This window comes from Ascaphus truei, chromosome 3, assembly GCF_040206685.1.
Source record: "Ascaphus truei isolate aAscTru1 chromosome 3, aAscTru1.hap1, whole genome shotgun sequence".
In the NCBI taxonomy this organism is placed as follows: domain Eukaryota; kingdom Metazoa; phylum Chordata; class Amphibia; order Anura; family Ascaphidae; genus Ascaphus; species Ascaphus truei.
This window is the reverse complement of record NC_134485.1, coordinates 41,000-185,178: the sequence shown is the minus strand read 5'-3', so window position 1 is coordinate 185,178 and position 144,179 is coordinate 41,000. Positions and strand designations below refer to the sequence as shown.

Sequence of the window (144,179 nt, the reverse complement as noted above, 5' to 3'; positions counted from 1 at the left end):
TATATGTGAATACATTACAATAGGATACTGTGTTTGCATTATATTTGAATACATTACAATAGGATACTGTGATTGCATTATATGTGAATACATTACAATAGGATACAGTGATTGCATTATATGTGAATACATTACAATAGGATACTGTGTGTTTGCATTATACGTGAATACATTACAATAGGATACAGTGATTGCATTATATGTATATACATTACAATAGGATACTGTGATTGCATTATATTTGAATACATTACAATAGGATACTGTGATTGCATTATATGTGAATACATTACAATAGGATACAGTGATTGCATTATATTTGAATACATTACAATAGGATACTGTGTTTGCATTATATGTGAATACATTACAATAGGATACAGTGATTGCATTATATGTGAATACATTACAATAGGATACTGTGATTGCATTATATTTGAATACATTACAATAGGATACTGTGATTGCATTATATGTGAATACATTACAGTAGAATATTGTGATAGCATTATATATGAATACATTACAATAGGATACAGTGATTACATTATATGTGAATACATTACAATAGGATACAGTGTTTGCATTATATGTGAATACATTACAATAGGATAATGTGATTGCATTATATGTGAATACTTTACAATAGGATACTGTGATTGCATTATATGTGAATACATTACAATAGGATACAGTGATTGCATTATATGTGAATACATTACAATAGGATACAGTGTGTTTGCATTATATGTGAATACATTACAATAGGATACTGTGATTGCATTATATGTGAATGCATTACAATAGGATACTGTGATTGCATTATATGTGAATACATTACAATAGGATACTGTGTTTGCATTATATGTGAATACATTACAATAGGATACAGTGTTTGCATTATATGTGAATACATTACAATAGGATACAGTGATTGCATTATATGTGAATGCATTACAATAGGATAATGTGATTGCATTATATGTGAATACTTTACAATAGGATACTGTGATTGCATTATATGTGAATACATTACAATAGGATACAGTGTGTTTGCATTATATGTGAATACATTACAATAGGATACAGTGTTTGCATTATATGTGAATACATTACAATAGGATACAGTGTTTGCATTATATGTGAATACATTACAATAGGATACTGTGTGTTTGCATTATATGTGAATACATTACAATAGGATACAGTGTTTGCATTATATGTGAATACATTACAATAGGATACTGTGATTGCATTATATGTGAATACATTACAGTAGGATACTGTGTTTGCATTATATGTGAATACATTACAATAGGATACAGTGTTTGCATTATATGTGAATACATTACAATAGGATACAGTGATTGCATTATATGTGAATGCATTACAATAGGATAATGTGATTGCATTATATGTGAATACATTACAATAGGATAATGTGATTGCATTATATGTGAATACATTACAATAGGATACTGTGTTTGCATTATATGTGAATACATTACAATAGGATACAGTGTTTGCATTATATGTGAATACATTACAATAGGATACAGTGATTGCATTATATGTGAATACATTACAATAGGATACTGTGATTGCATTATATTTGAATACATTACAATAGGATACTGTGATTACATTATATGTGAATACATTACAATAGGATACAGTGTTTGCATTATATGTGAATACATTACAATAGGATACTGTGATTACATTATATATGAATACATTACAATAGGATACTGTTTGTTTGCATTATATGTGAATACATTACAATAGGATACAGTGATTGCATTATATGTGAATACATTACAATAGGATACTGTGTTTGCATTATATTTGAATACATTACAATAGGATACTGTGATTGCATTATATGTGAATACATTACAATAGGATACAGTGATTGCATTATATGTGAATACATTACAATAGGATACTGTGTGTTTGCATTATACGTGAATACATTACAATAGGATACAGTGATTGCATTATATGAATATACATTACAATAGGATACTGTGATTGCATTATATTTGAATACATTACAATAGGATACTGTGATTGCATTATATGTGAATACATTACAATAGGATACAATGATTGCATTATATTTGAATACATTACAATAGGATACTGTGTTTGCATTATATGTGAATACATTACAATAGGATACAGTGATTGCATTATATGTGAATACATTACAATAAGATACTGTGATTGCATTATATTTGAATACATTACAATAGGATACTGTGATTGCATTATATGTGAATACATTACAGTAGAATATTGTGATTGCATTATATATGAATACATTACAATAGGATACAGTGATTACATTATATGTGAATACATTACAATAGGATACAGTGTTTGCATTATATGTGAATACATTACAATAGGATAATGTGATTGCATTATATGTGAATACTTTACAATAGGATACTGTGATTGCATTATATGTGAATACATTACAATAGGATACAGTGATTGCATTATATGTGAATACATTACAATAGGATACAGTGTGTTTGCATTATATGTGAATACATTACAATAGGATACAGTGTTTGCATTATATGTGAATACATTACAATAGGATACTGTGTGCTTGCATTATATGTGAATACATTACAATAGGATACAGTGTTTGCATTATATGTGAATACATTACAATAGGATACTGTGATTGCATTATATGTGAATACATTACAGTAGGATACTGTGATTGCATTATATGTGAATACATTACAATAGGATACAGTGATTGCATTATATGTGAATACATTACAATAGGATAATGTGATTGCATTATATGTGAATACTTTACAATAGGATACTGTGATTGCATTATATGTGAATACATTACAATAGGATACTGTGTGTTTGCATTATATGTGAATACATTACAATAGGATACTGTGATTGCATTATATGTGAATGCATTACAATAGGATACTGTGATTGCATTATATGTGAATGCATTACAATAGGATACTGTGATTGCATTATATGTGAATACATTACAATAGGATACTGTGTTTGCATTATATGTGAATACATTACAATAGGATACAGTGTTTGCATTATATGTGAATACATTACAATAGGATACAGTGATTGCATTATATGTGAATGCATTACAATAGGATAATGTGATTGCATTATATGTGAATACTTTACAATAGGATACTGTGATTGCATTATATGTGAATACATTACAATAGGATACAGTGTGTTTGCATTATATGTGAATACATTACAATAGGATACAGTGTTTGCATTATATGTGAATACATTACAATAGGATACAGTGATTGCATTATATGTGAATGCATTACAATAGGATAATGTGATTGCATTATATGTGAATACATTACAATAGGATAATGTGATTGCATTATATGTGAATACATTACAATAGGATACTGTGATTGCATTATATGTGAATACATTACAATAGGATACTGTGATTGCATTATATTTGAATACATTACAATAGGATACTGTGATTACATTATATGTGAATACATTACAATAGGATACAGTGTTTGCATTATATGTGAATACATTACAATAGGATACTGTGATTACATTATATATGAATACATTACAATAGGATACTGTGTGTTTGCATTATATGTGAATACATTACAATAGGATACAGTGATTGCATTATATGTGAATACATTACAATAGGATACTGTGATTGCATTATATTTGAATACATTACAATAGGATACTGTGATTGCATTATATGTGAATACATTACAATAGGATACAGTGATTGCATTATATGTGAATACATTACAATAGGATACTGTGTGTTTGCATTATACGTGAATACATTACAATAGGATACAGTGATTGCATTATATGTGAATACATTACAATAGGATACTGTGATTGCATTATATTTGAATACATTACAATAGGATACTGTGATTGCATTATATGTGAATACATTACAATAGGATACAGTGATTGCATTATATGTGAATACATTACAATAGGATACTGTGATTGCATTATATTTGAATACATTACAATAGGATACTGTGATTGCATTATATGTGAATACATTACAGTAGAATATTGTGATTGCATTATATATGAATACATTACAATAGGATTCAGTGATTACATTATATGTGAATACATTACAATAGGATACAGTGTTTGCATTATATGTGAATACATTACAATAGGATACTGTGATTACATTATATATGAATACATTACAATAGGATACTGTGTGTTTGCATTATATGTGAATACATTACAATAGGATACAGTGATTGCATTATATGTGAATGCATTACAATAGGATAATGAGATTGCATTATATGTGAATACTTTACAATAGGATACAGTGATTGCATTATATGTGAATACATTACAATAGTATACAGTGTGTTTGCATTATATGTGAATACATTACAATAGGATACAGTGTTTGCATTATATGTGAATACATTACAATAGGATACTGTGTGTTTGCATTATATGTGAATACATTACAATAGGATACAGTGATTGCATTATATATGAATACATTACAATAGGATACTGTGATTGCATTATATGTGAATACATTACAATAGGATACAGTGATTGCATTATATGTGAATACATTACAATAGGATACAGTGATTGCATTATATGTGAATACATTACAATAGGATACAGTGTGTTTGCATTATATGTGAATACATTACAATAGGATACAGTATTTGCATTATATGTGAATACATTACAATAGGATACTTTGTGTTTGCATTATATGTGAATACATTACAATAGGATACAGTGTTTGCATTATATGTGAATACATTACAATAGGATACAGTGATTGCATTATATGTGAATACATTACAATAGGATACAGTGATTGCATTATATGTGAATACATTACAATAGGATACTGTGTTTGCATTATATGTGAATACATTACAATAGGATACAGTGATTGCATTATATGTGAATACATTACAGTAGGATACAGTGATTGCATTATATGTGAATACATTACTATAGGATACAGTGATTGCATTATATGTGAATACTTTACAATAGGATACAGTGATTGCATTATATGTGAATACATTACAGTAGGATACAGTGTTTGCATTATATGTGAATACATTACAATAGGATAATGTGATTGCATTATATGTGAATACTTTACAATAGGATACTGTGATTGCATTATATGTGAATACATTACAATAGGATACAGTGATTGCATTATATGTGAATACATTACAATAGGATACAGTGTGTTTGCATTATATGTGAATACATTACAATAGGATACAGTGTTTGCATTATATGTGAATACATTACAATAGGATACTGTGTGTTTGCATTATATGTGAATACATTACAATAGGATACAGTGTTTGCATTATATGTGAATACATTACAATAGGATACTGTGATTGCATTATATGTGAATACATTACAGTAGGATACTGTGATTGCATTATATGTGAATACATTACAATAGGATACAGTGATTGCATTATATGTGAATACATTACAATAGGATAATGTGATTGCATTATATGTGAATACTTTACAATAGGATACTGTGATTGCATTATATGTGAATACATTACAATAGGATACTGTGTGTTTGCATTATATGTGAATACATTACAATAGGATACTGTGATTGCATTATATGTGAATGCATTACAATAGGATACTGTGATTGCATTATATGTGAATGCATTACAATAGGATACTGTGATTGCATTATATGTGAATACATTACAATAGGATACTGTGTTTGCATTATATGTGAATACATTACAATAGGATACAGTGTTTGCATTATATGTGAATACATTACAATAGGATACAGTGATTGCATTATATGTGAATGCATTACAATAGGATAATGTGATTGCATTATATGTGAATACTTTACAATAGGATACTGTGATTGCATTATATGTGAATACATTACAATAGGATACAGTGTGTTTGCATTATATGTGAATACATTACAATAGGATACAGTGTTTGCATTATATGTGAATACATTACAATAGGATACAGTGTTTGCATTATATGTGAATACATTACAATAGGATACTGTGTGTTTGCATTATATGTGAATACATTACAATAGGATACTGTGTGTTTGCATTATATGTGAATACATTACAATAGGATACAGTGTTTGCATTATATGTGAATACATTACAATAGGATACTGTGATTGCATTATATGTGAATACATTACAGTAGGATACTGTGTTTGCATTATATGTGAATACATTACAATAGGATACAGTGTTTGCATTATATGTGAATACATTACAATAGGATACAGTGATTGCATTATATGTGAATGCATTACAATAGGATAATGTGATTGCATTATATGTGAATACATTACAATAGGATAATGTGATTGCATTATATGTGAATACATTACAATAGGATACTGTGTTTGCATTATATGTGAATACATTACAATAGGATACAGTGTTTGCATTATATGTGAATACATTACAATAGGATACAGTGATTGCATTATATGTGAATGCATTACAATAGGATAATGTGATTGCATTATATGTGAATACATTACAATAGGATAATGTGATTGCATTATATGTGAATACATTACAATAGGATACTGTGATTGCATTATATGTGAATACATTACAATAGGATACTGTGATTGCATTATATTTGAATACATTACAATAGGATACTGTGATTACATTATATGTGAATACATTACAATAGGATACAGTGTTTGCATTATATGTGAATACATTACAATAGGATACTGTGATTACATTATATATGAATACATTACAATAGGATACTGTGTGTTTGCATTATATGTGAATACATTACAATAGGATACAGTGATTGCATTATATGTGAATACATTACAATAGGATACTGTGATTGCATTATATTTGAATACATTACAATAGGATACTGTGATTGCATTATATGTGAATACATTACAATAGGATACAGTGATTGCATTATATGTGAATACATTACAATAGGATACTGTGTGTTTGCATTATACGTGAATACATTACAATAGGATACAGTGATTGCATTATATGTGAATACATTACAATAGGATACTGTGATTGCATTATATTTGAATACATTACAATAGGATACTGTGATTGCATTATATGTGAATACATTACAATAGGATACAGTGATTTCATTATATTTGAATACATTACAATAGGATACTGTGTTTGCATTATATGTGAATACATTACAATAGGATACAGTGATTGCATTATATGTGAATACATTACAATAGGATACTGTGATTGCATTATATTTGAATACATTACAATAGGATACTGTGATTGCATTATATGTGAATACATTACAGTAGAATATTGTGATTGCATTATATATGAATACATTACAATAGGATACAGTGATTACATTATATGTGAATACATTACAATAGGATACAGTGTTTGCATTATATGTGAATACATTACAATAGGATACTGTGATTACATTATATATGAATACATTACAATAGGATACTGTGTGTTTGCATTATATGTGAATACATTACAATAGGATACAGTGATTGCATTATATGTGAATGCATTACAATAGGATAATGTGATTGCATTATATGTGAATACTTTACAATAGGATACAGTGATTGCATTATATGTGAATACATTACAATAGTATACAGTGTGTTTGCATTATATGTGAATACATTACAATAGGATACAGTGTTTGCATTATATGTGAATACATTACAATAGGATACTGTGTGTTTGCATTATATGTGAATACATTACAATAGGATACAGTGATTGCATTATATATGAATACATTACAATAGGATACTGTGATTGCATTATATGTGAATACATTACAATAGGATACAGTGATTGCATTATATGTGAATACATTACAATAGGATACAGTGATTGCATTATATGTGAATACATTACAATAGGATACAGTGTGTTTGCATTATATGTGAATACATTACAATAGGATACAGTATTTGCATTATATGTGAATACATTACAATAGGATACTTTGTGTTTGCATTATATGTGAATACATTACAATAGGATACAGTGTTTGCATTATATGTGAATACATTACAATAGGATACAGTGATTGCATTATATGTGAATACATTACAATAGGATACAGTGATTGCATTATATGTGAATACATTACAATAGGATACTGTGTTTGCATTATATGTGAATACATTACAATAGGATACAGTGATTGCATTATATGTGAATACATTACAGTAGGATACAGTGATTGCATTATATGTGAATACATTACTATAGGATACAGTGATTGCATTATATGTGAATACTTTACAATAGGATACAGTGATTGCATTATATGTGAATACATTACAGTAGGATACAGTGATTGCATTATATGTGAATACATTACAATAGGATACAGTGTTTGCATTATATGTGAATACATTACAGTTGGATAATTTGATTGCATTATATGTGAATACATTACAGTTGGATAATTTGTTTGCATTATATGTGAATACATTAAAGTAGGAAACAGTGATTGCATTATATGTGAATACATTACAGTAGGATACAGTGATTGCATTATATGTGAATACATTACAATAGGATACTGTGTGTTTGCATTATATATGAATACATTACAATAGGATACAGTGGTTGCATTATATGTGAATACATTACAGTAGGATACAGTGATTGCATTATATTTGAATACATTACAATAGGATACAGTGTTTACATTATATGTGAATACATTACTATAGGATACTGTGATTGCATTATATGTGAATTCATTACAATAGGATACTGTGATTGCATTATATGTGAATACATTACAATAGGATACTGTGTGTTTGCATTATATGTGAATACATTACAATAGGATACAGAGTTTGCATTATATGTGAATACATTACAATAGGATACAGTGTTTGCATTATATGTGAATACATTACTATAGGATACTGTGATTGCATTATATATGAATACATTACAATAGGATAATGTGATTGCATTATATGTGAATACATTACAATAGGATACTGTGATTGCATTATATGTGAATACATTACAGTAGGATACAGTGATTGCATTATTTGTGAATACATTACAATAGGATACTGTGTGTTTGCATTATATGTGAATACATTACAGTAGGATACAGTGATTGCATTATTTGTGAATACATTACAATAGGATACTGTGATTGCATTATATGTGAATACATTACAATAGGATACTGTGTGTTTGCATTATATGTGAATACATTACAATAGGATACAGTGTTTGCATTATATGTGAATACATTACAATAGGATACTGTGTGTTTGCATTATATGTGAATACATTACAATAGGATACAGTGTTTGCATTATATGTGAATACATTACAATAGGATACAGTGATTGCATTATATGTGAATACATTACAATAGGATACTGTGTTTGCATTATATGTGAATACATTACAATAGGATACAGTGATTGCATTATATATGAATACATTACAATAGGATACTGTGATTGCATTATATGTGAATACATTACAGTAGGATACAGTGATTGCATTATATGTGAATACATTACTATAGGATACAGTGATTGCATTATATGTGAATACTTTACAATAGGATACAGTGATTGCATTATATGTGAATACATTACAATAGGATACTGTGTGTTTGCATTATATGTGAATACATTAAAGTAGGATAATGTGTTTGCATTATATGTGAATACATTACAGTAGGATACAGTGATTGCATTATATGTGAATACATTACTATAGGATACTGTGTTTGCATTATATGTGAATACATTACAATAGGATACTGTGTGTTTGCATTATATATGAATACATTACAATAGGATACAGTGGTTGCATTATATGTGAATACATTACTGTAGGATACAGTGATTGCATTATATGTGAATACATTACAATAGGATACAGTGATTGCATTATATGTGAATACATTACAATAGGATACAGTGATTGCATTATATGTGAATACATTACAATAGGATACAGTGATTGCATTATATGTGAATACATTACAATAGGATAATGTGATTGCATTATATGTGAATACATTACAATAGGATACAGTGATTGCATTATATGTGAATACATTACAATAGGATACAGTGATTGCATTATATGTGAATACATTACAATAGGATACAGTGTGTTTGCATTATATGTGAATAAATTACAATAGGATACAGTGTTTGCATTATATGTGAATACATTACAATAGGATACTGTGTGTTTGCATTATATATGAATACATTACAATAGGATACAGTGGTTGCATTATATGTGAATACATTACAGTAGGATACAGTGATTGCATTATATTTGAATACATTACAATAGGATACAGTGTTTACATTATATGTGAATACATTACTATAGGATACTGTGATTGCATTATATGTGAATACATTACAATAGGATACTGTGATTGCTTTATATGTGAATACATTACAATAGGATACTGTGTGTTTGCATTATATGTGAATACATTACAATAGGATACAGTGGTTGCATTATATGTGAATACATTACTGTAGGATACAGTGATTGCATTATATGTGAATACATTACAATAGGATACAGTGATTGCATTATATATGAATACATTACAATAGGATAATGTGATTGCATTATATGTGAATACATTACAATAGGATACAGTGATTGCATTATATGTGAATACATTACAATAGGATACAGTGTTTGCATTATATGTGAATACATTACAGTAGGATAATGTGATTGCATTATATGTGAATACATTACAATAGGATACAGTGATTGCATTATATGTGAATACATTACAATAGGATACAGTGATTGCATTATATGTGAATACATTACAATAGGATACAGTGTGTTTGCATTATATGTGAATACATTACAATAGGATACAGTGTTTGCATTATATGTGAATACATTACAATAGGATACTGTGTGTTTGCATTATATGTGAATACATTACAATAGGATACAGTGTTTGCATTATATGTGAATACATTACAATAGGATACAGTGATTGCATTATATGTGAATACATTACAATTGGATACTGTGTTTGCATTATATGTGAATACATTACAATAGGATACAGTGATTGCATTATATATGAATACATTACAATAGGATACTGTGATTGCATTATATGTGAATACATTACAGTAGGATACAGTGATTGCATTATATGTGAATACATTACTATAGGATACAGTGATTGCATTATATGTGAATACTTTACAATAGGATACAGTGATTGCATTATATGTGAATACATTACAATAGGATACTGTGTGTTTGCATTATATGTGAATACATTAAAGTAGGATAATGTGTTTGCATTATATGTGAATACATTACAGTAGGATACAGTGATTGCATTATATGTGAATACATTACTATAGGATACTGTGTTTGCATTATATGTGAATACATTACAATAGGATACTGTGTGTTTGCATTATATATGAATACATTACAATAGGATACAGTGGTTGCATTATATGTGAATACATTACTGTAGGATACAGTGATTGCATTATATGTGAATACATTACAATAGGATACAGTGATTGCATTATATGTGAATACATTACAATAGGATACAGTGATTGCATTATATGTGAATACATTACAATAGGATACAGTGATTGCATTATATGTGAATACATTACAATAGGATACAGTGTTTGCATTATATGTGAATACATTACAGTAGGATAATGTGATTGCATTATATGTGAATACATTACAATAGGATACAGTGATTGCATTATATGTGAATACATTACAATAGGATACAGTGATTGCATTATATGTGAATACATTACAATAGGATACAGTGTGTTTGCATTATATGTGAATACATTACAATAGGATACAGTGTTTGCATTATATGTGAATACATTACAATAGGATACTGTGTGTTTGCATTATATGTGAATACATTACAATAGGATACAGTGTTTGCATTATATGTGAATACATTACAATAGGATACAGTGATTGCATTATATGTGAATACATTACAATTGGATACTGTGTTTGCATTATATGTGAATACATTACAATAGGATACAGTGATTGCATTATATATGAATACATTACAATAGGATACTGTGATTGCATTATATGTGAATACATTACAGTAGGATACAGTGATTGCATTATATGTGAATACATTACTATAGGATACAGTGATTGCATTATATGTGAATACTTTACAATAGGATACAGTGATTGCATTATATGTGAATACATTACAATAGGATACTGTGTGTTTGCATTATATGTGAATACATTAAAGTAGGATAATGTGTTTGCATTATATGTGAATACATTACAGTAGGATACAGTGATTGCATTATATGTGAATACATTACTATAGGATACTGTGTTTGCATTATATGTGAATACATTACAATAGGATACTGTGTGTTTGCATTATATATGAATACATTACAATAGGATACAGTGGTTGCATTATATGTGAATACATTACTGTAGGATACAGTGATTGCATTATATGTGAATACATTACAATAGGATACAGTGATTGCATTATATGTGAATACATTACAATAGGATACAGTGATTGCATTATATGTGAATACATTACAATAGGATACAGTGATTGCATTATATGTGAATACATTACAATAGGATAATGTGATTGCATTATATGTGAATACATTACAATAGGATACAGTGATTGCATTATATGTGAATACATTACAATAGGATACAGTGATTGCATTATATGTGAATACATTACAATAGGATACAGTGTGTTTGCATTATATGTGAATAAATTACAATAGGATACAGTGTTTGCATTATATGTGAATACATTACAATAGGATACTGTGTGTTTGCATTATATATGAATACATTACAATAGGATACAGTGGTTGCATTATATGTGAATACATTACAGTAGGATACAGTGATTGCATTATATTTGAATACATTACAATAGGATACAGTGTTTACATTATATGTGAATACATTACTATAGGATACTGTGATTGCATTATATGTGAATACATTACAATAGGATACTGTGATTGCATTATATGTGAATACATTACAATAGGATACTGTGTGTTTGCATTATATGTGAATACATTACAATAGGATACAGTGTTTGCATTATCTGTGAATACATTACAATAGGATACAGTGTTTGCATTATATGTGAATACATTACTATAGGATACTGTGATTGCATTATATATGAATACATTACAATAGGATAATGTGATTGCATTATATGTGAATACATTACAATAGGATACTGTGATTGCATTATATGTGAATACATTACAGTAGGATACAGTGATTGCATTATTTGTGAATACATTACAATAGGATACTGTGTGTTTGCATTATATGTGAATACATTACAGTAGGATACAGTGATTGCATTATTTGTGAATACATTACAATAGGATACTGTGATTGCATTATATGTGAATACATTACAATAGGATACTGTGTGTTTGCATTATATGTGAATACATTACAATAGGATACAGTGTTTGCATTATATGTGAATACATTACAATAGGATACTGTGTGTTTGCATTATATGTGAATACATTACAATAGGATACAGTGTTTGCATTATATGTGAATACATTACAATAGGATACAGTGATTGCATTATATGTGAATACATTACAATAGGATACTGTGTTTGCATTATATGTGAATACATTACAATAGGATACAGTGATTGCATTATATATGAATACATTACAATAGGATACTGTGATTGCATTATATGTGAATACATTACAGTAGGATACAGTGATTGCATTATATGTGAATACATTACTATAGGATACAGTGATTGCATTATATGTGAATACTTTACAATAGGATACAGTGATTGCATTATATGTGAATACATTACAATAGGATACTGTGTGTTTGCATTATATGTGAATACATTAAAGTAGGATAATGTGTTTGCATTATATGTGAATACATTACAGTAGGATACAGTGATTGCATTATATGTGAATACATTACTATAGGATACTGTGTTTGCATTATATGTGAATACATTACAATAGGATACTGTGTGTTTGCATTATATATGAATACATTACAATAGGATACAGTGGTTGCATTATATGTGAATACATTACTGTAGGATACAGTGATTGCATTATATGTGAATACATTACAATAGGATACAGTGATTGCATTATATGTGAATACATTACAATAGGATACAGTGATTGCATTATATGTGAATACATTACAATAGGATACAGTGATTGCATTATATGTGAATACATTACAATAGGATACAGTGTTTGCATTATATGTGAATACATTACAATAGGATAATGTGATTGCATTATATGTGAATACATTACAATAGGATACAGTGATTGCATTATATGTGAATACATTACAATAGGATACAGTGATTGCATTATATGTGAATACATTACAATAGGATACAGTGTGTTTGCATTATATGTGAATACATTACAATAGGATACAGTGTTTGCATTATATGTGAATACATTACAATAGGATACTGTGTGTTTGCATTATATGTGAATACATTACAATAGGATACAGTGTTTGCATTATATGTGAATACATTACAATAGGATACAGTGATTGCATTATATGTGAATACATTACAATTGGATACTGTGTTTGCATTATATGTGAATACATTACAATAGGATACAGTGATTGCATTATATATGAATACATTACAATAGGATACTGTGATTGCATTATATGTGAATACATTACAGTAGGATACAGTGATTGCATTATATGTGAATACATTACTATAGGATACAGTGATTGCATTATATGTGAATACTTTACAATAGAATACAGTGATTGCATTATATGTGAATACATTACAATAGGATACTGTGTGTTTGCATTATATGTGAATACATTAAAGTAGGATAATGTGTTTGCATTATATGTGAATACATTACAGTAGGATACAGTGATTGCATTATATGTGAATACATTACAGTAGGATACAGTGATTGCATTATATGTGAATACATTACAATAGGATACTGTGTGTTTGCATTATATATGAATACATCACAATAGGATACAGTGATTGCATTATATGTGAATACATTACAGTAGGATACAGTGATTGCATTATATGTGAATACATTACAATAGGATACAGTGATTGCATTATATGTGAATACATTACAATAGGATAATGTGATTGCATTATATGTGAATACATTACAATAGGATACAGTGATTGCATTATATGTGAATACATTACAGTAGGATACAGTGATTGCATTATATGTGAATACATTACTATAGGATACTGTGATTGCATTATATGTGAATACATTACAATAGGATACTGTGATTGCATTATATGTGAATACATTAAAATAGGATACAGTGATTGCATTATATGTGAATACATTACAATAGGATACTGTGATTGCATTATATGTGAATACATTACAATAGGATACTGTGATTACATTATATGTGAATACATTACAATAGGATACTGTGATTGCATTATATGTGAATACATTACAATAGGATACAGTGATTGCATTATATGTGAATACATTACAATAGGATACAGTGATTGCATTATATTTGAATACATTACAATAGGATACAGTGTTTACATTATATGTGAATACATTACTATAGGATACTGTGATTGCATTATATGTGAATACATTACAATAGGATACTGTGTGTTTGCATTATATGTGAATACATTACAATAGTATACAGTGTTTGCATTATATGTGAATACATTACAATAGGATACTGTGATTGCATTATATGTGAATACATTACTATAGGATACTGTGATTGCATTATATGTGAATACATTACAATAGGATACTGTGTGTTTGCATTATATGTGAATACATTACAATAGGATACAGTGTTTGCATTATATGTGAATACATTACAATAGGATACAGTGATTGCATTATATGTGAATACTTTACAATAGGATATAGTGTTTGCATTATATGTGAATACATTACAATAGGATACTGTGTTTGCATTATATGTGAATACATTACAATAGGATACTGTGATTGCATTATATGTGAATACATTACAATAGGATACTGTGTGTTTGCATTATATGTGAATACATTACAATAGGATACAGTGTTTGCATTATATGTGAATACATTACAATAGGATACAGTGATTGCATTATATGTGAATACTTTACAATAGGATACAGTGTTTGCATTATATGTGAATACATTACAATAGGATACAGTGTTTGCATTATATGTGAATACATTACAATAGGATACTGTGATTGCATTATATGTGAATACATTACAATAGGATACTGTGTTTGCATTATATGTGAATACATTACAATAGGATACTGTGATTGCATTATATGTGAATACATTACAATAGGATACTGTGATTGCATTATATGTGAATACATTACAGAAGGATACAGTGATTGCATTATATGTGAATACATTACAGTAGGATACAGTGATTGCATTATATGTGAATACATTACAATATGATACAGTGTTTGCATTATATGTGAATACATTACAGTTGGATAATTTGATTGCATTATATGTGAATACATTAAAGTAGGATACAGTGATTGCATTATATGTGAATACATTACAGTAGGATACAGTGATTGCATTATATGTGAATACATTACAATAGGATACTGTGTGTTTGCATTATATATGAATACATTACAATAGGATACAGTGGTTGCATTATATGTGAATACATTACAGTAGGATACAGTGATTGCATTATATTTGAATACATTACAATAGGATACAGTGTTTACATTATATGTGAATACATTACTATAGGATACTGTGATTGCATTATATGTGAATACATTACAATAGGATACTGTGATTGCATTATATGTGAATACATTACAATAGGATACTGTGTGTTTGCATTATATGTGAATACATTACAATAGGATACAGTGTTTGCATTATATGTGAATACATTACAATAGGATACAGTGTTTGCATTATATGTGAATACATTACTATAGGATACTGTGATTGCATTATATATGAATACATTACAATAGGATAATGTGATTGCATTATATGTGAATACATTACAATAGGATACTGTGATTGCATTATATGTGAATACATTACAATAGGATACTGTGTGTTTGCATTATATGTGAATACATTACAGTAGGATACAGTGTTTGCATTATTTGTGAATACATTACAATAGGATACTGTGTGTTTGCATTATATGTGAATACATTACAATAGGATACAGTGTTTGCATTATATGTGAATACATTACAATAGGATACTGTGTGTTTGCATTATATGTGAATACATTACAATAGGATACAGTGTGTTTGCATTATATGTGAATACATTACAATAGGATACAGTGTTTGCATTATATGTGAATACATTATAATAGGATACTGTGATTGCATTATATGTGAATACATTACAATAGGATACAGTGTGTTTGCATTATATGTGAATACATTACAATAGGATACAGTGATTGCATTATATGTGAATACATTACAGTAGGATAATGTGATTGCATTATATGTGAATACATTACAATAGGATACAGTGTTTGCATTATATGTGAATACATTACTATAGGATACAGTGATTGCATTATATGTGAATACATTACAATAGGATACTGTGTGTTTGCATTATATATGAATACATTACAATAGGATACAGTGGTTGCATTATATGTGAATACATTACTGTAGGATACAGTGATTGCATTATATATGAATACATTACAATAGGATACAGTGATTGCATTATATGTGAATACATTACAATAGGATACTGTGTGTTTGCATTATATATGAATACATTACAATAGGATACAGTGGTTGCATTATATGTGAATACATTACAGTAGGATACAGTGATTGCATTATATGTGAATACATTACAATAGGATACTGTGTGTTTGCATTATATGTGAATACATTACAATAGGATACAGTGTGTTTGCATTATATGTGAATACATTACAATAGGATACAGTGTTTGCATTATATGTGAATACATTACAATAGGATACTGTGATTGCATTATATGTGAATACATTACAATAGGATACAGTGTGTTTGCATTATATGTGAATACATTACAATAGGATACAGTGATTGCATTATATGTGAATACATTACAGTAGGATAATGTGATTGCATTATATGTGAATACATTACAATAGGATACAGTGTTTGCATTATATGTGAATACATTACTATAGGATACAGTGATTGCATTATATGTGAATACATTACAATAGGATACTGTGTGTTTGCATTATATATGAATACATTACAATAGGATACAGTGGTTGCATTATATGTGAATACATTACTGTAGGATACAGTGATTGCATTATATATGAATACATTACAATAGGATACAGTGATTGCATTATATGTGAATACATTACAATAGGATACTGTGTGTTTGCATTATATATGAATACATTACAATGGGATACAGTGATTGCATTATATATGAATACATTACAATAGGATACTGTGTGTTTGCATTATATATGAATACATTACAATAGGATACTGTGATTGCATTATATGTGAATACATTACAATAGGATACAGTGATTGCATTATATGTGAATACATTACAATAGGATAATGTGATTGCATTATATGTGAATACATTACAATAGGATACAGTGATTGCATTATATGTGAATACATTACAGTAGGATACAGTGATTGCATTATATGTGAATACATTACTATAGGATACTGTGATTGCATTATATGTGAATACATTACAATAGGATACTGTGATTGCATTATATGTGAATACATTAAAATAGGATACAGTGATTGCATTATATGTGAATACATTACAATAGGATACTGTGATTGCATTATATGTGAATACATTACAATAGGATACTGTGATTACATTATATGTGAATACATTACAATAGGATACTGTGATTGCATTATATGTGAATACATTACAATAGGATACAGTGATTGCATTATATGTGAATACATTACAATAGGATACAGTGATTGCATTATATTTGAATACATTACAATAGGATACAGTGTTTACATTATATGTGAATACATTACTATAGGATACTGTGATTGCATTATATGTGAATACATTACAATAGGATACTGTGTGTTTGCATTATATGTGAATACATTACAATAGTATACAGTGTTTGCATTATATGTGAATACATTACAATAGGATACTGTGATTGCATTATATGTGAATACATTACTATAGGATACTGTGATTGCATTATATGTGAATACATTACAATAGGATACTGTGTGTTTGCATTATATGTGAATACATTACAATAGGATACAGTGTTTGCATTATATGTGAATACATTACAATAGGATACAGTGATTGCATTATATGTGAATACTTTACAATAGGATATAGTGTTTGCATTATATGTGAATACATTACAATAGGATACTGTGTTTGCATTATATGTGAATACATTACAATAGGATACTGTGATTGCATTATATGTGAATACATTACAATAGGATACTGTGTGTTTGCATTATATGTGAATACATTACAATAGGATACAGTGTTTGCATTATATGTGAATACATTACAATAGGATACAGTGATTGCATTATATGTGAATACTTTACAATAGGATACAGTGTTTGCATTATATGTGAATACATTACAATAGGATACAGTGTTTGCATTATATGTGAATACATTACAATAGGATACTGTGATTGCATTATATGTGAATACATTACAATAGGATACTGTGTTTGCATTATATGTGAATACATTACAATAGGATACTGTGATTGCATTATATGTGAATACATTACAATAGGATACTGTGATTGCATTATATGTGAATACATTACAGAAGGATACAGTGATTGCATTATATGTGAATACATTACAGTAGGATACAGTGATTGCATTATATGTGAATACATTACAATATGATACAGTGTTTGCATTATATGTGAATACATTACAGTTGGATAATTTGATTGCATTATATGTGAATACATTAAAGTAGGATACAGTGATTGCATTATATGTGAATACATTACAGTAGGATACAGTGATTGCATTATATGTGAATACATTACAATAGGATACTGTGTGTTTGCATTATATATGAATACATTACAATAGGATACAGTGGTTGCATTATATGTGAATACATTACAGTAGGATACAGTGATTGCATTATATTTGAATACATTACAATAGGATACAGTGTTTACATTATATGTGAATACATTACTATAGGATACTGTGATTGCATTATATGTGAATACATTACAATAGGATACTGTGATTGCATTATATGTGAATACATTACAATAGGATACTGTGTGTTTGCATTATATGTGAATACATTACAATAGGATACAGTGTTTGCATTATATGTGAATACATTACAATAGGATACAGTGTTTGCATTATATGTGAATACATTACTATAGGATACTGTGATTGCATTATATATGAATACATTACAATAGGATAATGTGATTGCATTATATGTGAATACATTACAATAGGATACTGTGATTGCATTATATGTGAATACATTACAATAGGATACTGTGTGTTTGCATTATATGTGAATACATTACAGTAGGATACAGTGTTTGCATTATTTGTGAATACATTACAATAGGATACTGTGTGTTTGCATTATATGTGAATACATTACAATAGGATACAGTGTTTGCATTATATGTGAATACATTACAATAGGATACTGTGTGTTTGCATTATATGTGAATACATTACAATAGGATACAGTGTGTTTGCATTATATGTGAATACATTACAATAGGATACAGTGTTTGCATTATATGTGAATACATTATAATAGGATACTGTGATTGCATTATATGTGAATACATTACAATAGGATACAGTGTGTTTGCATTATATGTGAATACATTACAATAGGATACAGTGATTGCATTATATGTGAATACATTACAGTAGGATAATGTGATTGCATTATATGTGAATACATTACAATAGGATACAGTGTTTGCATTATATGTGAATACATTACTATAGGATACAGTGATTGCATTATATGTGAATACATTACAATAGGATACTGTGTGTTTGCATTATATATGAATACATTACAATAGGATACAGTGGTTGCATTATATGTGAATACATTACTGTAGGATACAGTGATTGCATTATATATGAATACATTACAATAGGATACAGTGATTGCATTATATGTGAATACATTACAATAGGATACTGTGTGTTTGCATTATATATGAATACATTACAATAGGATACAGTGGTTGCATTATATGTGAATACATTACAGTAGGATACAGTGATTGCATTATATGTGAATACATTACAATAGGATACTGTGTGTTTGCATTATATGTGAATACATTACAATAGGATACAGTGTGTTTGCATTATATGTGAATACATTACAATAGGATACAGTGTTTGCATTATATGTGAATACATTACAATAGGATACTGTGATTGCATTATATGTGAATACATTACAATAGGATACAGTGTGTTTGCATTATATGTGAATACATTACAATAGGATACAGTGATTGCATTATATGTGAATACATTACAGTAGGATAATGTGATTGCATTATATGTGAATACATTACAATAGGATACAGTGTTTGCATTATATGTGAATACATTACTATAGGATACAGTGATTGCATTATATGTGAATTCATTACAATAGGATACTGTGTGTTTGCATTATATATGAATACATTACAATAGGATACAGTGGTTGCATTATATGTGAATACATTACTGTAGGATACAGTGATTGCATTATATATGAATACATTACAATAGGATACAGTGATTGCATTATATGTGAATACATTACAATAGGATACTGTGTGTTTGCATTATATATGAATACATTACAATAGGATACAGTGGTTGCATTATATGTGAATACATTACAGTAGGATACAGTGATTGCATTATATGTGAATACATTACAATAGGATACAGTGATTGCATTATATGTGAATACATTACAATAGGATACTGTGATTGCATTATATGTGAATACATTACAATAGGATACTGTGATTACATTATATGTGAATACATTACAATAGGATACTGTGATTGCATTATATGTGAATACATTACAGTTGGATAATTTGATTGCATTATATGTGAATACATTAAAGTAGGATACAGTGATTGCATTATATGTGAATACATTACAGTAGGATACAGTGATTGCATTATATGTGAATACATTACAATAGGATACTGTGTGTTTGCATTATATGTGAATACATTACAATAGGATACAGTGGTTGCATTATATGTGAATACATTACAGTAGGATACAGTGATTGCATTATATGTGAATACATTACAATAGGATACAGTGATTGCATTATATGTGAATACATTACAATAGGATACTGTGATTGCATTATATGTGAATACATTACAATAGGATACTGTGATTACATTATATGTGAATACATTACAATAGGATACTGTGATTGCATTATATGTGAATACATTACAATAGGATACAGTGATTGCATTATATGTGAATACATTACAATAGGATACAGTGTTTGCATTATATGTGAATACATTACAATAGGATACAGTGTGTTTGCATTATATGTGAATACATTACAATAGGATACTGTGATTGCATTATATGTGAATACATTACAATAGGATACAGTGTTTGCATTATATGTGAATACATTACAATAGGATACTGTGTGTTTGTATTGTGTGTGAATACATTACAATAGGATACAGTGATTGCATTATATATGAATACATTACAATAGGATACAGTGATTGCATTATATATGAATACATTACAATAGGATACTGTGATTGCATTATATGTGAATACATTACAATAGGATACTGTGATTGCATTATATATGAATACATTACAATAGGATACTGTGATGTTTATGATAGAGAATATTAATGGACATCCATGGTTTGAAGGGAGTGATGATTCAGGAACACCCCAAAAAAGAAATGGACAAATATGGTGCGGCAAAATCACACAAAAACATGAAGCAGTGGAATCTTGGCTCATATAAATTGCCTACTTAAAGCAGGTCAGGGAAGCGTCAGCATAAACAGGGGACACGGTAAGTAGAAACTCTGAAGGGTTCTCACTCAGGGCAGCATTCATGGAAAACAACGAAGAGAGACCATGGTGTGGACCAAAATTACGAATTTATAGCAGTTTAAAAAGCATAAAAAATGTACTCACAATGTGTACATCAAAATAGGGCACATAAGGTTTTCTTGAGGCAGTAGATCTCACGTCAGGAAAGGTGGTAGTCTGCCAGTATGTTTCAGAACTCCCTCAGTCAGACCGCGCTGAATGCCGTCTGACGTCACATCCGTCAGGAACTGCACTTCCGGTTGGACGGATGGGGAGGCAGGAAGCAGAACGTCACGGCAGATTCTTCACCTTCAGACCAGGAGCAACTTCTGGTAGTGTTGTAGCTCTACCTGTAGTTGCTCCTGGTCTGAAGGTGAAGAACCCTCCAGAGTTTCTGCTTACCGTGTCCCCCGTTCATGCTGACTCTTCACTGACCTGCTGTAAGTAGGCAATTTATATGAGCCAAGATTCCATTGCTTCATGTTTTTGTGTGATTTTGCTGCACCATATTTGTCCATTTCTTTTTTGGGGTGTTCCTGAATCATCGCTCCCTTCAAACCCTGGATGTCCATTACTGTTTATAAGGGAACTTGTACAAACTCCCTGTGAAGGTTGAGAATTTTTCTATTTCACCTTACAATTCACTTTTAACTTTGAATTATTTTTCCATTACACATGATTGTATTAGTTGATTAGCCCCGTTCTGTAATATGATAGAGAATATGGCATGTTATTTGAGTGCCGCATCCAAGCTGTGCCGCAGTTTATATGTAATTCATATTTGTCTTTATTTGGCTGGGAATAACACATACTTTCAGCACATTACCTTCTTATTTTTTAAACAGATCCATTTGGGTCTTCCTTTGTGACAGCTCATTATTCACTAAAGTTGCAACATTAAAACTAGAGATGCGCGTAATATTTCTCCAGAAAATGTACACTAGAATACACTGTGTATGTGGATATGTAAAATTATACTCAGTATAGATTTTTACTGCAGCATATATATTGTTTTTTTTCTATCAAATTACAGACTCCTACTTTATTCTATTTACTGATAGAGATGTGGAATATTTGTTTCCCACAGGTCAGCTATGGGTCAATGGATCCCATCTTCAACGACCGGTTACAGTTCCCATACCTCTTTCGGACGGTCCCCAATGAGCGCAATCAGCACCAAGCAATCGTCCAGCTGCTCCAACAATTTGGCTGGACCTGGGTGGGGATCCTGGCTTCAGACGATGACAATAGTCAAACAGGAAGCCAAGAACTGAAAGACCTGATTACCAGCAGTGGCGGCTGTGTGGCATTTCTTCACGTAATCTCTAAAAAAGTCGACTTCCTGTCAGACACTTTACAAGATATTACATATTCCGTAGCAAATTCCTCTGCCAGAGTGGTGATAAGCTATTGTGCATCAGATATCATAAGGGAATTTATGATGCTTTATTCAACTGGAAATATGCAAGGGAAGGTTTGGATTATTTCAGCCTCTGTGTCGTTTTTTACTAATTATATTACACCTGCACTTTGCAGGGTCTTAAATGGATCGTTATCCTTCTCAGTACATAAAGGAGAGATTCCCGGATTTAAGGATTTCTTGATTAATTGGAGCCCATATAAAGATCCAGATGATTTTGTGTTGAGCGATATCTGGATGGGTGCATTTAAGTGTGTTCCTATTTATTCTATAGATTTGAGCTTTCTTTTAATGTTCCCTAATTGCACAGGGAATGAAACACTGCAATCCCTTCCTCCTCACGTGTATGATGTAGAGAATTTCAGAATGACATACAGTATTTACACAGCAGTCCATGCGCTGGCTCAGGCTTTGCATGTCCTGTTCTCAGTTGACTCCTCTCTGAATTCCGTGGCTGACAAAGCCAGTCTGAAAAACACTTTACATCCATGGCAGGTACGTGTGCGTGTTTGTCTGTGTAACGTGCGGAAATCATGTAAATCCTAAATTGTGTTCCATACTAAATACTCTCCTAGACCAAGGGGTTAGTTCTATATATGCTGAAGCGGCCATTTGGGACCCTTTGGCTGAATAATCCTATTGAACCAAACTTGTGCTTTGGCGTATGTAGAATAAATGCCCTAATATTGCTCACAGCAATTCCATTATGCACCAGTCTGGTACAAAGTGTATGTGTGAGGGAGAGATAATGAGGAGGCAATTATAGTGTGCAAATATTACTTAACCACTTCAGTGCTCAGGCTGTTTGTACCTCTGAGTGCTAAAGAAAATGTTGAAGGTCCTAATAATGTTCAAACAGTAAAAATATTATTATTAATGTACAGATATACTGTGCCACACACTATTATTCCCACTGGCACTGTGCAGTGGGACATACGTTACATAATGCACCATTGTTATAAATCTTCCCCGCATGAAGTGGGGTCTCAGTAACGGGCTACTGCCCCCAGTGGCCAGCACCAGCAGGTGCAAAAACAGCTGCTACATTTGTTATCCTAGATAACTCATACAGATGCCATTATGTTAAGAAATCACGGTGCCGTTTTCGTGTGCACTGTTGTATTCCATGCGGTATTCTCACCACATTCCCGCGTTCACGCCGCCCTCACACCGCCAGGTTTATCCACGGTTTACTGCTGTTGATCTGTTTCAATTTAATGGTCTCCGATTTCTTTGGGTGCTATTCTTCGCGTATCCACCAGGTGGCAGAAATTAATGAATTGTGCTGTGTACAGTTCTGTCTGTGCTACTGTGTCAATTTGCAGGTGTTTAAAACCAGATAAAAACCAAGTCTACCACAGTGGTCCATTGTGATTCGACCTTGAAGACGTTATCAAATGTTGGTTCATCATAATAAAAACTTATAAAACTCAAAGCTGTGTGCTTTTTTCTACATTCCTACAGTATTTTTGCACAATTGCTGGCTGGACTGTACACCATGTGTACACCATAAATTTATAAAAAAACCTGACTGTAGTTATGCATTTTTAATATTTTCTGCAATTAATGCTGCAGCAGATTACATGGCGACTTTAGCTGAAATATATGAATATTTCATTTCAAACTACAATTTTTACAAATTTTCACCTGACGTTCATGGTTGGAAGCGTACAATAAGAAAAACCTTAAGTAGCAATCAGTCTTTTTTTTGCATTGCCCGTTCCTGCCGGAGATACAAGAGGGTATTGGGGTGTGGTCCCTGATTTTTACAGTATGTTTGATCATGGCAACTTCAAAAGGTGAAAGGTCGAGTTTAATCCATATAAAATTTGTTAATCCCAATCCAGCAATGTAATAGCGCCAGCAAATGCGCCGGCAAATGCGCCAGCACCGGTTTACAATAACAGTCTGATCATCAGTAAAAACCTGGTGAATGGCAATCCTTGCTACCTTTTCCCGCCGGAATACCTGCAAAATTTACAGACTGAGCCTGATTTCACTTACAGGTACCAGCAAGCTTGCGTGTACTACAGGTGTAGCAGGCCAGCTATCACCTGTCAACTATAATGCAGACTACGGGGCTGACAGTGGCTCATCTCCACCCGTTTGGCAAAGTTTATAATGAAGGTAAATACAATGTACAGTACAGTATTAAGTTTAAAGCTGCAGTTCAAGCAGCCGTTTAAAAAAAATAGTATTCTTTTTTTTAAAAAACAATACATTACAGTATGTGCATCAATACAATATGCACACAGACAAGTGATTAGTTACAGTAAGCTGCAGATCGGTCCGCTCTCCTGTAATCAATCGCTTTGCTCAGGGTTATTTAATTCAATTATTGCACAATTATTGAAAATGTAGTCCTGCAATATGATTGACTGAGCAGTTACTACAGTAAAAACAATTGGTGGACAGATAGGGAGAGGGCGGGGCTCAAGAGTCAGAGCCTATCACAAGTTTGTTCTCATCGTACAGATGCACATGTACTGTAGGATATTGCTTGAACTGCTGCTTTAATTCCCAATGACGCGACTTGACACATGCGCAATACCGGAAAAAATAGCGTCATTTCCCCCCCCCCCCAAAAAAAAAGAAACGTTGACATCAAGCTCAAAAAGGCAAAAGGAGGTATTTCAATGGACCTCTAATATCGCTTTTTTAAAACGTTGCTTGAGCATTCTGAATCTGATTTAAAAATCCAATTAGGCAAAACATTTAGTGTGACGGTGCAATTTGTATTATTAGGATAGAATATTTGTGAACTTTATAGAAAACCTTATACAGTATGCTTGCATGTGTAATTAACTCTGCTAAGAAACCCCCAAAATACAAGTGTATACAGTATATTTTATTCTATACAGTATGTATTATTTATTATTCAATACTTTCAAAACGCATATGCGTGTACTAACATTTAGGCGCATGCATGTGTGTCTCATTGGCACCTTGTTGAAATGCATATGCTTGTCATCCCATTTAGGCGCATGCGTGTGTGTTTCTCATTTGAACCTTGTTTAAAACGCATATGAGTGCCATCACATTTAGGCACTTGCGTGCATGGCTAATTGGAACCTTGCTAAAACGCATAAGCGTGTCATCACATTTAGGCGCTTTCATGTGTGTGTTTCGTTGGAAACTTGTTGAAACTCATATGGGGCTCTGGCGAGAATGAATTCTCATTCAATGTGAATTTCAAAAACGGAAAGTGAATCCCTGCGCTTCTGCCTAATGGGTTAACAATATATGTGAAATAAATATATATACATGATGTGCAAACTTTTGAGATAAAGGAGACTTTTAGTTACATCCTTTGATCAAATAATGTCTAAGCCTGCCACCAAATGCCAAGGCATGTCCCTACACCTACATCTTCACTGGAGGCCCTAATCACTTTGTGCATCTGGGTGGATCAAAGACTTCTGGAGAGGTGAGTTGAACGTCAACGTCCTCGTACTTCTGTTTCCATGTCTTCCAATTCCAGGTCTCCTGCTCTTGTTCTACCAGCATTGGACGCTCCGGAACCCATACAACTGGGTAGTCATCAACTCCCTTCTATGGAGCGACTACGTCGGAGAAACAAGGGCCTGTGCTTCTATTGTGGATCTCCTGGGCACATCCTGCCGCGTTGTCCCTTCAGGCCGGGAAACGCCAACGCCCAGTGAGGTATGAGAGGATCTCACTGGGTACCATCTCTTCTTTTCCCTCTCCCGCACAGGGTCTTCCCAAACGCATCTTACTGCCTTTCCTCCTTAAGTACGCCAGCATTGAAACTCCCGCTCTGGCCTTCCTCGATTCGGGATCCGGAGGGAATTTCATAAATCAGGTTTTGCTAACCAGCACAACATTCCACTCTGGGAAAAGGCCTTTCCGGTCGGATTGGAGGCTATTGATGGTCGACCCTTGCAGCCAGCTTTTATTTCCTTGGAGACACTTCCTATTGAACTTTCTATGAATGATGGACATTTAGAACTCATTTCTTTTGATGTCTTCTATTCCCCTTCGGTCCAAATCATCCTGGGCTTACCATGGCTGCAACTACACAATCCCATCATCGATTGGACGGCCATGTTTCCCGTTCAATGGAGATCCTCCCAGGTGGAATTGCCTTCTCTGTCCGCTGCGGTATTGGCTGTCTTGGAAACCGTTTCCCCGCAAGACGCCACCCTACCGGACGTCTATTCGGAGTTCTTGGATGTCTTCAGTAAGACCAAATCCAAGGAGCTTCCCCTCATCGCCCTTTCGACTGCCCGATTGACTTAATTCCGGGAGCCCTTTTTCCCAAAGCCAGGTCATATCCTTTATCTTTGCCTGAGACGGAGGCCATGTCCGAGTATATCACATAAATCCTTCAAAAAGGCTTCATCCGGAAGTCCACTTCTCCCACCGGAGTAGGATTCTTTTTTGTAAAAAGAAAGATGGAATGTTTCGCCAGTGCATCGATTTCTGTGGCCTAAACAAGATTACCATCAAGAATCGCTACCCGTTGCCTCTTATCCCGGAGCTCTTCGATAGGCTGCAATGTGCGATGATTTTCTCTAAACTTGAACTGCGGGGGGCATATAACCTGATTCGCATCCGCAGTGGAGACGAGTAGAAGACCGCGTTCAACACGCGCAGTGGTCACTATGAGTACCTGGTGATGCCGTTTGGGTTGTGCAATGCCCCTGCAGTCTTCCAAGACTTTATGAATGAGGTTTTTCATGATCAATTGAATTCTTTTGTGATTATCTACTTGGATGATATCCTCATTTTTTCCAAAACTCTCGAGGAACACATTCTTCATACCAAGATGGTGCTCTCTCATTTACGGGCCAACAAGCTCTGCGCCAAGATGGAGAAGTGTGTCTTTCACCAATCCTCAACTACCTTCCTGGGATACATCGTCTCGGATCAAGAGTTCACCATGGATCCGGAGAAGCTCAATTCTGTACTCAAATGGCCACAACCTAACTCTTTAAAGGCGATTCAGCGATTCCTCGGGTTTGCAAATTATTATAGGAAATTTATTTCTGGTTTTTCTACCTTGGTAGCACCCATTATGGCCCTTACCAAAAAGGGGCCGACCCTTCCTCTTGGCCATTGTAGGCCAGCCGGGTCTTTGAGTCTCTTCAAAGAGCCTTTGTCTCAGCTCCCATTCTGTGACATCCCGTCCCCACCCTCCCCTTTACCTTGGAAATTGACGCCTCCGACATGGGAGCCGGTGCGGTTCTCTATCAAAGAACCACCCCCGAAGATAAACTACACCCAGGTGGGTTTTTTTCTAAAAAAAATTCTTCAGCAGAAAGAAATTATGACGTGGGGAATAGGGAGTTGTTGGCCATCAAGATGGCACTACAAGAGTGGAGACATCTTCAGAAAGGATCCAAGGAACCCATTCTGATCCTGACGGACCACAAAAATCTTTCTTACATTGAAGGTGCTCGTCGTCTCGGGCCCCGTCAAGCTCGTTGGGCGTTGTTCTTCTCAAGGTTTAACTTCATCATCTCTTATATTCCTGGGACAAAGAACATCAAAGCGGATACATTGTCCCGTCAGTTTATCACTGATGAGAAGTCTCAAGAAGACCCGGAGAGTATTTTGCACCCCCAATTGTTTATCTCTGCCACCTCCTTTGACATTTTGGATAAGATTTTAGAGTCTCAAGCACAGGTCCCCGAAGGGCTAGAAGTCCCTGACGGTCTTCTTTACGCAGCCCCACATTTTCATCTCAAAACTCTTGAATGGGGTCATTCCTCCAGATCTGATGGCCATCCTGGGTTTAAGAAGACTACTGATCTGATTCGGCGAACCTTCTGGTGGCCCAATATGTTAAAGGACATTAGAGCTTTCACCTCCTCATGCCAGTCTGCGCACAAAATAAATCTGTCCATCAAAAGCCTTCCGGTCTACTACAACCCCTCTCGGTCCCGGACCGCCCATGGAATCACATTGCTATGGACTTCATCGTGGATCTTCCCCCGTCTAATGGTATGACTAATATTCTTGTAATTGTTGACAGATTCTCCAAGCAAGCTCATTTTGTTCCCCTCAAGGGTCTACCCAATTCCAGTATGTTGGCTGATAATTTTGTAAAATAAATTTTCCGTATTCGTGGTGTCCCGTGGTCCATTGTCTCGGATCGTGGTACTCAATTTGTTTCTAAATTCTGGCGTGCATTTTCCCAGAGGTTGGTCATTACCCTCTTTTTTTTCTCAGGCTACCACCCCCAAACGAATGGGCAGACTGAACGCATGAACCAGTCCCTCGAACAGTATTTGCGTTGTTTTTCTTCCGATTCTCAGGATAATTGGGCAGAGTTGCTTCCTTGGGCAGAATTTGCAATGAACTCTCTCAAGAATGTGTCCACTCAAGAATCACCGTTTTTTGTAAACTACGGATTTCATCCTACCCGTCTTCACATGCATTCTTCTAGGTCCCGAGTTCCTGCAGCTGATGATAGGGTATCCACCTTACAGGGGACAAGGAGGAGGATTCAAACAGTTTTACAGGAATCCGTGCTAAGACAGAAGAGACAAGCAGATAGGCTTTGTCGGGAGGCCCATAAGTTCGTACCTGGAGAGAAGGTGTGGCTTTCTTCTAAAAATATCAAACTGAAGGCTCCAACCCTTAAACTGTCTCCCAGGTTTCTGGGTCCTTTCTCTATTCTGAGACAAATTAATCCTGTGGCCTATCAGCTTTGCTTGCCTCCCTCTATGAAGATTTCACCCGTCTTCCATGTTTCCCTCTTGAAACCGTTTATCCAAGGCAAATGATTCGCTCATCCTTCTCTTCGGCCTCCTCCCCCCATTGTACCAGGACAACAGGAGTTCGAAATCCAGTCCAACATTGACTCTCGCATCTCCAGGGGCAAGCTCCAGTTTTTGGTCCACTGGAAGGGATACGGACCTCAGGATCATTCTTGGGTCTCGCATGTGGATCTTCACGCCCTGTCTCTACTCAAATGATTCCACAAAAAATTTCCCCTCAGACCTTGGATGGTTTTGTCCGGAGTCCGACCCTTGAGGGGGGGTACTGTAAGGATCCATGCTGTGGGTAAACCCGCTTCCAGCGCCTCCTTACCTTTTCCCTGTGCCGCCCAGGCTCCCCTTGCGGCGTGCCTCACCCCTCCACGGCCGCTCCCGCACTTCTGGGTCACGCGCGTCACCCTTACGGGCGCGCGCGGACCCAGGCTTACATTTACTGGCGCCGGGCACCTGACTCCGCCTCCTCTGACGCAGCGCACGCATCACACGCTTCCCTGCCCCTGCTCCATCAGGTCTGCCCCCCAGACCGTTCTCCCCTATCAGGTCCTTCCCCGGGCCGCTCTTCCGCTCCTCCCCTTGCTCCGATAGGTCCCAGCTTCCCAGGCACTTCTCCCCTATCTGGTCCTCCCTCGGGCCGCCCCTCCGCCTCTCCCCTTGCTCTGATAGGCCCAAGCCTCCCAGGCACTTCTCCCCTATATGGTCCTCCCTTGGGCCGCTCCTCCATTCCTCCCCTTCCTCTGATAGGTCCCTGCCCCCTATTTAGTCTCCCCTCACCATTACCTCCTTGCTCTTCATAGCTTCTGTACCTTGGTGCTGTCTGCTGTTTCCTGGCCCCTTTTGTCTTTCAGTTCCTGTCCCTGAATATTCTGCTGACCTCCCTGGATCTTGACCTTTGGCTTTGGACTTCGATTACGCTGCTCTCTGCAACCCCTTGGATTTGGCTTTTGACTTACTACCCTGCAGACTTCTGAATCCCCTGGACACGGCTTACGGACACTCTACTACGCTGCTCTCTCCACTCCACGACCCAGGCTTACGGACACTCTACTACGCTGCTATCTCCATCCCACGACCTTTGGCTTACGGACTTTACCTTTCTACGCTGGACTTGTCAAGTATGGTACCCTTTCTATTTTTGTTACCCGGACCACCTACGGTACTTCCACACTCACGCCGTGCCCCCGTGTACTGCTAGGTGTGTGGTATTACTCCTTTCCACCTCAGTCCCGGGGTCTCGTCTGGCTTGTGGGCAGGCTGAGCGTTACATATACAGTACGCAGGGCAGCGTGTGTACTGTATCTGTATTATACACAGAGCAGTGTGAAACGCATAGGCGTGTCACAGTATCACATTTCTGCGCATTAAACATTATGATGACCTTTTGAAAATATTTATTTGAACTGATAATCCATCATACAGCTCTCTCGCCGCCGCACACACACTATAATATAAAAAATATATAGAAAAACAAAAAATGTTTTATAAAAATTATTATATTTTTATTGTTTAATAAATAATTTCTGTTAGTAATGCAATAAAATTCTATAGAAAAATACTATTTTCCTGCATTAAGGATTATCCGACATGTCTTCTCCCCAGCTCATGATAATCATGCAACAGTACATTTACGTGAATGGCTCTGTTGGAGGGCTCTGCTGTTGTGTTGTTGATAAGCTTTGAACTTCAAGTTGACTTGTTTTGTTACAGTACAATAGCAGTTTTAGAAGGGCTTGCTTAGCTCAGCCTGTATCTCACACAACATGTTAATCTTATTACTAGTGGGGGGGGGGTGTTGTGTTGAAGAAAAGGCAAGTTAGAAGGGCTTAGCTTATCGCACATGTGCATGCGTGGCATGGTTGATGGTTTGTCAGAGGTGTTGATAAGAAGTTGAAAACCTTGAGCCGTGTGTGTGTGCGGGGGGAGGGGGTGCGAGCTGTGCAAGCTGTATGAAGTTCAAAGCTGTAGTTCAAAGACATATTCTCAACAGATCATCATATTGTTTTTATCCCCATACCCCCAAATAAAAATCACAGTTCTACAGTATGCCACCCACCTCAGAAAGAACGTACATGACTAGTGTGGAATTGAAAAGCAACAGTAGTGTTTGTATCCCATAATATCCATAATTGCTATAGTATGCAAGCCCATGGTGATAGCCCCCAAAAATATATATTTGTAACACTTGAATTAAAAAAAAAATGTATTTTTTGACCGACGCCCTATTGCAGACCTGAAATTCTTATTAACTGTTCCACAAAGCATTGCACTTCACATACTGTATTGTAATGCAAGGGCATTTCTCTTACCTGTTATTAAAAAAAATGTCAAAATGAGACATACAGCACAGTACACAGTACACGCATGCGCATGCCAGTAAAAGAAAAACAGTAGTACTGTTGCAAAAGTTGAAAGCATTGAATAATAAATAATACATACTGTATAGAATAAAAGATATACATTTTTAATTGTGGTGTTTATAAGAAAAGTTGTGAAGACGACAGTACTGTACAATGTAAAAAAAAAATTGAAGATTAAAAAAGCAGTATACTGTACAGTATAAGGTTTTCTATAAAGCTCACAATTGTTCTATCAATAAAAATGGCACTGTCACTAAATGTTTGCCTACTTGGCAAACAATGCGCAAATCCCTTCTTTTGTCTTTTTCCGCTTGATGTCAAAGTTTCTTTTCTGGGGAAAAACAACAAATATGCTATTATTACCGGTATTGAGCAAGCGTCAAGTTGTGTCATTGGGAATTAAAGCAGCCGTTGAAGCAATATCCTACATCTGTGTCTGTAGGATGTGAACAAACTTCTGATTGGCTTTTACCCTTCAGCCCCACCCTCTCCCTACATTTTTAAGCTGCAGCATCACGTACTTCGACGGCCAATCAAATCATTCTTCAAAGTGCACTCAACAGAGAAACATCCCCTCAACTCGCATACAGTATTGTATTGATGCACTGTAAAGTACGTAAAGTATTGGTTAAAAAATAATTTTGTTTTGACACACGCAAGCTTGAACTGCAGCTCTAAACTTACAGTAATACTGTCATGTACAGTACAGTATAGTGTAATACAGTGTAGTACATTACTGTACTGTATATTTACCTTCATTATAAACTTTTCCAAATGGGAGGTGATGACTCACTGTGACTCCTCAAGTCTGCATTATAGTTGACAGGTGACAGCTGACCTGGTACACTTGTAGTTGACAGCTGATGAAGCGGGAAATCATTTTGGTATTGGTAAATGCAAGCTTGCTGGTACCTGTACGCGAAATCATGCTCAGACTGGACATTTTCCAGGTATTCAGGCGGGGACAGGTACAAAGGATTGCCATTCACCAAGTTATCACTGACGGTCAGACCGGCCGGTGCTGGTGCTGTTGCCGGCACATTGCTGGATTGGGATTAACGATTCTTATATGGGTTAAAACCGACCTTTTTTCTTTTGAAATTGCCATGATCAAACATAATGTGAAATTCTGGCATGACACCCCAATACCCACAAATATCTCCGGCAGGAGGGACAATGCGAAAAAAACACTGATCGTTACTTAAGGTTTTTCTTTTCGCACGCTTCCACCCATGAACGTCTGGTGAAAACTTGTAAAAATCATAGTTCGAAATTAAATATTCATTTATTTCAGATACAGTCGCCATTTTATCTGCTGCAGCATTTATTGCCGAATATATTAAAAATGCATAACTACAGTCAGGTTTTTTATACGCCTGTGGTGTAGCCATAATGTCCACTCAGCTCAGCAATTGAGCGGGGAAAGAAAAAGGCACACATTGAGTATTTAAAGCTTTTTATTAAGAATGCCTAATTTATAACGTCTTCGAAAAATCAAGGTCAATTCACAATGGGCCACTGTAAGTATGTACCAGTATAGACGTGGGTGCTATCTGTTTTAAACACCTGCACCCTTACATTGTAGCAAAATACTGTATACTGTAGCACTGTACCATGCACATTACAATTCAATATATTTCATTAAATGCATTCATTTCTGCCACCAGGCGGATATGCAAAGAATAGCAACCAAATTCTAATTCATTACTTCTGCCACATGGCGGATATGTGAAGAATTGCATCCAAAGAAACAATAAACCATTAAATTAAATTAAACAGATCAACCGCGTGTGGCTGCCCGGTGCCAAATTCGCGAACGCGGCATAAATAGTGGTCAAAAATGTGGAAATACAGAATGGAATACAGCGGTCAACACGAAAACTGATTCGAGATCCGTTCGAATAACGGCCGACCCATCAGTACACTGGGATCAGGTCGGGATGGAAAGGGTTAACTGTGTTTCTATGTTTATGGCCCTTTGTTCCCCTTCCCGCCTTTTCACCCACCATTTGCTAGCAATGTCCCATAGGTCGCCATTGGAGCTCCATAGAATCAATGGAGATTGCGAGGTTTTTGACCCTATACCTAGGAATACCAGCAGATGGCGCCCGAGAGGATGAGTAGAGCTTCCCCATTGCAATGAATGGCGTAATGCATTTCAATGGGAAATACCTCGAATCCGCTTTCCAAGAAATAGGTGATACATTATAACCGTGTTGCCTGACTGCCAAACCGCAGTATCCAATTACTGCGGCTGTTTCAATGAAAAGAGCTTTGATCGCTAAATTGCCGTGGGAACTTGGTTACGGCCAAGTTCACCATCAATTAAAGTTTGTAACTCCGGTTCTGGGGCAGCTAGCAATAAAATTATTTTTGCCCCTAGCTCGGGGGGACTCCCTCACTCGACCCCAACAGGGTCCGATGGGCAATGACCACGAGAAAGGGTCGCGCCCCACACGGGGGTCGTCGCCATTGACCGCTAGGTTTTAAAACGGCTAAGTGTCAAATTGTATAAACTTGAAATCCGTATCTCCGGTTCTATGAGGGCTAGAGGACTGGTATTCGGCCACCAGGTAGTCACCCCTCCAGCATGGTTACATGGTCTTTTCCAGCCCTCTCAGGCTAACCGAACTGAGTATGTTTCACTGTGTAAAATGTGGTTCTGCCATTGACTCCAATGGTGGAGAAATGCAGTCTGATTAACATGAGGGAAAATATGTTGGCAGAGTGAAATGCACTGATTTCCCATTGAGTCCAATGGCGGAGAAAACCCCATTGTTCCCTATGGGGAATTAAAGGTGAAAGTCGTAACTCCGGTTCGGTGGGTCGTACGAAGCTAAGATTTGGCCACAATGTAAAGTCACCTCCGGCATGAGGACATGGCAAATTTCAGCCATCTCGGATACACCGAACGGATTATATTTAGTTATATTGATTGTGAAATATATCATGTATATCGCTGCCTACTGAAAAGCCCACCAGGCTAGGGGTTGCCCGCAAGGTGTGAACTAGCCCAGGATCTCTCATTCAGCAACTATCCAGGCTATTTCACACTTTGCGGCTCTGGGGGCTTTCAATGGCAACCCTTCCCTAGACCCATAGGCGCCGCCACAACGGGTGGTCTATGAAGTTTGAGAAGGAAGTGCCCCCAGCTCATGCATGTAAAAGCATTTAGTCACTAGTTGCATATCAAAGGTAAACAGAAAAAATGTACCCTGCCTATCCTTTTGAAACTGCAATCAAAAATACACTTTATTAAAAATACATGTTTTACTGTTTCCAAAGTTATAATTTTAATATGTGTGTGCTTGGGGTGTTACTTTGGGGCTGCACGCCAAATTTCAGGGTGCTAACCCTTTCCGTTCCCGAGTTAGGTATTCTCCTTGGACTTGCAATGCTGGGCTATGGGCTTCTCACGTCAATTGACTTGCGGTTACCTGAGTTCCCACACCAATTGCCGGCTGCCTTGCAAGTTACGCTACTAACCGGGACGGGGATACACTTGAGACTGAAAACCGCAACCCTTTGATTCAATTAACTCTGCGGTTACGGCTTCCAGCCTCAGTAATGGATACCTAAACCTCTCAATGGAACAAAGAGACCGTGTCACGCGTATCCAATGAACTTGCAGGTTTGGCGCTCGTAGCGGCATCTTGTGTCCAAAACCAGTAATGCTGGCATACCATGTAATACAATACTGCAGGCATATACAATCCTGCAAAATGGGGACAATAAGGGACAGAGGGAAAAATAGTACGTGTATGGTCCATATAAAATTAACCCCTTCATCCCCAATGCGAAATAGGGGTAACCAGCCGAGCATACTGCCTTTATTAATGCACTGATTACCCCATTTTCATTACAACCTGCCCCAGGTCGTTACCGAGCAAAACTTCGGCATACAACCCGGGTAATACCCCCACCACCCTCATGCTACGACCAGCACCCCAATCCAAAAGACCCGGGCAACCTGGAGTGACTGCGGTCCTCCATCTGGCATGGTTACATGCATTCCGGTGCCCGGGAGCAGATCCTCTGGTCGGACCATACCGCTTGCCAATTCCCAATGATCACCCTTCGCAGATGCTTCTGCCGGACATCATTAGGCTGCAACCCGACTGGCGCAACGTGATATCCCTCTGCCTCTAATACTGGTTCCTGGGGGTCAAGCACAGATCTCTCCATGGACATTCATCTGTGGGTTGAATCCATGGCTGGACTTGACTCCTCTGTGTGTGTCAGTCGCACATGGGCGACCAGCCTCGCAGCTGAAGAGCATTGCTCCTTATGGGTTCACTGAACGTGGCACGGTCTGGACAGTCAGGTCTAATGTGACCGACTTTATTGCAGAGGTAGCATCTCCTCTCATGCTTTAACTCTGCTGGTGTAGAACTGCTGCTGGCTGCTGCAGGTTTGTGTACCCACTTAGTGGTTTGCTTGGCTCCCCTGGTTGGCAAAGCCAGCTTTTTGGGAGCCCCTTTTTCATCCATCCGGGAACTACTGCATATAAACTCATCAGCCATCCTGGCAGCTTCCACATGGTACCTACTGTCGCGGCCGAGCTTATTCTAACATTTGCCCGGTCTCGGCCACGGCAGATACTGGGCGCACGCCGAATGTTCCCGCGCTCGCACCGGAGCCTCGGTGGATCGGTCCTCCGATCGGGGCATCCCCCTCCCCTCTCTGGCTCCACCGGGTCCCCCGGAGCCCCCCACCACCATCCCCTCATCTCGGGACACCAGGGCTCACTTCGGGGAGCCCTGGGCACGCACGCCGTGCACGCACGCTCCCGATGAAGCGTGACCGTGCATCGGTGACGCGCGGCACGCCGAGGGAATTCAATAAAAAAGCCAGGAAACCTCACGGCTTGCGGCTCTAGCCGTATTAGAATAAACTGTGTCGCCACTGTAGGTTTAAGGTCAAAGACACATGCCCTCACGTCCGAGGGACACTGCTACAGTTGCTGCTCTTGAAATATTAAGTCCAGTAATGTGTGGTACTTTGTAGCACCACAACCCTCCACACACTGAGTACCCTGGTGTGCCATGCGGACACCATAGTTCACACACAGACACACAAAGACACACCCAGAGTCAGGAATATCTGTTAAACACTTAGGGACCTAAACCCTTAACTTCACAGTCACAATTTAACAAAGACATTCCCAGTAGGGGGTTAGATATCTAATATCAAATATACTCACCACCCAGTGGGAATGCTGCTTCTGACACCAATTGAAAGGTTCTTGTCAGTTAAAATGGGCCGGGGACCTAAGGTTGTCCCTCCCAGGCACCTGTAAGGTTCTTAAACTCAATACAGGCCGGGGACCCCAGGTCAGCCGTTCATGACTGGAAACAGTGTTGCTCTACCCAGAGAGACTTAACCACACCCTGGACTGTTGGACCTGGATCTGATGACATACGAGCGCTCTGGAAATGAAGAAAGAGACAGAGAGTGATTCTGATTCTTCATCTCAACTTTATTACGGAAAAGCAATACTATTTATAAAAGAAAATAAAGTGTTAATTAGAGGCGTAGATTTGAGGCAATTCAATATTAGCATATTACTAAAATGACAGCGTAGCTGGGGATTTTCCATTTAACCTTGGCTCCTGTAAACAAAGCTTGCGGTTAGGCCGAGAATGAGAAGTGCTGCAATTCCTGGCAAAGAGAAACCGCTAGCCTCTGGGGCTACTGCGGCTGCACTCTCTATCGCTGGCTCCCCAACATGGTCAATGTTGATGCCCGCCCCCTCCCCTTGTCCTTCCACTACCACCAGTGCTGGAATGACCTCTTGCACCCTGGCTAGACTAGTGGGCTCTGCAACTGCAGGTGAGCTTTTGTCTGGACAAAACAAAACACAAAACAGCGCACAATGCTCATGGTGAAGTAAGACAGAACAATTTATATTAAAAAGTAATTCAAGGTTCTGCGTACATCAGATAAAGGTAAAACAGGCATGTAACTGTAACTATGACAGTTGTTACCACTCAGGTATCAGGACACAGGAGAAGGCTGCAGCGGATCACCCAATGTCAGGAATCTGCAGTCATATCAGGCTGTGCTTTCATCTGCTGGGCTCTTTAGAAGCGGAGGGTTCCCTTTAGGCTTCCACGTAATCCAGGTAGATAAGTCCCAAGCTCCGTTTAGGAGTAGCTGGTAGAGGGACAGTCTCACCGGTCAGGGTCAGCTCTGCCTCCCACGCCAGCTTCACTTAGCAGCAAAGTGATAGAATACTAAGGGTACTAGTAGATCAATAAAAGTATAATTCCAACTAGTTTCGTAGCAACTATAAAGGCCACTTCATCAGGGTTCAAAACCACAAATTAAAACCTAAACAAATCTGTGTTCATGGCACAAAGTGATAAAACAGTTAATATGTGCATATGAACCCAGTGTTAGTTAGGACTGAAAAACACATAATACTGTAACTCCAAGTAAAAGATTCTCCATGTCAGCAGACTCTTTGTAGACCCTCATATGAAGAAAACAACACAAATGCAAGGATAAATTGCATTAACATTTACTTTAAGATGAGAGACAACACAAAGGGGATCATAACACACTCACACTCTCCCCGCTGGTAAGTAAACAAGAAGTGACTTCAGGCGCACTTCAACCCTTCTCCTTAGATAACAGCACCCGATGCGATCGTTCCACTTCTCAGTCAGGAACAGACCGCGATTGCCTCTGCCAGCATCTCTCACCCACAGTGGGGGCACTCCATCGCGTCACGGCTGTCTCAGCAGTCTCCTTCCAATCAGGGCTTCTCAGGAGATTGGGAACAGTGGCCTCAAAGCATCAAAAAAGGCCCAACAGGTATCGTCCAACCGGACTTCATGTTTTTTTCTTCATATGAGGGTCTACAAAGAGTCTGCTGACCTGGAGAATCTTCTACTTGGAGTTACAGTATTATGTGTTTTTCAGTGCTAACTAACACTGGCTTCATTTGCACACATTAACTGTTTTATCACTTTGCCCCATGAACACTGTTTTGTTTACTGTTCTGGGGATACCTGCCCCCTTATCCTTATGGTTGCACATTTTACATACATTGCATACCATTACATGTACAACAGGCAGGTCCCAGAGCTGACACTCTAAGTCCCCCAAACACAGCTCAGGGGCAACCAAGTGGGCTTAACCTTTATTAGTAAGCCTGGTTACCCCTTCACCATAACAGTGATGAAGGGGTTAGTAACCATTAGATTGTATTTTGTTTGTTTTCTTTCTGGCACAGAGTACATGGCCCTGCAGTATGATGACGAGGATGCCCTTGATGATGGCTGGTGTAAGTAAAAAGGTTTATGTACTTTATTGATGCTGGCTGGCTAATGTTTGATTTAATAAATTGGCAAATGAGCTATTATCCATATCTGGATAATAGTTATTTTGCCCATTACTGTACTGTATGTGTTGGGGGGAGCAGGGGGAGAGAGGTTTATTAATTTAAATGTTAGGCCAAAAATGTTTTCCAACACCATTGGTACCGCAGGCCATTGTGGACCCGGACATCACTTTAGGTCCCCCAGACACCCGCAAGGACCACCTGAGGACCCCGAGATACCCGTGGGGACTCCCAAGGGCTCCCAGACACCCGTGAGGACCACCTGAGGACCCTCAGACCTCCTGGGGACAACCTGTGGACCCACAGACACCCACAGGGACCACATGAGGAACCCTGGAACCCCCAGGGACTACCCAACTGCCCCCAGAACCCAGCAGGGACCACATGAGGACCCCCAGACACCCGTGGCCTCTGGTATCAATCATGTGGTGGTAGAGGAGGTGGGTATTAGTGTTTATTGTGAGTTACAGGGGTGGGTGAAGTATTTGGCCCTTGTTGGGTAGCTGGAGGGGTTAACCCCTTCATTGCCTTAGCGGTTAGCCGCTAAGTTAATGAAGTTGACTGTAAATACATTTTTATTGTATTGGATTCATGCAGGGGGTCTCTGGTGCTGATATTAATGGGTATCAGCTCCGGAGACCCGACATCAATCCGATGCAGAAAAAAATCATTTTTTTCCAAATCTTGTCTCGTAAGAGAATACCCCACAATAAAAGGAAAGATTTATGAAGGGCGTGTAACGGATCGGGGGACACGCGCCTCTCAGCGTGTCCCCGTCACCTCTGGTCCCATGGCGGATCTCTGCCCCGCTGCACCGCTCCCTCAAAGCCTTACCTCCTTCTCGGCAGACAGTTCCTCCGCGGCGCACGCCGCATCTGCACGCACGCGATCAGGGCGCGCGCACGGCAGCCTTACAGAAGGCGTGCGCACACGATCCTCTTACCGGTCCTCCCGTGCTACTGGCTCCTCCCCTCATCAGCTGCAGGCTATTACCAGGTATCTTCCCCCTGTCTCCCTTCCTACCTACCTGGACCTATCACTGCAGCCACTCAGCCAAGCCTCCGCTCCACCCCTTGCTATCATTGGCTCTCAGTCCATTATAACCCCTGTCTGCCCTCTCCGATGTCTCTCAGCATAGCTTCTCTGTGGCTCCTGTGTGCAGTAACTTGTGCTTAGCTCTCTGTTCCAGCTCCTTGTTCCTGACCCTGTCTCTGTTTGAATTTCCCTGGTTTGATCTCGGCTTGACTTTACTACGTGTACCTCTCAACCCCTGGACTCTGCTTTGGATCACACTACGCTGCCTTCTCCTGCCCCTGACCCTTGGCTCTTGGACATCTACTCGTCTACTTCTGGCACCCCGGACTTTGCAAGTATTAACGTTAACCATTTACTCACCAGGCCCGGCAATGCAATTTACCACACTCCGGGCACGTCCTCACTGCTATGGGTGCGTGTTATAACTTACCCACCTCAGTACTGGGGACTGTCCAGGTCTGCGGGCATACAGGAGTTACATTATGCTGAGCCCAACAAACGCAGACCCCCCTGAGGTGGGTTCAGGTGTCACTATGGATCACTGGCAATTTTTGAGCGACCAAGTTGATGATGTGGCGCAAAAACGTTCTTCACTCTCCTTGAGGGATACTCCAACTGTACCGTCCCCTCCTTCCCCACTACCTATGGGTAATCTGGAACCACGTAATCCACCTCCTAATCGGTATGCCGGAGACCCCCTTACTTGCCGGGGATTCTTGAACCAGTGTGATGTGCAGTTCGAAATGTCATCATATCATTTTCCCTCAGGTCGTTCACAGGTGGCCTACATCTATGCTCTACTTACTGGTGACGCGCTCGCTTGGGCTTCTCCCCTCTGGGAACACCGCTCAGACCTAACCCAGGACTTTCCAAAGTACCGGCGAGAATTCCAGCTTGTCTTCGATACGCCGGCACGTAGGGAGATTTCCGCTTATTCTTTGTTTCATCTATCCAAGGGTCGCAGGCTGGCTGCAAGATACGCGGTGGGGTTGTGCACCATCGCTGCAGAAACCCAATGGAACGATGAGGCTCTCGCCGCGGCATACTGGCAGGGTTTGTCTGAATCCCTCAAGGATGACCTTGCAGCACTTGTCCGTCCTTCATCTCTGGAGGAACTTATTGCTCTCAGCATCCGGATGGATCAGCGCATCCAAGAGCGACGCCATGATTGCCAGCGTCCTCGTTTACTGTCTCCTTTGCCTGTTTCTCCTAGGTCTCCTCTCCCAGACCTTCCTGCATTGGATGTCCCTGAACCAATGCAAATCGGTAGCCAACAGCTTCGGGCCGCTGAGAGAACCTGCCGCTGAGATGAGGGACTCTGCTATTACTGCGGTTCCCCGGAACACCAGTTACGTCGCTGTCCTCTGAAACCGGGAAACGAGAATGCCCAGTAAAGGTAGAGGGGCTTCTACTGGGTACTATTTCTCCTTCCCCCTCTTTTCCTAAAGAGCTACCGAAGAGAATATTTCTTCCCATAACTCTCGCTGCTCCCAATATCAAGGTAGAGATTGAAGCCTTCATCGACTCCGGGTCTGGTGGCAACTTTTTGGATCATGACTATGCCTGCAATAATCGTATCCTGTTAGTCAAGAAGAAGTTGCCCATCGGTCTGAAGGCTATCGACGGACGTCCGCTTCAACCTGCTTTCATTATTTGGGAATCTCACCATGACCACCGCGAATGGTCATAATGAAAACATCATCTTCGATGTCTTTCACTCTCCTACTGTACAGGTCATTTTGGGACTGCCGTGGCTCCAGCTTCACAACCCGTGGATTGATTGGACCAACGAACTACCTAACCAGTGGGCTACTACTTTGGAGAAGACGGTTCCTCCTCCCGTTGCCGTGCTCGCCGGTCTCCACACCTCCGCTCTTGCTCTTTCTTCCCTGCCAGAGGTTTACCACAACTTTTCGGATGTCTTTAACAAAACCCAGGCTGAAGTTCTCCCTCCACGCCGTCCTTACGACTGTCCCATCGAATTAATTCCTGGAACCATTCTTCCCAAATCTAAATCATACCCTTTATCTGTCCCTGAGTCCGAAGCTATGGCGACTTACATCGAAGAGAACCTTAAGAAGGGGTTTATTCGGAATTCCACTTCCCCTGCTGGGGACGGTTTCTTCTTCGGGAAAAAGAAGGATGGCTCTTTAAGGCCCTGTGTTGACTATCGTGGACTGAACAAGATTATAGTCAAAAATCGGTACCCTCTTCCCCTAATTTTCGAACTCTTTGATCGGCTTCAGGAAGCCTCTATATTTTCTAAACTTAACCTGAGAGGAGCCTATAACTTCATCCGAATACGAGATGGTGACGAATGGAAAACTGCATTTAATACGCGTTCTGGTCATTATGAATACCTAGTAATGCTGTTCGGCCTCTGCAATGCTCCTGCCGTCTTCCAAGAATTCATGAATGATATCTTATGGGACGTTCTGGGAATCTTCGTCATCGTATACTTAGATGACATCCTTATATTCTCCAAGAACCTGGAAGAACACATTCATCACACTAGGATGGTCCTTTCACGTCTGCGTGCTAACTGCCTCTATGCAAATATGGAGAAATGCCTCTTTCATCAATCCTCCACAGCCTTCCTTGGCTACATAATATCCGACAAGGGGTTTACCATGGATCCTGAGAAGTTGAAGTCTGTTTTGGATTGGCCGCTGCCGAACTCTTTGAAAGTCGTGCAGCGTTTCCTCGGTTTTGCTAACTACTATCGAACGTTCATCCGAAACTTCTGCACTATCGCATTACCCATTACGGCCCTGACCAAGAAAGGTGTTGATCACACAGCATGGTCTTCTGAAGCCATCAAAGCCTTTGAGTTCCTCAAAGGGGCTTTTGTCTCCGCTCCAATCCTTCGGCATCCGGATACTACCCTTCCTTTCACCCTGGAGGTAGACGCTTCTGACGTGGAGCTGGGGCAGTACTCTTACAAAGATCTTCTCCACAGGAAAAATTCTATCCCTGCGGATTCTTTTCCTGGAAATTCTCTTCTGCAGAGAGAAATTATGATGTCGGAAACCGTGAACTTTTAGCTATCAAATTAGCTCTACAGGAATGGAGACATCTCCTCGAAGGTACCAAGGAGCCAGTAGCCATCCTCACCGATCACAAACATTTATTATATATTGAGGGGGCTCGTCGCCTAGGATCCCGCCAAGCACATTGGGCATTGTTTTTCTCTCGCTTTAATTATACGATTTCTTATATTCCCGGTACCAAGAATATCAAGGCCGATGCTCTTTCTCGCCAATTCGCTACGGAGGAAGGATCTTATGAATCTTCTGAGACGATCCTTCCCACAAAACACATCATTTCTGCTAATAATTTTGATATTCTGGATGAAATCAATAAAGCTCAGGCTCATATTCCTAGGAGGTTTAAGGTGCCAGAAGGACGTCTGAACGCTGCTCCACGTTTTTGCCACAAAATCCTTGAGTGGGGGCATTCTTCGAGATCTGCATGGCATCCAGGCTTCAAGAGAACACTAGACCTTATCAAACGGACATTCTGATGGCCTAAAATGAACAAGGACATTTTTTACTTCACCAGGGTTTGTCCAGTATGTGCTCAGAGCAAATCCATCCGACACAAACCTTCTGGTCTCCTCCTCCCCCTTCCCGTTCCGGAGCAGCCTTGGAAGCATATGTCTATGGACTTTATTGTAGAACTTCCCAATTCTCACGGGATGAATACGATCCTCGTGGTAGTGGACAGGTTTTCTAAGCACACACATTTTATACCCCTCAAGGGTCTTCCTAATTCAGCTACCTTGGCTGACATTTTTTCTAAAGAGATTTTCAGGTTACATGGCGTGCCACTTTCCATTGTTTCTGACAGAGGTACGCAATTTATCACTAAATTTTGGCGAACCTTCTCACAAAGACTTGGCATCTCCTTGCTCTTCTCCTCGGGTTATCATCCGCAGATCAACGGCCAGACGAAAAGAATGAATCAAACCTTGGAGCAGTATCTCAGATGCTTTGTATCAGAATCTCAAGACAATTGGGTAGACCTATTACCCTGGGCAGAGTTCGCTATTAATTCCCTGAAGAACGAGTCCACGCAAGAGTCGCTTTTTTTCATTAACTACGGATACCACCCTAGCAGTCTTCCCCTCTACTCCCTCCCGTCTAGTGTACCTGCAGCAGACACTCACGTCTACAATCTACAGAATTCTTGGAAAAAGATTCAAAGAGCCTTACAAGGGTCCATCCAAAAACAAAAATCTAAAGCAGATCGGCAACGTCAGGTGGGGCCTCTATACAAACCCGGAAACAGGGTTTGGCTCAAGAAATATCAAACTCATAACTCCTTCTCAGAAGCTGGCCCCTAGATTTTTGTCCAAAATGTACACTTTCCGGACCGTCCTCAGAGACCTAATCCTGTCAACATTCAAGGACAACACGAGTATGAAGTCAAGTCCATTCTCGATTTGCGTTGGTCATGGGGCAGGCACCAATTCCTCGTTCATTGGAAAGGATATGGCCCGAGGAACGATCATGGCTAACTTGTCATCATATCCAAGCTACAGCTCTTCTCAAACAATTCCTTCAGAAATTTCCTCACAAACCTTGGGAGGATCGTCCGGAGTCCGATCCTCAAGGGGGGCGTACTGTAACGGATCAGGGGACACGCGCCTCTCAGCGTGTCACCGTCACCTCCGGTCCCATGCCGGCTCTCTGCCCTGCTGCACCGCTCCCGCAACGCCTTACCTCCTCCTCGGCAGACAGTTCCTCCATGGTGCACGCCGCATCTGCACGCACGCGAACAGGTCGCGCGCACGGCAGCCTTACAGAAGGCGCGCGCACCCAATCCTCTTACCGGTCCTCCCGTGCTACTGGCTCCTCTCCTCATTGGCTGCAGGCTATTACCAGGTATGTCCCCTCTGTCTCCCTTCCTACCTACCTGGACCTATCACTGCAGCCACTCAGCCAAGCCTCCGCTCCACCCCTTGCTACCATTGGCTCTCAGTCCTTTATAACCCCTGTCTGCCCTCTCTGACGTCGCTCAGCATAGCTTCTCTGTGGCTCCTGTGTGCAGTAACTTGTGCTTAGCTCTCTATTCCAGCTCCCTGTTCCTGACCCTGTCTCTGTTTGGATTTCCCTGGTTTGATCTCGGCTTGGCTTTACTACGTGTACCTCTCAACTCCTGGACTCTGCTTTGGATCACACTACGCTGCCTTCTCCTGCCCCTGACCCTTGGCTCTTGGACATCAACTCATCTACTTCTGGCACCCCGGACTCTGCAAGTATTAACGTTAACCCTTTCCTCACCTGGCCAGGCAATGCAACTTACCACACTCCAGGCACACCCTCACTGCTATGGGTGCGTGTTATAACCTTACCCACCTCAGTACTAGGGACTGGCCAGGACTGCGGGCATACAGGCGTTACAGGGCGCAATTCAAATTGTTTATAAACTTTATATACTTTATATATCACCTTGAGTGACCATAGACAAAAGCATTTACAATAATATTTACTCACCCATCTGTCATTGTTTGCAAATGCTCACAGTTAAGTGCAAATACGAGTACTTGGATAATGAGTAGTTTATTGCCTTACAGCATAGAATATGATCATAAGCGAAAGTCAAATCATAGACTCTGCTATGGGAGGTCCCATGCAGGTTTTAGAAACACTTTTCATATTCATAGTCTAACATTGATTAATAGGCAGATTATGATGACGTGACGCATACATTCAGTGATTAAGCCTATCATTTTAAAGGTCACTAAATATTAGTAACAACTGCTCAAAAACAACTTAGTACAACAACAAAGTACATCAGGGTACATCAAAATGAAAACAACAAAGTATGTCAGGGTATATCTTATCGCTATACTTCTGTGCTACAATAGAATATTGTGACAGATCTAATACAGAGCATTCTTCCTGTATTGTCCAGGTAAATAAGAATTTCAATCAGATTTAGAACCATGCAGCTGATTATGACAGATCAAATATGATCATTCTTCCTAGTATTGTACAGGTTATTAAGAATTTTAATCAGTGTTAGGCCCTGCTTTGGTCATGCCTTGTAAGTGGCAGCAGGCTTAAGATGCTTTGGCCAAAGGGTTAAACTAAATTACCCTTTTTACAAGAGAATATATAGGTATTGCACTGTGTATTTGTGCCATTGGATGTAGCACTGGGCTCTGTTTGTGTTTGTTTATAGTATATATTGCCATGCCCAGTGACACTCCGTTTTGACAATTATACACACACACACACACACACACACACACACACACACACACACACACACACACACACACACACACACACACACACACACATACATACATACATACATATATATATATATATTTTTGAAGAACGCTCAGATATATATATATATATATATATATATATATATATATATATATCTGAGCGTTCTTCAAAAAGGTCTTAGTTTTGTACCGACCAGTATCCAACGCAGCTTTAACTGGGAAGTGGACATGTATAAGTTTCACCGACAGCTGAGACTTAAAGATTTTTTCAGTAAGCAGCCCCAACATAGTGCCTCATTGGATACTGGTATGTTTAAGTGCAGTAGCAATTTTGATCCACAGATCAATAACCACAGTATTTCTGCCTTTATGAATGTGTAGCCAGGTCCCCCTCTGCCCGTCGCCGTAGACAAAGGTCTTTTTTCATTATCTCTTTGGGCAGTGAAGCTATCAATTTATGTATGATTATACTTACTTGTTATATTAATATGCTTTCACTATACCCTTACAACATAATGCAACTAACTATGAGGATCTTGATAATCTGATATCTTAGGTTACCTTCAAATTGTTTTTAAAATTATTTTTTAACTGGTTTTATTAGCTTTATGTTTTTCCTCATTACGAGTGTTTTTATTTTTTATTGTTCATGTTAATAAAGATGTATTTGTTTTGTAGTATGTACACCACGTTACGCATTAGGCCTGGTTGCCTAGTTGCGCTTAGCATGTTGACCTTTTTGGTCACATGTCAGTCAACGGAGTGACGTCACGCGCTTTTCCTTATCGAGTGGGAGGCACTAGCTACGGGTGCGTTTTGTTTACGCGCGAGCAGTGTTTCTCCCACCCCTTTAGCGCATGACGCGACCCCAGGTTACTGACTATGCAGCGTGACTACGCGACTGTGCGTCACAGGTTAGGGGTCACCCACCCGACACACGTGACGTACGCGGAAGTGCTCCGCTACTGGCCTACACGCTTATGTGGTGAGTATAAATTGCACTCCATGGGTTATTGTTGTATTCACCTTGATAAAGGACTGTAGAGGTCCGAAACGCGTAGGTGTGTTTGTTAATTTGTTCTGATCCAATTAAACAGCTTATTTTTTGGTACGTATCCCTATTGGTGTTATTGCTGTACTCACAGCTGGATTCGGTGCTTCGTTTTTCCTCCATTTGTCTTTCTTCAAGAATACCCTTCACGGATGCACACTCAACCCTGGGACATTGGAATTGATTGGACTTGCTGCCTATAGTGGATGAAGATTCCCAAGTGAGTTCGTTCCTCTTTTGCCCATATCATTGTGTCATTTATAGGATGTTTCATCTACCGGTCACCTGCTGGTGTTACTGATATTTTCCTTACTACCTGGCTTGTGGGATTATCATTACCGGGCTGCATCCTAGAGACACTTCATATATTCATTCAAGGGTTGTTTTCCATTTCAAATACCCATTTTTGGCTTCATGTATTGTCTTGAGAGCACCACACACATCCCCCTTTTTTAACAAAAATGACTTTAGATTCGAGAGAAATATGTTTTTGCAGCTCAGTGGCACCGCAATGGGGTCTAATATGGCGCCCGCCTATGCTAATTTGTACATGGATATGTATGAACACACTCACCTCTTACATGATGCTCCTCATGCATGTTGTATCAAGAAATATCTACGGTACATAGATGATATATTTTTAGTATGGGACGGACCTGAGTCTGCGCTCTTGGAATTTATTGAATATCTGAATCAAATTCCCTCTACGATTCGTTTTACAGCACAATTTAGTAACACTGAGATCTCATTTCTGGACACCATTGTGTATAGGGCCAATGGAGTCCTGGCTACTAGACTCTATCATAAAGATACGGATAAAAATACACTTTTGTATGCTACCAGCCATCATCCGACATCACTCAAGAAAGGACTCCCTTTTTCTGAATTGCTTAGAGTGAAGCGTATTATCTCGAACCCAGATGAGGTAGAACCTGCACTTTTGGACATGGCACAGCGTTAGCGTGACAGGGGCTATGGCCATAAAGATATTGAAGATGCCCTTAGAAAGTAAGATGCATTGACAGAGAGGTATTGTTACAATCACATGTTAACAAATCCACGCAGGAACGATGTCATTTTGTCAGCACTTTTTCTACTGCGTCTGGTCGCATTAAACGCAGCATACATAAAAACTGGCATATTTTATCCAATGACAATCACATTGGAACAATCTGTAAAGATCCTCCTCTACTTTGCTATAGACGTGGCCGGAATCTAGGGGACATGCTGACGCAAACAGATCCGGTCGACAAATATGCACTTACCAAGTCTTGCCTCAACAGAAAACCTGGATCATATCGTTGCCATGGATGCACCAATTGTGGGTTTATGCAAACGGGTTCCAGTTACTCTCACCCTCATAGTGGGGCTCAAATTAGGATCAAACATTTTCTCAACTGTGAATCGCGCTTTGTTGTTTACATGATAAAATGCCCATGCGGTCTCCACTATGTGGGTAAAACCTCACGTATGTTAAAGGAAAGGATCGCGATTCATTGTTCTCTATTAGAAAGGCATTGAACAGCACTGGTGGCAACACTGAGCTTAAATATCTACCTGTTGCTAGACACTTTAAAGAAATGCGGCATTCTCTGGCTACTATTCGCTGTATGCCCATTCTTCAGGTGCAGCCACCGCCATGAGGTGGGGAAAGAAATAAGATTCACTTGCAACAGGAAGCGAGATTGATTTATGAGCTCAGGACTATTTCACCACATGGACTCAATGAGGACTTAAAGCTGGGCTGCTTTCTGTAATATTTGATTTCTGTAATACTTTATTGCATGTGATCTCCATAGTACTGTCAATTTTCTTCCATGTTCCCTTACCCTGTATGTTTTATTTTTGTTCACATCTTTGCACTGTGGTGTCTTCACCACTAGGTGACCCAGGTCTGACTGCTATCAGCATTACATCATATGACTTAACACTGTGAATCAGGATGTCCATAGTTGTGAGGTATTTTTGTCTTTTAAACTTTATGTGTACATATTAGTTTCACAGCTTTCATCTAATGTTTCTTAGCCTTAGATGTCTATAGGAAATTTGCATTAGCACAGCTAGCAATTTAGTGATTGCATGGACATTCTTTCAGCAGTCAGTTTGCACTGTTATCATATGCGCCACCAGGGGCGCTGTTGTAATTTGATTGTGTATATGTGTTTTTTCAGTGGGACATGCTGCGCGCGCACACCCCCTTGTCAGCAAGGACGCCACCGGGTAGTTAGGCGCAGGGCCTGCCTCGCGATCGGATCTATGCGCATGCGGAACTCTTCCCTCATTGACGCGGTTGAGCGGCCATCAATTATATACAATAGGATATGTTGCGCGCGCATTCCTCATCTTGCCGGCAAAGACGCCATTGGGTTGGTAGACGCAGGGCCCGCTCTGCGATCATATTTGTGCGCATGCGTTACCTTTCCCTCACTGACACGGTTAAGCCGCCAACAGTTATATACAGGTACAGAGGCTCCATATGCGATGGGAAGCCTAAGCAGACTCATAGTTCCTACAGGTTGCAAAGCCCGTGATCGGGTGTCAGGTGACGTATGGGCATAGATGTTGTCATTAAGCACGTCCCCCATGACTTACTGTACCTTAGAAGCAGTTATCCCATTGGTGCTGGCTAGTTACGTTTTTTTCTATTGGTGCTTGTTGGAGGTGGGCTGTACCTGGGATGGTTAATTCGGTTTTCTAATTGGTTTCAGGTGTTTTGTTGCATGATACTGGGGGTATATATGGGGGCTTAGAACAGTCACTTGTTGCACAGCCCTGAGGAAGGTCCTTCTACGAGGACCGAAATGTTGGCGGCCCTGTGTTCACAATACACACTTTTTGGATTATTACTGTGGTGTGCTGTCTTTTGTCATCAGGATCCCCCTGGTTACCATATGTCTAGATGCTTCATATGGGACAAGCATCTGCCTTCTAACAAACGTGAGTGCAAACCTCCATACCAATGACTATATATATATATATATATATATATATATATATATATATATATATATATATATATATATATATATGTATATACGAACAACAAGAAAAGAAAGCGCCCGATCCTAGTGCAACATGAAAAATACACTTTAATAAAATATAGTAGGTCCAACAATAATACACTCACAAACGAATAAAAAGTTAAAGCATGTAATGAGTATACTCATTCGCCACCGCACGATGATGTCGCTCCGTATATATGTATATATGGGGCTTACAGTGGCGACAACCTTTATTCTAACTCGGCTAGCTCCGCGAATTTCAGATTATCCCTGTTATGTGCGGTTTTGTGTCTTTTTCGGCCAGAGTGAATTGCGTTATTTTCGTGGCCGTGATTTAAGCATTTTATTCTCGCTGGCTGCAGCTGTTGTTAGAAACCATACACTGTATCATTGCATACAGTATATTATTGTACCTGCCCTGTTAGAGGGTATAGAGCTACAGTAGCCTAGAATTTATTTGGGATACAGTACATACAGTACTCCTTTTTGGTCTACCCTTCTACCCATCCTCCACCTAATTTTTAATTCGCCGCTAACGTAGGATTTGGGTTCCTGGTTTCTGCTCATTCTGACTTAGCCACGCTGGTTTGAAACGGCTTTCTCCGCCATTCCAGTCAATGATAGGACCCTCCTCGCCGGCGTGACCCTTTCTCGCCGCCATTACTGGTCGGACCCTGTTGGGGTCAAGTGAGGGGGTTCCTAACATCTAGGGGCAAAATTAATTTTATTTCTAGGTGCCCTAGAACAGAAGTTCCCACGCCAATTAACCTAGTTCCCACGCCAATTGCGCGATCATTGCTCTTTTCTGACAATGTTGCCGATCTTGCGGCTTTGCGGTCTGTACTGTGAGACAAATCAACATGTTCTTTAATTGGTGGAGTCAGTACAAAAACATTTATTTACAAATACTGTACAATGTTGAAACATTTTAAGTGCACAGCAATTCAAAACATCAACAGTACAGTCCTAGAGGGCAGCAAACAGGGCAGGTTTTCAGGGCAACCTTGAAAACCGTGCCTGTTTGCGGCCGCCAGGGACTGGAGTCGTGCATGTCCTGTGTAAAAAAACACACAACAACGCTTTGCTCATTTTCTGCAGTTACTGTAGTCATTGTGTTTTTAATCCGTCCCCCCGTCAATCGGCTGACTGCGCCTGCGTGTACTGTAATCCTTTTAGAGATGGGAGCTTGTTGTTTACAGCGCATGAGTCAATCTACCAACCCCCTCTCTCCACAGACTCGTTAATCTTCTGACTATTGCCATTGTGTTGTTAATCTGCCCATAGCCGAGCGACAAAGCTCAGTGCACCTGCGTGTAATCACACCATCCCTCCCCCCCCAACCCTTAGAGGCTTTTGGAAAATCCCCTCTCGAATTCGAAATGCAATTGTAAATGAAATCTGATGTGCACAGCATTGTGAGATTTCAGAGTAAAAAAAACATTAACTGATTCATGTTGTGTTGTCATTCATTCTTATACTGTCGGGAGGGGGGTGGGGGGTGTGGTTGTTGTCAATGAGTATGGTTAGCGGGAAAGTGAATAAATATTTATTTTATTTTGGCAGGACCCAAAAAATAGAAATATAAAAATAATCATGAATAATACTGTACATACAGTACTGCAGCCTTTATTAAATTCTTCTGGCAGATTGAAATCGGAGAAACATTTTCAAAACATTTGTAAAACATGGTGAAACAAGAAAAATGGAAATTTATATGAATATAAATTAATAATATATATGCTGTATATAGACAATCTACTGTTTGTTTTTGGTGCCTGAGGCACAGGGAGTTAAAGTGACTTTCTTTTTACTGTATGTACTGTATTTGGGGTTGTATTTGGGGGTTAATTGATCAAATTATTATGATGAACTGCCTTTTGAAATTACAGTACTGTTAACTATATTAGCCACACACCTCCAGAGTCATTAATTTTCTGCAGTTACTGTAGTCATTGTGTTTTTAATCCGTCCCTAGCCAAGCGTCTATCGGCTGACTGCGCCTGCGTGTACTGTAATCCTTTTAGAGATGGGAGCTTGCTGTTTACAGCGCATGAGTCAATCTACCAACCCCCTCTCTCCACAGACTCGTTAATCTTCTGACTATTGCCATTGTGTTGTTAATCCGTCCATAACCGAGTGACAAAGCTCAGTGCGCCTGCGTGTAATCACACCACCCCCCCCCCCCCCAACCCTTGGAGGCTTTTGGAAAATCCCCTCTCGAATTCGAAATGCAATTGTAAATGTAAATCTGATGTGCACAGCATTGTGAGAATTCAGAGTAAAAAAACATTAACTGATTCATGTTGTGTTGTCATTCATTCTTATACTGTCGGGAGGGGGGTGGGGGGTGTGGTTGTTGTCAATGATTATGGTTAGCGGGAAAGTGAATAAATATTTATTTTATTTTGGCAGGACCCAAAAAATAGAAATATAAAAATAATCATGAACAATACATACAGTACTGCAGCCTTTATTAAATTCTTCTGGCAGATTGAAATCGGAGAAACATTTACAAAACATTTGTAAAACATGGGGAAACATGAATAATGCACATTTAGAGGAATTTTATTTAATAATATATACTGTAATGTACTGTATAATATATATACTGTACTGTATACTGTATATACTGTATAGTAATATTATTTTTCCCATCTTTATCTTTTCCTCATTCTGTCTACAGTACAGTAGTTCATTGAAAGAGGAGAGGTTTTGTGTACATCATTACTGCTGTTTATATACTGTACATTTTACTGTACAAACAGATTTGAGTGGACACAAAAACCCACCTCCCCCCAGGCCACCCGTTTTTTCCTGAAACAACAAGAAAACAAAAAATTAGTGCAGTTACTGTATGTGCGTACTGTATTATGGCATTGTGTGATGTGATTATGGCTACTGTACATGGCTGGTGCTGCTTTCTCTGGAAAGACAAAAATTGAGCAGTTACTAGGTAGTTACTGTAGTACTGTCAAACTAGTCTACTGTATACTGGAACTACTGTAAAGTCTGACTACTGTTAAATTCTATGTACTGTACTAGAACCAGATGGCTGGTGCTGCTCTCTCTGTAAAGAAAAAACTGTAACTACTGTATACTCAGACTATCTGGAAAGAATAAATCTGTGCCATACTTACCTGTATCAAACTGTACTTACAATACTACAGCACAGTACTACTTTCCTGATGCTTGCCCATTACGCGCGATGACAATGGGCAACACAGTGGCAATATGGTCTATATATTTATTGCAGCGTTCCACGGTGAGTACATCGTTCCAAAAACTCAGTATGACTTTCAACAACTCGTCCTTTTTGGAGGGTTTCGCCACTTTACGGATATGGTCCTTCAGCTGATGCCAGACCATTTCGATCGGATTGAAGTCTGGCGATCTGTCATTGGAAAGATAGGACAATTGGTTTAAGAGCTAAAAACAGTGGGGAACAAAAATGGGACACGGTCTACTGCACTTACTCCGCTGGCGTCTTCATCCAGTTGATGCCGCGCTCAAGGATATGCGCCGTTGACGCGGTGTGCTTGGGATCGTTGTCCTGGTAGAAGCGGTGACCATTGGGGAACTCGCGTGTGATGTATTGCACAATGTTGTCTTGGAAGAAAGCTTTATTCATGATTCCTATAGCAAGAAAAGAAAAGTGCTCAAAAAACTGCACAATAGTACAGTACAGTGCATACGGTAAGGCGACAGTAGTAAAGTACAGTGCATTAGGCAAAATTATACTGTATTTGACAAATTTTACCTTCAAAGATGACAATGCAACCCGGTCCATGCCTAGAGATGGCACCCCACACATGCAGCTTTGTGGGGTGTTTTGGCCGCGGCTTCAAAGATATGCAGCCTTTTTTGTGGAACGCAAAGCTTGCAAATCTCTCCAGCGACACAGTAGACTAATCAGTGAAGATGCAATCCTGGAAATTCTCCCCACTGTCGATCCATGCCTGGGCCTGGACAACTCTTTTGATTTTGTTTGCGTCCCGTATCATGGGGTACGCTCTGTAATGACAAGGAATAAAAAAATTTAACTGCACAGTACAGTACAGTACAGTTTCCTAAACAACACTTTTACCTCCTGTACTGTCCAGTACTAACCTCACACGTCCATATTTCCATCCAATGCTGCGTCTCATCTTCTTTATGCTGCTCTCGGATACAGTCAGATTGTGCTTTTCCTGCAGAGTGTATTTAACCCTTAATGCACTCCTCTCATCATTCTCCTCACTTATTTTGTCCACCAGAAGAGTTGTCTCCCTACAATGTAAAGAAAATATATTGTTGTACTAGAAATATAAATATACAAAATATATATACTGTTGTACTAGAAATATAAATATACAAAATATATATACTGATGTACTAGAAATATAAAGATACAAAATATATATACTGTTGTACTAGAAATATAAATATACAAATATATATATATACTGTTGTACTAGAAATATATATATACAAAATATATATACTGTTGTAATATACATATAAATATACAAAATATATATACTGTTGTACTAGAAATATAAATATACAAAATATATATACTGTTCTACTAGAAATATAAATATACAAAATATATATACTGTTGTACTAGAAATATAAATATACAAAATATATATACTGTTGTAATATAAATATAAATATACAAAATATATATACTGTTGTACTAGAAATATAAAGATACAAAATATATATACTGTTGTACTAGAAATATAAATATACAAATATATATATACTGTTGTACGATAAATATAAATATAGAAAAAATGTATACTCTTGTACTATAAATATAAATATACAAAATATATATACTGTTGTACTATAAATATAAATATACAAAATATATATACTGTTGTCATATAAATATAAATATACATCCTATATATACCGTTGTACTATAAATATAAATATACAAAAAATGTATACTGTTCTACTAGAAATATAAATATACAAAATATATATACTGTTGTAATATAAATATAAATATACAAAATATATATACTGTTGTACTAGAAATATAAATATACAAAATATATATACTGTTGTACTAGAACTATAAAGATACAAAATATATATACTGTTGTACTAGAAATATAAAGATACAAAATATATATACTGTTGTACTAGAAATATAAATATACATCCTATACAGTATATACCGTTTTATAAATATACTTACGCGTTAGTTACCGTTGGTGCCCTTTTGCATTCTCTGTTTTTTCCGTGTGCATGATAGCTCACGGTGGTTGCTGGCACAACGAGGCCAGAAGTAGCTAACCAGCGTTGGATATCAGCAATTCGGTGTCCGCTCATTTACATCTCCTTAATTTGCATGCTGAGATCCTTTGAAATCTTTTTAACAGGCATTGCTGCGAGTAGAAAGAAATACAAACACAAGAATGTATATTCAATGTTTAGTCGATGTGTATTCAATGTGCAGGGAATCCACAAAATGGATGGTGTATTTATACGGTAATTACTAACATTAGAGTACGCCCACTTTCAACACTTGTACCTGGTCGCCATGCATAAAAGGTTACACACTTTGCATAGCCCACCACTCCATGATCTTTATCTGAACTTGCCCTTGTGCATTACTGTATGCCACCTGCTTCCATGGACCGACCCCGTTTCTATGGACGCAGGAACCCACTCGCCTCTGCCGTGCCTGTCATGCTGAAAAAGCAAAAGGCAGCAGCCGTTTCCACGCCAAGGCAAAAGCGACAGGCTAAGGCCAATAAAGAAAACCTTCCGCTGACCCCAAAGGCTAAGGGTTTTCATAGACGTAAGCCTCATTATGTGAAGAAGATATACGGTGATGTGCTCTCTACGCAAAACGAATGGCAGCCAACCCATCGAACCCGCAGACCACTTCCTCACATATGCTTCGACGACTCTGCTGTAACTGTCCCGGAAATCTTGATCCCGTCTTCTCCACCCCTATCTTCTCCGGTTCTATCCAAAGACGCTGCCGCCTCTGAAATCCACGGGTCACTGTCTCCTTTGCTCTTGGACGACTCCGCTTCTCGCCCGGAAATCCAAAGGTCACTTTCTCCATCCCTCTTCGACGACGCTGCCGTTTCTCCTCTACCGGGTATCCACAGGTAACCTCTTGCACTCTTCCTCGATGTCGCTGCCGCTTCTGTCCATGGAACCCCCATCTCATCTTCCGTTGCACCCATCCCCCCAGATGTCCAGACGCCATGCACAAGCAGCTCATTAGACCGGATCCTGAATGGGATAAGTGTGGATCTCCCCGGGAATTCTATTGTGCTGGCAAAGATAGATTAGATTCTGGAGACAATGCTAAATGTGGAGCAACGGATGCTACAAATGGATCAATGGATGGAGCAGCGGATGCAGAAGATAGAGGCTGACATAGCGGGCATAAATTATTTGCTCGGTGCTAATGCCCCTGTTTCCCTGACGCCGGAGCAGGGGGGTGACATGGATGTGATGAATGGGACCTTCACCCCCCTTCCATCACCAAGCACAGCCCCTCCACCAGAAGATGTAGTGTACATGTATGCCGTTGAGGAGGAGGATAACATGACAACCCCGTCAAGACCACGCCAGGAGACAACACAGCGACCACGACTGGAGGAAACCTTCCTCCCAGACAGCCTACCATCGCCCGTCGCCTCAAGCACATCCGCTCCCAAAAGACCTACACCCGCTCGCATCGAAACGGTGCCCGACATCACCCTATGCGATCTGCCACCGAAGCTCAGGGAGAAGTATAGGGTGATGAGTGCTGGTGCACCCCACATGTATGCCTTGTTCATATTTAAGCACCATGTTCCCTACATGTTGTACTGCGAGTGGGCTTTCAAAGTGAACTACGATGGGAATCGCGCAAAAAAGGCGCTTCCTGCCAATTTAAGGAAAAACATTCGGGAGGAATTGCGGCGCTTTTATGCAGTTACAGATCCTGTAATGAGAGGCGTTCGCGACTGCATTAATGGCGTTTTGTGCCATGCAAGGAGTCGGCCTTGGATGGACAATGTGGAGGACTTTGTGTGAGACCATACTGTTGTGCTGAACTGTTTTTTAAATTATATTTATATATTTATACTGTATTTTAAAGATATTAAAGAATGTATTGTATTTCAAACATGTGACTGTAAACCATACTGACTGACAAATGTTTTCACACATGTACTGTAGCAGTAAACCATACACCTGTTGATGTTTTGAATTGCTGTGCACTTAAAATGTTTCAACATTGTACAGTATTTGTAAATAAATGTTTTTGTACTGACTCCACCAATAAAAGAACATGTTGATTTGTCTCACAGTACATTGTGTCTTACTGCACTGTTTTTTTTACTGCCAGACCGCAAAGCCGCAAGATCGGCAACATTGTCAGAAAAGAGCAATGATCGCGCAATTGGCGTGGGAACTAGGTCAATTGGCGTGGGAACTTCTGTTCTAGGGCACCTAGAAATAAAATTCATTTTGCCCCTAGATGTTAGGAACCCCCTCACTTGACCCCAACAGGGTCCGACCAGTAATGGCGGCGGGAAAGAGTCACGCCGGAGAGGAGGGTCCTATCATTGACTGGAATGGCGGAGAAAGCCGCGCTGCTTTGAAACGGCTAAGTCAGAATGAGCAGAAACCTGGAACCCATAACTCCTGTTCTGTTCAACCTAGAGGGCTCAGATTCGGTCACCATGTAGTCCTAGTTTAGGCAGGATTGCATGGCAAATGGCGACCCTATAGTGGCAACGGAATGGAGTCGGTGTAATGGTAAACTTTAGGTTTCTGCCATTGACTTGCATGGCAGAAAAAAAGCCGCTTTTGTAATGTGCTTTTAAACTGTACTTTTGGATCTCCGGTTTCGGGGGTCGTGGAAGGCTGATACAGTATTTGGCCACTATGGCAAGGGTACTTCCGCATGAGGACCAGGCAAATTTCGACCCACTCAGACCCACAGAACGGATTATTTTAAATTATATTTATATATTTATACTGTATTTTAAAGATATTAAAGAATGTATTGTATTTAAAACATGTGACTGTAAACCATGCTGACTGACAAATGTTTCCACACATGCACTGTAGCAGTAAACCATACACCTGTTGATGTTTTGAATTGCTGTGCACTTAAAATGTTTCAACATTGTACAGTATTTGTAAATAAATGTTTTTGTACTGACTCCACCAATAAAAGAACATGTTGATTTGTCTCACAGTACATTGTGTCTTACTGCACTGTTTTTTTTACTGCCAGACCGCAAAGCCGCAAGATCGGCAACATTGTCAGAAAACAGCAATGATCGCGCAATTGGCGTGGGAACTAGGTAAATTGGCGTGGGAACTTCTGTTCAGGGCACCTAGAAATAAAATTCATTTTGCCCCTAGATGTTAGCAAACTGGCACTGTATACTGTAGAACACACACAATGTAAATGATACTGTACTGTACATGTAGAATAAATGCATAGTTTTATTTTTCGGGTTTATTACACAGGAACAAGGGCATAAAAACTGTAGGGGTTTTAAATCCGATTCAGCAATGTGCAGGCATTGTCACACAACGAGATATTATCCATCGAAATCCCCCCATTAGCCGTTTTCATTTCTGAGGAAACACAAAAAGAAAAGTTTTAATGTACAGTAATGGTCAGCCCCATAAAGAAGTACCCAGCCAGCCCTACCAATAATTTTCTCCTGTTCACATGTGCATGCGCCTAGCGTTCCACCAATAGTTCAGTATCTGCAGTGCAGTACTGTAGAAGCCGCTCAGCCAATGATATTGCTTACAGGAGAATCGCTTGACTTTGGAATCGCACCGATATTTACAGTATGCAGTATTGTAAAAAAAAAAAAAAAAACACAGAAAATAATACGGCAACAATACTCACCATAGAATTTCCCATTCAGCTGGCGCCGGCGCCGGTCCACTGCCGGTCCAGCTTTCTTGATCATCCACGTCGATAGTTTGCAGCGGGACTAGTCCACCTATAGTCAGCTGGTGAGGCTGGAAATCGCTTAGGTACATGCAAGCTTCATCAAAACTGCACGCGAAATCCGGCTCAGGCTCAGGGTTGTCACTGACGGTGGGACCGTTATCGGAAGCCAGCGCTGGTGCATTGCTTGGCAGCGACTGTCGTTTCTTAGTTGGTTTTAACATGACCCTTCGCCTTTTGCCGCCTTCATGATCATAGATACCGGAAAAACCCGGTGATACACACCAATACCCTCCAACAAATTGTGGCTCAAGACGATGAAAACAGGGGTCGCTACATAACCTTTTCCTTATTGCACGCTTCACGTATGAGGAGTTGGCGAAAATTTGTAAAAGTCATAGTTTTCGATAAAATACTGATAAATTTGAACAACTGTTGCCATCTTATCCTCTGTTGCATTAATCGCGGCACATATCAAATACGCGTAACTTCTGTAGGGTTTTTGGAAAGCGGGCTGCAATTGAACACTTATGGCGGGCGGGTCTCTGGAGAATACTGTAACCAAAACTGGTCTTTGTCTTTCTTTAAAAGGAAAAGCCTAAATTGATACATTTTTGCAACCTCTCCCTTCAGTCCCAAGGCCAAGTTACAATAGCACACTGTGGTACAGTATCTTTTTTAAACGAAACACCTGCAAGCCGACACATTACTGAAGCGCATGCGCATTACAATTCATGAATTTCTGCCATCTGGCGGACACGCGAAAGCATTGCAGCCTATTAAATCCGAACCATTATCAATAAACCCATCAACCGCGCGTCAACCGGGCATGACCCGTGGCTGGGAAGGCAAAACGAACGCTGCATGCCACACGTGAAGAGCGTCGCATTCCAGGTACAAGCCAGGGAAAAAACGGTGATTTGTTAGAATAAAGGCTGCCGCAGCAGTATATGAACTTACTGGGTATTTGTGTGTTTTGTCAACAATAGAATATGTCTTATTCTTATTTGTATCAGTATAGTTCTTGGCATTGAGCCATAAGCATAGAGTGAAATCTACTGTCAGCGAAACTCATCCTTACAAAACAAACAAACAAACACATTCTTTCACACAGATCTGGTCATGACATTGAAAATGGATTCTGTACACAACCAACAACCTCATCTCCGAGACACCCCAAAGCCATTTCATCAAAACGTCATCCATTTCAACAATATGTTAATTTCAACAATATTAGATCAACACATCAAAAAAGAAGAAAACACTTTTTATAAATGTAGCAACTTTCCCCCACCCTCTGGGAGATGTGTAGCTACATTGTGTGTAGGGTGCAATACCTGTGGCTCACAGGAGGCCTGAGGACCCTCTGCTGCTTGGAGCCTGGGGTGTATCCTGGAACTATAATCGGTAGCGCCACCACCTGTGCGGGATTCTATAGTGTAGAATGACCACATCACAGGACACAATAAATATACACACTTAGTAAAGCAGAACAGTTTTGCTATAGGCAACTAATATAGTTACAGCCTACCCACCAGGACTCGCACGGCCGTACCTTCCAATACTCTGCCCCCCTCTCAATTTAGTCACTGTCCCCCAAAGTACCTAGGGGCCCTTGGGCACCCAACCAACCCAGTGTCCACAAGGTAAATCCCTCCACCCAATGTGTGGTACAGCTCTGCCCACTAATGTGTGAAGGTGAGTTGGTGCACTTAGTTGGGTACCTGTCGGGTATGTACACACACAGGCATGCCGATGCCGTGATGAAAGGATCAACGGCTCCAAGGAATACCCACGGAACCTCCGCCTCTACAGTGGGTGGGTCCTGCATGGATTGTATTACCTTTGATAGTCTCTGTAGTAGATGGGTGTCTGGTCCCAGAGCACCTGAGGCCAGGAGGCAGCTGCATCCTGGCTGTGTCCCTCACTTTAATACTACAGGGGCAGCATCCCTAACTATGGGCCTGTTCCTGCAGCAACCACAAGCTGAGGGGAGTTGGGGTCTAGCTGGGGCCTAATAGGGGGTATCTGGCCTAGTTCAGGTGCCACAGACACCTGCACATATAACCTACCCCTTCCTTGTCCCAGCTCTGACTTGAGTGGCTCACAGCATGCCAAATGTATCAATTCTGTGAGCAGGGAATCTCTGCAGCCCTATAGGCTGATGCGTGCCATGTGGTCTCTTGCCCCTATGCATTGTGGGGGCTATAGTTCCCCGCGGAGCCCATTACAGAGCTCGCTCACGCGCATACTTCTGTGAGCTGGCGGCTGATTGCCCTCTCTGCACTACGAGCCTTGACGTGGAGGTTCTGTTTGGAGCACACATCCCAGCAGGCGGTGACTATATGTTCACGATATGCTCTTTAAATTGATATGTTTGTGAGTGAGCTTTTTACCCCCCTTTTCCCTTTTTTATAATAAATGTGTATACAGTTTCACACTATGGGCCGTGTGCTTTTCTTGTTTTTTTTTAGATTTCCACTGGAGGTGGTTCTCCCGTCTGGAAAGCAGCCTATGCCCGGAATTGGACACACATAATATTTTTTATCTGGGACTTTTAAAGGGACTGGTATTATTTTTCCTTTTGTTGTCATACTCTATATGTCTGTGATACATTTCCGATTAAGGGATTTTTATTTGTCACTTGCTGGTAAAACTAACAAATCATTTTCAACAGAAGGACTTGGATATATTAGGAATATGTCTATTAGTTGGAAAAGTTTAAAACATAATGCATCCTTGTGTCGCCCGAGTTCCCTGTTGAAGTTTTCAGTCACATCCAGTTGCAGAAATGATAATTCTCTTTCTTCTTTAGCTCAGTCACTACCTGAAGAATGTGCATTTTACATCCGCATCTGGGGAGGAGATTTTCTTTACTAGCGAAGGGGATGTGCCAGGAAAGTATGACATTATAAACTGGTTCATATCACACGACTATCGGATACCTGGTGTGAAAGTTGGAAGCTTCAACCCCTCCTCCCCAGGGGGTGAACAGCTCATTATAAAAAAGAACATTATCCAGTGGCACCCTGATGTTACAGAGGTAAGAAGCCGGGTAATAGAATAGCTACAGGACAATGGGAATATCCCTATAGCTGATGTATGAGGCACAGTTATAGAAATTACAGATTTCTCACTTTGCATTCTTCCTTTTTTCCAAAAATAGTTTTATTGATTTTATACACATTTATAAACAAATTGCATTATCACAATGAGATCAAACCATATATAAATGCAATGTATACAGAAGGTAAGCAACAAGCATAAAATACTAATATCCATAGAAATATTATTTGGAAGAGAAGAATTAATGACAAAGAAATGTAAAAGAAACATAAAATAAAAAAGATGAAACAGGAATATAAATTCAATGAAGAAGACTATAATATTTCATTGTATCATATTATACAAGGAACGTATGCAATCCTTATGGAAATCAATCCATGGGGACACAATTAAATGACATATTTCCATAGAATCCCTTATTGATTGAGATTGTTTTTCCATTAACACCAGGTCCCAAACACATTGGAATCAGAGATTCCAGCAACGGCTTTTCCCAGGGGTTGATAATATGCAACTGGCAGCAGTTACAAGATCTGTGAGAAGTTTAGATTTATTTGTAAATGTTTTTCTCTATGGTATTTGCCTCATAAAATGATGCAAGGACCCAAAGGATTATTAATCCCCAAAACATTTGAAAAAACTATTTGAGCTTTTTCCCAATATTTGGCAATAATAGGCAAGACCACTATATGTGCATTGTCACGGGAGTCTTGGTCCAGGGGGAGAAGGGAGCGATTGGATCAGGAAACACACCAAAAAATAAGAAATAAAAACAATAATAGTGCAATATGTAAATACAATCAGGGATAAAAAATGTATTATCTTGGCTCCGCAGAAATGCCTACTTACGACACGTAGGATAAAGGTAAGCAGTGTTCTGACTCAGTCAGTATAGATGTGATGAGATGTGATGACATTCAAATTCCAATACAGGAAAAGGAATCAGGATCAGGAGACTTTAAACGGGGACCATGTCACTGTAGTATACTCGGATCCCAGCCGGATAGTGTGTTCATGCAAAGATATATAAACGGACTAATGGTACAGATCGCAGGGACAATTTAATCACACAAGCAAGAAAGAATAGTAATGTACTTACAATAAGTACATACAATGTGTACGTATAAGGGTTTCGTGAGGCAGTAGAGTGCTGGTTCTTGGTGGTACAGTCTCTTCCGGATTCCCTCTAACTCCAAATCCCCGCCGATGGTTTGGCGTCTGACGTCACTTCCTGGTGAAGGGGTGACGGCATCCGGCTAGAGGCAGAGGGAATAGGCAGCGACGGAACGGCAGCAGCTTCATTCGTCTTCACTTGATGGGCAGCTGCAGCAAACTGGACAGGCTCTACGCGTTTCGCTGTGAGAACAGCTTCCTCAGGAGCAAATTGATTCCCCATGTTTAGGGGCCTTATTTATAGTGTGTATAATTAAAGTGTAATCACCTGTGATTCAACATAAGTATTAACAACATAATTGATTACCACGCAGGTTAACCCATGAAGGTACACAATTTTTTATTTTTATATATTTGCCTCTATTACCATTGAATTTAAATCCAGGAGAATGAAAGGACCTACTCACTTGGGAAGTGGGGAGGGACGGGCTTAAAACTTGCAAAGGAGGAGCCACTGTAACGAGAACAGGGGTTAATCAGGCCTAAATAAAGGTATTATACCCGGCTGATTAACCCCAACTCACATTAGGACTGAAGGGGTTAAAAGTATTCACACTGCACTGCTGTAATTGCCCTGTCCCAGCCTTCTTAACCCCCACAGGGGGTAAACATGGGAAGGATGTTGATCCAGGGATTAATCTTATTGCCAATTCTTGGAGTCAGGAAGGAATTTAATTTTCCCCTTATTGTTTTTTTTTTGTTTGCTTTCCTCTCGATCAATAAGTACGTACAGATATAGGATAAAGAATCTGTTGTCTAAATTTAGCATAGGTTGAACTTGATGGACCTAAGTCTTTTTTCAACCTCATCTACTATGTAACTATGTAACTTTCCCAAAAATGAATAATAAAGCTGTGTGGTTTTTTTTCTTAGAATAATTCCAGCCTCCCTCCTCGCTCAGTGTGCAGTGACAGCTGTGACCCTGGGTACAGGAAAGCTCCCCGTGAGGGACAGCCTGCCTGCTGCTATGTGTGTGTACGGTGTGCAGAAGGAGAGATCTCTAACACAACAGGTCAGTGTGCAGTGACAGCTATGACACTGGGTACAGGAAAGCTCCCCGTGAGGGACAGCCTGCCTGCTGCTATGTGTGTGTACGGTGTGCAGAAGGAGAGTTCTCTAACACAACAGGTCAGTGTGCAGTGACAGCTGTGATCCTGGGTAAAGGAAAGCTCCCCGTGAGGGACAGCCTGCCTGCTGCTATGTGTGTACAGTGTGCAGAAGGAGAGATCTCTAACACAACAGGTCAGTGTGCAGTGACAGCTGTGACCCTGGGTACAGGAAAGCTCCCCGTGAGGGACAGCCTGCCTGCTGCTATGTGTGTGTACGGTGTGCAGAAGGAGAGATCTCTAACACAACAGGTCAGTGTGCAGTGACAGCTGTGATCCTGGGTACAGGAAAGCTCCCTGTGAGGGACAGCCTGCCTGCTGCTATGTGTGTGTACGGTGTGCAGAAGGAGAGATCTCTAACACAACAGGTCAGTGTGCAGTGACAGCTGTGATCCTGGGTGTGGCGATGAGAGAGTTAATCAGGCCATTAATAAACGCCTTATTTCCAGCTGATTAACCCTAATTCTCATTGGGAGTGAAGGGGTTAAATGTACAGTATGTTCATTCCCATGATGTTTTTTCCCCTACACCACCTTGCTTGTCCCCATTTTGCAGTCTATTCCCTGACTGTGGTAATAAGAATGAATACAAACTGTGCTGTTAGCGTTTCAGACACAAGATGGCGTTGTGAGCGCTGAACCAAGCGCTGATTGAAGACGCGTGGCTGTGTGTGGGAGAGCCGCTTTGAAGTATAGGTATCTATTTCTAAGCACTAAACCTCGCAACCGCAAGGTTAATTGAATAAGTGGTTTGCGGTTAAACTGAAGTGGGTTCTGTCAAATGTATCTCTTGCTTTGTTAGCGTCTTAAGTTAAAAGGGGAAAATATATTGACGTGGGAACTGGGTTAACTATGGACCTCACATTATAGCCCTTTCAATTAAGTACGCTAACTTGAGAACGGAGTGGGCTAGCACTCTAATTTTTGGAGTGCAACTCAGAATAAAGAAACCATGCACCCACATATAAAGTTTATTCCAGTGAACATACTTTTATTAATAACATGCATTTTACTGTTGGTTTGAAATGTGCAGGCAGGAAAGTTTTTTCTGCAAGCCCGGGAAAAATCCTTTAGCCTGCAAATATGCTAAGGGTGAATGAGCTGAGGGTATTTTCCTCTCCGTACTTCAAAGAGCCCCTTCTAAGTGGGAGACTCTGAGTGTAGTGAAGTTCGAGTTGAAAAGCCTCAGAGATACAAAGTGTGAAAATGGCCGGGATGTTGCTGAGTGCCAGATCCCGGTACTCAGCATGAGCCATTCACACTTTGTGACCAAACCTCAGACTGAGAGTTGCCAGGTCAGGGTTGTACCCCCAGTATGGTAAAACGCCTAGGTGTCAAGCTGACACATGCGCTTTGCAAACCGGAAAGGCCATTTTGCCCGATCTGCAAACTCTGGGCAAAATGGGGATTGGTGGGTTAAATGTTCCCACATAGGGGATAGGGCACACATGTTAGAGATAGGACTGTAAATCCTATAAACCTGCCTGCCAAGCTATCCCCTGTGTGATTCATGACCTTATCCAAGCTTTGCTCAAGATTCCGTTCAAGTACAGCGGCAGCGGTTCCAGAAAGCAAGTGGTTAACAACATCGTAACCAAGGATTTACCCCTACTTCAGGAATTTGTTAGCCCTGGGGAATCCGAATGAATCCCAATGAACTGGAACGAACTTCATTCATTTGGCGGAAATATTAGGTTGGCAAGTTGCAACCAAGTCAAAAGGACTTTAAGCCAGAGACTTTATTTCTTCAGCTTTTGTTCAATGGACAATTTATTTTGTTTCCCAATCCCTATACTGTAAGTGATTATGAAGTGTATTCTGAGGTTGTCGTGTGTTTGTCTATAAAGGAAAGAAATGACAATTTATTTTGCCCGCCTTGTTATGCTCAATCAAGAATCCCAAAAATATTAAAGTGTTGATAAGTTCTTGTCGACAGTGACACTGGGTACATGAAAGCTCCCTGTGAGGGACAGCCTGCCTGCTGCTATGTGTGTGTACGGTGTGCAGAAGGGGAGACTGTTACGGGAGACCAGGTCAAACACCTTTTTACTGGGATCATTCTCTGAGCAAAACAAGTTACTAATACAAATTGTCATTTATTTCATTGAAACAGACATACACACAGTAGATTACAAAATACAGAAGAAAAACACACTTACTGAGATCTGGGCGACAAATCAAGACATTCCTAGGTGAAATAAGAGGTAAAACAAAGTCTTTAGGTTGACCGGGACTTGTCCCAAAAAGTCCTGGAACTCAAATCGGCATTAAGTTCCTGACGCCATGTCATGGAAGACCAGTACTTTTAACACATTTATACCCGGAATCATAGGAGAATCATGAATGGACGTACACACAATGTTACACAATTACACTGAAAATACACTTACTGGGACGGGGTCAAACAAAATAAATTGTTCCCAAAACGAAATCTTGAAAAACCAAGTCTCCAGGAGGAATTTCCCAGGAGCGGGAGTTGCTCGCAAAATGGCTTGAAACGGTCCACGGTCAGCAGCGCTACATGCAACTGCTGTGTACTCCGACGGACCTGCTTCTTTTGTTCTCTGCTGTAATCGCATTTGGAATCTTTAACCCTTACAAAACCTTAGAGGGTTCTTGCAAGAATCTTGTTAAACTTGCACGAATCCTGAAGAATTGATTCCAGATGGGCTGCAGGAATTCTTAAAGAGTTTAAATCCCTATCTCTAACCAGTGCAGCTAATCCCTCCGTGGGAATAAGTTTTCCCACCTCTCCTGGAGTTGCCAATACTTTGGAACCCTGGCAGAGGTGTATTTTCATTCTGCTAAGAGCATGTGGCAAGTTGTGCATTGAGTGGCATTTTCAATCCTGCTCATTCTAGCAACTATGAAGTTTAGAAGTACTAACAGTAAACTGTACTTCAATAAACTATACCTTGTTTAACTGCTTCCTTGTTCAAACTGCTTCTGGTTCTAACTGCACACACTTTAACCAACCAGCACTTCAATCAACCACACAGATCAATCAGTACACGCAAGCTTTGGAACCCTGGCAGAAGTGACTTCTCATTCTGCTAAGAGCATGTGCCAACTTAGCACCTCTGCTCCTTAGCATATGAGACCCAGCCCCTCTCCCTGGCTACACTAAGTCTTGGCTAGCCATTATTTGCCAAACTGCCCATACTTTACACTAGGATGGGGGTACTTGAGGATCCCCTCCCTGACTAACACCTTGGGGACGCTGAGCCCTTTCAACTAAGGGCTTTTACAGACAGTGTGGCACCAAGCCAGTGGGATGCTGCACCTCCTCAGCTCATTTTGTGAGTCACTAGACGCATACTAAGTGGGGGCTAAAATAACTGAGTAATTCACGGTCCCCGGGGTTCTAAATGAAAGCCCAAAGGTGCCTAACATGTTTGATACACTATTTGAGGGGGACTTTCATTCATCAAAATTTAAACAAACTTATAAAATTTATGCTATAGGTGTTTTTCATGTTTCTCCCTGAACTACGCACACAGCAAGTTTCAGAGCGCTAGGAGCTTCCTAACAAAAGTTGCCACAAAGCCACTTTTATTCCTCAAGCGCTGAGTTTTTTTCTCGCGTCACTTTATACCTGTTGAGTGTAACGATTGTGCTTGCCTCAAACCAATACCGGACCGTGGGGCTGAGGTGGGGTTATATAATCAACAACCTTAGTCCACACAGACTGATCCGGAGTGCGAAATCCATAGTCGTATATAGCAGGTCAGGATTGGAGAAGGCAGCATCGTTGTTATTCAAGCAGGAGTTCGGCAATGGGTAGACAGGAGCTCCCCGCTCCAGCGTAGGAGCGTGAGCGCGGGAGTGACCTCTGCGTGAGATGTTGGCTCGGCCCATGATGCCGTGTCTGTAGAAGGAGACAGCAGGCTGGCCGAGGAACACCGCAGGGCAGCACTGGGGAAAACCAGCGCTCCAGCAAAGGAGTCCAAAACAGGCCTCCGCGTGGAGAGAAGCGTCAGGCCTCAGGAAATGAAAGGTAACCTCTGCTAGGGGAGAATTCAGCAGGTATCAGGAACCAGTGCTGGCAAACCAATGCTTCAGCACAGGAGTCCAGGACAGGTCTCTGCGTGGCGTGTAGCAGCACACCACAGGAACACGGGAACTCAGGGATCTGTGTGTAGAGTAACAGCAGGCCTCTGGAACACTGGAAGACAGGCCTCTGCGTAGAGAGTAACAGCAGGCCTCTGGGAACTAATAACGAGAACTAGAAAGGTTAGTACACAAACGAGACAAGCAAGGAGGCTTGTGGCTGAACACAGTAACATCCAGAGAAGAATAATGCTCGGCACTGGATCAGTGCCAAAGCCCAGGATATAAAGGGCAGTGAGCCAATCACAGGAGGGAGGTGTGTGAGAATTCCTCCAATGATGAAGCACTGGCTAGGGCAGCAGAGATAGCTAGCACAGGTGCTTATAGTTTGCCAGAGGGAGTAATTAGAAACTGCACAGTTCTGCAAGGCTATAAGCAAAAGCAGAACCGGATTCCTTACAGTGAGAAAGACTCTGAAGCCCTATACTGACTTCTGTGGATTTGGGCGTATACCGGGGTACCCTGGAATGTGATTTCCCCCTGCCCAGTCTTACTGTTCTGGTCTGTGCTGAAGCAGGGAAATCTGGCAATGAGCTGCAAACTGCTTCCTAGGGAGGAGTTTGTCCGGTTGTCTGTGTCTTCATGTCCCCAGGAATCTGGTAGGATTCCTGAGTACATGTTTTGGGGTAACCAGCAAGTCTGGCCCCCTTCTACCCAAACACACCCTGACAACACTTTACTGTAAAATCATCCCTGAAACTCATGTCCTGTGAATCTCCGCTGGTTGGCACTCCTGGAACTGTAAAACACACACATACATCTTTATTGAAATACAGTGTGACACGGTGGACACAACTTATCAACAATTATTTTTTATTTCTGAGTACTCGATTGAACAGAACAAGTTGCAAAATAAATTGTGATTTATTTCCTTGCTAGACAAACACATGACAACTTCAGCATACACTTAATACAACACTTACGGGGATGGGAAAACTAAATAAATTGTCCTTTGCATGAAAGGGCAAGAAATGCTGTCTCTGTTTAAAGGTCCCGTGGCTAGATCGTAAGTTGCCGATCTATTAACTTGGCCAAATCAAAGTATTTCGTAGAAGTTCGGAGGAATTCGTTCGGGAGTCCCCAGGGCTAACGAATTCTGGAGTTTGGGGTAAATTCTTGGTTCCGATGGTTATAACCCCTTGCATACTTGATCCGCTACCGCTGTGCTTGAACGAAGTCCTGCGTAAAGCGTAGTCAAATGATGAATGATATCTTGATCACACTGGGGATAGTCCGATGGGCACAATTATTGGCTGATCAAGGCTATCCTTAACATGTGCACCCAATCCCCTCCGTGTGAATATTTCACCCACCAATCTCCGTCTTTCCCGCAATTTGCAAAACCGGGCAAAAAGTCTTTCCGGTTTGCAAAGCGCATGTGCCAGCCTGACTGTCACAGTAGCTAGTACAGGGTTATAATATACACCAAAATATCTGGGTTGAATTGAATGCGACTATGATATGATAAATATAGTTTATTCCTTAAAGAAGGTGAACACACAAGATTGCACAAATAACAGACAACATTTAGCACTTACTTTCTTTTATTTTAAAATAATGTAGCCTAATAATGATGTCCCTCGGCGGGTCACCCTGTTGCGGTCTAGACCGCAGAGCATGGTGACATCAGTCAAACTGTAGTTCTGCCTCAGTTTTAAAATAAAAGAAAGTGTTTGCCAAATTGCAAGAGCAACCAAGTCCCTGGAGTTTGAAGGGGTGAGACTGCAAGTGTTCCAGGACCTGACCCCACAAACCCTGACAAAAAGGAGAGCCCTGTCAGCCATTACCAGGTTTCTGCGTGATAATTGGGTCCGCTAAAGATGGCTCTTTCCCTTTGGCTTGATGGTGATAAAAAATGGCGTGGCTTTCACCCTGTAACACCTGGAGGAGGGTGCAGAGTTCCTAAAAATATTGGCTTACCTGTCTCTCCCCTGGGTCCTGAGCAGCAGCGTCCCGCAGAAGCCCCTGTGCCGGAGGTGACTTGGCAGCGTGTGGAGCCGTCAGGGAGCAAGCACAGGGTTTAACTGTCTCTTCATTACTGACCATCCCCAAGCCAGTATTTAAATGAGCCTTCCCCAGCTCAAAACTTCACTAAATGCGGTCGATGGGTTGCTGATTCCCTCTAGTGGCGGGAAGAGAGTGGCGCGGCCATTTTAACCACGAATGGGGAAGAAGGCAGGAACAGTGATCTTCTGGTGGCGGGAAAACGAAGCACAGCCATCTTTTCTCCAGTAATAGAATGATCTGGGGGAGACCTGTGGTGGCAGGCGACGGCATAACGGCAGATTGGACTTTCAAGGAATGATTGGCGGAGAGAGCCCCCTGGTGGCAGGAGGACTGGCAGGAACAACGGGCCTGGCTGATGGCTGCTCCTCAGAGAGGGGCACAGAGAGGAGCAGGAGGCACGAGGATGGGAGAGAAGGAGACAATCGGAGGCAGGAGGAAGCGTAGTAGCTCCATCAACACAACCACATAAGTTGCCCACCCATAAGGGGGAAGGAGGGAGACGAGAGAGAGAGGGGGGGAGAATGCGGGGGGCTGTGAGAGTCAGGGTGGGGAGAGATGGAGGGGGAGAGAATGGGGGGGGAGAAGGGGGGGAGAGAAGGGGGGGGAGAGAATGGGGGGGAGAGAGTGGGGGAGGGGAGAGAGTGGGGGGAAGAGTGTGGAGGGGGGGGAGAGAGTGGGAGGGAGAGAAAAGGAGGGCAGGGGGGAGGGTGAGGTACAAGGGTGGATGGGGGGGGATGGGAATGAAAGAAGCGGGGAGAGCGGGAGTGAGGGAGAGCTCGTGGGGAGAGAAAGAGTGAGAGAATGTGGAGAGTGAAAGGGAGAGAGGAACCCGGGTAGAGGTATAGCTGGGACAGGGATGAGAGCACGTCCAGGCGGAGGCAGAGAGAATGGCCTTCCTCTGGTAGGATGAAGGGAGCCGAGGGGGGAGGAGATTATTTTAAGGTTAGGAGGTCAAGAAGGTCATTAAGATGGCAAGACGGGAGGTGATCCCCCACATTAGTGCCGTGCCGTGCATATAACATTTCTCTCCACTTCCTACAGCCGAGATCCGCTGGGAAGCTGATAGGGGGATCCTAGGCTGCACTGCTGAGAGGGGTGGTCGACAGGAGGGTTATCGATACATACCGTCGCTGCTCCGGGCCCAGAGACTACTCGCACACTGATCCCAGGCCACAGGGATGCTGAGTACACTCCATGGAGTCAAAGAGACTGGTAGTGGGCGACGGGAGGAGAAGGGGGGGGGGCAGGTGGGGGGATGATTGTAATAAATAAAATAACCATCTAGTGGGGGTGATAGAAGCGATGGATGGGATATGCCTCGATTTAGACTCACAGCACAGGCAAAACGGGGTAACGAATAACTGGAGGGGCAGAAACCCCGCATGAGATGGACCGCTGAAGGGTGGGACAGGGGGCTGCCCACATGCAACTCTGCCGCAGTAATGAAGTTTTCACCGAGTATGAAGGGGGGAAGTACACAGATGGCCGGGGATGATGGCTAAGACATGTTTAGTTTCACTGTATATAGGTTAAGTATTATACCCACACTGGTTTGATTGGGTACACAGTTTGCTTAAGTAAAATGTGCTTAGTAGTATTTAATGGAGGGTGCCGGTTCAGGGACCGCCTGGGTCAGCTGCCTGCGACTCGAGCTATGCACGGTTGGGTCATACCATCATGCACAGACAAGTACCTCGGGCACCCAACCACCGACGGTGGTTGGGGTTAGGGAGGCCCCTCCTGGGCCTTCCTAGGCTCACGGTAAGCCCGTGGGCTAAGGGACTGCTGCTGACCACGGTCAGCTTCGGCCCCTCAATTGTTTTGTTTTCCCCTTTCCTTCCCCTCCCACCCCTCCCCTCCCCCTGTGGTGTGGGCTCTGGTCCTGATCAATTGGCCAGGGGGATTACGGGTTCAACACACCTACAATAGAGGTATAAAATGTAGAAGCAAAAACAACACTGACACCCAATGTCGTTGATTATAGTTTCCCACAACACTAAGGGTCTAAATAGCCCGGGCAAACGTAGAGTGGCAATAGCTGATTACAAGCATAAGCAGGCAGACGTAGTGCTACTCCAGGAGACGCACTTCAGCAATAAAAGTGCCCCCAAATTCTGGGATAGGAGTTTTATAAGGTTTTATCTTTCCTCCGCAAGGAATGAAAAGAAAAGAGGGGTAGCGATCCTGCTCCATAATAATCTCCCCTTTATAGAAGAGGTGGTCAAGAGAGATAGGGACGGCAGGTTCCTCGTCATCGTAGGCACAATTCAAGCACAGCCTATAACGTTGGCTACGGTATATGCTCCGTGCGAGCAAGACCCTTCCTTCATTAAAAAGTTCTTTGACACGCTGAGATCAGTTGCTAAAGGAGGTATAATGCTGGCAGAGGATCTCAATGTAGCCATCAACCCAAAAATGGATAGGTCGGGTCCCCACAAACCCAACAAGAGAAGATATACAGATGCCCTACAGAAAGGATTGAGGGATAGCCAACTGGTAGACAATTGGAGGGAAATGCACACGTTAGAAAGAGACTATATCTTCTTCTCACATCCACATTCCACCTACAGCAGAATCGATTACTTCTTTGTCTCTAGCAAACTGGTCCCGCAGATCCCCCACTCAGGGATCCATGATATTTCATGGTCGGATCATGCACCCATAGAGCTATGGTGTACTCAAAAATTTCTGGACTGGCCTGGGAGCAAACTGGAAACTTAATGAGGCATTATTGAAGGTCCCAGAGACCGAACAGATAATTGGCAAGGAAATAGATCAATTCTTCCAAATTAATACGGGTAGTGTACGGTCCCAATCAGTTTTATGGGAAGCGCACAAAGCGACCTTGAGAGGGACCCTAATTAAGTTGGCGGCTAAAAGGAAAAGGGAGAGGAATGAGAAAATCGTCACCTTATAAACTAAGCTTAGGGACCTGCTACTCAAACATAAGCGGGGTCAGGGTCCGGCTCTGCTCAAAGAAATTCAAAACACTAGAATCGAGCTTAATCTAGTCTTAACCTCCCAGGCAGACAACACACTGAGTTGGTCCAAGAGGCTATTCTATGAAAAGTCAAACAAACCAGATACCTTGCTGGCTAACAAATTGAGGAATAGGCACCCAAATTATAATATCCGGGAGCTGCGGCTAAAAAAAGGGGCCAAGACAGATAACCCAAAACTTATAGTGGTGGAATTCAGGAGCTTTTATGAGGATCTTTATAACGGGGAAAAAGTGGCACATAATGGTAAAACTAAAAGAGTCATGAAGGATTTCCTGAAGGGCTCACAACTACCAAGATTGAGTGGTTCGGAGAGGGAAATTTTAGGGGCTAACTTTACTATAGAAGAACTTACCCAGGTTATTCAGGACCTCAAACCTTCGAAAGCACCTGGACCTGACGGGTTCTCCAACCTTTACTATAAAAAATACATTAAGCTCCTGGGGCCTCACCTCCTCAGAATGTTTAATGCAGTGCTAGAAGGTGCCGCGTTCCCAGAACAGATGCTCTAAGCATCCATCTCAGTAATATATAAGCCTGGGAAAGACCCATTAGACTGTTCAAGCTACAGGCCCATTTCACTCATTAACACTGATATCAAATTTACGCTAAATTACTGGCCAATAGATTAAGTCACATCCTGCCCAGACTCATACATCCAGATCAAGTCGGGTTCATTAAGGGTCGACAAGCCGCAGATAACACACGACGGATTATTGATCTGATAGATATAGCCAATACACGTAAGATACCAGTTATGATGTTGAGTCTGGATGCTGAAAAAGCCTTTGACAGGATTGACTGGCCGTACTTGAGGGCTACGCTTGGGGAGTTTGGGCTGGGGGAGCGGGTGATCAACGCGATCCTGTCACTGTATAAAGGACCGGCCGCCAAAGTAGTACACCAGGGATTTCCGTCGGACCTCTTCAAAATTAGAAGTGGCACTAGACAGGGATGCCCGTTATCCCCTCTTTTATGTGCAATGTGCATGTAGCCATTGGCGGCCCAAATCAGAAATAATCCCGATGTGGGAGGAGTCGAGTCAGGTTCACAAACGCACAAGATAGCGCTATACGCAGACGATGTCTTACTGATGATCTCAATGCCGCTCACCTCCCTACCGAACCTATTCAACTTGCTAGGGAAATTTCATGACATATCAGGCTTTAGAATCAACCAGTCCAAGTCTGAAGCTCTGAATATAAGCCTCCCGAAAGAGACAGAGAAGTTGATACAGATCAATTTTAATTTTAATTGGCCAAAACACGGAGTGAAGTAACTAGGGGTAGTCATCCCCAAAGATTACAAGGGTATTTATCAAGCAAATTACCCCAAACTGATCCGCGATCTAAAAGAGGATATGAGAAAGTGGGTGTCTTTTAAAATATCCTGGATCGGTAGGGTACATATCATTAAGATGAATCTCCTCCCACGCATCCTATATCTGTTTGGTTTTTTTTTTTGGTTTTGTTTAGCATGTTCTTGTATAGCGCTGTTAATTGTATGCAGCGCTTTACAGAGACATTTTTCAGGCACAGTCCCTGCCCCGTAGAGCTTACAATCTATGTTTTTGGTGCCTGAGGCACAGGGAGATAAAGTGACTTACCCAAGGTCACAAGGAGCTGACACCGGGAATTGAACCAGGCTCCCCTGCAGCAATCTCAGTGTCAGTCAGTGTCTTTACTCACTGAGCCACTCCTTCTCCCGTTCTGTTTCAGACATTGCCGGTGCCACTTAGACTGACGGACATACTCTCACTTCAGTTTGCTATATCCAAATTCATATGGGAGGGGAAAAAGCCGAGAGTAAAGGGTATGATTCTAAAAAAAACAACATTGGCGGGAGGCCTGGCGGTAACTTGTTTGCTATCTTACTACAAAGCGGCACAATTATGCCAAATCTCCCAAATGACACACAAGCCCTGATTCGAAAAGATGGGTTGCATTGGAGAGTGTAGCTTGCTCCCCAATAGAGTTGAAAAGCTTGATCTGGTTACCCAAAACAGCCTTGAAGCTGCTAAAAAAGCCGCTGGCCTCAATGGCTAATTCGCTGGCTATCTGGGAGGCCAACAAATTTAGGTGCACGCTGTCATCTAGAGGATCGCTGATTACCCCGCTTTGGGGCAACCCAGATTTTGCTCCAGGCCTGTACAGAAAGGAATTTACAATTTGGAAACAATTAGGCATACAAAGGCTTCGAGATCTGGAGGGGAGAAAAGATATTAAGCCCTTTGAACAAATTCGAGAGGAAAATAACCTCCCCCCTCAGAGATATTCAGATTCCTCCAATTGCGAGCATTTTATATTAGTGTTACCCCTCGACCCCCACTAAATATGTTTGAAAAGCTCTATCTAGTTGAGACTGATACCCGGGGACTAACATCGCAATTGTACAGAGAAGAAATCACTTCAGGGGTAAAGGTTCGACCACAAACTGAAGTACATGGACCAGTGGGAGAAGGATCTAGGTGAGGTACTAGATGTAGAGGAATGAGATAGGATTATTATGGCTACTGCTGTGTGGAGTGAGGGGTAGAGAGTGTGTGTGTCCACACTACTGTGATCCCACATATTGCTATTTAGACTAAAATTATATCTATATGACATAAATCAAGAATCAAGTTCTTATGATTGAATCTTTGTACTAGGTGTAATCTCCAATATACGTCCATGTAAGGATATTACACACTGTTTGCAATATAATCCATACTAATAAGTATTTTAACTTATTAGCGAATGTATTTAGCTATTCTTATACATATTATATATTGTCTCTTTATCAAGAAATATTGCAACTAAGATTGTAACTTTTGTTACATTATATTAGAGTATGTATAACTATTTGTCTCCATAACCATATGTGTGCTACAAAAATATTATATACTGGTCCGTGCTTTACATCCAATTGTATATTATTGTATTTAATTATGTTTGTATGTTATTGTGTATACAGTATATATGTTTTAACCATGTATCTCACGCAGACTCAATGAATGGGTTAAACCCAAACACTGTTTCAACATTAACCTAATTGAGTTTCATAGTTCTTGCAATCTGAACTACCAATCAGATTGGGTCTCCACCTATTTAAGGAGTCTGTGTGATAAGGGTATTATACTCTTTGATAAAGTCCCAGAGAGGGACGAAACGCGTCAGAGTGCCCCTTCTGAGATGTACAGCATGTACTATTAAAGCTGATTTTAAGTCTACCTGTTCCTGAACTAGACTTTATTGCTGTGACCGCCTTCTACCTTTCTTGCTATCGCTTATTACATGGCCGGTGCACGCAAGCATTTCATCGTTGGATTTCCAAGCCCGGAGGGCTGACGTCATCACTCCTTTTCCGCACTCGTTGGCACGCCGGAGCGCAGTGAACGCAGAGACGCGCCAGCGCTCCTCCTCTCAACCGGAAACAGCGTGTGCGTGTTGGAGAGCTGAACCCTACACATACCTTGTGACGGTGTTCACATCAGAGGGAGGACACCTCGGCTACACGCGCAGGGAGTAACAGTACGTCAGCGACAACACTCCAGCTGTATACCTGGCAGCATATCGTGGATAAGCTCACGGCGACCACAGAAAGATATCCGAGATACCGGGTTGGGTAAAGGCAGCAGCTTGGGCCTAAGGAGGTTCATGAGTGGAGTGTTCCTGGATGCTTCATCTCCTGCACCCAGTCACAGTCTGCACAATGGGCCCCCCACCCAGGGTGAGTTTAATCATAGTATCTTTCAATAGTTGATTCCAATGGTGACTTGCTATAAAAAACGAGTGGATTGTGGTCTAATTCCCAAACCAAGATATACATGACTTTGGCAGCATCAGTCCCTTTGGGTTCACTCCCTTAGTTTTTTGACATATTCTGTGTTATTCTGGTAGCTCGTCAAGTATATACATTTCCTAAATGGATTATTGATTACAAAATATCTAAATAAGTGGTTTCTACAGTTGGGACTCAAGAGGTGGTTTCATTAATACTGTGTTTTGTTCTCAATATATTTAGATCTAACCACATCCACTATTAAGAGTCTAGAGTTCAGGACTTATAATAATATTTTTTTTTTATATATATATATATATATTTGGTGCCTATTTTTTACATTGGCTAAACACTATGGAAGAATCAAGTGGAGATGAAAATGTTATATCTGATGTGGAGAGTACTACCTATGTACATATGTGTAGTGATAACACACGACGATCTAGAACGGCCGCACATTTATTTGACGGAATCTCTGACATTGTATGTGACGAACCATCAGACCTAACCCATTATTTTGTCAAATTGGAGAAGCTTTTGGTTTAGAACCTAAGACTCTGGTGGGATATTACCTCACTAGAGAACTACATCAGATGTAATAGAATCCCTCGAGGATTGCGAATCAAAAAAGTACCATCATTTGGGTTTCTAAATAAACAGTTTGAACAGGACTGGGTTAAGGCCTTAGATACGTGTTCATTACAACTAATGGATCTAATTATACAACAAAAGACTGCAGAAAAATCACTACTAATGTCAGAGATCACTACTCTTCAGACAAAATTGCAGCCATTTTCAAAAATGGAACAATTTGTCAAAAACGATAAGACTTTATTGTCTAATATTGAAGTGATTGAAGACAATATCAGTGACAAAAAACATGTAAAATTTGAAAGAGACCGTGTTGAATACATTAAGGGACAAGTATATTGTTGGCAGAAACCTATAATTATAAAAGAGTTTATGAGCTCAAGTACACCTAAAAGGCCAACGCCGTCAAAAAGGATGGCAAAAGATTCCTTCAGGGGCATGCGCGAAGGATCGGAGTATGGAGGCTTAAAAGACTAGCTCCGTCCCGCGCGATCAAAAGCTAACGATTTAAACTACCTAAAAAATAAAACCGAGCTTGCAAACTTATATCCGGAGCACTATTAACACCCCACTGATGTACGGACATATTTCGGAGGAGCAGCTGAAAATGCCCCAACCAGAGAAATGGCCGACACAGACACTGAAATGGAGGGGGATGATGAGGATACAAACGGTCAATCCCAACTCCCAGTCAGACGTTGTGACTTTTTTATTTTTATTTGTTTATACACTGATCTGAAGAAACTGCTCCAAGCAGATATTAAAGAGGTTAAACGTGAGATCACCAAACTGGGGACGCGCACAGATGACTTAGAAACCAAGGTGGATCTCACGATTAAAGCAGGGAGGAAAACAAATAAAAAAACGGCAGACCTGCAAAAACAAATAGAGGACCTGAAAGAACGGCAAGAGGACGCGGAAAACCGCGATAGAAGGAACAACATTAGAATCCGCGGGGTCTCAGAAGAAATAGGAGACTGTGAGGCCTTTACTGAAAGATGGCTGGAGTCCCTCATGCCAGACAGCCCAAAAGAAAAACTTCTGATGGACCGCTGTCATCGGGCCCTAAGGTCACGTCCGACACAGAACGAGCAACCGAGAGACATCATCCTCCGGTTGCACTATTACTCCACCAGGGAAGCAGTACTGCGGCTCACAAGAGCAATGCCAGCGGTCGAATTTGAAGCAAACAAGCTACAAATCTTTCAGGACCTCTCCCCCCTTACATTAGCGAGGCGCCGATCCCTGTTCCCCGTAACCAAAGTGCTCCGAGACTCTAATACGCGATATCGCTGGACCTTCCCGTTCGGACTCCAAGTCACGAAAAACGGGAGGTCCCTTACGCTAAAAGACATCGGAGAGGGCTCGGGGTTCCTGAAAGCACTGGGCATGCACAGACCCCTGCTAGAAACGGCGGAGGAAGAACTAGCCCTGGAGCCGGAATGGACCGGAGGGCCATCCTCACCAAAACCTAAGCAAACCAAGTGACGCTCGAAATAAATTACTTTGGTTGGACACTTAAAACACGTTGTTTTGGGTTTTTTCAAGTTACCGTTACAAACCTAATAGTGTCAAGTTGTGTACTGTCTTAACGTTGACCCACACCTACTCGGCGCTCCTAGATCCCATGCGGAACACCTGCAACAAACCCCTGGATTGCAACTTAAGCCCTCCCGCTATATCCGCTCAAAAGAGCCAAGACCTAGCGAAAAAACTTAAGTGACTCACTTTTTGTCGTCCTCCACGAGGGCAGGGGAAGATGGCCGTCTCGTTGGAGCTTCTTGCACCTCACCGTGAAGCGCAGAAGGAAGACATGGCCGGCGCGCGGGAACGAAGGACAGCACATCCTCCTCGAGCCATTCCAGGATCCAAAATGGCCGCTGGTAGAAACCGGAAGCGGATATTACTAAACAGTGAGAGAGACACCGGCGCCATCTTGGAGGTGGCAGATCGACCCGGAGCGACCGCAAGCCGCGAAGGCCCCACAGGCAGGACCGGACACCTAAAGACACAGACAGAGACACTATACGAGCGACGGAAAGCAGACAGGCCCCGGGCGGAGGCGCGGACAGAGGCGCAGAAACAGGGCGATAAGGGCCAATAAGAAGAGAACAGCAACATACAAGCACACACATAGCTAAGGGTACAGACGGGAGTGGAGAGCAAGGTCTCCCTCTAAGCCTCGGATAGACACTCCAGGGGTGCCGCTCACATAAAGCTCTGCCACTTTGCAGACGACAAAGGGACAAAGGGAAGGAAGCAAAGTGAGGGGGGGGGATTAGGAACAGCATTAAACAAAGCTGAGAGAACATAGAGGGATTAAAAATAAGCATGGGGAGGGACAGAGACACAACATCAGTCACAGTTATAGGTTAAGTTTCAGACACACATTAGACCCTATATACCAGTACAGGTCTACGAGCAGACACATGAAACAGCAACATAAGGATGCTCAAGAGACAAAGTAACAGCCTAGGTAGACCTACAAAGGGTAGTTACGAAAAGAGAGCGGGCCGGAGGGTAAGAAGGAGCTCTATACCCCGATGTCGGCATGTGCCATGTACGAGATCTGGGATGGAGGGTCTCCCGGTATCCCGTCAAAGTCCTTTGGGGAGGGAGTGAGGGTAAGGGCCCTAGGGGATTGGGGCCACACTCCTCGAAGGTGCTGGACTCTGTTTCAGGACAAGGGAGTCTTGATAAGGAGCCCATGTTGTTTAAATATGTTCATTTACATGGTGTTTTTTCTTTTATGTCATTTCTGTATCTATCCTATTGTGTCATGCCCCCTCCCTCCCCCCCACCTACCCCTCCAGCGACTGAGGTCAACATCACGGCGGAAGACACAGCCCTACCAGCCCGAAAATGGAGAAGGACTACACAGTGGGAGCCCAGCCAGAGGTTAGCAGCTATCGCAAAGAAGCCACCAGACGATGATCCAAATGGGTAGAGAGATATGTTGCCTTTCCCATAATGGAAAGGGACTGAATAACCCAGCTAAACGTAAGTTGGCCTTTAAAGACTATAAGAGACACAAAGCTGACATCCTCTTCCTTCAAGAGACCCACTTCTCTAAAAAAAGCTTCCCCAAATATATAGACAAAGATTTTAATACAATATATCTAGCCTCCGCCTCAGTGAAAAAAAGAGGGGTGGCCATTGTACTCCACAAAAACCTACTGTTTGAGTTAGATAAGAAGGTCATAGATGGCGAGGGCAGATACATTATCTTAGTGGGTTCCATCCAAGGTCAAGCTCTCACATTAGCCTCGCTGTACGCCCCATGCGAACAAGCAGCAGATTTTTTTGCTCTTTTTTTCGGGCGCTTACAGCGTGAAGCAAGAGGCCAAATAATACTGGCAGGAGACCTGAATAGGGCGTTAAATCCAAAGCTAGATAGATGTACGGCCCCTAACCCGCCCAATAAACGGGACATGCTAACAATCTCACACGGACTTCGGAACTGTCAGCTAGTGGACATATGGAGGGAGCAACACCCACAGACCAAGGACTATACCTTTTATTCCCACCCCCATGACCGATATAGCCGTATAGATTACTTCCTTGTGTCTAGTAGACTGGTCCCACTGGTCTCCCATACGGGCATACACGATATTTCGTGGTCAGACCATGCACCTATTGAGCTGCGGTGCGAGCTACAGTTGCGAGATAGACCGGGAGCGAACTGGAGACTAAATGAACTACTGCTAAAAATCCCTAAATTCGACTTAGAAAACGCAGACAAAATCAGAGAATATTTTGAAGAGAACGAGGGGAGTGTATCCTCACCTGCCACTTTGTGGGAGGCCCATAAGGCTACCCTCCGAGAATCTCTTATGTGCCTAGCTGCTAGACGCAAAAGAGAACAAGAGAGTCAGATAAAGGAGCTGAAGGAGAAATTGGCGTCCTTGACAGCACTACATAAAACCTCCAAAAAAGAGGCAATCTTGGCTTAGATCCAAGATACCAAAAAGCAACTAAATCTAAAACTGACATCTCAAGCTGAAAAAGAAATGAGCTGGACGAAACGCCGGTTCTTCGAGAAAGCGAACAAGCCAGACACACTTCTAGCGACTAGACTCAGAAACAAACAACCATATTACCAGATACAATCAATACGCACGCAGGGAGGGGAACTTACCTCTAATCCTAAGCGAATCGTAGAGGAATTTAAGTGCTACTACGAGTCGCTCTACGATGTGGGTAAAGTTATCCACAGTCAAAAAACAAATAATAATCTCCGAGAATTTCTGAAAGAGGCAAATTTGCCCAAATTGAGTCGAGTGGAAAGAGAGGCACTACAGGAAGACTTCTCTCTAGAAGAGTTGACAGATGTCATAAAGTCTCTTAAGCCAGCCAAGGGGCCCGGCCCAGATGGCTACTCCAACCTCTACTACAAAAAATACTTAAAACTTATAGCCCCACACCTATTGAAACTCTTTAATTCGATACTACATGGAGCTTCCTTCCCGGCGCAGATGCTCCAGGCATCCATTTCATTGATCTATAAAGCTGGAAAGGACCCGGCAGACTGTAAGAGCTACCGGCCCATCTCTTTAATCAATACAGATATTAAAATTTTCTCAAAACTTATAGCCAATAGAGTGGGTATCGTCCTTCCCAAGCTGATACATCCAGATCAGGTGGGGTTCATTAGTGGCAGGCAGGCGGCAGACAACACCAGAAGAATAATTGACGTAATTGATCTGGCCCAAAAGCAAAATATTCCTTCTATGGTGCTCAGTCTGGACGCCGAAAAAGCGTTTGACCGGATTGACTGGCCCTACCTGAAAGAGACGCTGGGGGCGTTTGGCTTCGGAGGAAGCTTACTGGGGGCCATCTTGGCACTGTACGAGGGGCCAGCAGCGAGGGTGAGGCATCAGGGTTTCCCTTCAGAGCTTTTTCAGATTCACAGTGGCACGAGACAGGGATGCCCGTTGTACACTTTGCTGTTCGCCCTATGTATAGAACCCTTGGCGGCGCATATTAGGAACAGCCCGGATGTCAAGGGCATAACTTTCAAGGAGCAGTCACACAAGGTTGCCCTGTACGCTGATGATGTGATCCTGACATTATCACAGCCTCTCACCTCTCTGCCCAATGTGTTCTCAATCCTAGGGAGATTCCATCGAATTTCGGGTTTCAAAATTAATCAGGCCAAATCAGAAGCTCTCAATCTAAATCTGCCTAAATCAACCGAAAAACTAATTGGACTCAATTTTAATTTTAAATGGCAGCCCTCCACGATTAAATATTTAGGGGTTAATCTCACCAAAGACTATAAAACCATATATAAGGCAAACTACCCACAGTTGTTTCGGACGCTAAAGGAGGACCTACGGCGATGGGCAGAATATAGCATCTCGTGGATAGGCAGGATACATAGCGTAAAAATGAATCTCCTTCCACGAGTGCTGTATCTCTTTCAGACCCTCCCGATTCCCCTGCCAAGAGAAGAGATCCTCTCTTTACAGTCCACGATAACAAAATTCATTTGGAACAAAAAAAGTCCCAGAATTAAGAAAGATATCTTGAGGAGGCCGACCTCGAGAGGGGGGCTGGGTGTGCTGTGCTTGTTCGCTTACTACGAAGCAGCTCAATTAACGCAGATTCTACAGTGGCACACAGACCCGACCCTTAGGAGATGGGTGGCACTGGAGAAGGAGTGCTGCGCTCCGGTGGATCTGAAGAACCTGATTTGGCTGCCCAAGAGTAGTCATGTACGGATGTCTACACCACTGCAGGCCATGAGAAATTCCCTGAAAATATGGGAGGCCACCAAATTTAGATGTTCTCTCACAACACAGCAGTCATTAATGACCCACATATGGGGCAATCCAGATTTCACTCCAGGCCTGGACAGCGCTCAGTTCACAAAGTGGATTTTAGCAGGCTATCTCCGATTATATGATCTGCAGAGCAGGGATGTAATAAAATCCTTCGCTCATGTAAAAGAGGAAAAAAACATTCCAAATACCGAATTATTTAGATATTTACAGATCAGGGCCTTCTATAATAAGACCCCTATCCGGCCACGGAGAACAAATTTTGAGCAGTTGTGTGCCAGACAAACAGACGCACGGGGATTAACCTCTCGAATGTACAGGGAAGTGATCTGTCCGGAGACAGCCGACGTGCCTAGACTTAATTATATGAGGCAATGGGAAGCTGACTTAGGGGACTCACTAGAGGACGACGAATGGGACAGGATCCTACAGGCAGCAGCGAAGAGCTCCATCTGTACCACACTAAAGGAGAACGCCTATAAGGTCCTGATGCGTTGGTACTATACCCCAACAAAACTCTCAAAATTTGTCAGAGGCTATTCCCCACTCTGTCCCAAGCAGTGTGGGGAAAGAGCAGACATGCTCCATATGTTGTGGTCGTGTGTAAAAGTGGCCCCGATTTGGGAGGAGGTCCAAGAGTGGCTGCAGCGGCTACTAGAGATCGAGGTCCCATTGGACCCATGGCTGTTCCTGTTAGGCCGACGGGTCCAGGGGTTCTCGAACGCAACACACAGACTAATTGCACACTTCGCCACTGCCACTAGATGTGAGCTCGCAGCATTGTGGAAGCAACCGGAGATTCCAATTATACCCAAAATCAGAAACAGAATTTGGTTCGTCTGCCAGATGGAACAATTGACAAGTTTGGTCAACGACACCGGCACAAACTTCCTAAAAGTTTGGTCACCTTGGTTGACCCAAACAGACATCCCGGGGGTCGATCTTACCAACATACTGCAATGATAATTAGAAAAGGCGTTCTCCGGTAGCGAAACGGATCCTAGACGATAGGCCCTGGGATAAGTGACGTAAAAAGGTTGACTTAGCCAAAGCGTAACCCAAAATAGGGAAAGAAAAGTAGAATAAAGCCGCACAAAGAGCTGAGGTCCCGGTCCTATTCAGGGAAGTCTAAAAAGACACGGAACAAAAGCCGTCGGAGTCGCTCAACACCCCCTTCTCCCCCCCTCGCCCTTCCCTCCCTATCCCTGGTTCCTTTGTCCGTCAGGTATGTCATGTCACGTTATGTATGTTGATTGGAGGAGAAAAAAAGGAAATAAGGTGAATCATTGTAAGCCAATGGATTGTGTTAACATGTATGTACTGTTTCACCTAATAAAATGAAAGTTACAAAAAAAAAATAAGATTCCTTCAAATAAATCCATTCTAAAAAATTCTAGAGTAGAGACCTCCAGCTTTGACTCTGATGTCTTTGATCAAGAACATAGATCTCATATAGTCTCATTCGAGAGGACTGCTGACTATACAAGAGAGAACCGCGGAACCTCTAATTATGATCATAAAGCCTCAACATCATCTTCCCAAACTAAAATGTTTAAAGCTTCTGGTCAACCATCATCAGCTTTTTTACAGGCAGGTCCAAAAGGGCGAGGAGAACCAGGAGATGCAAAAGGAAACGAGGGACGAGGCAAGGCCAAGCGGAAGAAATACGAATAGAAGATCTGGGTAATGTAATCAATTTGTCCGGTACAGATCTCTCACTTGATCAATTGACACTACTTAATAAGGGACTTGGGTTTGCACCTACACAAAACTTCCAGCTTTTTCAAACAGTAATTGACCTCCAGAAATTTACCAGAAAATTTACGTAAAAGAAAATATTTGGTTAAAAAACCCAATCTGATAATTCGGACGTGAGCAATCATACTCAACTGTCTCCCACCAAAGAAACAGACATATTGACATTTCATGAATGTTGTGCCCTTTCTGACCTGGACACACTACTTGAATCAAAGTGCGAACGCTTACTAACATTCAATCAACCATTTTTTGGTCATGAAGATTCGGGCTATCGCAAGAAGTCATTGTTTTGCCCAAATTACAACAGAGGGCCATCTATCTCTATGTTTGAACATTTGGTGGAACGGGACTTACGTTTATTAGCTCAGGGTTTTACCTGTTCGAATGTTAATTCTGGTAATTTGAGTCATACTGAGGTTCAACAGATTGATTGTATAAAAAAGCAACATGATATTGTACTTAAACATGCGGATAAGGGGAGTGCCCTTGTAATTATGTCCTCTATTCAGTACCAAAAAGAAGCATTAAGGCAGCTACAGGACACTAACTCTTATCGGCGTCTTAGGGGTAATCCAACATCCAAATATCACAATGAATTGGTTGAGTTGTTAGAGTTTGGCAGAATTCTTAATGTCATCAGTCGTAAGGAATTCGAATTCCTTGACTGTATACACCCCGTGATTCCTATATTTCACCATCTCCCAAAGGTCCATAAATCGCTGGTCGACCCTCCTGGTCGGCCAATAGTAGCGAGCATTGGATCTTTGGGAGATGGATTGTCACGGTATGTTGACAAATTTCTGCAGCCACTGGTGGTACAGTTGCCCTCATTCATCAGAGACACAGCAGATTTGATTGTCAATTTACAGGACTTCACTTGGCACAAAGAATACAGGTGGGTCACACTTGATGTGGCCTCCCTGTATTCTATTATAGAACACAAACAAGGATGTGCAGCTATTGAATACTATTTGGAACTTTCCACTCTATCTTTATCACATTGCACTTTTCTATTAGAATCTATTTCATTTTTGCTCACGCACAATTACTTTATGTTTAATTCACTTTTTTATTTACAGCTATTGGGTACTGCAATGGGCACGAGTTTTGCACCGTCATACGCAAATTTATTCATGGGCTTTTGGGAATCACGGTTTATTTTTCACAGTGATAATTCTTTTCGTCAAAATATCGTCTTTTACAAGCGATATATTGACGATCTTATAATAATTTGGAAGGGTGATGAACACACATTATTTTCTTTCATTTATTATTTAAACACTAATGACCTAAACATTAAACTCACTTTTGAACAAAATCTTAACCACATTCACTATTTGGATTTGGTCCTGTACATTGACAACAATATGCATATACAATCAGATATTTACCGAAAGGAGAACTCCAGGAATACACTCCTATGTGCACAAAGCTGCCATCCAAGATCTTTGATTAGAAACATTCCTGGAACTCAGTTCATGAGACTAAAAAGGCTGTGCTCTGACGACGAGGTGTTTCTATCTCGATCAGGAGAGATGTCTAAAAGATTTCTCGCCAGGGGGTACTCCGCCAAAGACATTGGAGCAGCCTTTGACAAAGCAAATGCAACAGACAGAAAAACCCTTATCTGTAAAAGGAAGAAACCAGTCCCTAGTAGAGGGAATGCCAACACCTTTAATGAAAGAAAAAGTCCTTATTTTATTACCACATTTAATCAACAATCTAAACAGATTTGTGACATCATTCATAAGCATTGGCACACCCTATTGCTAGATAAAGATATACACCCAATTGTTGAAAGTGGACCTAGGTTCACATATCGTAAAGCCAAAACATTGGCATTTCACTTGTCACCCAGCATGTATAATAGTAGGTCCGGCCTCCCAAATATTGGTAGTATTCCAAAGGGATTTTTTAAATGTGGAAAATGTGCCATGTGTCAACATGCGTTTCCAACAAATAGCATCATGTGTAAATATAACCTAAATAAATATAAAATTAAGACCTTTTTAAACTGCAATACCAGTTATGTTATATATGTACTTTATTGCAAATGTGGATTAAGCTATGTGGGCCGTACAACAAGGCCGCTAAAAACAAGAATAGCAGAACATGTGCGCCTTATCAGGAAAGGTAACTTACTTCACCCAGTATCAAGACACTTTACACAATGCCTTATGGGAGGCATTGGAAATTTCACCTTTTCTGCTATCGAACACATCCATTGCCACCCTAGAGCGGGTAATAGGGAGAACACACTAAATAAGCAGGAGATGTTTTGGATATACACTCTCGATACCCTTCACCCACATGGCATAAATATCGATTGGGAGTTAAAACATTTCCTCTAGTCGTGTGGAGTGAGGGGTAGAGAGGGTGTGTCCCCACGCTACTGTGATCCCACATATTGCTATTTAGACTAAAATTATATCTATATGACATAAATCAAGAATCAAGTTCTTATGATTGAATCTTTGTACTAGGTGTAATCTCCAATATACGTTCATGTAAGGATATTACACACTGTTTGCAATATAATCCTTACTAATAAGTATTTTAACTTATTAGCGAATATATTTAGCTATTCTTATACATATTATATATTGTCTCTTTATCAAGAAATATTGCAACTAAGATTGTAACTTTTGTTACATTATATTAGAGTATGTATAACTATTTGTCTCCATAACCATATGTGTGCTACAAAAATATTATATACTGGTCCGTGCTTTACATCCAATTGTATATTATTGTTTTTAATTATGTTTGTATGTTATTGTGTATATATATGACAAAAAAATATATCTATGGCGCTCTGCACTAGTAATAAATATACCATATATATTATATAAAATAAAATTATACAACCAGTGTCGTGGATTTTCTCCCTTTGGTATAGATGCTCCACACGTGGTGGGTAAACATGTAAGGAAAGAAAATCAAAACATAGAGTATTACTGTTATACACACATATAAACATACAACATGAGACAGACGCTGAGAACAACAGGTGACAAATTACAAACACATTTAATAAGGTATATCATTAAAAATACATAAAAATACATAAAACATATATAAGGATCTGGTAGGACACTCCAACTCAAGTGGGGGTACCTGCTTACCGAATGTAAGAAGGTATCAGGCAGTGGATATTTTAAAAGAGTATCCCCTCTTGTGGATGGCTGCTGCTGTAGCGAACTCCTGGCCTCACACGTGTAGTCTCCTGCGTGGATAGTGCAGGCTCCTTCAGCCCGTGGCATCCGCCTCTGCCCGCCGTGGACACGTGATGCTGGCGTGTAAGCTGGCATCTGTAGGCACCTCCTGCCTGGCCGCTACAAGCGCGCCAACCGGAGCAGATTCAAATGCGGATGGGTTTGCGCCAAGAAACAGCAGCCCGCAGGTAGCAGCTATCGATTCCAAGGGGGACAGCAATCACCACTGAGTGTGGGAGACCTCACAGAACCACCCTACGCGTTTCGAAAGTAAAACTTTCTTCCTCAGGGGTAAACGTGATATAGAAAAGTAGTCCCTGTATGTCCCGGTAAATGTAGTCCCGTATTAAAGGTGCTGTACACCATTGTGAACTTGATCATGCGCAGATGGATGCGCTGGGACACTCAGCGTCACAAACATGACATAGACACAAAACAAAATAAAAAATGACAATGAACAAATATTATTAATAAATATATTACACAAAAGTATATTATTAGTGCATACATAATTTCTAGAACCATAGGATACAATAAAACATTATCACTATATAACATGATAAAACTGAAGGTGGATAAAGCTGATAGACCACATTAGTAATGGTATATGTGGCTAAACAACAATTATGTGAGAAGTATATTGAGCAGAATGTAACCTAGTGTAAACCAAACTAATTGGCTAATATAATAGGTAAGTGAGGGGTGAAATGTGCCCCGTGGTGTGTAAATATATATTGGTGTGCTAATATGTGTAAGAATATAGTGAATGTATATAGGTGTGACATATTCTATAATGGAAGTGATGTGTAAATATATAATAATATGAACTAATGTGTATGAAAATATGAGTGGATATATATAAATGTGTGAAACATATAAACAATAATAATATACTATATAGAATGCAGTGACTAGTAAAAAATGAGTATACAAAAATACATAGAAATATTAAAAAAATATTTCGTGATAAAGTGATTAATGTGAATTGCTTATACAGCTGTATATTATTATTTATTATTAGATAATATTATCACAGGGAGTGAAGTGCTCCTATGATAATGGAGAAATATAAAAAAAAAAATGGATATGGTGTCTAATAAATGGCCTACGATATTTCGCCAAAGGAACCTATGTGGTGGAGTATAGATCATCTGCCCACGGGGATGGATGGTTTATCTATCCAGAAGGAATGGCTTCAGGTCGAATTCTATGTTTAGTCCCAAGGGGGTTAATGTTTTTAATTCGTAAATCCAAAAGGATTCTGTCTTACCTAACGCACCTCCCCTATTCCCACCGCGCCAGTTGGTCGTGACAGCCTCTATTGCTACACATTTTAGACCTCTAGGGTTTTTACCGTGCACCTGGAGAAAACGCTATGTGAATCCAGACCTCTTTTAATATTATTTGTTTAAACTCAAGACAGATCGACTCTTTTGGAGTATAAACTCAAATCATCCAATACACAAACTCAAATACCATTTATAACACAATTTAACCAGATGGCACCAGGGATAAGGAAAACTATTCAAAACTATTGGCCAATTCTGAGAAAAGACACTGATTTATCAAAAATACTCCCATTGAAACCAAAAATAATATTTACCAAGGCACCAAACATAGGCCAAAGGTTAGCTCCCAGTTGCCCACTTAGATCTAAATGTTGAACAAATACAAACAAAAATGTCACCAAAGGGTATTACACATGTAACACATGCACAGCATGTAAATTTAGTTCTAAACAATTAACTTTCACTTCAACTCAAACTTTAAAACAATATACCATTCAACAACACATTACATGCAACAGCACAAATATTATTTATCTCCTTGAATGTCCTTGTGGTCTGCAGTATGTGGGCATGACCACTAGACCGATTAAACGACGGTTCTACGAACACATCTATAATATTAAAAGAGGTCTGGATTCACATAGCGTGTCGAGCCATTTTCTCCAGGTGCACGGTAAAAACCCTAGAGGTCTATAATGTGTAGCAATAGAGGCTGTCACGACCAACTGGCGCGGTGGGAATAGGGGAGGTGCGTTAGGTAAGAGAGAATCCTTTTGGATTTACGAATTAAAAACATTAACCCCCTTGGGACTAAACATAGAATTCGACCTGAAGCCATTCCTTCTGGATAGATAAACCATCCATCCCCGTGGGCAGATGATCTATACTCCACCCCATAGGTTCCTTTGGCGAAATATCGTAGGCCATTTACTAGACACCATATCCATTTTTTTTTTTTTTTTTAATATTTCTCCATTATCATAGGAGCACTTCACTCCCTGTGATAATATTATCTAATAATAAATAATAATATACAGCTGTATAAGCAATTCACATTAATCACTTTATAACAAAATATTTTTTTAATATTTCTATGTATTTTTGTATACTCATTTTTTACTAGTCACTGCATTCTATATAGTATATTATTATTGTTTATATGTTTCACACATTTATATATATCCACTCATATTTTCATACACATTAGTTCATATTATTATATATTTACACATCACTTCCATTATAGAATATGTCACACCTATATACATTCACTATATTCTTACACATATTAGCACACCAATATATATTAACACACCACGGGGCACATTTCACCCCTCACTTACCTATTATATTAGCCAATTAGTTTGGTTTACACTAGGTTACATTCTGCTCAATATACTTCTCACATAATTGTTGTTTGGCCACATATACCATTACTAATGTGGTCTATCAGCTTTATCCACCTTCAGTTTTATCATGTTATATAGTGATAATGTTTTATTGTATCCTATGGTTCTAGAAATTATGTATGCACTAATAATATACTTTTGTGTAATATATTTATTAATAATATTTGTTCATTGTCATTTTTTATTTTGTTTTGTGTCTATGTCATGTTTGTGACGCTGTGTCCCAGCGCATCCATCTGCGCATGATCAAGTTCACAATGGTGTACAGCACCTTTAATACGGGACTACATTTACCGGGACATACAGGGACTACTTTTCTATATCACGTTTACCCCTGAGGAAGAAAGTTTTACTTTCGAAACGCGTAGGGTGGTTCTGTGAGGTCTCCCACACTCAGTGGTGATTGCTGTCCCCCTTGGAATCGATAGCTGCTACCTGCGGGCTGCTGTTTCTTGGCGCAAACCCATCCGCATTTGAATCTGCTCCGGTTGGCGCGCTTGTAGCGGCCAGGCAGGAGGTGCCTACAGCTGCCAGCTTACACGCCAGCATCACGTGTCCACGGCGGACAGAGGCGGATGCCACGGGCTGAAGGAGCCTGCACTATCCATGCAGGAGACTACACGTGTGAGGCCAGGAGTTCGCTACAGCAGCAGCCATCCACAAGAGGGGATACTCTTTTAAAATATCCACTGCCTGATACCTTCTTACATTCGGTAAGCAGGTACCCCCACTTGAGTTGGAGTGTCCTACCAGATCCTTATATATGTTTTTATGTATTTTTATGTATTTTTAATGATATACCTTATTAAATGTGTTTGTAATTTGTCACCTGTTTTTCTCAGCGTCTGTCCCATGTTGTATGTTTATATGTGTGTATAACAGTAATACTCTATGTTTTGATTTTCTTTCCTTACATGTTTACCCACCACGTGTGGAGCATCTATACCAAAGGGAGAAAATCCACGACACTGGTTGTATAATTTTATTTTATATAATATATATGGTATATTTATTACTAGTGCAGAGCGCCATAGATATAATTTTTTGTCATATTCAATACCTGACTGGGGGTCAGGGTTATATCACAGGCTGCCTGCCTATTGGGATATAGCGCTACCTATTTGTTTTTCATTGTGTATATATATGTTTTAACCATGTATCTCACGCAGACTCAATGAATGGGTTAAACCCAAACACTGTTTCAACATTAACCTAATTGAGTTTCATAGTTCTTGCAATCTGAACTACCAATCAGATTGGGTCTCCACCTATTTAAGGAGTCTGTGTGATAAGGGTATTATACTCTTTGATAAAGTCCCGGAGAGAGACGAAACGCATCAGAGTGCCCCTTCTGAGATGTACAGCATGTACTATTAAAGCTGATTTTAAGTCTACCTGTTCCTGAACTAGACTTTATTGCTGTGACCGCCTTCTACCTTTCTTGCTATCTATCTAGTTGAGACTGATACCCGGGGACTAACAACGCAATTGTACAGAGAAAAAATCGTTTCAGGGGTAAAGGTTCGACCACAAACTGAAGTACATGGACCAGTGGGAGAAGGATCTAGGTGAGGCACTAGATGTAGAGGAATGAGATAGGATTATTATGGCTACTGCCAAGAGTTCTATTTGCATGACATTAAGGGAAAACGCATATCAAGTATTAATGCGCTCGTATCACACACCCATGAAATTATCTAAATTTGTACCAGGGTACTCCCCGCGGTGCCCTAGACAGTGCGGTGCAACAGCTGACCTGTTACATATGCTGTGGTCCTGCCCGAGGATTAGACCGCTTTGGCGAGAAATTAGACATTGGCTCAAGAGGATTCTTAACCTCAAAATCCCTTTGGACCCATGGCGGTTCCTACTGAACAGGCCGACTCCGGGGTTGACTAAATCAAGTAATAAACTGGTTACCTATTTCGCAACAGCAACTCGGTGTGAGATCGCAGAATTATGGAAACAACCCGAAATTCCACCAATTCCCAAGATTCGTAACAGAATTTGGTTCGTATTCCAGATGGAAAAATTAACGAGTTTAGTTAATGACACTGGCGAAATTTATCTAAAAACCTGGATGCCTTGGCTTACCCAGATGGACATCCCGGGAGTTGAGAGAGATACCATCCTGCTATGATAGTTGTAGATGCGTTTTCCCTTGATAGAGGCCCGAAGTTGGTGTTACTAGGGTTAATCAGAGACAGGAGCGCCCTAGACGAGTGATCAGAGCCGGAGCCTGGGCCCCCCACCCGACGAGAGAGCCCGGACGAGATTAGGGCTTCGGTGCACCCAGAGTCGGGGATACCAAATACCAATTGACCCGGCGGGACAGTGCCCCGCACCACACCCCCTCACCTCCCCCTCTCTTTCTTCCTGTGCTCCCCTTTTTTCCCCTCACCCTTTTTGGATACGTGTTAAAGTACAACGAAATGTTTTGGTACAATGTCTGCGGATACTATGACTGTACATGTATGCTTATGAAAAACACAATAAAACCAAAGTTATAAAAAAAAAATATAGCACTTACTTAGGGGTTGGACAATGAAGCAATCAGGTACAGGATTGGCAATTCATTCAGGCATCAGGTAACAAGTAGTTGTATAAAAACGAAGACTATGGGCATAGAGCTTACACTCGTTTATATGGAGTTTCAGCCCCATACCCTAACATTGGGTGCAAGGCATTGGTTATCAATTACCTCCACCCAATTACCCCTTGCCACCTCATTTGAGGAGCAAGGTAGTACCTGCCCACTGGCTGGGCATTATTCTAATCAGGGGCTCATTTTCCTAGCTCCCCTCCCACAAGACTGGCGTCGCTTAGTCTGCTTGGGACAGGAAAACATTTGTCTCAAGGTGTCAAACACAACACTTATCAGAAGTACCCATGTCCTGCTCTCCTTTTGTCCTAGAACTCTTAATCCGGGATGGTGAGCCTTCCATACATGGGTTTCCCTCAGACACCCTGACGTCCTGTGGCAATTAATATTCCTTCTGGGCCATTGGCTTACGAAATATCAGGGATGCAGAGTAAATTTTTAATATTGAACATATATTCAAATAATCAGTTCTGTGTATCTGAGCGGGCTGAAATTTGCCCGGTCCTCATGCCGGAGGACCCTTGCCATAGTGGCCAAATATCAGCCTTCCACGACCCCCAGAACCGGAGATACAAAAAAAAAGTTAAAATCCCCTATTAACTTTAATGCAGGATTCTCCGCTATAAGCTAAAAGAAATCACTGCCGTTCACTCTCCCATTGAAATCAATGGTCCCCGTCGCTATAGGCTTTCAATGGAGCAACTCCGCCATTGAGGTCAATGGGAAAACCTTATTTTTCACATTTACCCATGCTCCGTCTGGTTGATCGGAGAGGGCTGGAAATTGCCATGTAGTCATGCCGGAGCAGTGACTACATGCTACCAAAATCCCAGCCCTCTGGTACTCACAGAACCGGAGATATGGGTTTTAACTTTACACACTTTCGGACTTAGCCCTCTTCAAAGCCACACGGCTTTCCTCCATTAGAATCAAAATGACTGGCGCTGCCATAGGATTCAATGGGACCTCCGCTACCATTGAAGTCAATGGGAAAACCACACTTTTTTACAGTTAACCCTTCTCCGTCCGGTTCAGGGGAGAGGGCTGAAAATTGCCATGTAGTCATGCCGGATCAGTGACTACATCCTGGCCAAATCCCAGCCCTTTGGTCCCCACAGAACTGGAATTATGGGTTTTCAGTTTACACTGTTTCTCACTTAGTGTTTGAAAGCCACCCGGCTTTCTCCGCCATTACGGTCAATGGTGCGACCCTCGTAACGAGCGCGACCCTTTACCGGGGTCTTTAACTCTTGGACCCGGTTGGGGTTTAGTTAGGGGGTTCCTAGTGACCAGGGGCAAAACGTATTTTATTCCTGCGTGCCCTAGAACAAAAGTTCCCACGCCAATTGGACGTGAACTTGACCGGGGAGTGATCAAAGCTCTCTTCAAGATAATGTTTCCGCTTTTGCTGTCTGCGGTCTGGCTGGCCGCCAGATCGTCTCCGGAGGTCGGCTTCCAAGCATCCCCATTGAATTGCATTACTCCATTCACTTTCAATGGAGAACCGCCGCTACTCCTCTCGGGCGCCACTTGCAGGTCTTCTACGATATCAGGCCCAAATCGACGTAATCTCCATAGGGTTATATGGGGCTGTAATGGCGACCTATGGAGAGACTGCAAAATGGAGCCTGCAAAGGCAGGAAAAGGAACAAAGGGCTATATATACAAAATTAACATTAAGCCTTTCCCTCCCGCCTGGATCTCAGTGTATGTGGTTGCTGCATACACTGCAAAGGTACAAACTCCAATAATTGTACCTATATGCACATCTAGCAAATAAAACAGTTTGCCATGAGGCAGGGGAATAAAAATACATTAATTCCCTCTAAATGTGGGAAGAGGATAACCAAGGGACATACCTTTTGGTTATGAAGCAGGGGAACATATGTTTTGTAAGTATAATTCGGGTTAACCCCTCACCTCCCAGACGGTCGAAGGGGGTGCCTAATGGGGGTGACCCCTTTATTACTCGCTTGGCACCCCTCCCCCGTCACACTGACATCCATGCAACTTAGCATACCTGGGTTACACCCTTTTGTTGGCGCCCCTTAGTCTGGGGTTTGGCCCAAAGGTGTCAATGGTCCGGAATCTGCCACTTATCAGGATTCTGGCCATGTTTACATTATGGTGCTCTGAGGCTTTTCATCCCTGTCACATCTTTAGACTGAGGGTCTCCGGCTCAGCGGGACCTCTTTGAAGTGCAGGGAAGAAAATACCCTCAGCTCATTCACCCCTAGCATATTTATTGTCAGAAGATTTTACCCCGGCTCACAGAAAAAAAACTGTTCCTGCCTGTACATGTTAAATTAACAGTTTTATACACTTTATTAAAACTTCATGTGACCGGTGTACCATGACTGTAATTTATATGTGTATGTGACCCAGCTTATTAAGACTTTTAATTAACGGATCATTGATTCAGCAAGCAGAGAGCTAAAAAATAAGTTGTGTTTATTCACCTAACGAACGTACACAACTATTTTACACAAAAATACAGTAAAAACACACACTTACTTTGGAAACTGTGATAACAGAACTAATCTTTCCTAATTGCAAACACAAAGCAAAATATTCCAGGCTACTTCTCCTTCCTCGTGGTGTATAGTAGCGATGAAGTCTCCGGGAAGCGCAATATATGTAAAGAAAAATAAATAATGATAGTGCAATTTTGTAAAAATTAAGCTCAGAAAATGATGACTCGGCTCTCTATTATATACTCACAAACGTGAGAGGTTTTGAAGGCACATAAAGGTATCTTTTAGGGACGCTCTTAGTTGTCACTCAATCACCAGGAGATGCAGAAATCAATATTTCCCCGAATAGATAGACTCCCAGGGACCTTGTTTAAAAGATACAACTGGACATAGTGCAGACCGTATATATAGTTTATAGATTATAGGTGGATCAAATTACACTCACATGGTTTCAGATACAAGCAAGCATTTAGATCTCAATGGATCTCTCTGGCCGGGTGGATGGTATCTCCGCTTCCCCTCTCCACGTGGAGTTTCTAGTAATTGGGGAACCCCTCAAAGCCCTCAAAGCGCTAGGTGCTACAAATTTCTTTACATTTGGTGCTTTCCTATACACCATTTGAACTTTATCAGGTAAAGAAGTACCTATGATGGGATCATTTTTTAAGATGGACCAGTGATTGTTCAGTATGTTATTTATTTTATGTGCATCCCTATTGTATTGGGTAATAAAGGGTACCTTTAAATTATCATTCCCACTAGATTTTACCCTAGGGGTTAACATAGACTCTCTTGACACATGTCTTGTTTTATCCAATGCTTTTTGAACAATATTGGGTTTGTAATTTCGCTCTGAAAACTTTCTGGACAATACAGTTGATTGTTCTTCATACACATCATTGTCGGTGCAGTTTTGTTTAAGTCTGCAGTATTGGCCATATGGGATGTTGTTAATCCATTTATTAAGATGGCAATTTGACTGCAGGATGTAGTTGTTCGCATCTACATATTTGAAGAAATGTTTTGTTTTTATAACATTATTTTCTATGTATATTGTTAAGTCCAGAAAGTTTACAGTGGTTTTACTGGCAATGGAGGTGAATCTAAGATTTAGTTCATTATTATTAAGATACACAAGGAATGCATCTAGATCCTCCAATGTGCCCTTCCAAACAAAGACAATATCATCAATGTACCTCCGCCATGTGACCAAATTTGCGCCCAGACCTATCCAAGACCATATATACAGATCTTACCACATGGCCATAAGTAGGTTGGCATAGCTGGGGGCAAATTTGGTCCCCATGGCGGTTCCACATAATTGCAGGAAAAACTCATCACAGAACCAAAAGAAATTTTTTGTTAAGACAAATTGGATACATCTGATGAGGAATTCTATCTGTACCTGAGGGATTTTCCCATCTTTCTCCAGAAACATTTTCACCGCCTTGCAACCATCCTCGTGTTTTATAGATTTATACAGAGCTGTTACATCGGTGGTGAGCAATATGTAGTTATCCCGCAATTCTATGTCCCTAAGGGCCCTGATTACATCACTGGTATCTTTTAGATAATATTTTTGCTGTTTCACAATATCCTGTAAATAGCTGTCAATAAATTCTGACAGGTTTGCCGTTAATGACCCAATACCAGATATTATTGGTCTCCCTGGGGGGTGTGTAATATTTTTGTGTATTTTTGGTAGGAAGTAGAAGACCAGGAACACTGGGTCTTCCACGTATAGGAACTGAAATTCATGTTCCTCCAGAATTCCCAGTCTTCTACCATCCTCCAACAGGGCTTGAAGTTCCTTTTTATAGAGTGTTGTAGGATTGGACTTCAATTTCTGATATGTTAATCTATCACCCAGTATTTTGTTGGATTCTAACATATAATATTCATGATCCATGATTACAACCCCCCCCCCCCCCTTATCTGCTGGTTTAATCACAATTGTTTTATCTGTTGTAAGATCTTCTAGCGCTATTCTCGCTTCCTTAGTCAGGTTATTATGCTGCCTGCCTTTGTTATTACATAGGATTTCCAGATCCTTTGTTACTAATTGAAAGAATACCTCAAGATGATTTCCCTTAGCAAATTTGGGAAAAAATTGGGATTGAGGTTTAAATTTCGAATGAATAAAGTCTGGAGTGCTCGTATTAGGGGTTATTAAATTAGTATTTTTATTTTCCCAATTCCTGGTCTCCACATCTTTATTCATAAAAAATCTTTTCAAAGTTAATGTTCGTAAAAATTTATGTGTATCTACATAAAGACCAAATTTATTTGGTCCAATAGTGGGAGCAAATGTAAGTCCCTTGCTAATCACTTTATTTTCACAATCTGATAAAAAAATTTTACTTAAGTTAAAAATGTTTTTTGTATTTACTGTATTTTTCTTGCCTTTCCGTAGTCTCCACCCTCGTCTCCCTCTGACATGCGCCTTTTGTTTCTTTGAACAAGACCTGGTTTCGGGATCGTTAGGGGGTGAAATTGGTTCCTGGTTTCCCAAGAACTCATACACCCCCCTTGTGCCAAAAAAGAGGGAGAGGGTGACTCAGTTGGTTGGCCCATTTTTAATTTTTCCTTCCTTCACCTAACGAACGTACACAACTATGTTACACAAAAATACAGTAAAAACACACACTTACTTTGGAAACTGTGATAACAGAACTAATCTTTCCTAATTGCAAACACACAGCAAAATATTCCAGGCTACCTCTCCTTCCTGTAGCCTCTTGCTGTTCAATTCAGGTCACTTATCCTCTGAGAAATTTAGACGATTTACTCAGAGCTGGAACTTCTCAAATGGGACTGAATCTCAGGTGAATCACCCAAGATGGAACTGATGAAACTCTTAGATGGATTTCTTAGGGCCGATGAATCTGACCTGTGTCAGGGCTTTTCAAACCTCTGGGGTCCAGGTCCCAGAAAACCTGCAGCCCAATCAAAAAAACCTTAGCAACCTCCTAGCGACCAATCTAAAACACTCATACAGGGTTCCCCACCCCTGAGCCTTTTCCCCTGGCAGGTGAAATATCCTCCTCTGCCCCTTCGCCCCCCCACTGTGCGAGGCTCCACAGCGGCTGGCTGTGTTGCAAAGGGTGTTATGTTTCCCTGTGTCAGGCCAGGATATGGGTGCTCTATAATAATGGTAGGGCCCATCTGGCCTCACACCTAGGCATCTCTGAGCCCTTTCAAGTATTGCTCCTGGACAGACAGAGCAGAGCCAAGCCAGGTAACCATCTGCGCCTTCCAGAATCCATGACTCAGAACGCCCTCAGCTCATATACAGGTCAGTAATATCTATACATATTAAACTATTCCCGTTTAATCAAAGATGTGGTGTCCTGTCTGCTGTGTGCAAAATGCTGAGTTCTTATTCTGGTGTCAGGCATGGAGTGAGTGTAAATATTCCCCACATTCACGAGCCTCCTTCTTGGCACACATTAGAAAAATACTTTTAAACTTTTAAAACACTGCAAATCTGGGGGCGCATGTGCGATGGCTGGAGTGCATGAACGTGTGAGCTATTAGCTCCGTTCTCAACCGGCGGCAATTTTAAATAACAAAGCAGCAAAACAGCACAAAAAAGCCCCAATTCATATCCCCAAACTGCCTCAAAGTCCCAGGATGCCGAGAACGACCCGCTCAAAGAGTACATCAACGGTCCTGACCGATTATTTCACTAAGGGAGATCCAGCGCGGGCCCTCAGCCAGGAGGGAATGGCGCCAAGTGATTCCGAATCGGAAGAGGAGGAAGATGTCGGCCAGGACACCAGCAGAGACAATCAAATTATGAGGCGCAGAGACATGAGAGTTCTGCCTAGACATCAAAAAGTGCTTTCAGTCTGAAGTGGCAGCCCTGAGAGCTGATATCTGCGGTATAGGAGAGCGCACAGACTCTCTTGAAAAAAAATGGATGCCACAGTCAAAGCAGTCCACAAAACAGACAGACAAGTGGCACAAGTTAGGGAAACAGTCAGGGATATATTGGATCGGCAGGAGGATGCGGACAATAGGGATTGGAGTAACAATGTGAGGATCCGGGTGTCCCAGAGACTGAAACGGATCCGGAGGACTTTATGTGCAGATGGCTCCAAAACATAATGCCCGACCGATCGGAAGCAGACCTGCACCTGGACCGCTGCCACAGGGCATTGAGGTCGACACCACAGCAAGGTGACCCCCCAAGAGACATAATAGCCCGTTTTCACTTTTTTAAAGTGAAGGAGGCATTCTGCCAAATAACCAGATCTCAGGGAGACCTTGAGGGGTATAAACTGCAGGTCTACCAGGATATCTCACCCACTATTCAGAATAGGAGAAAGGTCATCTCTGCTCTACCTTAATATTCATCAAAATGTGAGGAAAATGGCGGTGTAGGGGGAAGTACAAATAGATTTGCAAGAAATGATCAAGAGATGATCACTAGAAGATTCCCGCTTAGTTGCACTCAGCCTAATTTTTGTATTTCTTATGACAGAACAGTAGGTATCCAAAAAATTGCATTCATGATGCAAACACCAGGGAGGTAAGTACAAAATAATAACATTTTATTAAACTCTTCTATCCAAAAATATAAATAAACATATACACTCTAATAAAATATTAAAACCAAAGTCTCTATTGTTTACACAGTATCAACCAAATCTTGCATATAAACCAAATAACACCTGTACCAGTGCCAGATATTCACTGATATCCAATTACAGTCTTCTCCATGGGGTAGTATGTATGCAAGAATCTGGGAAGTGAAAATACCCAAACATGGGTTGTTGCATGGAGATGAGAGTCTTAATGGTTGTTACTTATGACTTCAATGTTTGATACAAAGTAAAGTATACATTGGTATGGTGTTGCAGTTCTAACAGTTCAAGGTGTGTGTCTGCCCTTGTTCATTTCTCAACAGCAGTAAATCCTACACATCTTGTAACACTGTTGTAACCATTTACATACAGATCTAGCTATCATAGACGAATATTAGCATATAGCTTGATCCAGCAAATACTTATAATATTCACATTAAAGATTTAATTTCCCCTTTTACATGGTACACCCCGTAGATAACCCTGCATAGGGAAAGGGGGATGGTCAAATCATTTCTTAGAATACACATATACTGCTTGCTAATGGGGAGTATATATCAGCTTACTATGGCTATCGTAGTGGTTCAAAGTGTATAGTGACCACAGTCAAATACTATAAGTAACGGATCATGTATGTAAAATAAAAATGTCCCAATCAAAACGCTATCTGGGCTGTTTAAAAACAGCCATCACAGGTGAACTTAAGTATACGGCTCAAAATCACAGCCAATCCGCCGCGTGTCATACAGGGGGTTAATACCCTCTTAACGTATACAAGTCCTAGTGCCTTAGTTTCATGTGGCTATGTTAAACATTTGCGTATTTGTGGGTGAGTATAGAACAATCCAACCGTGATTTCTTTTCCATGCATGTTCCTCCAAGCTGGCTGACGTCATCAGTAGTAGCGTCACCAGGCTGCCCACAGTACACACCACAGTACATTAATAAATAAAGTGACAAGAGGAGAAGGTGTAGCATAATAGGTATAGTATACTAAAATAACAAAAGATGAATAATAGTTTATTTTTATTATTACCTTATTACTGTTTATTGTTAATGGAGAGTAATAAGTGATGTTTAAAAAAAAAAAAAAAACACTATACAGTCAGGATAAATCCTGTATAATATAGTTAATTACAGTTAATAAGTATATCAAATGTTGTTTAAGGACATAGTTCAGATACATACTCAGAGGAGAATAGGTACTGAACTGGGTTACAAGTCCAGAATCGAATAATGGTTAAACCAATATAGGTGTTCACACGGTCTTTAAGAGCCAGATGAGAGCACGTACGCAGTGGAGTATAGTGAGGCCACGGTACAATTAGCAGATCGGGAGGGTCAGAACCAACAGAGAAGTTGCTGCTTACAGATAAACATTCCAGACGAAGCCGCCGGTGCAAGGTGCGGTCTGGTCGTTGTCATGTGCCTACACACTCAGACCGGGGCTTATACCCCGGGTCTGGAGAAAGTCCTTGGAAGGCTGGGGAGTGGAGGCACTAGGTCAGAGGGAGGAGGTCTGGAGAGTGCTCCATTGGATTCCCATGCCCGTAAGGCAAGGGAAGGGCACTGGCCAGGGGCCAGTGATTTCTTCCCCACCCTGTTAACTTTTCCCTATGTTTCAGATGTTCCTTATGTGTCTCCCTCCCCCCACACTACCTTCTACCTAGGTGGTATGACACCAAAGCTCGACGTACTATAGGACTTCGCAGGTAGGTGGAGGCCCCCGTGTGCGGTTCCGACACTCTTCATGGATGGGCGATGGACGCTAGGTGAGACTAGACACAAACTATGACGCTGACTATCATATCCCATAATGCTAAAGGCTTAAACTGCCCCAACAAAAGAAGGGTGGCCCTCACGGACTATAAGAAGAAGGAAGCTGACATACAGTAGAGGCAACTCTTATTCGAACAAAAACCAGTGGCAATTCCCCAAAAAACCCAGGAAACACCCAGGTACATTCTGAATACATGCCTTAAACTTTCCTTAAGCTAGCCCCAGCATTTCTGCATTGATTAATGGCCTATCAGATTAACAGCGGGGGTCTCTGGCAGTCCCATTCAAACTGAATTGGACTGCCAGGGATCCCTGCTGTGTTAATCCTATGGGTCGTTAGTCAATGCAGAAATGCCTTAAACGTGCCTCAAACTAGCCCAGAACATACCCAGCACATACCCAGCACACACCCAGCACACACCCAGCACACACCCAGCACACACCCAGCACGTACCCTGAATGTAACCCGGCTAGTTTACGGCAAATGTTAGAATAAACGTTGCCTCTACTGTAGTTCTAATCAAAGAGACACATTTTAGCACCACCAGTTTCCCGAAATACATTGACAAACAATTTAGACAGGTGTTTCTATCCTCTGCTAGAGAAAAGAAAAGGGAGTTGCGATACTCATACATAATAGGCTAGGGCTAGTGGTAGACACAATCAAGAAGGATAGGGATGGAAGGTTCCTCCTACTAGTGAGGACTATAAGCCAACAGCCCATCACGATAGTAGTAATATACGCTCCAAAAGGCCACGACTCCCCATTCTACACTGCAACATTCACTACTATCAAAAAACACGCCGTAGGTGCCCTGATAATAGGGGGAGACTTTAACACAGTACTAAACGGAGCCATGGATAGGTCCGGGCCCCCCAGGCTTAGACCAGCAGCTCGGCCAACGGCACTTGAAAATGGGCTGAGAGATATAGGGCTGGTGGATGTCTGGCAAGAATTCCACCCTCTTGACAAAAACTACACCTTCTATTCACATCCACATAATTCTTACAGCAGAATCGATTACTTCTTTGTCAGTAGTAGACTGGTTCCACAGATCTCCCATATTGGGATCCATGATATTTCGTGGTCAGATCATGCACCCATAGAGCTAAGGTGCGCATAAATTGGGCTGGACAGACCAGGAGCAAACTGGAAACTTAATGAGTCCTTACTCAAAATCCCAGAAGTACAGGAAAAAATTGGGGAAGAAATTATACAATTCTTTAGAGAAAACGTGGGAAGTGTGAGTTCCCACATCACCCTCTGGGAGGGACATAAAGCAACACTAGGAGGGACTCTCATTAGTTTGGCAGCCAAACGAAAGAGAGAAAGGAATTCAAAAATTATTGAAGGGCGGACCGAATTGAAAGCCCTTTGGGATCGGCATAAGAGGTCTCCTGACCCAGTCATCCTCCAACAGATTAAACATACGCAGCTCAAGCTGAAGTTGCTTCTTACCTCCCAGGCTGAGAAATCACTGACTTGGTCAAAGAGGAAATTCTTTGAAAAAGCCAACAAGCCGGATACCCTACTAGCCAGGATGATTAACCCTAAAGCAAAAAGCTATAATACAGGCTATACACACGCAATCGGGCACCCTTTCCGCCGACCCTAAAAATATAGTGGGGGAATTCAAAAGCTATTATGAGACACTCTATGATGGGGAGAAGGTGAGCCACTCCTCTGGAACGGAGAGAGCCCTGCGGGATTTTCTGCAGAACTCAAATCTACCAAGAATGAGCGAGGGGGACAGAGAGGTGATGGGCAAGGATTTCACAGCTGAGGAAATATCAGAGGTCATCGTAAATCTAAAACACTTTAAGGCCCCGGGTCCTGACGGATTCTCGAACCTATACTACAAAAAATATAAGAAACAATTGATCCCCTATCTCCTCCGTATGTTCAACCTAGTGTTGGGAGGGACCCCTTTCCCCCAGCAAATGCTCCAAGCGTCAATTTCTGTGATACACAAACAAGGTAAAGACCCACAGGACTGTAGAAGCTACAGGCCAATATCCCTGATTAATTCGGACATTAAAATATACACTAAACTTTTGGCCAATAGATTGAGTCTCATCCTACCCAGACTGGTGCACCCAGATCAAGTCGGGTTCATAGCGGGTCGACAAGCTGCGGATAACACCTGACGAATCATTGATCTGTTAGAAATAGCCAATACAAGATCAATACCAGTTATGGCGCTCAGTCTGGATGCAGAAAAGCGTTTGATAGGATAGACTGGCCATATCTAGAGGCCACGCTTGAAGCATTTGGGATGGGAACGAAACTGATATTCTCCCTATACTCGGCTCCGTCAGCCAGGGTGACCCACCAGGGGTTCGCATCGGACCCCTTCTTAATCAAGAGCGGAATGAGGCAGGGCTGTCCGCTCTCCCCTCTCCTGTTTGTGCTATGTATGGAGCCCCTAGCCGCGTAAATATGAGACAGCAAAGATATCTTGGGTATTGACATTGGAAGCCAGTCGCATAAGGTGGCACTGTATGTGGATGACGTGTTCCTGACAATATCTAGCCCCCTCACCTCTCTACCAAACTTATTCGATTTACTGGGTAGATTTAATAGAATCTCCGGATTTAAAATTAACCAATCTAAATCAGACGCTATGAATATAAATTTACCAAAACACATGGAGAAGCTGATCACCCTCAACTTTAACTTTTACTGGCAGCAGACACAAATTAAATATCTAGGGATTAATGTAACCAAGACAACCAAACTGCTGTACCAGGCAAATTACCCCAAACTGATGCAAATCCTACGAGGGGACATAAGGGGATGGGCCAAACACAAAATCTCTTGGATAGGGAAAATTCACTGTATTAAAATGAACCTGCTCCCTCGCCTTCTTTACTTATACCGGACCCTCCCGGTGCCAGTGGGATTGAAGAAAGTCCTCTCGCTCCAATCCGAGATAGATAGGTTTATCTGGGGGGGAAGAAGGCGAGAGTGGGCAGGCAGATAATGCGCAACCAAACAGGGGCAGGGGGGCTTGCGGTGCCCTGCTTGTTGGCTTATTATAAAGCGGCCCAATTATGCCAAATCGTGCAATGGCACACCAACCCGGACTCCAAAAGTTGGGTGGCATTAGAAAAAGAGATTTGCTCCCCGGTTGAACTAGGACATTTAATCTGGCTACACAAAAAGGTGCGATTCAGCGCTAAAATACCACTTTCCTCAATGGCTAACTCACTCTCGGTGTGGGAGAGCACCAGGCTCAAATGCAATTTGACCCATAAAGCATCAGACATGACCCCATTATGGGGGAACCCATTGTTTGCTCCAGGACTGAACAGTGCAGACTACAATTTGGAAAGCTAATCATATTAATAGATTAGCGGACCTGGAGGGCAGAAGAGGCATTCAAACATTTGACATCCTTAAATCTAACAACAATATCCCCAATGCCGAATTCTTTCGGTACCTTCAGGTCAGAGCATTTTACCAAGCTCAACAACCTAGAAGCCGATTAACGAACTTTGAAAAGCTCTGCCGAATAGGGACAAGCACAGTTGTACTCACATTGCAGCTGTACAAGGAAGTAACTGGTTCTAGCTCGACAGTAACTGAAAAACTAGGCTACATGACCAAATGGGAGACGGACCTAGGAGAAGTATTAGACGTAGAGGACTGGACGAAAATCACCACGGCAGTCTCCAAAAGTTCCATGTGTACGACCCTCAGGGAAAACGCATATAAAGTTAGGATGAGATGATACCACACTCCCACAAAATTGGCTAAATTCCTGCCCAGTTACTCCCCATTTTGCCTGAGACAATGTGGACAACAAGCAGACTTGTTACACATGCTAGGCATAAATATCCCGCTAGACCCATGGCAGTTTCTTCTAAACAGACCGCACCCGGGACTTTCCAGAAAAACGAACAAATTAGTATCGCACTTTGCAATGGCAGTAAGAGGAGAGATCGCAGCACGTTGGAAACAAAATGTGATTCCATCAATTACTGCCATTCGGAATAGAATTTGGACAGTATGCCAGATGGAGCAATTGACGAGTATGGTCAATGATAATGGCACAAACAATCTCAAAGGCTGGATGCCGTGGTTGGCTCAGACAGATATACCAGGGGTAGAAAGGACCACGATATGGCAATGATTATGATAGATGCGTTCTCCTCTGGGCTGTTGTATAAACATAGACGTACAGGATAAATCGAAATTACTCAGATCGAACAAGACAGGGAGGTGTCGGGGCCGCCGCCGGGGTAAAATCTGCCCACCCAAAGGAGCGATAAGCCGGAAGATGCAGAGCTGTCGGTGAAACCACGGTAGAAGGACCCCCTCCTCCCCCTTCCTCCTCCCCTCACTCTCCGGACAAACCTACCCCCCCTCTTTCCGTCAGGTTCCTGTGTAAAGTCTGTCTGTCATCCCAGTTTGTCCTGTCTTCACCTGCGGAGAACAAAGATGCATGGGCGATTGATAATGTTATGATTATGCGGTTGATATAAAACTTTGAAATGTCTGCCAAACATGTTCTCTGTCAATAAAATAGGAGTTGAAAAAAAAACACTGCAAATCTGCTCTGCTTCATAACCTTTGCGTGAGCAGCTTCCTGAACCCCTACTCTAGGCTCAGGATACCTGGGCATGTACAGTATGTGGGAACCACTGGAAAAAAAACAAAGAAACAGGTAGCGCTAACCAAACAGAGCAAATAATATATATAATATAACACCTTAAGTGTGGATAATATCCACGTATAAGGGGCTGCCTAGGATACAACTAACTGACCCCCTGGTCAGAACATACACATGGAAGGGAATATGTATCTAAAGGCGCCTAATATAAATAGATGAAACACATAAAGGATATAAAAACCAGGCCTGTTGGACGATCAGGAAATGGCTCCAATGGGTGTGCTTAAAATAAAAGAAAAAGCACAGAACATAGCATAATACTGTATGGTAAAAGGACAAACAACATTTAGGACAAACAGCATATATAACAGATATGGATCAGCTGAGAGATCAGACAGGTGAAAAATTAAGATAAAAACATTTAATATAACATATCATTAAACACACATAAAATATAAAAATAAGTATGGACAATAAAATGTTGGATAAGCACACTGCAGCACTGGTGGAATCGGATGAAATGCCCACTCACCAGATAGATGATACAGGCAAGCGGTGGATATATTTGAGAGTATCCCCTCTCTTAGGTAGTAACTGCCAGCTGCTCCTGGGCGTCTCCGTGGGTGGAAAGTGTGCACGCCAGCCGGCGTGGGGGTGGATGGTCTCCCTCGGCACACTGGGGAAAGTGTGCAGCTATTCCCGGATCGGCAGCAGCAGATTCGTCTCGGGTATCGCAACAAAAAGCTAGCTGACAGCCAGCAAACGCTGATTCGCCTCTGTTGTCGTGGAGGGGAGAATCGCCAACCAAATGGTGCAGAAGTGCTTCCTTTGCCACCCTACGCGTTTCGAAAACTAAATGCTTTCTTCCTCAGGGGTATATGATGATGGAGTCCTCAAAGGTCCTTTAAATAGAGCGTCCATTGATAAGTTAATTAATTTTCACCTGCAGACTTATGCACATGCGCATATGGGCGGACTGAACAGTTCGCGATCGTGCTGTGTTTTAAACACATGTGCATTGAATAGTCCTTGCCAATGTTACTCATGCTGCTGGGGTCTGATAGCTCAGTTGTTAACAGACAAAACATACAACATACTAATAGAAAAACCTTATTAAAACAAGTGTGATATATATGTGAAAGAACAAATTAATAAGTGACAGATATAGCCATATATATATGACCATATAAGGAGTGTATTATGCACTACTAATAAATATTAGCTAATATTATTATTCAAGTGTGTAGTGAATATTAACCATATAAATAATAAACTTATACATTGTGTAATGTGTTAAACAATGTGAAATAAAATATTAATAATCTAATGTGATTAAATAGAGTGATTAGTGTGTCTTAGTATATAATAAAGTAATATAATATGTGCTATGAACATACAATGAACATACATTACATAACATAATCTTTACAAAATATGTTTTACAGATAAATATAAACAGCATTAGGCATTCTTGTCATATATGCCAAAGGGTTGCCAATTGTAACAGATATTCATTAACAATATATTCTCAAGCAGACATATGGATAAATTGCAAAGGATAGATATACTGTATGGATACAATACAGGTTTAGCCAATCAGAAATGCCTTCAGATCGAAGTCCACGTTTAGGCCTAATGGGGATAGGGTGCGCAATTCGTAAATCCAGAAGGATTCTCTCCTCCCCAGTAGGCTCACAGCGTTTCCTCCTCTCCAATGTGGAGTGATGGTCTCTATTGCAATACATTTTAGGCCTTTGGGGTTCTGCCCGTGCACTTGAAGAAAATGATTCGATACACTATGTGTTGTTCAACCAGTTTTATATTGTATATGTGTTCGTATAAGCGTCTTTTGACTGATCTGGTGGTCATACCCACATACTGCAGACCACATGGACATTCAAGAAAATAAATGACATAAGAACTATTGCACGTAATATGTTGTTTTTTTTTATAGTTTTTTAGAGTATAGTTTGATACAAATATTGATTTTTTTTGTGCTATATTTGCAAGCGGTACATCTATTACAAGTAAAGTATCCCGTGTGTGAAGTTATCTTCCGATGAATAGGTTGCAGTGATGGACAACTTGGTGCCAATCTTTGTCCTATGTTAGGTGCTTTTGTGAATATAATTTGTGGATGTTCTGGTAATATGCCTTCTAATTCTTTGTCTTTTTTTAATATCGGCCAGTGTTTTTTGAAATTTTTTCGTATATTTGGTGCCATTTGGTTAAACTGGGTTAAATTGGCATTCTATTAGTGTTTTTCTTTTTGTATTTCAAAAGATTGGATCTGTCCATCGCTGCAACTTCGGTGATTACATTATCTAAATCTTGTGGGGAATATTTCTTATCTATAAATTTATTTTAAAGATCTTCCGCTTGGATATCGAACGTTTCTATATGTGAACTATTTCTTTTTAATCTGATAAATTGTCCCTTTGGTATATTTTTTACCCATGATGGGTTATGGTGACTATGTGCATGAAGATAATTATTTGATTGTACATGTTTGAAATATGTGCTGGTATGGATACAATTATTTTCAACCAAAATCTCTAAATCTAGATACTCTATTGTGGTGGGGCTAGTGACAAATGTAAATTTAAGATTATTATTGTTGTTATTCATATATGCTTTCAAATCTTGTAACTGTAATAACATGCCAGACCAAATAAAGATAATGTCATCAATGTAGCGCCGCCAGAGCACCAAATTTGCACCATGTGGGCAGCCGGACCATATATGTTGTTGTTCCCAGCTGCCCATGAATAAATTAGCATAGCTTGGTGCAAATTTGGTCCCATGGCGGTGCCACACACCTGTAAATAATATAATTTATTAAAGAAAAAAAAATTGTGAGAAAGAATAAATGTAATACCCAAAATAAGAAAACATTTATGTTCTGTAGACATAGATGGGTCAATATTTAATGTATTTAAAATAGCTTCACATCCTTGTTCATGATTTATAATTGTATATAATGAATTGACATCTGCTGTTACAAAATAATAATGAGGTTGCCATTGAATGTCCTGTAAGGTCTGCAGTATGTGGGTAGTGTCCCTTAGATATGAGGGTAATTGGGTAACATACTGTTGTAGCTGTCTATCAATATACTGGGGTACCTCTGCTATACAGGGGAGCCCCTTGCTATACTAAGGACTCCGTGTATACCTGCAGATATCTTTTTACCCCTTCATACCCATTTACCTTGTCTGGAAGATCCTGCAGCAGGGACTCTGGCGGTGAGTCGTAAGAGCGTTTTCAGGGTACAAGGTTGGAGGAGTAATGCGCTTAGCTGTATCAGAGGATATCACTCAATCTTTGTATACAACTTTTGGGGTATCCCATAACCCGGAACCCCGCTACATAGACACATTCTGCAAAGACTTTCTCCACCAAACCCACCTTGAAACTTACAGCCTAGAAATCTCCCGATCCCAGCATCACCGGAAAGGAAAAAAATCACATAATTCTTTAATGTCGCAAAATCAGTGTACAGTTGCAGTAATACAATTTTGACATCTGGGTCCCAGAGCTGACACTCTAAGAACCTAACACACGGGTCAGGGTTAAACAAGTGGGCTTGACCTTTATTATAAGCCGGGTTAACCCCTTCACCACCACAGTATGTTTGTGTATTACTAACATATACTTGCACACAAAAAACCAGGGTGCTGGGTGCTTCCGTTCACGAGTTAGCCTGCTTTATTGAACCGGCTTTCTTGTGGGAACCCAAATTCACCCGGTTCCCACGTCAATTGACCTACTTCTCACGGCCATTAACTTTCTGCCTTTCAAGTTCTGAAGGCTAACGAGGTACGTATATATTGTATTGGTAAAACCACTTGAAATCTAACCGCAACCCATTTATTCAATTGCCTTGCAGTTACGGAGTCAAGAGCTTGAAATGGATACCCATCAAATACAGTAGACCTCCCATACACAGGGCTGGCTGTGTTGCTCACTACTCCATCTTGTGTCGCAATAGAATATAGCAGGCATTGCATTCACTTCCATTACAGCAGGCAGAGAATTATCTGCAAATGGGGGTTAAAAAAGCTGGGACAGGGCAAAGACAGCAGTGCAATTACTTTTAACCCGTTCATTCCCAATGCGAGTTGGGGTTAATCATCCGGGTATAATACCTTTATTTAGGCCTGATTACCCTTGTTCTCGCCACACCTCCCCCACTCAAAGCGCAGAACTGCCCTGACCACCCCGTCCGGTGGCTGGGCTGACCTGCCAGCTCTTGAAGTTAGTATGTCCTGAGGGCTTTCCTGGCGGGAAACGCCATCAGCATTGCCATGCTCACTTCCCTTCTTGTGCTGGATGGTAAAGTCAAAATCCTGTAAGGCAAGACTCCAGCGCAAGAGTTTAGCATTTACTATAAATATTCATGCAGAAGAAAAATTTAAACCGCAAAACTGTAATCTAAACTCATAAGACAATTGCCCGTCTGTGCTCTAATAATATGTAAGGAAGCATCACGTTTCCAGTAGTATGGGCAGATATGTAATTACTGTGTGTGGTATTACTGGGGGATATCCTGTGTAAGGGCAGATATGTAATTACTGTGTATGGTATTACTGGGGGATATCCTGCGTATGGGCAGATATGTAATTACTGTGTATGGTATTACTGGGGGATATCCTGCGTATGGGCAGATATGTAATTACTGTGTATGGTATTACTGGGGGATATCCTGCGTATGGGCAGATATGTAATTACTGTGTATGGTATTACTGGAGGATATCCTGCGTATGGGCAGATATATAATTACTGTGTGTGGTATTACTGGAGGATATATTTGTGTTTGAGGAGACTCCATAATAAGACAGAAAAACATAGTGAATAAATAATAATTTCTGGGCAATAGAAACAAACGGACAATAATTTACAATATTTTTGATTTTACAGATGCTGAAAACTGTGTCCAGTGCCCTGAAGATCAATGGTCCAATAAGGAGAGAGATCGCTGCGTCCTGAGAACCATAGTGTTCATTTCATATGTAGATCCACTGGGTTCCTCTCTAGCTTCTATTTCCATTCTCTGTTGTGTAATAACATGTGCAGTTCTGGGAATCTTTATCACACATCATGAAACTCCTATAGTAAAATCCAATAACCAGATCATCAGCTACATCCTCCTCCTCTCCCTCATGTTGTCCTTCCTCTGCCCCTTGTTATTCATCGGACGTCCTGGGAAGGGGACCTGCCTGCTCAGACAAGCTGCCTTTGGGATTATTTTTACTGTATCAGTCTCTTCTGTTCTGGCAAAATCCGTCACTGTTGTCATCGCCTTCAATGCCACAAAGCCCGGCAGCAGGATAAAGAAATGGGTGGGGAGCAGAGTATCCATCTGCCTGGTCCTTCTCTGCTCACTGGGGGAGGTTGTGATATGCATGGTGTGGCTGGCTCACTCTCCCCCATTCCCAGACTATGACACACAATCTGACACTGGGAAGATGATATTACAATGTAACGAAGGGTCTGTCGCTGCATTCTACATTGTGATTGGTTACATGGGATTCTTGTCCGTGTTAAGTTTCATTGTTGCTTTCCTAGTTAGGAAGTTACCTGCCAGTTTCAATGAGGCCCAGCTGATCACTTTCAGCATGCTGGTGTTCTGTAGTGTTTGGGTCTCCTTCATCCCAGCGTACCTGAGCGCCAAGGGCAGGAACACGGTGGCTGTGGAGATATTCGCTATCCTGGCTTCCAGTGCAGGACTGCTGGGCTGTATATTCATTCCCAAGTGTTACACTATTCTGCTCAGGCCTGAGCTGAACACCAGGGAACATGTCATTGGGAAACACTGACACACTGATCCCTGCCACTATCCCCAAACCCCGGTCACTGTAATAATCTTTTCTTGTTAGCGTGTAACGCGGGTATCATATTGTGCTTCTGTCACCCATAGAGAGATAGGGTCATTCCCCTGATTTCCTTCCTAGTTATAAAAAAAACGATCATTGCACAGGAATAAAATGATTGTATATCGTATAATCAGAACATGCTATGAGGACGAATCCATTCTGTGCTGTACATTAAGGCAAACTGGTCATGTTTTACATATTCCTGTACATATCTAATAGACAATGCATAATAGAGCAAACACTATGTTCTAGCCTCAGTGCAGTATGTTTTAATATTGCTGTCGGTGACGGTGAGAGGGTAACCAGGTTCACCTCTGATCCATATTGTATTTTGTGGTTCTAGAGTATCAGCGTTTCGACCTAACTATTGTGTATGCATTTTATGAAATTATGCTACAATAAATTATTTTTGTATTTTTACCTTTCATGGGGTGCCAGCAAGCAGAGATTGCTAGTCTATGCGTTTCAAGGTGGGTTTTGCGGGAAAAGTCTTGCCACATTGTAAAGCTAGCCAGGGCCCAGAGTTGCTGGATACCCCAAAGATTTACCCTGGAATCAGGTCGGATTCCCGGATACATATAGACACATTGCTCTGTCAAAATATCCCCTTGAAAACAGTTACGTGACTCACCGCCAGGTTTCCCTGCTTTAGCACAGACCAGAAAGGTTAATGGGGCATAGTGTGAGGTGTCCCTGAAACAGTTAAGGGGTCCCAAGGTTAATGGGGGTGCCCAGTAAATGTCCAGGTCACCCACAATCTGGTATAGGGGTTCTGGGGTACTCTAACCCTACATAAGTTTGCAAGGAATTTGAAAAGTCTGAGTGGGCTATGCACTAAGATCCATAAAGTGGCTTTAAGAGCGCAAAGTGCTTTTAGAACGTGATATTGTGCTCAGCGCAATTCACAGAGCAGCGCTTTACGCTCTTAAATGGGCTTTTTTCCAGAAATGTTTCTAAGTCCCACAAAACACGTACGTCAGCTAAATACGCTGATTTTTGCCAGTCTGCGGGATTCTCTAAGCTACGCTAAGAGATCGTTCTTTAAAAACACGCCGAAAAAAACATGCCAGCTCAAGGCAGGCACAAAAGGATCAGGACTTTGAAAAAATTCTTTGTTTACATTTTTGCACACCATCCATACAACAGGCCGGCGGGTGTCCCCGGCTGACCCCACGGGTGATCCCCGCGGGCGTCCCAGGGTCCCCGCAGGCGTCCGCGGGTCCCCGCGGGTCCCCGGGTGTCCCCACGGCCGTCCCGGGGTCCCCGTGGGTCTGCGGTACCAATGGTGTGCCTCAAAAAAATAAACAATATTTCTAACTAAATACACCCCCATCCCCCTGCCCCCTAACACATACAACACAGTAATGGGCAAAATTACTATTATCCACATATGGATAATAGTGCTTTTGCCCATTTGAAATACATAAAGCACAATAAATACAGTAAAAACATATTACACTTACCTTTTCCAGGCACCCACGATGAAGGCCGTCTTCATCCTCATCTTCATCCTGCCCATGCCCCTCCGGTGCTGCAAAACATACAAAACAATCAAAATAGCAAATGTAATGTCCCCTAACCCATTAATCACCATAGCGGTTATTAACCGCTACAGTCATTATGGGGTTAACCCACCCTCACCCACCACTCGGGAGGGCTGAATACCCTCCCCCACTACCTACTCCGTGAGGCCTAACCACCCTCACTCACAGGGAGGCCTACTCACCCAGTCTCTGAAGCCGGGCAAGCGGGGATTCTGAATCTGACAATAGCATGTGCTAGTTTGGCACCTCTGCCACTTGGTATTCAGAAGCAACCCGCTGAGTTAGGCTCCTCAAAGCTTGTGTTGGGGCAAATGGTAGTCCGATGACTTCCATTCACCCCAGGATGTGAGTACTTGAGCCTAACTCTAGTACCCAAATAGCTTTCACACTTGGCAACCTCTGAGGCTTTAATGTCCGATGTCTAAGCAGACTCAGATGCACCAAGCTTGGTAGCCAAATGGTCTCTCAGAATATTGGACCGGGAAGTCCCAGCTCGTTACACTGTGCACAAGCATATATTTTTTAAAACAGACTGTTTAATAAAAATATACACTTCAAACTTTCCTAAGACTTTTGGTTATGGGGAATAGAATAAGAAACAGCACTTTTATTTTACTAGCCATATTTCCCACACACTACAAACCAGAATTTGGAGCCTATGCACTAAGCAGTCATAAAAAAAATCGCCATAAAATTTTAATTGCCATATTTGACAGCGTTGCTATCACGGTATGCAGAAAGGCCCATTTACAAGTGATATCAACATTTTAAAAAATGGTGATTAGCCGGAGACGTGGTGATCGGCCCTCTGAAAAGGGCTCACCTGGCGAGTTCTATCTGCTGCAGATAGAGAGAGAGAGCTGCCTCTCCCTGCGCAAATCTCGCCGGGAAAAATATATTTTTAAATTATATTTTATCACTAGTGAACGTGAGCAGGGGTTCTCTGGAGCAGAACTGTGTTGGTTTCAAGTTCGGTGACCCCTGCTTCCCAAGATACAGGCCCCGTTATGGGGTGACGGTAACTCCTATGCATTTAAATGTCCCGGTCACGTGACACAAGACATTTCAATGCCTAGGAGATACCGGCACCCAATAACGGGGCCTGTATCTTGGGAAGCAGGGGGTCCCCGGACCTGAAATCAATGCGGTTCTGCTCCGGAGATCCCCTGCTCATCTACACTAGTATAACATTTTAATTAAAATCTGTAGTAAGCACCAATACACAACCCACCCCCTTTGCCCCCACATAAAACCATTATTTATTTTTTATACACAGGATTAGTACCAGATGCCGGCGGGGTCCCTGGGTGTGATGGTGATGGGGTAACCAGGCTCAATAATGAAGGTTAAGCCCACTTGGTTACCCCTGATACGTGTTTTGTTGTCCCAGAGTGTCAGTTCTTGGACCCGGCAGTCGTATATGCATTACTGTGACTGTGTGTAAATTATGCGACAATAGAGGTTTTTTTGGTTTTTTTATCTTTCCATGAGTGCCAGCAAGCCGGAATTGCTAGGCTATGAGTTTCAGGGTGGGTTTAAAGGAGAAAGTCTTTAAATATTTTGGCCATGTAGTGGGGTTCTCGAGTTACAGAATACCCCAAAGATGTACCCGGGAATCAGGTAAGATTCTCGGATACATTGAAGCACAGTGCTCTGGTCAAACTCCTACCCTGAAAATGTTCTTTGCAACTCACCACTAGGATTCCTGCTGCAGCCCAGTCCAGAAAGGTAAATGGGGAATAAGGGGTTAATGTATCCCTGCAACTTACCAGAGGTCCCTAGTATAAAGGTGAGATGCCCGTTATATGACCCGGTCACCCTGTATCCAGTATACAGTAGGTGTTCATGGGATACTCCAGCTAAGTTGCAAAGCTGAGAGGTTTTGGTAAGATAACAGGTCCGGCTTTACAGAGTGTTAGGGATAAGGCTAGTGAGTATAAAGTAAAGATTCTCATTCAATCCCTTGCACCAGAAAAGGCCTAGTTATTTTAGCCAAGTAAAGTGTATAAGCATATTTTATTAAAGTGTACATTTAATAAAGGTATATATGTTTGATGCACTGTATATGTTCGTTTTACACCATTCCAGTAAGTGTATTTTCATTGTAATTGTAAACCAAGCTGTGTGTGTTCATTCTGTAAATAAATGACAATTTATTTTATCTCCTTGCTTTGCTCAATCATATGATCCCGGGTATAAATGTGTTTAAAGTGCTGGTCTCCTGTGACAATATATTTGACCACACATAAGACTGGACACTGTATATTTTATTAAAGGATTATATTTAATAGGTATATGTACTGGTAACCTGTATATCAACGGTGGGATTTCCAAGTCCCAGATTCCGAGAGACCAGATGGCTACCAGGCTTTGTGCCACTGTGTCTACTCGGGTCCCGGACTTGAAAGACTGAGGGTTACCAAGGTGTTAGGGCAGGTGGAGTACTGGAGTTACGTACCCCCATCCAGGGCCGCCAACAGAAATCGCGGGGCCCAGGACAAATAAAAGGAGCAGGGCCCCCTTTCCCCTGCCCTGCCCCCCGAACCCATAGTGCACATACCACAAAAAATATTTTTTAGCGCGCAACTTTTACTTAACTGTTTTCTTCTTATTGTAGTAAGGAAAAAAACATTACAAGGCAATCTGTTTATTTTAATATTTCCAACAAAAGACAGGTGACTGACTGCCTTGGTGGGTGACTGAGTGACTGGGTGGGTGGGTGGGTGGGTGGATGTGTGAGTGACTGGGTGGGTGAGTGACTGGTTGGGTGGATGAGTGACTGGGTAGTGAGTGAATGACTGGGTTGGTGAGTAGGTGGGTGAGTGAGTTACTGAGTAGGTGACTGAGTGGGTGGGTGGGTGGGTGACTTAGTGACTGGGTGGGTTGCTTGACTGAGTGAATAGGTGGGTGGTTGACTGAGTGACTTGGTGAGTGTGTGGGTGATTGAGTGACTGGGTGGGTGGGTGGGTGACTGAGTAACTGGGTGGGTGGGTGTTTCAGTGAGTGACTGGGTGGGTGACTGAGTGACTGGGTGGGTGACTGGGCAGGTGACTGAGTGGGTGGGTGAGTGACTGGGTGGGTGGCTGACTGGATGGGTGGGTTGGTGACTGAGTGACTTGGTGGGTGGGTGACTGAGTGACTGGGTGGGTACCTGAGTGACTTGAGTGACTGGGTGGGTGACTGGGTGGGTGACTGGGTGACTTGGTGGGTGACTGAATGGTTGGATGACTGGTTGAGTTAGGTAGGTGGGTGGGTGTCAGAGTGACTGTGTGTGTGACTGAGTGACTGGGTGGTTGGGTGACTGAGTGACTGGGCGGGCGGTTGACTGAGTGACTGGGAGGGTGGGTGAGTGACTGGTTGGGTGACAGGGAGGGTGACTGGGTGGGTGACTGGTTGGGTGGGTGACTGGGTGACTGGGTGACTGGGTGGATGACTTTTGGGTGGCAGAGTGACTGGGTGGGTAACTGAGTGACTGGGTGGGTGACTGGGTGGGTGGTTGACTGAGTGACTGGGTGGGTGACTTGGGTGACTGAGTGACTGGGTGGGTGTCTGAGTGACAGGGTGGGTGACTGAGTGGCTGGGTGGGTGACTGAGTGATTGAGTGGGTGTCTGAGTGACTGGGTGGGTGACTGAGTGGGTGACTGGGTGGTTGGGTGACTGAGTGACTGACCTTGACCGTGTGGGTGCTGCTTTCTGCCCCACCAGACAACACTTCCCCTCCTGACCTCAATATCCCCGCGGCTCCTGCCTGGGGTGGGAGGCAGACTCGGCGGCGTGGGAGCAGGAGGTGGGCAGGTGAGTGACTGAGTGGGTGGGTGGGTAGGTTATCTGACTGAGTGGGTGACTGAGTGACTGGGTGGGTGGGTGGTTGACTGGGTGGGTGGATGACTGAGTGGCTGGGTGGGTGACTGAGTGACTGAGTGACTATGTGTGTGGGTGACTAGACTGGGTGGGTGACTGGGTAGGTGGGTGACTGGGTGGGTGACTGAGTGGGTAGGTGGGTGGGTGGGTGCCTGACTGGGTGGGTGACTGAGTGATTTAGTGGGTGAGTGACTGGGTGGGTGACTTGACTGGCTGACTGGGTGGGTGGGTGGCTGAATGGGTGGGTGACTGAGTGAACTAGGTGGGTGGGTGACTTGACTTGGTGGGTAACTGGGTGACTGACTGGGTGGGTAGGTGTGTGGGTGGGTGGCTGACTGGGTGGGTGACTGTGTGACTAGGTGGGTGTCTGAGTAACTGGGTGGGTGACTGAGTGACTAGATGGGTGGGTGACTAGGTGGGTGGCTAGGTGGCTGGGTGACTGAGTGACTGACCATGACCGGGTGGGTGAATGGGTGGGTGACTGAGTGACTGACCTTGACCGGGTGGGTGCTGCTCCTGCCCCCGCCAGACGACACTTCCCCTCCTGACGCCGATATCCCCGTGGCTCCTGCCTGGGAGAGGGAGGTCGGCAGCCGGCCCCCGTGAATCACAGGGCCAGGGACGCCAGCACCGGCTGTCTCCCCCTGTTGGTGGCCCTGCCCCCATCTGATAGCACAAAGGGCTATCTGGACAGCAGTTGCCCAGCCCATGACTTTGCGGAGTATGGAAAGTGGGGGGCTCAATATGCTAAGAGGCAGAGGTTCTTCAAAAGTTCAAGGGAGCGCCAGTTTTCACATTAACGTCATGAAAGAAACAATAGAATCGACAAAGTGTAGTACAATTTCAACCAGATTAATTGTTGTTTAAGTGAAAAATAGTTCCACTCACACTTTTCTCCTTTTCAATAAAGCAGTACAGAGATACTTCTCTCTCTGAATAGAGCAATGGATCAGGAACTCCGCATGTAAAACCCCCTTGTTAAAGGCTTCTTCCCATCCGTGGTTAGTGTACCCAGGCAAATAATGGAAAATACTAATTGTGCAGTATATCTCAAATTGTATTTAAAATTAGAACAATAAAATCATATGGATGTGCACTCACATTCAGCACATATTAGCAGTTCGTGGTACGAACTCCCGACTATCCTCTATGCGTATTGACCGGTGTACATGCTACGAAGCTCACTTCCGCGTCTCGGCTCTCGTCTACGTCACCTCTGGCTGAGTGAAGTTGAGGGCGGAAGGGTTGTGTAGGAGGATCTCCGGCTGCCAGGACTTCACGTCTCGAATAAGCACTGAACACTGATTCAACGCGTTTCGTCGGTACGACTTCTTCAGGACTCTAATTACTCTACCCCTCATCTGAATATTTATACGCATGATGGTACTGATTAACGTAATTGAAGTTATCACCTGATTTTAATTACAATATATTTATATAATAAAAAATAGATTACTACGCACTACTCATTCCATATTAGTGGTCCTAATACAATACAATATGCTCAATTGGTACAGTAGGTACAATCAAATGTAAATACATATTTATATGGATGGTTACATTTATAAAAAATATATATATATATAAGTGAGACAATACATTTAAAAGGTCTATTCAATTAGCTATTAGCATATTTCCTAATTTCCCTAAAATATAGTAAACAATATGTATTCCTAGAAAGAAACAGGGAAAAGGCATATCAGTGATACCTTTGCCATGTATGAGGCTAGTGAATGTAGGCAATATATACTCTCACTCCATCTCTGACACCAGAACAGGGACTTATAGATTTTACCTTTACATAAGACAGGACACAGTACAGTATATTTTATTAAAGGATTATATTTAATAGGTATTGTCACGGAAGACCAGCACTTTTAACACCTTAATGCCCAGATCATTTGATTGAGCAAAGCGAAAAGATAAAATAAATTGGGATTTATTTACAGAATGAACACACACACATTGGTTTACAATTATCCTAAAAATACACTTACTGGGACGGGGCAAACGAAAAATCTTGTTCCCAAAATGAAATCTTTGGAAATAAAGTCTCTAGGCACAATTTCCCAGGAGTGGGAATTGTGCGCAAATAGAGCTGGAAAGCAGTCTTCGGTCAGTGGCGGCGCTCGCAACCGCTGATAATCCACCGGAGCTGCTTCCATTGTTCTGCCACTGTGGTATTGGATCTGGGAACCTTAGTGAAAATTTCCCACTTTCCACCTTATGGAAGCGAGCTTCTCCCTTGGTTCAAGAGCCTCCCGGGAGGAACACCCACGATCTAGTGTGCTGTGTTTTTTATGGAAACACGGACGGTCCGGAAGAAGTAAATAATTCAGACATGCAAGGTTGATTCTCAGTTACTTCTCATTTATTTTTCAAGTGCCTAAGCTTTAATAGGCATTCGTGATGTACCCTGGAACACTCCAGTATGTATCACAAGTTTACATACGTCAATAACATTTTATCTTATTGTTATGAGTCATTGTCACACATTGTTATTTCAGCATAAACAATATGCTGGGGGGGTTCAAATGTTCTAGGAAAAGTGTCAACAGAAAGTCCTTGATACAAAACTATGGCGTAAGCGGTTTTCTTAAACAATAACACGTTGTTTATGATTTTAGGCAGGTTAAGGCAAAATTCATTATGGTTATAATTGCAGGCATAATGAGTAGCACACAAAATGGACACATACCCCTCATATATTCATTAACAATCCCTCCTTTTGTCATACCATGACAACTCACGTCTACTGATATTGTTGGTACACCTCATCATACTGAACTATTGGTGCAGGTGTCACAGGAGCTATAGAGGAGGTCACAGCCACAGGAGTTTTTCTCTGTAGAAAAGTGTACATTTGCGTTACTAGTAAGGTGTTTTCTTTTTTTTTATAAGGCTGCATAATCTTGTGCACATATACTTCAACAAAAACACTCTAACATATATCACTACAAAAATGCTTACTACTACTACTAGACCCATTAATAGTTTCTTTCCGATGGTCCCTAGCCATGATCCTAGTCCAAATGTCCAATCAAACTGATCAGACCCTTCCCTAATATTATTTACTATTTATTGCAAAGCTGGTTTAAACAAGAATATATGTAAAAGATGAGCAAATGTTTTTCTCTTGTGAATCATGAAGCAGAGCTACATTTTTGTTACAATTTAAGGCACTTTGCTGCTTGGGAAAACAACTTCTTGGGATCACGCCTGGAAATAGTCAAGTTAAAAGGGTGCAAGCTTCTGCTTTTTCAAAATTGCTGTATCTTATAAATTCACAAAATGGAGGACAGACTAGTAATTTTAACCCTTTCAATTCCCTCCTTTTGTTCTCTAAAGATTAACAAAATCACTATTCACACTGCTCTTCTATGACTAGCGCATTGTGGCGGCTAATGGATTTCTGAGAATTGGTGGGAGCGACTGCAAAAACATCACACATCTTTCATATTGCATTCATTCAGAATGGCAAAACAGCAACATTATGCTATGGTCAAAATGGCTGACTTGTAATCCTTTCCTTGTGGTTGACTCACGCCCCTGGGTGACCTCCCCGCCTTCCTCATTTTCAATCTTCTCAGTCCCCTCTTATCCTTAAGAGACAGTCTATTTAAAGAACAGTTAACCATGTCATAGTCCTGCTGGGCCAAGAAGTGGTCCTTTTGTGCATAACTTCATTCCTTTTCAGTCATTATATCGGCACAGTTTATTTCTTCTTCGGTCTCTTCTTCTGGGGTACTGCCGACATCCTCATCACTGAAAAGAGGCATAGCGTCGGGGGGGGGGGGTGCAACGCACTTCTGGACAAAAGTTTTGCTGTACATAACACATACATAGAGAGTGATGAGTAGGACAAACACACATACAAAAGCATTCGCTAACTTCGCTCCCAGCAAATCAATCCAACCACCAAGTCCCAGTGGATCCTGAAACTTGAATAAACACACAACATTGCTCTTTAACTAGGGCGCATACATACACCTCTTTTTTAAGCTAAAATATGGTCTAGAGTCATTCCATTCTGTAGGGCCATTAGTCTGATCTGAGCCTGTTCTTGGTTAAGTGAGTTAATGGCTATGGTTGAATGATTCGGGACATCTAGTACATCTGTAACCTGTCATACAGTAACCCAACTCTTTCATTTGGGGTATATGCTCACCCAAACTTGTTCTTTCCATATTTTACTTTTTTACCCTTGTGTATTGGGTGCATCTCTCCTGCTTCTGAGTCTACCTATGGGCAATTCCTTTGTTATAGAGTAAAACACATGTCGTTAGTGGGCTTACTATTGGGCTCATATGTTAATTTGAACATTGTGATAGGTATCTGCGACGTATAAGGACCACTGGAAAATGAGAACAGCTGAAAAGGCTCTCTGCAGAGCATTCCTACTACAATTTCGTCATCTCTCTGTGGTTCACACTTTCGCAGGCCCAAATAATGCATAAATCTTAAAATTCTAACTTAAACACTCTCTATAAGAATAAAAATATTGAGTCCTTGAAAAAAGAAAGAAAAATAAATGTTCGGATAAGACCGGTCCCCGGCCTGGAGTCTTATTTCCCCTGTAGACAGCAGCTGTGTGTGATGCTGGGATGAGCTTTATGTGCACCACGTGGATCCAGAAAGAGACCTCTGCCACTTTATTTGCAGTAATTGTAGTGAGTAGTACTTTTACATGATCCTTTTCATCTGGGATGAAGAGCGCTCTTGCGTAGGAAATGCTTGACCATTAACCCCGTCTCGAGAAGGTGCACTTTCAACCTTGACCTTTGCCTAGAGAGACTCAAAAATGTATTAGCTGCATGCAATACTTACTAATAGTTTTACCAAGCAGTCATTGTGGTATTGACTTTGCTACAATCTAAATTCAAAAGACCAATCTAAATTCAAAAGACTTGGTGCCCCAGCTATTGCCAAACCAAAAGAAAATGGCTAAAATTATTCTGTATACTCTAAACTAATTACTTGTAATATAATTTCTTTGAAAAGTGCCGAGCACACTGCCAACTTTAAAAGACATTCAGCATTATTCTTAAAAAAAATAAATAATTTCAGATTTTGTTCATCCCGGGCACTAAGCCATCTAACTTCTGGGCATTCCGCCAAATGACCTTGAGCTTTTCTGATAGCTGATAGGCAGCTATAATATCCCTCCTTTTGGTCACATCTCATTACATGTGAACAATATTACACAAAGGATAACAGCATTTAAAACATAACTAAATATAGTTGCTTGATCTGTAGCAAAACTAACCTGAAAACTTTGGGTATAAAATTTGCATGAAAAACCTCAAAACACTATTGAATATAAATATAATTTGCTATTGTCTTCTAACAGAAACCTTAAAAACACAAAATAACATCTGGTTTGCTGAGAGAACAACCTGTAACATAAGAAATTATAGACACAGATTTAAAGACTGTTTGTCCATCTCCAGGATTTCAACAAGCTGGAGATAACTTTCTGGGCATCCTGCCAAAACCTTGGAACAAAACAGATAATAAAAAAATAATGTTAATTACTGGTGTTTAACATACACTGCAATACAATTTGGGACAGCTTAAAAATGAAGCTCCTTATACGGCCTGATACAGGATTAATTGTGACTGGTATTCAAAAATTAAAACTGGATTTTTGTTAAACAGGAAATTATAAGTTTAACATATACTTTAAACAGTTTATAGTTACTGTTACACACAAAAAGAAAAAAATTCATACAAACAAAAATTACCAAGACAAGGCAATGCAAAACTGTTTGATCCTGCCTGCAAACTATATTAATAAAAATGTCCTTTTCTTTTATGATCATATCCTAAACTACAGTTAAACCTAATTTGTAGCTACAGAGCTTCAGTTAACTCTCTCCTTATATAACACTTAGTTCTTACAAACTACTGAAGTTTGTTACAAATCTTTGTTACGATGTTAATCTTGGATGAATCTTGTTACATGATGAATCTGGTTCCCGATGGGCTGCAGGGTTTCTTATACACTAAACAGTCCTATACTTAACCTGTGCAGACAATCTACTCCATGGGAATAATATTCCCCACCTATCCCGGAGTTGCCAATACTTTGCAAAACCTGGCAGAGGGTGTTAGGACCAGTATGTCAGGCCAGAGTCTGCACTCATGTTAAGCTTCCATTTTGTATGGTCATAACTAGTTAAGATTCTGTAGTCAGCCTTTTTGCTGAAATATAATTCATAAATGCACTCAGTTTCTCTGCTAAATTGCATTTCCTTTCTTCCTGGTCAGGATATTACTAGATACTTTTGTGATGTCAATTTCCTGGTGTTTTAGTAGAATATAATAGAATGGTTCTCTGCAAGAAGCAAGATAATGAAATAAAGTTGCTAAGACTCAAGGTCTCTTTTGATAACAGACAATGAATAAGCTATGTATTCAGAACATTGCTTGTATTGAAAAGGGACACGTCTCAAAAGTCACGCCACTAATATGTCCTGCCCCTAAATCACGCCTCTAATTAAAGCTACGCCGAAGACACACCTAGTATACGCCTATGTCATGCCTATGATACGCCTATGTTACGCCTCTAACTAATATCTTTTTTTTTCTGTATAAAAATCATTACCCTATGAGTAATAAATTGAGACAAAGGATTTGAAACCTGGCGTGCGTTACGTTTCATTTTGTTCGTCTCCCAGGCCTGATAAGGTTCATCAAAGATCGAAGATAACAGTTGCAGGGCGTGAAAACTTCTCCGGGGAAGTCTGCTGCAAACGGTGCAGATTGTGTCCAGTCACAAGGCTTCAGTTTTCTCTACAGAGAATAGGTTCCTTTTGGTTCTGAAGCCAGGGGAAGGAAATAACGGATTTTCCTTCAGTTTTTGGCGTCTAGAAGTGGGAAGTTCACAGAGGTTGTGAGTATATATGTAAATTTTTATATATGATGCTTCACCCCCTCTGGGAATTTTATAGACCTAAATTGTGACTGAAGAATTGGGATAGGCCCTTTTAAACAGAATTTTTGGTTCTTGCAGATGGTTCTTGGTTCTTGAAAATGTTCGTGCAGGATACTCAAGTGTGCAGCTACCACCCGGACGCGGAGAGTTAGCTGCGCACTTGAGTACCCTGCACGAACATTTTCTGATAGACTGGCTGCTTAATTCAGCTCTTAAGTCATTTTGACTAAGTGCTTTTTAAACGTTTTGTTGGGACTTTGTCCTGTTGGTGTCAATAAATATCACGTTTTTTCACCCTTGTACCCTTGTGTACTATCGTGTAAACCAGGCACTATTTGAGTGATTCTTACAACACCAGTTGAAGGTTTGAATTTGATGCTCCAGAGAGGGGAGAAGAGATACCAATTTGAGTCCGTACTCACACTTGGCCGTGTGAGTTTATTGTTTACCTTACGGGGATACATTTTAACCCACCTTGGCCCCTTCACCCCTATTGTTTGGTGCAAAGAACCGGTGGGGCACGTGGGAGCCCTGCAGTGAGGTGCCATCAAAGATACCTCCCTCCAGAGATCACTCACGCTTGCCCATGTGAGTGGATGCAGTATTCCTCTGCTTGTTTAATTTAGATTCAGTTGTCTACCCCAGACGTATATTTCATAGATTCTGTCTTGTCCCTTATCCATCTGTTTTTATTTCATTTAACTCTGAGGACAACATCACAACCCATCCCTGTGGAAAACACCAGAGACGCTTTACAGCACACCAGAGGAGAAGAAAAGCACAAGAAGAAAGAAGACAGAAGAGAAAACACCTAGAGCAAAGATACCTTGATGTGCAAGCATTTACACAAGGCCGTGTAAGTGTTTATGTTATTTCACACCTTATTTCACATCTCAGTTTCATACTATTGTAGTATATCACACGTCTGTATAGTCCCTCAACCTGTGCTCCCCCTTTTTTTGTCTGTTTCCTTTTGGGGGTATTGGCAGATTTTCTGTCTGGTGCTGCTGCCACCGCCGCCTTGTCTACTGTTTTGGTGGGCATCAGGGCACGGCTGGCCACATAGTCGTCTGCAAGCCTCGTCGCCTCCTGGTAAGTCTTGGGCTTCTTGTTGTACAACCAAGCCCTCACCGCCAGTGGGCACTGCTGCATGAGCTGCTCCTGAAAGACAAGGTCCAGCAGGAGTTGGTAAGTCCGTGCCTCATAGCCCTCCACCCAGCGTATCCCGTACAAAGCCATGAGGGTCACTTAAGTAACATAGGACTCTTGGGGCTGCCTCTCTTCCTGCCGGAATTTACCCTGGTAGGCTTCAGGGGTAAAAACGTACTGAAACAATAACAGTTCTTTCAGGTGGTCATAGTCATCAGCATACTCATCTGGAAGCGCCATCATCGTCTGCTTCGCCAAGCCGGACAGTAAGGGGTCCAAATGTGCAACCCTATGCTGGGGAAGCACTTTGTACCGCCGACACTTTGTCTCAAAGTTCTTTAGAAAACTGTCTATCTGATCAGTACCTTCCACGAATTTGGTGAGACTGTGCTGGTCCAGTGTAGTAATTAGTGCCAACATTTCAGGGGTGAACGGACTGGTAGCTGCAGCAACCAGTACCCCTCCTGTTGCACTGCACCCGGGAGGTGCACTCGTTCCCTCCCCGAGATTCTGCCGCCCCGGCACTGGGTTCCTTCCCTGATCTCCGGGTGGCTGTATAAGGGCAAGCTGAGCCATATCCTGAGGCTCTGCAAGCCGGGCTTCATAGTCACCGATTGAATCAACCATGTCTGCGACCTCCTGGTTCTCATAGGGCAGTCCATATTCACAGCACTTGTCTTTCAGCTGAGCTCGGGTCCTCATGTTGGATGAGCCTTCAGCCTCGCTCATGGTTCACGGTCGCAGCAGTGAGGTGGTGTTACAACTTGTGTTAACTGTTGCACTACTGTGTGTTCAAAATCTTTAGTCCCAGGAACTCGCAATTCCCTTCGAGTTCCCACTATATTACAGGGTCCCGCAGTACACTGTAATACAGGTTCAGTTCAATCCCGCCGCTGCCACCAGTTAATTATAGAGCTTGTCACGGTAACTTATGACAAGGTATAATGAACACCAAATATTTGGGTTGAACTGAACGAGGCTTAGATATAATAAAATATATTTATTCCTTAAAAAAGGTGAACACAGCAATATAGTACAATTAACAGACAAGAAGGTAACACTTACTTAGGGTTGGGGGATGGAGAAGTATCAGCTAGCAATTCTCCAGCAATCCGGTGACATTCCAGTTGGAATCAGAAGAAGAACTAAAAACTGTAGGGTTGACACAGTTTATATACCTGTGTAACCCTATTCTTAACATTGAATACAGACTATTGGTGAACAATTATCTGTATCCAATCCCTAACGTAGAGACATGGATTAACCCATGCCCCCCAGCTAATTAGCCCATCTGTACTGGGACTCTATGGGTAGCCCCATAATTAAATCAGGGGCGACGACCAGTCTACAAAATAAAGTATCTGCATTGTTTGTAGGTGTAGCTATAACACTTACAAACCACTCCAGTTTGATGATTCTCCACCCTCAGGTAACAATTAGAGTGGCAGAGTCTGTTGATTAGTACTTGATCTGTTGATTAGTACTTAGTGTAAACAATCAGGGCAGTTAACTTTTGATCACAGTGCTTAGGCTCAATCAGCCGGCTGCCCTTCATGACCCATTAGCATAGCAGATGGAGTCTGCATTTTCAGAACAGATCCAAAATACCATACATATACACTTTAATATCTACACATATTAATAAGTTCCATTCTGGTGGGCTCAGTGGGTCGACATTTGCCAGTTTTTAATGCCTACAGTGACTCCACAAATTGGCCAAATATCAACTCTCTGCAACCTCCAGAACTGGAGATACAGAAAGGCACTTTAAAACATCTTTAAAATACAGGATTCTAATGAAACATGGGAACAGGGGAACATACATTTTCATGACATGACAAGGTGTAAACCACATTCCTGGACCGCAGTCCAGTTAACCCCTTGCCTCCCTGTTGAGGTCAGGGGGTGGCCATATGGGGTGCAACCCCTTTAATACCGGGCCAACCCCCCTCTCCCTCTACACTATACACCTAAGGTGTTACATTGTGCCAGTATCTCCATTTGCCTGTAGAAATTCTACTCTATACTCTGTCAGTATTTTGGAAACTAGCATCTATACAGCTCTCTATGAGGCACTCATTGATGGGTTATACCCTACAAATGTTTTGACATATATTCTCCCGTATATGAGATACTCCATGGTGAGCTGGAGAGGAACCAATACCCTCTATTCTGGTCACCACCACCCTATTTTAACACACCCTGTTCATATCCTACACTCCCTGTTATTGTTCCCTAGTATATTTAAATAAAACTTTTTTGTTTTGCGTCCTGTAGCACTGTAGGCTACCAGCCTGGGATATATGTTTCAGTCCCACTAAGTGTTTATTCTCACAGAGTGCAATTGTGGGTTTCTTGTCCTACTGGGACTTAACACCCCATTTGGATTTCTGTGTTCATGCCATTTCTACCCTATGCACCATGAGATGTTCATAATTAATTAGAATAGTTTGGAGACCGACAAGCATTTTTGTGTGTTTTTGGGACTTTAATTTATCAATTTTTATGTAACTCTATAAAAATTGTGCGATATGATATTTCCTGATTTTACCCGAACAGCACTCACAGCAAATCTCAGCGCAGTATGACCTTCCTAGCGAAACTTAGCAAAAAGCCGCCTGCTATGCAGCTAGGTGTTGGGTTTTAAAGCCATTTTTCATTAGCGCAGTTTCAGGAAAACACTGCCATCGTAATAACTTTTACATTTATAAATCACATTTGTCTCGCCACCTTATACCTGGTTGGAGACACACATACATTTATATTTAAATCACAGTGTTCATGCCATTACTGGGTTGCAGAGCTGACAATCTAGGATTCCCCAATATGGCTAAGGGGCACCCAGCCGGGCACAATACCTATATTATTGGCCTGGCTAACCCTTCACCATCACACCTCTCCACTTCAAAGTGTTGGCACTGTTGCAACCACCTCGTCCGGGGGTTTAACGGGACAGACACCTCTTGAGGTTGTGTTCAACAGGACTGTCCTTGTGGGATAGTCCATCAGGATTGCCATGCTCGCTGCCCTTCTTGTGCTGGATAGTAAAGTCAAACTCTTGCAGGGCAAGACTCCAGCGCATCAGCTTGGCATTTTCACCGGACACCCGTTGTAACCAACTCAGCGGGTTATGGTCCGTGATTAAAGTGAATGGGCTACCATATAGACAGTGCTGCAGCTTGCGAAGTGCCCATACAATCGCCAGACACTCTTTTACAATAGTGGCATAAGGCACTTCCCTGGACAACAGTTTGGGGCTCAGGTATACCACAGGATGCTCTCCTCCCTCCTCCCCCACTTGGCTGAGCACAGCACTGATCCCATAGTCTGAGGCATCGGTCTGCACCAAGAACTTTTTTGAATAGTTTGGTGCAGCTAAGATAGGAGCACTGGCCAGTGCAGTCTTTAACGCCTGAAATGAACTTTCACAGGCGGGAAACCAGACAACCATAACTGAGAGTTGCTTCTGTGTCAAATCTGTCTGTGGTTTGGCCACTGCACTGTACTGCGGGACAAACATCCTATAACCTGCCATAAATAAAGCCATAACCTGCTTCTTAGTCTTGGGCACAGCCACTGTAGTATCGCCACAATCTTGGAAAAACGAATGGGTAGCGCTATATCCTAATAAGCAGGCAGCCTGTGATATAACCCTGAATCCCAATCAGGTGATGAACAGATCAAAAAATATATCAATGGCGCTCTGCTTAGTGTGTGTGGTGTATATAAAATGACAAATAAATAATACAACTAGTTGCGTAGATAGTCTCCTTGGGGTAGGTGCTCCACATGTGATAGGTGACCATGTAAGGAAAAAAATCAAAACATAGTGTAATACTGTTAAACATACATACAGACATATAACATGAGACGGACGCTGAGAACAACAGGTGACCAATTACAAACACATTTAATAAAATATATCATTAAAAATACATGAATACATATTAAAAACAAGAAATAGAATCTGGTAGGACACTCCAACTCAAGTGGGGGTACCTGCTTACCAAATGCAAGAAGGTATCAAGCGGTGGATATTGTAAGAGTATCCCCTCTATGGATGGCTGCTGCTGCTGCAATGATGTCCTGGGCTCACACGTGTGGCTTCCTACGTGGCTGGTAATCACTCACTCTGCTCGTGGAATCTGCCTCCGTTCGCCGTAGACACGCGAGCAACAGTGTACTAACTGCACGATATTGAAATCTTGATCCCATATACATATGTATATCCTTTTCCTTATCATTGGTTCACGTCATCTTTGTGACACTATGATGTATTTTTTACATCGCAATACACGTTATCTAGTTACACATATTCATAATTATATTACACATCACCATGCACTTTACACATTAACATAATAATTTATAGGACCCATTTAAATGGTAGATTCACTTTCTCTAATTTTTTACACATACTGTACATTAGCACATAATCACATATGTAATATTCTCTTGCACATCACCTCACCACTCCCTCACTGGATATCCCTATCCACTTTACATCACTCAGTCACATATTTCCATCACATCTGCTATGCATACTTTTGCATTTTGCTCAATATACTTCCCACATTTGTTGCCTATCATCAATAATGAGGTCCTTTGAATTGAGGAATATTTGTTATTCATCATTATTGGCATTCAAGGCTCTAGACAGTGTATATACATCACTTTTATATATATGTTTGTATAATATGTATTCACTGTTTCTTTTATTTTGTCATTCGTTTATGTTTTGTCTATGACGCTGAGAGTCCCTGCGCATCCCATTGCGCATGATCCAGTTGGTTTTAGGGCAATGCACCTTTAAAACGGGACTATATATATCTGGACTTACAGGGACTACTTTTTTACAAAACGTCTACCCCTGAGGAAGAAAGCTTGTCTTTCGAAACGTGTAGGGTGTTTCTGACAGGACCTCCAGACTCGGTGCCGAATCCTATCCCCCTTGGACTTTGAAAACTGCTGCCTGTGGGTTGGTGATCCCGGACGTGTATCCATCCGCGCATATACCGCGTTTGAACCTGCCTGGTTTGGCGCGCTGTGAGCGGTCGTGCAGGAAGGGACTGCAGCCATCTGCACACACGCTTGCACCGCGTGTCTACGGCGAACGGAGGCAGATTCCACGAGCAGAGTGAGTGATTACCAGCCACGTAGGAAGCCACACGTGTGAGCCCAGGACATCATTGCAGCAGCAGCCATCCATAGAGGGGAAACTCTTACAATATCCACCGCTTGATACCTTCTTGCATTTGGTAAGCAGGTACCCCCACTTGAGTTGGAGTGTCCTACCAGATTCTATTTCTTGTTTTTATATGTATTCATGTATTTTTAATGATATATTTTATTAAATGTGTTTGTAATTGGTCACCTGTTGTTCTCAGCGTCCGTCTCATGTTATATGTCTGTATGTATGTTTAACAGTATTACACTATGTTTTGATTTTTTTCCTTACATGGTCACCTATCACATGTGGAGCACCTACCCCAAGGAGACTATCTACGCAACTGGTTGTATTATTTATTTGTCATTTTATATACACCACACACACTAAGCAGAGCGCCATCGCCACAATCTTAGCTGGTTCAGGTTTCAAATGCTCTCTACCCACCCTGTGCCCTAGGTACAATGCCTTGGCCATGCCGACTAAGCACTTAGTTGGTTTCAAGGTGAGTCCCGCTTCCCTAATCATGGCCAGCACCGCTGCTACATGCACTAGATGTGATTCCCATGAATTACTAAAGACAGCAATATCATCCAAGTATGCCCTTGAGTAACTCTGCATCCCTTCTAACAACCTATTGGCCAGGCGTTGGAAGGTAGCCGAGGCATTCTTCATCCTGAATGGCATCACTAAGAATTCATAGAGGCCACTCGGAGTTATGAAGGCTGACTTCTCCCTTGCCTCCTGGGTCAGGGGTATCTGCCAGTACCCTTTACTAAGATCCATGGTAGTCAGATACTTGCCCCCGCGAGTTCATCCAGTAACTCATCCATGCGGGGCATGGGATAAGTATCTGACACCGTCCCTGCATTGAGCTGCCGGTAGTCCACACAGAAGCGGGTGGTCCCATCCTTCAAAGGTACCAGGACTACCAGACAAACCCAAGGGCTCTGGGACGGCACAATTACCCCTAGGGCCAGCATCTCCTCTACCTCCCTCTCTATATTGCCCTTCACCTCTGCAGATACCCGGTAGGCATACTTATGCAGAGGACGCAGATCACATGTGAGCACAGGATGACCTGTAATATACGTTCTGCCCAGCTTGTCGGAGAACAGAACCCTATACTGCTCTAACACTGCCGTAGCCTCTGCTCTCTGCTGCCTACTTAACTGGGACCCTATCTCTATGTGCTCCACTGTACCCCCCTGCCTAGCCTCCCCTAGTAGGTCCGTCAGAGCATTGCTCACCGGTTCCACCATCAGTGGGCTACAGATAGCCAGCACCGATGCCTCACTCATTGCAAAGTACTCCTTGAGCATGTTAATATGATAAGTCCAAGTTCTACTTGTCTCTCCATAACATAGTTGCACTCATTCATCTGTCTGAGAACCTTGTACGGTCCAGACCAGGCAGCCAATAATTTGTTCTCCTGAGTGGGTTTAAGAACATGCACCTGCTGGCCTGGGATGAATTATCTGCTACGGGCATTCCGGTCATACCATGTCTTCTGCTTGGTCTGAGCGGCCCTGAGGTGGTCCTGGGCCACCCCCATGAGCATCTCTAACCGGTCTCGGAGATCTACTACATACTGGATCACTGAAGCATCAGTATCAGTAGCTTCCCCCTCACATCCCTCCCGGAATAGGTCCAGAGATCCCCGTACCCTGCGGCCATATAGCAGCTCGAAGGGGGAGAAGCCTGTAGATTCCTGTGGTACCTCTCGGTAGGCAAACAGCAAGTGCTGCAGTTGAATCTCCTAGTCTTTCCCCTCCGTCTCTATAAATGTCCGTAGGATTTGCTTCAGGGTCCCGTTAAACCTCTCACATAATCCATTTGTCTGGGGATGGTAAGGGGTAGTGCGCCGGTGCTGTACACTGCATGCATCCCAGAGACACTGTAACAGTTCACTCATGAACTGCGACCCTTGATTGGTTAAGATCTCACTAGGAAAACCCACCCTAGCAAAGATGTTCTGTAGCACCGCCGCTACCGTCCTGGCGTCAATGGTGTCAAAACTACCGCGCAGGGTACCGGGTGGCAAAATCCACCACTGTGAGGATGTAGCGCTTCCCTGACCTACTAGGAATCATAAGGGGCCCTACAATATCCATCACTACCTTCTGGAAGGGTTCCCCTATTACCGTTAGTGGTTTCAGGGATGCCTTCTCACGGTCGCCCACCTTACCTACCCGCTGGCAGGCGTCACAGGAGCGGCAAAAAGTGCCCACATCCCGGGACGCCCCCGGCCAGTAGTAACTCTGCAATAGCCGGGCTCTCGTCTTAGTATCCCCCTGATGCCGGAGCTTTCCCATCTTGGGTGGACTGCTGCCCGCAGGAGACTTCGTAGTCCACTGGAGAGTGGTAGGGACCCCCTTGGCTGGGGCCGCCGCTTTAGCTGCTGCCTAGGCGTTCATCAGGGCTTGGCTTGTGATGTAATCATCTGCGAGCCTTGCTGCCTCCAGGTGAGTCTTGGGCTTTTTGTCAAACACCCAAGCTCTCACTGCCGGAGGGCACGGTTGCATCAGCTGCTCCTGGAACACAAGGTCCAGCAGGGTCTGGTAGGTCTTAGGCCCACAGCCTTCCACCCACCGGGTCCCGTGCAATGCCATGCGGGTGTTGATAGTCACAAATGACTCCAGAGGTAGTTTCTCCTCCATTCGGAACTTGCCACGGTAGGCTTCTGGACTGAGGGCATATTGAACTAGAAACAGTTCTTTCAAGTGATTGTACTGAGCTCATCTGGAAGGACCAGAAGGGTCTGTTTGGTCAGACCGGACAGCAAGGGGTCAAGTCCCATGACCCGCTCCTGTGGAGGTACCTTGTACCGCCGACACTGCATTTCAAAGTTCCTGAGAAAGCTATCGATCTGGTCGGCACCCTCCACAAACTTGGAGAAGTTGTGATGGTTCAGCTGTGGAGCATTCAGGTCTCCGTATGCAGGGGGGAAATAAGCGGGTCGGTTCACCGCCATAGCCATGAACTCTGTCCACTCCTCCAGGGTTCCCCGATCTCTCTACAGAGTAAGAATTGCCATCATTTCAGGGGTAAACGGACTGATCGCCGCAACGGCCAATGCCCCTCCGGCTGCAATACTTCCGTGGCTTTGGGATTCACCCGCTCCCTCCGCAAGTCTCTGCCGTCACAGAGCTGGGTCCACTCCCTGCTCTCCGGGCGGTTGATGTATGGCTGCTGAAGCTGTAGGTCTTGGTTCAGGCAGCTGGGCTTCGTGCACTCTGATCGCCTCCTCCATCTGTTCCATATCTCTGCCCTCCGTGGGCAGCCCGTACTTGGCACACCTTTCTCTCAGCTGTGCCCGGGTCCGGACACTAGAAGAACCGGCACCCTCGCTCAGGCTTAGATGCTTCTTGCGAGTAGGTTAGAACAATGAGGTGGTGCAATATTCCCTGTTATGTGTTGTACAACAATGTGTCCAATATCACTAGCCTTAGGAACTTGCACTTTACCCGAGTTCCTACTGTATTACAGAGTCCCACAGTAAACTGTAATACAGATTCAATTCAATCCCGTCGCTGCCACCAGTTTATCATAAGCCTGTCACGGGATCTTGTGCAGGGTTATAATATACACCAAAATCACTGGGTTGAATTGAATGCGACTGTGATATGATAAAGAAAGTTTATTCCTTCAGGTAAGGTGAACACACAATATTGAACAAATAACACACCGAAAATATACACTTACTTAGAGAATGGGGAATTGAAGTAATCAGGATCTGGATTAACAATTCATCAAGGCATCAGGTATTTTTTAGATGTAGTCACGAAAAACATTGGACATAGAGCGTACACTCGTTTATATGGGTTTTAAGCCCTATACCCTAACATGGGTCTCAGACATTGGTTCACAATTATCTGTACCCAATTACCTTGTGCCAGCTAACGTGGGAAGCATTTTGGTACCTGCCCCCAGGTAACTGGCACTGCGCACAACCCTCTGGCCAGAGACCCATTTTCAGCACCCCACACTAATCAGATGGGGATTTAAAGTCTACCTTCTGGGGGTCTGGGCCGGGAAACTCTGTCCAGAGGTGTGAAGTATGGCACTTAGGACAAGTACCCATGTCCTGCTCTTCTCCGCCCTAGCATACTTAATCAGGGTGGGGGAGCCTTTGATCAGGGGAACTGGTGTGGACATATGGTCACCCCCTGATCATTAACATACTGCAGGGGCTAGTATCTTTCGCAGGCTTTTTACTAGGCACCAAATACAGTATATTTCCACAATCATATATATATATTAAAATAATCCGTTCGGCTAGGCCGAGCGGGCTAGAAATTGCCAGACCCTCATGCTGGAGGGGACTCTCCATGGTGGCCAAGTTTCAGCTCGCTACGACCCACCGAACCAGAGGTAACAATATGTCACTTTAAATGCACATTTACAGAAGTTGCATTTCTCCGCCATTGAAGTCAATGGCAGAATCACATTTTAAACAGTTACCTATTCTCCGTTCTGTTGATCGGAGAGGGCTGGAATTTTCCATGCGGCCGAGCGGATTGAAACTTGCCAGACCATCATGCCGGAGGGGACTCTCCATGGTTGCCAAGTCTCAGCTCGCTGCGAGCCACCGGACCGAAGTTACACAATTACAGTTTTAAAAGCACTTTTGAACACGAGGCTTTTTTTCTGCCATGCAAGTCAATGGCAGAAACCCAAACTTTACCATTACCCTGACTCCGTTCTGTTGCCTTGAGGAGAGGGTCGCTATTTGCCATGCAATCCTGCCGGAACTAGGACTACATGGTGGCCGAATCTCAGCCCTCTAGGTTGAACAGAACCGGAGTTATGGGTTACAGGTTTCTGCTCATTCTGACTTAGCCGTTTTTACTCGCGGCTTTTACCTCCAATAGAATCAATATGGCCGGCGCTGCCATAGGATTCAATGGGACTTCCACTACCATTGAAGTCAATGGGAAACACACACTTTTTTACAGTTAACCCTACTCCGTCCGGTTGAGGGGAGAGGGTTGGAAATTGCCATGTAGTCATGCCAGAGCAGTGACTACATCCTGGCCAAATCCCAGCCCTCTGGTTCCCACAGAACCAGAGTTATGGGTTTTCAGTTTACACTGTTTCTCACTTAGGGCCTCATGCAGAGAGCATCGTTATTTCAAAATTCGCCATTTTTTGTACAATTTCGCGCAGAAACCGGCAGAAAATGGCGAGTTACGAAAAACGCGCCATTTTGTTTTTTCTATTGCTAAAACTCGCCTCGCGGCTGGCGAGAACCTCCATCTCGCCATTTTTAAAACTCTCCGAATGCAGAGAGGTACGAACGGCATGTAGCGGCTGTTCGCGCCATGGAATTGGCGCGATTTTCTCATTTTTGCCGCGCCAGGAAAAGTTGGCAATAAAATGGCGCTCGCCGCCTATAGCAAAGGGGGAAAAAAAGCCGCGATTTTTTTTTTACACATTTCTGAAGCGCGCATCTTTCCCATTCAAACTCGCCACACGCATCCATGTTAAACATAGCAGAATTCGCACTTTTCTGCATATGGAGAATAAAACTCTCCAAAAAAGCTACTTTTTATGAAATTCGCCAATTTGAAAATTCTATGCTCTCTGCATGAGGCCCTTAGTGTTTGAAAACCACGCGGCTTTCTACGCCATTACGGTCAATGGTGCGACCCTCGTAACGAGCGCGACCCTTTACTGGGGTCATTAACTCTCTGACCCGGTTGGGGTCTAGTGAGGGGGTTCCTAGGCAAAATAATTTTATTCCTGGGTGCCCTAGAACCTAAGTTTCCCACGCCAATTGAACCTGAACTTGACCGGGGAGTGATCAAAGCTCTCTTCAAGATAATGTTTACGCTTTTGCGGTCTGCGGTCTGCGGTCTGCGGTCTGCGGTCTGCGGTCTGCGGTCTGGCAGGCTGCCAGCTCGTCTCCGGCTTCCAGGAATCTCCATTGAAATGCATTACTCCATTCACTTTCAATGGGGAAGCTCCGCTCCTCCTCTCGGGCGCCACCTGCAGGTCTTCTACGATATCAGGCCCAAACCGCCGGAATCTCCATAGGATTGTATGGAGCTCCAATGGCGGCCTATAGAACTGGCTGCAAATGGAGACTGAAAAGGCGGGAAAGGGAAAAAAGGGCCATAAACCTGTAAATACAATTAACCCTTTCCCTCCCGACCTGATCCCAGTGTATGTGGTTGGTGCATACACTGTAAAGGGACAAATACCGATAAATGGAACCATATATAATCCAGCAAAGAGAACACATTTTGCCCTGAGCCAGGGGAATCAAAATACATGTAATCCCTCTGACTGTGGGAACATGATAACCAAAGGGACATACATTTTGGTTGTGAAGCAGGGGAACATATGTATTATAGGTACATTTCTGGTTAACCCCTCACTTCCCTGAAAATTGCAGCCTAGAACTCTCCTGGTCCCAGCACCCCAGGAAAGGCAAAACACACAGAAAGCTTTAATGTCGCAAAATTTGCACACAGTCACAGCAATGCATTTCCGACATCTAGGTCCAAGAGCTGACACTCTAGGACCTCAACACATGGACCAGGGGTACCCAAGTTGGCTGAACCTTTATTAGTGAGCCTGGATACCCCTTCATCATCAGAACCACACCCTAAACCTGGCTAAATATCCCCTTTTTCCATGGCAATAAACGGTACTTCCATCTATCCTGTCACCAAAGCGTGTTACCTAGGAGTAACATTTGACTCCTTTCCTTCTCTATTCACATTCACGGCATGGCTAACGTTTGGCATGGTTTCCCTTTATGTTGCAGTTGAAGGGATGGGAGGATATACCAAAAAATCTTGTGGTCAAGAAGATGCTAGCAGGGGTGGAGAAGAGAGGGGCAGGTGCCGGATAGCCATAAATCAGTCACCCCTGGGATCCCGGAGGTTTTATTTAATTTTGGGGCTTTGCGGGTAGGCCAGTTGGTTGCTGGGTTAAATTGAGAATGGGGGGATAGTTGTGAGTTAAGAAATGGAAGCAGGCACACGGTCTTTCTGAGGGTGCAATTTATTGTGCCACCAAAAGGTCCAACGTTTCGGCAAAGATTGCCTTTATCAATATAATGATATCATGATAAAGGCAATTTTTGCCGAAACGTTGGACCTTTTGGTGGCACAATAGATTGCACCCTCAGAAAGACCGTGTGCCTGCTTCCATTTCCTAGCTGATTATCTTTGGGATGTCTGGACCTCCCTGGACACAGTGCACCGGCAGATAAGTACCCCCTCCAGCACCTATCAGCAGTGCGCATGTACTGCTATATATGGGATTGTTGTGGGGACAGGTATTTTTGGAGAAGAATAAGGTAAAAATGTTCATAGGGCGGTCTAAAACGGATCCTAAGGACAATGGGACACGTGAAGGTACAATGTGCAAATGCGAGCCTTGACCAATGTACCCTCAACTCTTGCCCATACCATTTACTAGCCCCTCCAAATAAACACAGACACCATGGCCACATACTTTTATTAACATAAACACCTAGACCTGGTCACCATGTATCCCTACTTCTCTCACCACCGCTACATGACCAGTGACCTGGTTATCATCACAAGCGCTACATGACCCAGTGACCTGGTTATCCTCACAAGCGCTACATGTCCCAGTAACCTGGTTATCCTCACCGCCGTTACATGACCCAGTGACCTGGTTATCCTCACCACCGTTACATGACCCAGTGACCTGGTTATCTTCACAAGCGCTACATGACCCAGTGACCTGGTTATCCTCACAAGCGCTACATGACCCAGTGACCTGGTTATCCTCACAAGCGCTACATGACCCAGTGACCTGGTTATCCTCACAAGCGCTACATGACCCAGTGACCTGGTTATCCTCACAAGCGCTACATGACCCAGTGACCTGGTTATCCTCACAAGCGCTACATGACCCAGTGACCTGGTTATCCTCACAAGCGCTACATGACCCAGTGACCTGGTTATCCTCACAAGCGCTACATGACCCAGTGACCTAATTATCCTCACAAGCGCTACATGACCCAGTGACCTGGTTATCCTCACAAGCGCTACATGACCCAGTGACCTTGTTATCCTCACCACCGTTACATGACCCAGTGACCTGGTTATCCTCACCACCGTTACATGACCCAGTGACCTTGTTATCCTCACCACCGTTACATGACCCAGTGACCTGGTTATCCTCACCACCGTTACATGACCCAGTGACCTGGTTAAACTCACCAGCGCTACATGACTCAGTGAGCTAATTATCCTCATCACCGTTACATGACCCAGTGACCTGGTTATCCTCACCAGCGTTACATGACTCAGTGAGCTGATAATCCTCACCAGCGCTACATGACCCAGTGACCTGGTTATCCTCACCACCGTTACATGACCCAGTGACCTGGTTATCCTCACAAGCGCTATGACCCACAACCCAGTGACCTGGTTATCCACAATCACACAACCCAGTGACCTGGTTATCCTCACCAGCGTTACATGACCCAGTGACCTGGTTATCTTCACAAGCGCTACATGACCCAGTGACCTGGTTATCCTCACAAGCGCTACATGACCCAGTGACCTGGTTATCCTCACAAGCGCTACATGACCCAGTGACCTGGTTATCCTCACAAGCGCTACATGACCCAGTGACCTGGTTATCCTCACAAGCGCTACATGACCCAGTGACCTGGTTATCCTCACAAGCGCTACATGACCCAGTGACCTGGTTATCCTCACAAGCGCTACATGACCCAGTGACCTGGTTATCCTCACAAGCGCTACATGACCCAGTGACCTAATTATCCTCACAAGCGCTACATGACCCAGTGACCTGGTTATCCTCACAAGCGCTACATGACCCAGTGACCTTGTTATCCTCACCACCGTTACATGACCCAGTGACCTGGTTATCCTCACCACCGTTACATGACCCAGTGACCTTGTTATCCTCACCACCGTTACATGACCCAGTGACCTGGTTATCCTCACCACCGTTACATGACCCAGTGACCTGGTTAAACTCACCAGCGCTACATGACTCAGTGAGCTAATTATCCTCATCACCGTTACATGACCCAGTGACCTGGTTATCCTCACCAGCGTTACATGACTCAGTGAGCTGATAATCCTCACCAGCGCTACATGACCCAGTGACCTGGTTATCCTCACCACCGTTACATGACCCAGTGACCTGGTTATCCTCACAAGCGCTATGACCCACAACCCAGTGACCTGGTTATCCACAATCACACAACCCAGTGACCTGGTTATCCTCACCAGCGCTACATGACCCAGTGACCTGGTTAAACTCACCAGCGCTACATGACCCAGTGACCTGGTTAAACTCACAAGCGCTACATGACTCAGTGACCTGGTTATCCTCACCAGCGTTACATGACCCAGTGACCTGATTATCCTCACAAGCGCTACATGTCCCAGTGACCTGGTTATCCTCACAAGCGCTACATGACTCAGTGACCTGGTTATCCTCACCACCAATATTTGTCCCAGTGACCTGGTTATCCTCACCACCGATACTTGTCCCAGTGACCTGATTATCATCACCATAGCTACATGACCCAGTGACCTGATTATCCTCACCAGCATTACATGACTCAGTGAGCCGATTATCCTCACCTCCACTACATGACCCAGGATTAGTGCCAGGTTGTGCTTGATTGGGGGCAACAAATGTCAAGGTGATTGAGCGAGGGAAAATTGGGCGTCCATGGTTCAAGTACTGTCTCTCTCTGTCTCTGTCTCTGTCTCTGTCTCTCTGTCTCTCTCTCTCTGTCTCTCTATCTCTCTCTCTCTGTCTCTCTCTTGTCAACTAATTTTAGGTAACATTATCTCATGAGGTATTACCCTGAGGACCTGGACATTAATCCGGA

The 144,179-nt window shown here is 41.7% G+C and overlaps 1 protein-coding gene across 1 annotated transcript; it reads left to right on the top strand.

The window, feature by feature from the left end:
- Positions 1-24,396: 24,396 nt before the first annotated feature.
- Positions 24,397-115,811, top strand: LOC142490595 (vomeronasal type-2 receptor 26-like). The gene is made up of 5 exons (XM_075593010.1): positions 24,397-25,248; positions 64,272-64,499; positions 66,144-66,151; positions 66,938-67,053; positions 114,701-115,811. Exons 1-5 carry the CDS (start codon positions 24,397-24,399, stop codon positions 115,597-115,599), a joined length of 2,103 nt encoding a protein of 700 aa, XP_075449125.1. The 3' UTR covers positions 115,600-115,811.
- Positions 115,812-144,179: the final 28,368 nt, after the last annotated feature.

Excerpts from the sequence above, each read along its gene's own strand:
- LOC142490595 (XM_075593010.1), top strand. The coding sequence starts at position 24,397 with ATGTGGAATATTTGTTTCCCACAGGTCAGCTATGGGTCAATGGATCCC. Across the intron at positions 25,249-64,271 it reads ACACTTTACATCCATGGCAG|CTCAGTCACTACCTGAAGAA; the intron begins GTACGTGTGCGT and ends TTTCTTCTTTAG. Across the intron at positions 67,054-114,700 it reads AGAGATCTCTAACACAACAG|ATGCTGAAAACTGTGTCCAG; the intron begins GTCAGTGTGCAG and ends TTGATTTTACAG.